This window comes from Malania oleifera, chromosome 13 (assembly GCF_029873635.1).
Source record: "Malania oleifera isolate guangnan ecotype guangnan chromosome 13, ASM2987363v1, whole genome shotgun sequence".
NCBI classification, from domain to species: Eukaryota; Viridiplantae; Streptophyta; class Magnoliopsida; order Santalales; family Ximeniaceae; genus Malania; species Malania oleifera.
Window position 1 is genome coordinate 61,066,344 of NC_080429.1, and position 144,179 is coordinate 61,210,522.

Consider the following 144,179-nt stretch of genomic DNA (forward strand, 5'->3'; position numbering starts at 1 on the left):
GTATGAAAAATATAGGCTTTGGGATTTTTCGAAGGATTTCCCACTAATCAATTTGCTAATTATTGGCTAATCCTTGCAAATAAACCAGTATATATAAAAGAAGTGAAAACTATAGCCGTTGGGGACATATATATCATTTTTGTAAAAGTTTAAGTGAGGCTAATAATGTTTTAACCTCGGTAAATTTCGAGCAACCCAAGAGGGTCGGTCAACCATCTTGATGGTACGATCGACCGTGGAGCTCAATTTGGTCGACAAGGGAGAATTTGAACTAAGTGTTTGGTCATCCATTTATAAGGCGATTCTGAACCTCTGCGGTTCGGTCGACAATATTAGGTTCGATTGACTAAACTTTACGAACTTCAGTTGACCAACATGGGAATGAACTGGTTTGATCGGTCGACCAAAGTTGTCGACCAGGGTGTTGCTTTATATTTCTAGTCGGTTAACCGAAGGGTCAAAATGTTGACCCAATGGAGGTTAAGTCAACCGAATGGTTCTGTGTATTACAGTTTAGTCAACCAAACATGCTCTTTTAGAGCATTTCGGTCCTATTCTCTTTATAATGTTGTCCCTATACATATAATGATTAATTTTAAAATAACAGGGCACATTTTTATGCAATCACAAGGGTTCTAAGGTCAGTCTAAGGTTTTTTTGAGCTTATTAGAACTTACATGCATGATATGCAGGATTATTACAGACCTTTTTCCTATGTTACTATTACAGACTCGAATTAATATAGATTACAAAAGAAAGAATTCTTCTGGGTCTTTAGACTTGGAATCTTCATATGCCATCAAGTGATCTGCTCATATGGACCTGCACGCAAACTTGATAGACATTAAAATACCGAAGTATTTTCCATTATCAAAACTAGGTATGACCTATAAGGTCGACAAAATGCTTGATTGATAACTAGTACATTTGTTTTAAATAAAACATTGGCTTATACTGTTTAACATTTAATGAATTCTCATATTTATTATCAGTATAAGCAATTGTAGTTACATCTAAAGCCTGCATTCATATTGAAAGGGGGAGCCTTTGAAATTAAAATTCCATCTTGTTACGCTCACCCATCATGTAGCTTAGATCCCTGTTTTAACGAGCTTACTGTGGCATGCTTGTTTAAATATAATGATTTTTCAAGCTCACTGTATTAGGTGGAACTATATTGTTCCAAGCTTTGCCATATGATCTTGTATTAAAATTTTCAAATTTTTTAGGATCTATATAGTTGCCTTTTTGGTTAATATATGAAATGTTACGAATTGTTTACAATAAAAGTTCATAGCTTGCTTGATTTTTGTGTTAAAGTTTATTTTTCAGTAAGCATATTCCCTAGTATTTATTGATATCAAAAGGGGATATATATATTTTTCGCAAGAAATAAAATTATAATATTTAATTATTTTTTCTCTTGCTGCAAATTTTTAAACTTAAATGCATTCATGACATGTGTTAAAAAATTTCATTTTTTTTTTCATGAAATTCATTAATATGTTTAAATGACCCTTTTGAAAAAAAAGGAGATATTTTTAGCCCTCTTGTTGATGACAAAATGGGGAGAAGGTTTATGAGCAAAATTCTAATTCATTTATAACTATATTCTCTTGCCTTTTGTGTTTCACATTCAGAAAATGGTCGACATGATACTCGTTATAAAATTGTAATCATTTTTGTATCATGTAAAATTGTTTTTAACTAAATATCTTTTAAAGATAGCTTCAATACAAAATGCACATTAAACCAAATAGTACTCTATTTCTCAACTTGATAATTTTGAAGCCTTCATGTTTGTATATGTTTGAACTGCATCAAATATTATTTTGAAAATATGCATATTGTGAGGGGGATCCTTTTCAGGCTAACCCAATTTTGCTAATGTGTTTATCATCATCAAAAAAGGGGAAATTGTTGATTTTTTGAGTCCTGTCCCATTTTGATTATGACAAATCACAACATCTAATTTGTTCTTAAGTGGATGAACAGGTTTATAGTTTCAGAGCACAAATGATAGATGAAAAATGGAAGTTGTGGACGTACCTAAACTAACACATCCTTGGCGTATTCCATGGAAATCAAAAGATAGTAGAAAGCTTGAAGACTTGTGTTATTTTTAAGTTGTAATAGTAGTTAGGTTTAATTGTACATGCATGTTCATTTGATTTAACTTGAAGCACACAACTGACCTTAGGATCCCAAGAATTTCAGAAAAACCTTTCACTAAAAATGCTAAACTTATACAAACGGTTTAAAGTGGTTTTGAACTTAAAAAAGGCAAAACTTTGTTTTACAAAGGGGTGAGTCGACCGGCTATAAAGCCTGGTTGACCGAACAACTTATATGGCCAAAAATATGCTTTTTCTTAAAGGGCTAGTTGACCAGACTTACAAGCCCAGTGGACTGGACTAACCATATGGCCATAACTTAATTTTTGTAAAGGCTTAGTAGATCGGACATCCAATCCCAGTCGATTGAACCTACATTTGGTCAGAAATTTTTTTTATAAAAGGCTAGTTGACCGGACCTATAAAGCCAGTTAACCGACCTTCAAAGAATGATGATCTGGCATATCGAATCGTAGGGCAAGTTGACCAAAGTGTGATAAAAAGAAATCACCTTTGGGTTGATCCACCAGACCTCGGGTTAGTTGACAGGTCCTCCTGGGTTTTTGAATTTCATAGCATATAATGATAAGATTTTTGAAAAAAAAAATTATTTTAACACCCAACGGTCATATAATGGATATAATTTCTATTTTCCTCTAAATACAAGCTTAAACCACTTTGAAAATGTTAGAAAAATATTTGGGATGTTCAATTGCATATTCTTTCGCTCCCAAACATTTTTAAACTCATTTGAAATCAAATTCCTATTTCTCCTACACTCTCCCTTTGAAAATATTTTTTGGAGAAATTTTTTAAAGGTCTCTTGAAAGGCTTGAGCTTTTATCTATGCTCAGATTTATATAGCTTGAAAACTTTCTTACTTGTATAAGATTTTAAAAATTTTTCTCTTACTCTTCATTTTGAATATTCTTTTTAGAGAAAATATTTGAGTTACTTTTGAGAACTTTGAGCAATATATTCTATTAGCCTTACAAGGCTTAATATCCTATTTTGATGCTAACAAAAAAATATAACTTAACATATTTGGTTAAGTGTTGTTATTTTCAGGACTGAATGAAGAATGTAAGGATAAAGAGTTCATGAGAGCTTGTACTTTAGAAAAGGATAATTATATCAAGCTTAAGGCATGGATTCAAGAATAAAAAGCCACAACTCAACATGGAAAGCTCAAAGTTCAAATGAAGCTCAGATTCCAAATGCAATATCTTGAAAGCTCAAGTGATTCAAATTGAAAGCTCAGAGACAACTGGGAGATCAGAAGTTTAGCAAAGAAGATCAAGAGACCTTAAAGCCAAGAAAATGTCAAAACAACTTAGGTCCAAGTCTTTGTAAGTACTTCAAGTTTATTCAAATATGAAGTTTTCATTTTGAAGCTTTTTAGGCAAAGATACTTAGAGAACTTAATATAAAACTTGGAACACGTTTCTTTAAAAGTCAAACAAGGTAATATTCCAAGATATACTCAAATAAAGGAGAGAAAAATCGAAAAGGGCTTAAAGAAGAAAAAACTACCTAGATAGACGACTGTCTGTTAATGGACAGACGTTTGGCCAATTTAGTGTTGCTTAATTGAAGATAGAAGCCTGACAAATAACTGTCAAGGTTCTGACAGATGACTGCCAGTGCCAGGTGACTCACTCGAAAAATGAGTAGTTCGGAAGCTATCCCAACTATAGGAGTTACGTCGTATAATATTAAGCCCAAGGGCTAGATCGTCTCCTCAGGGAATGGGTTTTAATATCTAATTTTACGTTCGTCCAATTGAAAACAAAAATGCACTGAACTTGGTTCAGATTTGGGGTTTTTCAAGATTGTTGGGATTTCTTTCAATAAATTAGACAAACACACAAATTAAAACCCTAGACCTAGCTTGCATTAAAGTAAACAATAAAAATAGAAACTCTAATCTACCTAAGGGACATCAAATACGCACTAATTAAAAATGTCAACTTTGAAGTCGGAATTAAAACATGCAGATAAGGAAAACCTAAAGATGAACCTTTTACTCAAGAACCAACCCTTTTTTACGCAAACAAAAAACAGCTAAACAATAACGGAAAGACAAAAAAATAGACTTAAAAAAATTAATCTTAAACTAAATAAAACTCAACAAAATTTTGAATCTTAAGGAAAACAACTAATTTAATTTCCAAGAAAGATATTTTTTTTTCTTTTCTTTTTTTATTTTTTTATTTTTTCAAGAAACCGAACGATACCTTAATCAATGATAAAAAAACTTCAAGCAAACAAGACAAACAAGAAAATAAAAATAAAAATAAATCTAATACTACTATCACTTTGAGAAGAGAAGAAAATAAAGAGAATTAACTATGAATCATCCAACAAAGTTTGAAACCTCAAAACATAAATAGAAGTTCTACTGAAAATTAACAATGACTAATTAAAGGTAAGAGTAATTAAAGAGAAAAGGAAAGAAGAAAGAAAGAGCAATTAAAGAGAAAAGGAAAGAAGAAAGAGAGAGAGAGGTCTGCTCTGTTCTGGCTCGGGTTGTGATGCAGGGAAGATGGTGGTGCATGGTGCCTGTGACTCTCAGCGGATGTGCTGGTATTGGAATCCGAGGAGGGGTGGCCGAGGGGCTGCTGTTGCTAGAGTGGCCGAGGGGCTGCTAGGGGTTGTGCTGGGAGCTGGAGATTGCAGAGGCTGCTCTGCTATGTAACTGCTGGAGAAAAGACCTGGGTTGCTTGTGTAGCAGTTTCGTGGAGCAGGGACTCGGGTGGAGTTGCTAGCCGAGGACTGCTGCAAGTTGTGCTGGGGTGGAGATTGGTATGTGCAGCTAGAGCGGAGCTTGAAATAGAGGAGGTTGCTCCAGTGCCCGGCAGAGTGCTGGAGAGAAGGAGAACAGAGGAATACAGGGGAAGGAGAAGAGGAAACGAGATGGAGAAAGATAGAGAGAGAGCTGAGAAGAGAGACAAGATGGAAAAAAATTAAAGAAGAAGAAGAAGAGGAAGAAAGGAGTAGCCCCGCAAGAAAGTTGCGCTGGAGTATTATAAAGGAGGCACTGTGCAGCCCTACCCGGATGGGGAAATTCGACCTAATTGGGTCTGACCCGGGTTGCATGGTCGGGTTACATCACATGTCCTCATATATATATTTTATTTTTTTCATTTTATGTTCATCACCATATTTGACCCTTCTGGAGCCTATATCTTGCAAAACCCAAAACATAAAAGTTGTAGATAATCCTTTCCTCTTTCTTTAGAAATTTGAATTTTCTCGATCAGAGCTTAAACGGAAAAGTTATACACGAAATACAAATAGGTGTTAGTTTTGGTTCCCAGGACTTTTCCTGCGTCAAAAAATTATCAAAAATTCATAAATTGTACAATAAAATTAAAGAATAATAAATTTGGCACTTTTTAAAAATATTAGACATAATTAGATATTTAATTAAAAATATAAGCCGTAAAGACCGGATTAAAGTGCCCAATTACGCAGTTTTGACGCGTAATCACAGTCCCCAACTAACGCTTTGCTAGTCTCTAGCAAATGACGTGAATGAATTTCAGGGTAGTGCCTACAATTACAAACTCTGGTGAACATGAAATCGATGCACAGGCAACACAACCATACCGTTTCACATACAAGAATATAACTGAATTTCACACAGACTTGTTCATATTCAGTATACACAACTCCAAAGCACGTCACTTATGCAAGTTTTATCGTTTATATCTCATTCAAGAACAGCATACTCACATGAAGTTAATCGGTGGCACATTTAGAGTTAATGCAGTCATATAAGTTCGAGTATAAACCGGTAAGCTCTCGAGGTGTGTGTGATGTGTGTGACTCATTACACCTAGGATACTAGTGGACACCTACAGAACGGTCGCTTAGACTCGGCCTAACTGGTATACCCTCAAAAACACTCAAAGAAAATGGGTTCACTCATCATATGTGAGGAGGAGTGTCGCGATCAAACATCCCACATACTAAAAGGAACAACAGTAAGTGTATGGAGTGGACTAGTTTGGAAAGGATTTAACCTATCTATAAGGTGTCGGGTCCTTCACTCTAGCATTTTCTCACCTACTCGCCACATCCAACCGAGACCACCCTAGATCAACTTACTCACAAACTTGTCGTGAATGCATCTGAGGCATTAATCGGTTGAAGAATCTTCATACGTGGAAAATATGTGTCGTGTCCTTGATTCTTTGTGATATATATGTGGATCAAGCATTAGCGTTCATCTAATGCGCATGTTTATTTCTTGTTATTTCTTTTACTCATTCTTCATTTTCTGTCTTTTCTTGATGAATTAGAACAATCTTAAAACTTCTTTTGTAATCTTCATACAATCAATGGGAATTGAGCTCGAATACTGGTCCATGAACTAAGTCTATCTCTAGGGGTGGCTCAGCCTTCACATTTTGAGTAGGCTACAAGACCTAGGTTTCTATCTCCCCACTAGGCGTCACCTCTAGGCTAGCAAATCAAAGATAGAGACTAGTGTACAAAGGATATTCAGAAAAAAAAAAAAAAAGGAAAGTTGAGTCTCATGAACTCTGAGTTGACGTCAAAAACTCAAAAGAACGATAATTGACTCAACAATACCTCACAAGGTGCCATAGTCATCACGGGTGCTCACAAGAACCCTAAGTGCAATGAATCACGTGAATGTTTTTATTCAGTCTCGTGAGATGCCGTGTAAATATAGAAAATTATATAACCAAATTAACATGAGTGTACTATCAATCAATTCTTCATGGAGTCATAAGATCGTATAAAAAGAAACTACGCATGATTGACTCAAGTGTGTAATTTGTAAGTTATACTCGAGTATGTAAAGGGAATATGCAGTGTTAAGCATGACATAATGTAATGTAATTCTTTAGTGCTCCTCTTTCTTTCTCTCTTTCTTTTGATTTTTGTTTTTTTTTGTTTTTTGTTTTTTTTGTTTTTTGTTTTTAATAAGACCAAGTACGTATACATGCACAATGTCATATGCGAATGCTTATCCCCCCTAACTAAAGTGGAACATTGTCCTCAATGCGAAAGCATTGGGGAATTAAAAATTGTGCATGGTGAACAGCTAATGGGAAATTACTACTGACTAATGCGACAGGAGGAAAAGAAAGATAGAAACAAAAATAAAACAAATATAATGAAAAAAAAATGAAAAAGAAAGCAGTAACATAGGAAGGTCAGAGGACTCCCCTAGGGTCTTGTAGAAGTAAGACCGCCTTATTAGGATCGAATGGAATTGTGGGAGGCTTGAGCTGTTGCTCCTTGACCTTGACATTATTATCATTCATTAGACCCACCAGTTCTACTATGCTGTGGGAACGAGCATGTTCAACGATATACGAGCCACAGCGGGGTCTCAACTTCAACAGAAATAGACGGTATTTAGAGTTGCAGAGAGAGTCCTGCTGACTTGGGAAGGGTTGTTTTTCCTTGAGTTTATGCAGCACCTTCATCTGCCTCTTCTCTAAGTCATCATTGTCATAGGCTTTCCTTTTAGATTTTGTGGGCGCATGCACCTGCAATTTTCTCAACCCTATGACATTATCAAGTAAAAAGTTAATCTGTTTTATGATCCAAAATATATAATGCTGAATTTTAATAGGTACATCACATGCCTTATCGTAAATCAACCTGTATGGAGACATTCATGAAATTCTATTGATTGCAACTCGGTAAGTCCAACGCGCATCATCCAATTCCTTGAGCCATGCTTTGTGGTTAGGACAACCCATCTTCTCAAATATAATCTTGACTTCTGAAAAGAACTGTCGCTTGTCTTGTAGTAATGTTCTATTGGTAGCAAAGTAGTTCACAATATCATCAACTTGAGGGTCGTATGACATGTCGGTGATTGGATAGGTGATGTTTAACATAGTCAATTCTGGCGGTCTCCATTGCTCATCACGGATCGGTATTTCATCTATCCTTGTGGACAGCTCATCAATTACCTCAAGTTGTCCAGGAGCTTCACTTTCACATGTACCATCCAGACCAACTGCTAAAAACAACTCCAATGCATCCAAGTCATCCACCATGTCTACTACGTGTAACTCTGATTCCTCATGCCCAGTCGGCGTTTTATTAAACACGTTCATTTCCAGTGTCATGTTCCCGAATGTAAGCTTGAGTACTCCGCTTTGACAGTTGATTAAAGCATTAGAAGTTGCAAGGAATGGTCGGCCAAGGATAACAGGGGTCTGATAGATGGTGGACACAGGTTGTTGCATTTTTAGAACAACAAAATCCACTAGGTAGTAGAATTTGTCGACCTAAATCAATACATCCTCAATGATGCCTTGTGGAGCTTTTATGGATCTGTCTGCTAACTGTAGCATCATATTGGTCTTCTTCAGTTCACCTAAACCCAGCTGTTTATATGTCGAGAATGGGAACAGATTCACACTACCCCCCAAGTCAAGTAAAGCTCTCCCGATGTGAGATTCACCAATCAAGTTCAAAATCGTGGGAGACCCAGGGTCTCTAAGTTTCTGTGGAGTCTGATTTAGTATCAATGCGCTAACTTGCTCAGTCAAGAAAGCCTTTTTCTTCATGTTTAATTTCCTTTTTACTGTGCATAGGTCTTTCAGAAATTTTGCATATGCTGGGATTTGTTGTATGGCCTCTAGAAGTGGAATATTGATCTTCACCTGTTTGAATATCCCTTGGATCTCCATATGATACTTATTCTTTTGACTAAATGTCAACCGCTGAGGATATGGTACCACAGGTTAGTATTCCTTAACTGGCTCATCCTCTTTATTATCTGACTTTGTTAAACTTGAGCTGGCCTCATCTGAGTTTTCTTTTCCTTTATCTGTCTCATCTGTCACCTCAGGTGCCGGCGCGGCTGTTTGCTGGTCAGTGGGCATTTCCAGATGGGCAACTTCTTTTTCGTTCCGTAAGGTAATAACTGCCTTTACTGACTCAAACGTATCCCCTGAAACATGGTGCACCGGTTGCTGTTGCTGTCTATATACCTGGGGATTCGGCTGAGGCTGTGCAGGGAATTTCCCTTTTTCCATGGTGTTCAACTGTGTACTTATCTTATTCATGGCGTCTTTCAATTCACTCAATGATTGACTACTCTGATTGTTGGTCGTGACGTGAATCTACATGAATTGCTGAAATATGTTTTCCATTTGCGTCATGCTATCATCAAGAGACTTCTTCGCTGGGATAGGAACTAGAGTTGGTTGAAATCCCGGTGGTGCGTAACTCTGAGAAATCTGTTGCGGCTGATAATGTGGTGGAGGAGCGGCAACTGGCTAATATGTCTGTTGCGGAGGCGGTGCATACGATTGAGGAACTTGCCGATGCCGTGAAGATGATGGACTAGGCTGATCATTTCTCCATTGAAGGTTTGGATGATTCCGCCACCCCGGGTTGTAAGTTTGAGAGTGGCTGATTCTGCGTCTTGTTAACCTAATTTGCCGATGACACCCGATCAGATTTGCTCTCTTGCCACACCGGTAAAAAATTGACAATCCTGAGGTCTGTGGTCTGAAGTCTCACAAATCGTGCAAATCTCAGCTTTTGACTTTTCGGATTCCATGACTTCCAATTTCTTAGATAACGTAGCTACAAGGGCCCGTAAGCTGGTTTCCTCTTTGACCTCATATATACCCTTGCCACTAATTGCTCGGATAGGTTGGGCAGCTATCAACACCCGTTCAGGTCGTGCGTTCCACTGCTGGGCACTCTCAGCGAGATAGTCTAAAAATGATAAGCCCTCGTCCGATTCCTTACGGAAGAACATCCCATTGCACATAAACTAGACAAATTATTTGCACACAGGGGTTAAAGCAGTAAAAGAATAGTTCACTAACCTCCACGATTCGAAACCGTGGTGCGGGCATATGTTTATCAGGTCCTTGAATCTCTCCCAACATGCCTGGAATGTCTCGCCATCTTTTTGCATAAACTGACTAATCTGCTCCTGTAGGTACTGAGTTCTCTGAAGAGGAAAGAACTTATTTAAGAACTCATGCTACATTTTAGTCTAGCTAGTAATAGAGTTAGGGCGCAAAGAAACAAATGCAGTTTAATGAATTCATCAGTCCCAGCCTTATTAATGAAAGTGGTGCAAACCATCTCAAAATCTGTCAAGTGTTGGTACGGACTCTCAGAGTCCATCCCGTGAAACTGGGGAATCACAGATAACATGCCATGCTTAAGAGTGAAATTCTGTGCATCTTATGGCAACACAATGCATGAACGTGTAGATGTGCGTGTAGGCTGTAGAAAATCTTCAAGTGTACGTGGTACATGTGCAGCCATAGCTTCTTCGAAATAGTGGTCAAACAGATTATTCAGCTCAAATTCAGAATCACTCTCAAGACTAACAGGTGAACAGTCAGATTCGGTGCTATGTGTATCACTACTAGTGCTAGGTGAAAGTCTACACAATCGATTCGAACTATCTCGAACCCAGGGCATCAAACATCACAATGGCCAGTAGAAATCCACTAACACGGCAACAGACAAATTTTTTTTTTTTTTTAATTTTCAAATTTTTTTTTCTATTTATTTGAAGAAGAAAAAAATCAGAAAATAATTAGGAAAACACAAAATTCAAAATTAAAATTGGCAATCCCTGGCAACGGCGCCAAAAACTTGACTCACTCGAAAAATGAGCAGCTCGAAAGCTATCCCAAGTATAGGAGTTACGTCGTGTAATATTAAGCCCAAGGGTTAGATCGTCTCCTCAGGGAATACGTTTTAATCTCTAATTTTACGTTCGTCCAATTGAAAACAAGAATGCACTGAACTTGGTTCAGATTCGAGGTTTTTCAAGATTGTTGGGATTTCTTTCAATAAATTAGACAAACACATGAATTAAAACCCTAGACCTAGCTTGCATTAAAGTAAACAATAAAAATAGAAACTCTAATCTACCTAAGGGACATCAAACACGCACTAATTAAAAATGTCAACTTTGAAGCCGGAATTAAAACATGCAGACAAGGAAAACCTAAAGATGAACCTTTTACTCAAGAACTAACCCTTTTTTACGCAAACAATAACAGCTAAACAATAACGGAAAGACAAAAAAAATAGACTTAAAAAAATTAATCTTAAACTAAATAAAACTCAACGAAATTTTGAATCTTAAGGAAAACAACTAATTTAATTTCCAAGAAAGATATTTTTTTTTCTTTTCTTTTTTTATTTTTTTATTTTTTCAAGAAACCGAACTATACCTTAATCAATGATAAAAAAACTTCAAGCAAACAAGACAAACAAGAAAATAAAAATAAAAATAAATCTAATACTACTATCACTTTGAGAAGAGAAGGAAATAAAGAGAATTAACTATGAATCATCCAACAAAGCTTGAAACCTCAAAACATAAATAGAAGTTCTACTAAAAATTAACAATGACTAATTAAAGGTAAGAGTAATTAAAGAGAAAAGGAAAGAAGAAAGAGAGAGAGAGGTCTGCTCTGTTCTGGCTCGGGTTGTGATGCAGGGAAGTGGTGGTGCATGGTGCCTGTGACTCTCGGCGGCTGTGCTGGTATTGGAATCCGAGGAGGGGTGGCCGAGGGGCTGCTGCGGGTTGTGCTGGGAGCTGGAGATTGCAGAGGCTGCTCTGCTATGTAACTGCTGGTGGGTTGCTGGTGTAGCAGTTTTGTGGAGCAGGGACTCGGGTGGAGTTGCTAGCCGAGGACTGCTGCAAGTTGTGTTGGGGTGGAGACTGGTGTGTGCAGTTGGAGCGGAGCTTGCAGCAGAGGAGGTTGCTCCAGTGGCTGGCAGAGTGCTGGAGAGAAGTAGAACAGAGGAATATAGGGGAAGGAGAAGAGGAAACGAGAAGGAGAAAGATAGAGAGAGAGCTGAGAAGAGAGACAAGATGGAAAAAAATTAAAGAAGAAGAAGAAGAGGAAGAAAGGAGTAGCCTCGCAAGAAAGCTGCGCTGGAGTTATATAAAGGAGGCACTGTGCAGCCCTACCCGGATAGGGAAATCTGACCTAATTGGGTCTGACCCGGGTTGCATGGCCAGGTCACATCACATGTCCTCAAATATATATATATATTTTATTTTTCCATTCTCTATTCATCACCGTATTTGAATCGTCTCGATCGGAGCTCGAACGGAAAAATTATGCATGAAATACGAACAGGTGTCTGTTTTGGTTCCCGGGAGGACTTTTCCTGTGACAAAAAATTATCAAAAATTCATAAATTGTACAATAAAATTCAAGAATAATAAATTCGGCACTTTGTTAAAATATTAGACATAATTAGACATTTAATTAAAAATATAAGCCCTAAAGACCGGATTAAAGTGTCCATTTACGCAGTTTTGACACGTAATCACCAGGTAAAAAGTCCGTGAGTGATCTGCCAGACGACTGTCCACCACTCTATGTATATTGAAAAATTTAAAGTTTTCATGGACATACGACTGCCCACTTGAGGACAGACGACTGCCACCTCTTTGTGTGTAAATATTATAACTATATTCTGGTGACAGATGATTGCCAGTCAAGGGACAGATGACTGCCACCTCTCTGTCCATGAGTTTTTCAGTTATATCATATGGACAAACGACTACCAGAGTTTGACAGACGTTTGGCTCGCGGCATGTTTCAATTTTCCAACGGATATAATCATTGACATTCAAATTTTTGGAAACTTAAATAATTTTAATATTTGGAAACAACTCTAAGTATTCTTGGGGAACAAGCAAGGAAGTTTTAAACCTTTATTAATACCCTTAAGGATTATTGTTTTAAATACAAAGAAATTAATTCAGCTCTTATTCTCTCTCAAAGCCTACTAAAATTCTGAAAGTGTGTTGTTGCTCTCATCACTCACGAAATTCTCTTAAAGCCTTGCTGAATTTCTCATTGTGTTTGTGCATCGAGTTGTTGATTCTTTCATTCATTGAAAGATACCTACGGTGATAAGTTTCTGAGAGCTTCATCATGAAATTCATATTCTAAATTTTAAAAAGTACATAAGTGTTTCAAATTTGTACTAATCAACTCTTTGAGGAGCAAGTTCTTATACATCTTATTTTCTATCTTCGTAATAGGATTAGTTGACCGTTCGAGTATTGAATCATTGGACCAAACAAGGGGATATTGTTTGGAGAAGGCGGCCTCTAGCCTTACCCAAGGAGTGCTTGTAATTGGTCTTGTTCCGCCTAGTAAAGGAACGGTAATAGTGAATCCTTTGGTGGTTTTGCCAAGGGCGAGGACGTAGGTTGTGTTGAAGCCAAACCTCATAAAAATCTCTGTGTTCTTCTTTCTCTACTCTACCCTACTCTTTATTTTTATTTTTACAAAAGATATAATTTGTGTGGTTGCTTTAAATTTCAATTCTGAATGTTTGGTTGTTAAATAGATCAGAAGGGAATTCATTTTGGATAAATCAACATTGATTGCGGAAACCGAAAGGGACTACGTTGGTTGATTATCCTTGACCTATTAATCTGAAAGTTTATTTAAAAACTGAACATTAGGAAGAAGAATAATTGTGATACAGGGTTTATACTGAGTTTAGCAAATTTTCACATATATACAGGGTTATTGTGACATAAATTGAGTGATTGATCTTGCTGTGTTGATTGTGATTGTTTCTAAGTCTTGATTGTCATTATAACTTAAAATATAACTAATCCTAAAGGGAATACAATTTTTAAAACCCAATTCACCCCCCTCTTGTGAAGCTATTCCAATTTCAATTGGTATCGGAGCCGAGTTATAGTAATTCCTAACAAGAAACGATAAAAAGATCAAATGGCAAATATAGGAGTAGCACCCTTTGGTGAAGGCCAATCCTCAACCCGTCCACCAATTTTTTGTGGACATAATTATACGTTTTGGAAAAAGAGAATGCAAATCTATCTCCAACACATGGATTGGAAAGCATGGGAAGTAATTATGGATGGAGACCTTATTCCCACTAAAATAGTACATAGAAAACAGATTCCAAAAGAAAAGAAAAGGATATGATTGATTCAGACTATTAAATGCTTCAAATCAATTCAAGCGCTATAAATGCTTTATATTGTGCCTTAGATACTAATGAATTTAATAGTATCATGGCATGCAAGATGGCTAAAGAAATATGGGACAAATTAGAAGTGACATATGAAGGAACTATTGATGTTAGATACAATAAGATAGACATGTTTACAAGCGAATATGAAGCATTCAAGATGAATCCTGATGAAACAATATCAAGTATGTACACCAGATTTACCCACATAATAAATTCCTTAGGTGCCTTAGGGAAAACTTATACTACCTACTAAATGATTAGAAAAATCCTAAGAGGCCTTCCCTCAATATGGGAACCAAAGGCTACAGCTATCACTAGAGGTATAAACCTTAAGACTACCTCTTTTGATGAACTCATAGGTTCACTTCTTACCTATGAAATGGCCTTAAACGAAAGGAATCCTGAACCAAAGCATAAAAGATCTATTGCACTAAAAGTGTCTAGCCACAGTTCTAGTGAAAAGGAAAGTGAAACAAGTGACTTAGATCAAGATGAATTAGCATTGATCACTAAGAGACTAAGTAAGTTCTATAGAAGAAATAAGAGATTTCATATGAAGTTCAATAAAAAGAAACCTGAAAAAGGAGAGACAAGTAGGAAAGAAAATAAAAGTAAGAATGAACCACCAATATGTTATCACTACAAGAAACTAGGGCATATCAAACCGGACTGTTCGTTGCTCAAGAAAGACAAGAAGAAAAAGAAGGAAGCTATGAAAGCTACGTGGGATGATTCAAGCTCCAGTGATGAGTAAAATATATGCTTCATTGTGAATGAAGAAGAGGTATTGCGAATGAAGAAGAGGTAAACTCCTACTATTCCTCTACAGAATCTTACAATGAGTCGTGTGATGAGTCATATGACAGCATGCCTTCCTATAAGGAATTGCAAGTTGAGTTGTTTTCTTTACATAAGAGATTCATAAAAATTTCCAAGAGAAATATAACTTTGAAATATCAAAATAAAGAACTATTAAAGCAACTTGAATCATTCAAAATCATTGAAAAAGAAAAAGACACTTTATTGAGAAGTTAGAAGATGAAGTAAATAAAGTAACTCAAGAATTAAGCAAAACTCATAAAGATAGTTTGAATAAAAAGGATTTAGAAGTAAATGAACTTAAGAAATTAGTAGATGATAAAGAGAAAATCATATATAACTTTATCAAAGGTAAAGATAATTTTGAAAAGATGATTACAAAGGCTACATGGAAATAAAGAAGGGATAGGTTATAATGGTAAGAAAAATAAAAAGAATAAGAAATTACACACAGGATACTTCGTCAAGGAAGCCAAGCACTATGCTAGCACTTCCTCAAACAACAAACATGAACACGCCACTTGCTATATGTGCAAGACTAAAGGTCACGTAATATTCGACTGCCCACTAAAAGGAAAGTATGTTAAAGTGCAAGGAGAATGGAAAGCCAATAATGGAACTAACAACAAAACAAAGAAAATTAAAAGAATTTGGGTTCCAAAGACTAACACAAAAAACCCTCCATTGTAGGTATGTTTTAGGACAACACCATCAACGGATAAGTGGTACTTGGACAGCGGGAGTTCTAGGCACATGACCAGTGATAAGACCAAGTTTACCTCTCTAAGACAAAAGGATGGAGGATATGTCACCTTCGGCGATAATGCCAAAGGTAAAATTATCGGCATTGGAAAAATAGGAAAAGAACCTTTTCTCACTATTAACAATGTGCTCTTGGTAGAAAGAATGAAACACAACCTTTTAAGTTTTAGCCAATTAAGTGACAAAGGTTTTGAAATAACCTTCAAGAAAGAAAAATGTGTTTTTCAAAATCCTAAGAACAATGAAATCTTGTTTATAGCTCATATGATAAATAATGTTTATTGTATAAATTTTGAGTACTTAGTAAATTAGAACGTAACTTGTTTGGCGGCAATGAATGAAATAAGTTGGCTATGGCATAGGAAACTAGGACATGCTAGCATGGACCTATTATCCAAATTATCAAAGAAAAATCTTGTCAAAGGACTACCTAATACAAAATTCATAAAAGACAAGATATGTGATGCATGCCAAAAGGGAAAGCAAGTTAAAACAAGTTTCAAAAAGAAAAAAATACATATCTACTAAAAAACCCCTAGAATTGCTGCACCTAGACTTATTTGGTCCAACTAGAATCTTAAACCTAGGAGGTAAACAATATGCTTTTGTAATAGTATATGATTATTCAAGATTCACTTGGGTATTATTCTCAGCAAAAAAGGATGAGGTCTGTGACATGCTAATAACATTATGTAAGAAATTACAAAATGAAAAGGGTTATAATATAAAAAATTTTAGAAGTGATCAAGGTAGGGAGTTTAAAAACAAAAATGTTGAAAAATTCTGTTATGAATATGGAATAAACCATAATTTTTCAGCACCTAGGACTCCACAAAAAAATGGAGTTGTTGAAAGAAAAAATTGAACCTTACAAGAAATGGCAAGAACCATGCTAAACGAAAATGGTTTACCTAAATATTTTTTGGCAGAAGCTGTGAATACAACCTGTTACATTGTAAATAGAGTATCCATACGATATAGTATAGACAAAACACCATATGAATTATGGAAAGGAAGAAAACTCAATATTTCCTACTTTCATGTATTTGGTTGCAAATGCTTTATCCTTAATACTAAAGATGATCTAGGAAAATTCGATGCAAAATCCAATGAAAGAACTTTCTTAGGTTACTCTACAAATAGTAAAGCTTATACGTTTTACAATAAAAGAACTCTTAAAAGTATTGAATCAATACACATAACGTTTGATGAATCTAATGATCATGTTGACAAAATTAAGATTGATGAAAAAGAAGATATTTCACAAAAAGAAGAAGATATTGAAATAAAAGGAGAAAATAATAATGAAGTTTAAAAAGAAAACACAATTGAAAATATAGAACTACCTAAAGAATGGAGATATGCTAAAAGTCGCCCAAAAGACCAAATTCTTGGAGAACCATAAAAAAGAATAACCACTAGAGCCTCATTAAAAAACATTTGTAATCATTATGCTTTCTTGTCTCAAGATGAACCCAAGAATATAGAAGAAGCCTTAAAAGATGACTCTTGGATCATAGCCATGCAAGAGGAACTAAATCAATTTGAAAGAAGTCAAGTATGGGAACTTATACCTAAACCCAAAGATAAGTTAATCATAGGAACTAAATTGGTGTTTAGAAATAAAAAGGATGAAACTGAAGTAGTTGTAAGAAATAAAGCTAGGCTTGTAGCACAAGGTTATAATCAAGAAGAAGGCCTTAATTATGAAGAAACCTTTGTTTCTGTAGCAAGAATGGAAGCAATAAGGATGCTTCTTGCCTATGCAGCCTATAAAGACTTCAAATTATACCAAATGGATGTAAAAAGTGCATTCCTAAATGGTTATATTAATGAAGAAGTTTACGTTAAACAACCTCCAGGTTTTGAAGACTCAAAATCCAAATCATGTATTTAAGCTAACTAAAGCCCTATATGGATTGAAACAAGCTCCTAGAGCTTGGTACAATAGACTAAGTAAATTTCTACTCTAAAATAATTTTTCAAGTGGAAAGATAGATAGCACTTTATTTATAAAAACCAAAGATAATAATATGCTTATAGTACAAATTTATGTTGATGATGTTATATTTGGAGCAACTCAGGAAGACTTGTGTAATGAATTTGCTATAACTATGCAGAGAGAGTTTGAAATAAGCATAATGGGAGAATTAAATTACTTTATAGGATTGCAAATCAAACAAACTAAAAATAGAACTTTCATAAATCAAACTAAGTATATTAAAGACATGTTAAAGAAGTTTGATATGGAAGAAAATAAACCTATAGGAACTCCCATGAGCACCTCAACTAGTCTAGACAGGGATGAAAAAAGGAAACAAGTTGATACCAAGCATTATCGAGGCATGATAGGAAGCTTACTTTACTTAAGAGTAAGTAGACCAGATATAATGTTCAGTGTGTGTGTGTGTGCTAGGTTCCAATCGGGTCCTAAGGAATCACATAAAATAGTAGTGAAACGGATCCTTAGATATTTGCTAGGCACACTAGATTTAGGGTTATGGTATCCAAAAGGAACTGATTTCGAAATGATGAGTTATTTAGATGCAGATTATGCAAGATGCAAAATAGATAAAAAAAGAACAAGTGGGACTTGCCACTTCTTAGGACACTCACTAGTTTCATGGTTTTCAAACAAACAAAATTTCGTAACATTATCTACAACTGAAGCAGAATACATAGCAGCTGGGAGCTACTGTGCTCAAACTTTATACATGAAACAAAAATTAAGGGACTTCAAAATTCATTACCAAACAATCCCCATAAAATGTGATAATACAAGCATGATAAATATTTCAAAGAATCTGGTATCACACTTAAGAACTAAACATATTGATATACGTCATCATTTTTTAAGAGATAATGTAGACAAGAAAGAAATAGTACTTGAATTTGTTAATACTCATGCTCAATTAGCTGTTATATTTACCAAACCATTAGCTGAGGATCAATTTGTATTTATTTGATGAGAATTAGGCATGTTAAATATAACAGAAGTTAACTAAAAAAGAAGGAGTTCAGTTGGTCAGGGCAGACGACTACCAGTGAGCTTGCAGGCGACTGGCAGGCTACTATCTGTGTAAAAGACAGTAGACAGACGACTGCTAGAGAGCTCATAGGTGACTGGCAAGCTACTATCTGTGTAAAAGATAATGGACAAACAACTGTCCAATTAGTGACAGATGACTGTCTCACGGCGGGTGGTGTTCATTTCACTTAAAAACAAAAATTTTAAACCCCACAGACGTCTATCCATTCGTCTTCCCTTCTCTAAATCATCTTCTCTTCCTTTTCTTCAATGTTCTTTCTCTCCCAAGTTATTCCCAATGATCCTCAATCACAACCCTAATCCATACACATCTAGGGTTTCTGAACTTCAACTGGTTCATCAAGATGCATGGTTCGTACCAAAACAGTGGTAAAGAAGGACAATGCCTCCTCGTTTTATTCCAAGCCTAAAAGCAACGATGACATAAAAAAATGGCTGGTCTTTTTGCATGTGAAAGCATTGTATCAGAATCACATTTCTGCAATCGAACCGATGTTCTGTAAGGTTTTAGACGTCACTTTCTTTGAAGAAAATTTTCCTGAAATTATTGCAATGTTCAAAACTATAGGATGGGACAAGTTTATTCTTCACCAAGTGAAAAGGTATTACCTAGATCATATTAAGATTTTTTATTCAAACTTGGTAAAGAAGGAAGTTGGAATTGCTACTGAAATTTATGGTCAAAAGATTACTCTTACCCCACACTCTTTAAGGAAAATTCTTCACATCAAGCATGGAAACTTTGAGCATACTCCAATTGAGAAGCAATGGACTATGGAACAAGGGTTTTCACCACAAGAATTTATGTCTCTTGTGATGAACGATGCACCTGTTTATTTTGGAAATCCTCCACCATATAAACAGCTCAATCTTCAAGCATAAATCTTGCATAAGATCATTGCATACAATATAATTCTGAGGTTTGGATCCTTTGATCATGTATCATTCTTCGACTGTTTTATTATGTGGTGCTTACTAAAAGGGAAGAAATTAAACTTATCCAGCATTATACTGAAATGGATGGTGATGAAGCTTGAATCTCCTAGAATTGGGCTTCCGTATGGCGGCATTCTTTCGTTAATCTTTACCCATTTTCAAGTCCTCTCTCCAGCTTCAAAAATAGTGAAATGAACCCATTACCATGTTTTCTCATCTACTACACTGAAACGAATGGGTTACAAAAAGTATACCGAGGGTTGGATGTTTCGGGGCAATAGACCGGCAAGACCTGCACAAGAAGAAAGGAATCCAGCTCCTGAAGAAGCTGATATGCCACATTGGTTTGTTCCATTTTATCAAAATTATACTAGCCTTAGTTCTGAAATGCGAGAAAACTTTGCTTCTCTTCCGGATAAAATCTCAACCATTGATGACAAGTATACCTTGTTAGATAATCACATTGCTAAGATAGAGCATCATGTCATTAAACATGACACTGATTCAGATAACAAAGGTAATGGGAATACTGATGAGGAAGAAGCTGAAAATGAAGAAGGTGAAGGAGAAGAATAAGAAAAAGAAGAAGAAGAAGATGCAGCTGAGGATGAGGAAGAAGCAACTGAAGAAGAAGAAGAAGAAGGCTTATAGCAATCCAAAGGAAAAGGAATTGCTAAAGATAGTGACACAAACTCTGATACATAGACTTTTGATGGTGTTTTTGCTACTTTGTATGCTACACATGCTCAAATTATGAATGTAGTTTGCCTTATTGTTGGTGTAAAAAAGGGGAGTATGTGTAAGCAAAGACTACGAGTTTTATATCTATTTGTTTCTAGCTCTGAAAACCCCGAACCTTTGAAATGCTTTGTTACCAGTTGGATGTATTATAAGTTCTAATGTTAATGTTAAATCTGAAAACTTTGAACATTCTGACCTTATGACTTCAAAGAAATTATTGAGTATGGTGATTGACAGGGGGAGTGTTATGATTCATCATTTGTGTATAATCATTAATTAATTGATATCATGCATTATATTTTAAAATTGGTATCACATACACTCAAAATGATATTTGAACTTGATCATCATATTTTTTTTCTCTTTTTGATCGATGTCAAAAAGGGGAGAAGTGTTTAGAAAAAATTGAGTTACAATTAAGTTACAAAAATTGAGCTTGAACATAATATATATACCAAAAGGATAAGAAGTATTTGAACTTGAATATTATTAAAATGATGCTTATTGAAAGGGGGAGATTGTTGGCCTTACAAGGTTTAATATCCTATTTTGATGCTAACAAACAAGTATAACTTAACGTATTTGGTTAAGGGTTGTTATTTTCGTGACTGAATGAAGAATGTAAGGATAAAGAGTTCATGAGAGCTTGTACTTCACAAAAGGATAATTATATCAAGATTGAGGCATGGATTCAAGAATAAAAAGCCACAACTCAACATGGAAAGCTCAAAGTTCAAATGAAGCTCAGATTCCAAATGCTATATCTTGAAAGCTAAAGTGATTCAAATTGAAACCTCAGAGAAGTCTAGGAGATCAGAAGTTCAACAAAGAAGATCAAGAGACCTTAAAGCCAAAAAAATGTCAAAACAGCTTAGGTCCAAGTCTTTGTAAGTACTTCAAGTTTATTTAAATATGAAGTTTTCATTTTGAAGCATTTTAGGAAAAGATACTTAGAGAACTTAATATAAAACTTGGAACATGTTTTTTTTTAAATTCAAACAAGTTAATATTCCAAGAAATACTCAAATAAAAGAGAGAAAAATCGAAAAGGGCTTAAAGAAGAAAAACTACCTGGACAGACGACTGTCTGTTAATGGACAGACGATTGGCCAATTTAGTGAAGCTTAATTGAAGACAAAAGCCTGACAAATGACTGTCAAGGTTCTGACAGATGACTGCCAATGCCAGGTAAGAATTCTATGAGTGATCTGCCAGACGACTGTCCACCACTCTATGTATATTGAAAAATTTAAAGTTTTCATGGACAGACGACTGCCCACTTGAGGACAGACAACTGCCACCTCTTTGTGTGTAAATATTATAACTATATTTTGGTGACAAATGATTGCCAGTCAAGGAACAAACAACTACCACATCTCTGTCCATGAGTTGTTTAGTTATATCATATGGATAGACGACTTCCAGAGTTTGACAGACGTCTGGCTTGCGACATGTTTCAATTTTCCAACAGATATAATCTTTGAAATTTAAATTTTTGGAAACTTAAATAATTTTAATATTTGGAAACAACTCTAAGTATTTTTCGGGAACAAGCAAGGAATTTTTCTACCTCTATTAATACCCTCAAAGATTATTATTTTAAATACCAAGAAATTAATTCAGCTCTCATTCTCTCTCCAAGCCTACTGAAATTTCGAAAGTGTCTGTTGCTTTCATCACTCACGAAATTCTTTGAAAGCCTTGCTGAATTTCTCATTGTGTTTGTGTATCGAGTTGTTGATTCTTTCATTCATTAAAAGATACCTACGGTGATAAGTTTTTAAAAGCTTCATTATGAAATTCATATTGTGAATTTACTGAAGTACATAAGTGTTTCAAATTTGTGCTAATCAGCTATTTGAGGAGCAAGTTCTTGTACGTCTTGTTTTCTATCTTTGTAACAGGATTAGTTGACGGTTCGAGTATTGAATCGTTGAACCAAACAAGGGGATATTGTTTGGAGAAGGCAAGCTCTTGCCTTACCCAAGGAGTGCTTGTAACTAGTCTTGTTCCGCCCAGTAAAGGAATGGTAATAGTGAATCCTTTGGTGGTTTTGCCAAGGGCGAGGACGTAGGTTGTGTTGAAGTCGAACCTCGTAAAAATATCTGTGTTCTTCTTTCTCTACTCTACTCTTTATTTTTTCTTTTTACAAAAGATATAATCTGTGTGGTTGCTTTAAATTTCAATTCTAAATGTTTGGTTGGTAAATAGACCGGAAGGTAATTTGTTTTGGATAAATCAGCATTGATTGCAAAAACCAAAAGGGACTACATTGGTTGATTATCCTTGACCTATTAATCTGAAAGTTTATTTAAAAACTGAACATTAGGAAGAAGAATAATTGTGATACAGGGCTTATACTGAGTTCAACAAACTTTCACATATATACAGGGTTATTGTTACATAAATTGAGTGATTGATCTTGCTGTGTTGATCGTGATTGTTTCTAAGTCTTGATTGTCATTATAACTTAAAAGAACTAATCCTAAAGGGAATAAAATTTTTAAAACTCAATTCACCCCCTCTTTGGAAGCTATTCCAATTTCATATTCACTCATATATTTTTGTTTGAAAGGCTCCTCACATTTGATATTTATAAGGTCAATCTTGAATAAAATATTTCTCCTACTCTTCATTTTGAAAATCATTTTGGAGAAAATATTTTTAGATACTTTTTTGAAAGGTTTGAGCTTATATTTACACTCACATTGCTTGAGAGCCTTTTAGCATTTGATTTTTACAAAAGTCAAATATTGAAAATTCATTTTCCATACTCTCTCTCATCTTACTTGAAAAATATTTTTAAGAGGAAAATCCTGCCTCTACTGAGCTTCATTTTAAAAATCATCTAAGAGTGCATTATGAATTTTTTTTTTCATTTGAACAAATTATATTTTGAGAAGCACTTCATTATATGAAAATATTTTTAAAACAAGCACTTTGCGGTTTGAGTTGTGAACCATGTCCAAGTGAGGGTACATCAATTGAAGAGGTGGACTCTACCTTGAAAAGAGTGGTTTACGGTTCTAGTACGAAATTGAGCCAAACATGGGGTATTGCTTGAAGCGGGGGGCTCTACTTTATTGAAGGAGTGCCAAGCATGGGGTATCGCTTGGATAGGTTGGTGTTCCTATAAGGACTAGTGTAAAGGGTGGCTTTGCCCTATTAAAGGAGTGGTATAGTGGGATCCTTGGGGGGTTTGTCCAAGGCAGGGATGTAGGTAGGATTTTCTGAACCTCTTTAAAAATTTTTGTGTCAATTTTTCTTTCCCTTATCTCTTTATATTTCTGAAAGTGTATGCTTGTTTATATTTTGTTGTGATTGTTTTACACAGACACATTTTATATTTTTTGGGATATTGTTTGGTGAATCAGTTAAATTATTCCGCAAAATTTTTAAAACCCAATTCGTCCCCCCCCCCCCTCCCCTCATGGGATTACACCAATCCTCTCAAGATTGTTTAAAAGGGATGTGATAAATAAGTTTTTGGCTTTGTAAGGCCTAACATCTTGTTTTGATGCTCACAAACAAGTAGAACTTAACATATTTGGTTAAGTGATGTTATTTCATGATTCAATGATGAATGCAAGGTCAAGTGTTCAGAAGGATTCATGAAAGCTTATATTTCAAAGAAGGATGATCAATATGAAGCTTAAAGCATGGATTCAAAAATGGATTTAAAAATAAAGCTTTAAGATTATGAGAGCATGAAGATTAAAGAGAACTTGATGAAAGCTCAAAGAAAGAAGAAGCAACCATAAAGACCTCAAGGAATTCAAGAATTGAAAATTTGAAAGAGTCTATAGGAAATTTCATGTAAGTACTTCAAATAATTTCAATATGGATGCGTGAAACTCTTAGGTTAATTTCTTGGACCTAGATACCTTTTAACATACTTGGAAAATATTTTTATAAGGTCAAAAATTATTTCAATAAGATTAGAATCATTTTTGGAATGAAAGGGAACAAAAAGAGAATTTCGCAATTGCCGTCATTTTTTTACATCCACATTGATGTACATTTTCCTTTGTACAAAAAAGTTGTAGTATTTTTTCTTATCTTTCATTTTTCACTAAGAACATCAAATTTGGAGTTACATATAAAATGTTATGACCAAAAGACTAAAGGGTGCTCGAAACTGACAACTTGACAGCCAATTGTCCATGTTCTCATAGAAGCCTATTGTTGCACTCTCACATGCTTTTCCGTGTTCCAATAGGTGATTGAGACCCTACTGTCCCTTTAAAATAACTAGATAGGTGACTACCAGAGACTTGACAGTCAACTGCCACGCGGCAGATTTTAAATTTCTATAACGGAAAAATTTTTTAAATGAGATTGCTTGGGGCTCAAACTTTGTGAAAACTTGGGGAATACTCCAAGTCACTTGGGGATCAAGTTACATAAATTTTTGAGTCTATAAATAAGCCTCAAAGATCATTGAATTAATTAACCAAGAATCAAATTCAGCGGTCAAACTCTCTCAAACTGCTCTCATTATTGAAAGGCTATCTTTTTTTTTTTTTTTTTTTTTTTTTTTATCAGTAAAGTAAATGTATTGATCAAAATCTGATATTTACAACTACGCTGGGCATACCCAGGAGAGAACTGAATGATACAAAGATCATAATCAAAAGGAGAAGATCATATGATCTCTCTTACAAATATGATAGTAAAAGAAACACCAAATCAAACAAAAGGAGCAATCAAAGGATATGAAACATATTAAATCTATCAAAGATAGCTCTGTAAGTGTACCTTTTTATCACCTCAATCAGTTCGGGGGGAGATATGATCTTACCTTCGAACTTTCTCCTGTTCCTGAAGTGCCAAATTAAGTAAACCGTAGCAGCCAAGCCGATTTTCTTCCCCGTTGGTTGAATCCCGGTGCCTCTAGCTTCCTTATGCAGCCATTTTAATGCTGCCTTTAAGGAAGACATTTCCCTTCTTAAGCCAAGCCAAGCCTTAATTTGACCCCAAATCTCTTTTGAGAAGTGACATTTAAAGAAAATATGATCAATAGTTTCCATCTCAGAATTGCAGAACATACAATCTCTATTGATGCCATCCCCAATTAATTTGTGAATGCATGTCTAGGAATACTTCCACACTTCCAAACTTCTTTGAACCAAGGGACATCATTACCTTTGTTTCTCCAGTACTCATAAGCCACGGATGATGATATTTTTCCATCCACAACCCACTGCTCAATCTGTCTCTCTGCTGCCCTGCTACTCCCACAATTCTGAATCAGATGATTTTTCAAATCTACTAATTTTTTCCACAAGGGAGAATCTTCATGTTTGGCCTGGGTTTCCCAAAAATTAGAGTCTCTTACGTAAAAGTGGTGCATCCATTTTACCCAAAGAGATTCTTTTTTACTTTGTATGTTCCACAGGGCTCGGGAAAGTAGTGCATTGTTCCAGAATTTGAGATCAAAAATCCCCAAGCCCCCTTCTTTTTTTGGGAGGCACATTTCTTTCCAACCAATCGGAGGTTTTTTCCTGCCACCCCAAAAGAAAGCTCTACACAATCTAACCACATGATCAAGAACAGATTTTTGTACTGGGAAGATGGCAAGCCAAAAGCATTCAATGCCTTGAATTACAGAATTAACAAGCTCCAATTTACCTGCATATGAGATTGTTTGAGATGGCCACCCACATAGAAGATCAGAGATTCTGTTAATCAAAGGTGAGAAGTGCATTTTGTTTAGTCTTGAGGCAGCAAGAGGGATGCCCAAGTAGCGGAATGGGAAGTCCCCTTCCTGGAAATCTGAAATCAACCTAATTTGTTCCAACTCCATAGCTTTAATTCCCGCATGGAGAATGTTGGACTTCATATTATTAGCATGAAGCCCAGAACACTTTGAGAAAGCATCAAGATACTTCATTAAAGCCTGCACCGAGTTCGAGTCGCCTCTTGAAAACATAACAAGATCATCCGTAAAGGCTAAATGAGAGATTTTAAGATGCTCACATCTAGGATGAAATCTAAAGAGTCTTTCTTGTTCCAACCCAGCAAGCAATCTTGAGAGGTATTCCATTCCAATTACAAACAAGAGTGGTGATAGCGGATCTCCTTGTCTTAGTCCTTTTCTTCCTTTAAAGAAACCATAGTATCCACCGTTAATGGAGAGAGAATAACTGGTAGTGGTAATGCACTGCTCCACCCACTTTACCATTCTTCCAGGAAAGTTTAGTTTTATCAACATCTCTTTGATAAAATTCCAGGCCATCATGTCATAAGCTTTTTTTAAGTCCACCTTTAACAAGCATCTGGGAGACACTCTTTTCCTTGCGTACTTCCTCACTATCTCCTGGACTAAATATATGTTTTCCACCATGCTCCGATGCTCCACAAACGCTGATTGTGCAGGATTCACTATTTCTTGCAGGCTCGGTTTGATTCTCCCTGCAATTATCTTAGCAATCACTTTGTACAAGATACTGCAGCATGAAATAGGTCTATACTCATGGACGGAGTTAGCATGTTTTGATTTGGGGATTAAGGCAATGACCGTGTGGTTAATTTGCTTCAGCAGCTTTCCCGAATTAAAGAATTCCATTACCGCATTAGTAAGATCTCTCCCAGTTATGTTCCAGGTTTTTTTGAAGAAACAAGCAGTAAAACCATCTGAACCCGGTGATTTATTATCTCCAATACTAAATAGAGCATTTTTGACTTCTTCCTCAGAGATTGGAGCAACCATTTGATCAGCTTGTGTTACATTAATAAGTCTGCCCCTAGCAACAACCTGAGCATCAATGCTTTCTGTATGCTCCTCTTTACCAAGGAGGTTTTTGTAAAAACCAAGAAATTCCTCTACCACTTGCTGCTCGGAAGTCGTTCTTTCCCCGTCTTCTTTCATTACAGCAGAGATGTGGTTTCTATGAGTTTGTCTTCTCATTAAAGCATGGAAATAGGAGGTCCCCTTATCACTGTCCTTTAAGAATTTTACTTTAGCCCGCTGGGACAGGAACTGTCTGTTGGCTTCTGCAAGTCTGTTGGCCAAGCCTTTGTTTTCCTTTAATTTTCTTTGAATTTCCAGATTCCCAGGAGAGTCGTGAAGCAACTGTTGGGTCTTTACAACTTCCTCCATGGCCTTTTCAGCTCTGCTAGTGATATGAGAGAAGTGTAAAGAATTTAGGTTCCTGAGAGGTTGTTTCAGTCCTTTCAACTTTTCCAAAAATCTGTATTGGGCATATCCCTGAACATTCAGCACCCAACCCTTCTTAATTACCTCCAAAAAATTATCATGGTTCACCCACATGTTGAAAAATTTGAATGGCCTTCTTCCAGAGTTGATTTCCTCAAAGAGAGTTACAATACACGGGGAGTGGTCTGAGTAGACACCAGGAAACTGAAATTCAGTGTGGGTGATAAAGCCTGCAGTACTCCAGTTGTGATTCACCACGGCCCTATCCAGTTTACACCAAACGTTTCCATTTGACCAGGTAAAGTGGCACCCGGTGTAGTTGAGGTCCATTAGACTAGCTTCCATAAAACAGTCATTGATATCCTTTACCTCGTAGGCAGTGGCAGGAACACCATTCTGTTTTTCTTCTGAAGACATGACACAGTTGAAGTCACCCAGAACCAACCAGGGGTCATGAGTATGGCTGAATCTAGTGAGGTCCATCCATAATCCTCTTCTGGCCAAGATTGAATTAAACCCATAGACAAAGCTCAGAGCAAAGGAGTTAGCAGTACTTAAACATTTTGCCTTGCAGTGAATTACCTGATCCTTCAAATCCATAATTTGCAGCTGAACTTTCTGAGAATTCCAAAGAACCAAGATTCTCCCAGCAGAGTGAAGTTCGAAGTTATTGGCTTGCATCCACGAACTAAACTTCTTTTCTAATAGCTTCTTCAAGTTTACAGCAGAGAGCTTGGTTTCCAAAATGCCAAGAACATCAATTTTATTCCTCTTAATGAGGTCAAGGACCCCATTCTGTTTTAAGGGACTATTAAAGCCCCTTATATTCCATGACATAATCTTCATGATACCCGAGGGGGACCAGGTCCCCTCTTTCTGGTTATTCTTGGAGCTGCCCCACTCTTCTTCATGGTTTTCTTATTTTTGGCTTGAATGACACCATCAGGGTCATGCTTTTGAGTCGACTGGCCTTTCTTCAAAATGTTTTCTCTTGCATCAGAAGTGGGAAGAGCACATATAACCCCCCCACCCGCCAACTGAGAGGCGCAGCATTCACCCTGACCCTGAGATGTCGCCAACGTAGTTTCACCAGGAGATGGGGAGTCACTACGGGTCTCTCTTGTACCTTCCCGAAATTCTCCAACTAACTGATCAGAAAGATGGGCACACCTTTCCTCATTAATTAGACTATCTGATCTCCCCACAGGTCTGCATGCCTCCACGTTGGTGGGGGCCATCTGATCCTCTCCATCTACCCGCGCGCTCTTGTCTCCCAGGCCAGAGGAAGAGGCCTCATGGTTATTAAAATCTTCCTGGGTAGCGACTGTTTTACCCTTCTCATTAGCAGTACCTTTATTTGATGGAGAATCGGGGAGCACCTGGTTCATATCCGTGTCTTGTTTTTTCTTTTCTTCCATCTCTTTCACCATATTGTTGCCCGTATTGTTTGTATGCTTGTTCTTTACTACATAAATTTTTTTCCCCTTCCTCTTCTCCTTTTCAGCCTTATCTTTCTTCAAATTGCAGAAGTTGACTGTATGTCCCACCACTCTGCAGTGAGAGCAGTACCTCGGTAAGTTCTCATAAAACACCTCCTGGTACATCACCTCCTCCTCCTCAGGGAGCAGCAATTTAACAGAGTATTTTATCTCCTTAGCTACATCCACTTCAACTAAGACTCTGGCAAAGGAGATCCTAGCACGTTGGCCAGTAAGTTTGTCTGCATACAGGGGTCTCCCAAGTTCCGAGCATATTCTCCCCAAAGCCTCCGGAGTCCACATTTCGATTGGGAGGTTCTTTAGTTGAACCCAAACCGGAAGGATGGTCCTGTGTTCTGGTTCAAACTGAAATCTCTTTGGCATTTTTTTCATCATCAGTGTTCTTCCATAGATAGCATAAGGCCCCTCCTGTAGGATATGCTCCAAATCTTCCATCTTTACAAATTTAAAAACGATCCATCCATCATTATGACAAGTACAATTAACCTCAACATTCCAAGAGGAAACCAAACTGTTGAGAGCAATTTTTCCTGGGAACTTGCCAACGAAGTAACCAATAAGGCATTTGAGGTAAGAGCATTCAGGGGCGGAGATATCAGAAGTCTGCAGTTTTGCACCCATGCCATCCGAGGCAAAAGCAGGTATAGGAATGCACCATTCTGGGTTTCTATTGTTTGCAAGCAAGTCTGACCATGGAGAGCTCTTATTGTTACGGGAATACATCTTATCATTATCACCTTTCACGATCTGAGCGTAACTCTTCTTAGTTTCAGTCTGGACAGGCTGTTTATCAGGCATGTTAGCATCCTCTTCTACCATCTGCTCATCCCCCACAGGTTCAAGAAGCTCGACCGAGTCCTTCGAACCTAGTGTGGCAGAGACAGAAGGTACATCCTCAACCCAATTACATTTTCCTTCCGATTCATCACCATACTCCAAACAGTCCTCTGAGGTAGCCACGCCTTTGTCAAATTGGCTCGGAGCAGCCAGGGGCATGCCATTGTCACCATAAGTTCCCATGATCGCTCACCACCTTTACACCTCCTTCCAGCAGCAAACAAAAACAACGTGCATGAAAACACGTAGACCAACACGACCAGAGCACAGGCTGTCACTCACAACCCACACCCTCCAACAGTAAGGTAGCCAGGCCGGAACGAAACACGTGGTGAGCCCCAAGGACAATGAGGCACGGCACGCAGCTGAAGCCACAAGACCAAAGACCAAGATACAATAATTAATAATCCACAATTAAAGTCACTGACCTGTCAGCTCCACATGTCGCAATCGAGCAGGAAGCGTGTAGAAGCAATAGAACGGCACAGGGACTACATGCACCGTCCCACACCCACCACGTGTTGGATCGCCAGCTCAAGAACCCACCCAGAGTAAATGATGCGTTCAGGAACACCGGAACCGAGGCCAACACATGGCGGTCTCGCATACGCTAGTTCCGAACAAAGGCTGTGGAGGGTCAGACACGGCACGTGATCTCTGAACAGGGGCAGCGCAGACGATGTTGCACCAGGTTTTGAAATTTGAAATCCCGCCAAGACAAACAACTTCAACCACACTCGAGATACAAGAGATGGATCAAAACGAACGCTCAAGGCGCCTCAGAGCCAAGAACATACGAACATACGAACAAGGGACCATTCAACCTAAAGGACCGAATGACCCAGAAACCACAAGAATCTGGACGCTAGTAGGAACTGATAATCACTTCTTCCCAAAACAAAGAACAGACTACCGGACGGCTATTCAAATGACCACGGCACCAGAGTGAACTTCGGATTAACAAAGTCCCTAATGCACCAGATCAAATTGCCGAGACCAGTTAACGTAACAAAATCCTGAGACACCCCAGTAGAATACTAGAGTGTTCACAAGCAACTACGCTTCAATCAAGCCTGAGCAATCCACAAGAACAAACTCAAGCATAAGCATCCAGATTGACACCTTCAATCACCTCCCAATCCAACCCGCGAGCATGAAATCAGCAACAGTCAAGCGCCTCTCTCTAGAGAGAGGTGAGAGCTTCTCTCTCTAACTTGAAAGGCTCTCTTGCTCATATATCTTGTGCACGAATTCAACTAAGTATTACTAACATTCAGTCACCAATTTTGTGCTACGAATTCTAAATCTTTCAATCATTGAAAGAATCAATCGATGATATACTCCCTTGAGCTTAAAGTTAAATTCCATATTGTTATTTACTTTGAAGTATATTAGTTTTAAAATTGTACTAATCAGCTCTTTGTGAGAGAACTCTTTGTACACATCTATTGGTTGTGTCTTTTGTACTTATTGAATGATTCGAGGTGTTTGGATCATTGGCTAAGCGAGGGTATATCGCTTAGGGAGGTGCCACTCTAGCCTAATTGAAGGAGTGACCAAATGAGGGTATATCGTTTAGAGAGGCGGGCTCTAGCCTAATCGAAGGAGTGTTGTGTAAATGGTGTTATTCCGCCCTGCAAAGGAATTGGTTTTAGTGAATCCTTTGATGGTTTACCAAAGGCAAGGATGTAGGCTGGGTATAAGATGAATCTCGTAAAAATCTCGGTCTCACTCTCTCTTTCCCTTACTCTTTATTTTCAACACATATAAATTGTGTGCATCATTTAAATTCTTAATCATTTAAACTACAAAGTTTGGAAATTAAGTAAACTAAAGTATAAATTGTTTCTGGGCTTGCGGAAACTGAAAGGGAGTACGTTGGTTGATCAATACTTTATGGAAACCACAAGGGAGTACGTTGTTTGGTCAACACCCCAAAGACTCTTTAACTAAAAGTTTATTTAAAGTCTAGGCTTTTGGAAAGAGTGTTGGATTTTATATTGCGCATCATATTGAAGAAGCAAATCCATTAATACAGGGCTTTATATTAGCAAGCATAAATTATCATTCACTACAGAGCTTGGTTCAAATTTATATCTATAGGGCTTATATAAACAAACAACCATCTTAAGTTCTTATATTACCCAAAGTGCTGTATATTTTAATCTTGGTTTGGTTGCTTACTTTCAAATTGTGGTTGATTGGTTTGGTTGATTGATTACTTGAATGATTGAATGCTTGTATGGTTGTGGATTAAATAAAGAAATAAGTTTTTGCTGAAAGTTTGAAGAATCAAGAACAAGTTAAGAATTTCTAAAAAGATTTAAAAGAAAATTTTTAAAACCCAATTCACCCCCTTATGGGACTACACCTTTGTTTTCAATTGGTATCAGAGCAGGGTTATAGCAAATCTTAATTAGTAGCTATAAAATGATGGTAATGGCTCACATAGGCGTACCTCCCTTTGGAGCGGGCCAATCTTCAACTAGGCGTCCTATCTTTTGTGGACATAACTACACTTTTTGGAAAAAAAAATGAATGCAAATCTATCTTCAAACTATGAATTGGAAAACTTGGGAGGTTGTCATTGATGGTGACCTAATTCCCCTTAAACTAGCAGATGGAAAACAAGTTCCCAAGGAGAAAAATGATATGACAGACTTAGATCATAAGATGCTGCAAGTTAATTCTAGTGCCATTAATGCTTTATATTGTGCTTTAGATGGTAATGAATTTAATAGAGTAATGGCTTGCAAATCGGCTAAGGAAATATGGGACAAGCTAAAAGTCACTTACAAAGGCACTATAGATGTTAGGAATAATAGGATTGATATGCTTACAAGCGAATATAAAGCTTTTAAGATGACCCCAGATGAATCTATAACTAGCATGTACACTAGGTTCACTCACATAATAAATTCCCTAAAAGCCTTAGGAAAAACCTACACTACCTATTAAATGATAAGAAAAATTCTTAGAGGGCTGCCACCTATATGGGAACCAAAAGCCACTGCCATAACAGAAGGAAGAAATTTGAAAAATACTTCCTTAGATGAGCTTATAAGGTCTCTACTCACATACGAAATGGCAATGAACAAAAGGAGTGGAAAAACCAAAGCCCAAGAAACAATAGCCTTCAAAGTCTCAAAAGAAAACTCTAGTAGTGAAGAAGAGATGAATGAAAATGAACTAGCCTTCATATCTAAGAAACTTGCAAAAATCCTTAGAAGGAAAAACAAATTCAAAAGAAGAAACCAAGATTCCAAATCAGAAGAAGAAGAAATTAGCAAAAAGAAATCCAAAAATAAAACTCCTACATGTTATAATTGCAACAAAGTTGGACATATAAAACCAGAATGACCATTACTAAAGAAAGAGTCTAAGAAGAAAAAAAAAAGGTCATGAAAGCCACTACTTTACGAGTAGTTCGGAATGTGAATCAAGTGACCAAGAGGTTGCTTATACTTGCTTTATGGCTTGGGGCGATAAGGAAACCTCCTCATCCAAATCCTTAAATAATTCTTATAGTGATTCATCAAATGAATCCAATGATGAGTGTATGCCATCTTTTGATGAATTACAAAATAATTTATTCAAAGTACATAGGATGCTAATCAAAGTAACTAAACAAAACACATCATTGAAAAACAAGAATGATGGAATGATGAAAGAGCTAGAATCAATTAAGATTGCTGAAAATGATAAAGATTCAAAACTCAAGAAAATAAAAAATAAGTATGCTGCTGCAATAAAAGAATTAGAAGTTAAAAATCTTGTTGAAAAAGAAAAATACTTGAAAATCAAGAAATTAGAAAGCAAGAATGAAAAGATGATAGAAGACCTTCGATCCCTATCCTCTATGGAATATGAGAAAGATATATATATTTCTAAAGTAGAGGATAAAATCAAAAAATTATCTCAAGGATTAGAGAAATCACAAAAGAAAGTTAATGACAAGAAAGATATTGAAATAAATGATCTCATAAATAAAATTGAAGATAAATAAAAGATCATTTACAACTTCATAAAAGGAAAGGAAAACTTTGACGAAATGCTCACAAAGGATGACCTTAAACAAAGAAGGCATTGGATTTAATGGGGTTGAAAATAAAAAGAAAAAGAATCTTTACATGGGTTACTTTTCGAAAGCATCCAAAGATTATGCTAGCACATATTCTAATTCTTACACAAACACCATTTGCTATCAATGTAAGAAAAATGGACATAGAAAGTTTGAATGTCCATTTAAAAAAAAAGGTATGAAAACTAAACAGGTATGGAGAATTAAGGAAACATCCTTTATTAAACCAAATGGACCCAAGAAGGTATGATTACCTAGATAAATAGCCTTGAAAATCTCAAAGTGTTTATTGAAACACATAAAAACACAAATAACATTGTTGGCCAAAATAAAAAGATGAGTTATACAAGATTAAATAAGAAAGTTTTAAAATCAAAAGAAAATCTGAGCATACAACATAAGTTTTTTTGGAAAGATATTTGAGAATAAGAAACAACTTGAGCAAAATTGTAGTACAAAGCAAATGATAAGGATATGATTCCTGCTTATGTGATGTGCTGATAAGTTATATGCTACATGTGTATGACTTGACTTGACTTGACTTGACTTAACTTATATTGATAAATTATGGCTCACTATGTTGAAAATTTGAGCATGAGATTATGGAGCATAAGCATGAATTTTGATATGAGATTAATTCTTGACCATGCATGCTATTTGTGAATCACATGGATAAACTTACTGCTCTTTATATTGATATCTATGAGCTATGAAAGATATAATAGTTGTATTGGTATCCATGAGCTATGCATGATGTGATAATGACTTTGGTATCTATAAAAGTAATTTGGTATCTATGAATATTTTAATTGATATCAAAATTTAAAAGCACACTTGGTATCACAATCTAAAAGTTCAATTTTTTTTTGAGTATGACAAGTATGATTATCTCTATGAGCATGGTATGACATTGATGATATTAGCATGCTATTGATATTTGATACATGATGTGAATCAATGTTTTGAAACATGGGATGATAAAAGCATAATTGGTAACAAAACTAAATGCATTGAATTAACGGGGAGTGTTATCACTTATTGCTTATATTATGATTATTTCCCTATTAATCAATTGATATCATGAATTCAATTTTAAATTGGTATCATAAAATCAACAATTGGTATCTTGAATAATGTCAAAGGGGGAAAAAGCTGTTAGTAAAGATGTTACAACTCATATACATGACTATTAAAACACACTACACATGCTATATTGAAAAATAATAAATTAAGTGTGTACATATGTTTGATATGCATGTTTGATGATATGCTAAAAATGTGATTTTATTTAAGCTTATTAATTTTTTTTCTCTCTTTTTGATTGATGTCAAAAGGGGGAGAAGTTTTAAGCAAAAATTGAGCATGGTATTACAAAAATTGAGCATGAACATAATATATATCAAAAGGAGGAGAAGTACTTGATATTGATTGAGAAACTTGAACTTGAATGAAATGATGAGCATGATTCTAAAAGAGTTTTTGAAATAAATATTGATCTTGCGAATATTGTTAAGATGATGCTTATTGAAAGGAAGTGTGTTTTTTAGGCTTATTCCAATTTTTGCTACTTATTTGTCATCATAAAAAAGTGAGAGATTGTTAGCCTTACAAGGCATAACATCTTGTTTTGATGCTAACAAACAAGTAAAACTTAACATATTTGGTTAAGTGATGTTATTTCAGGATTCAATGATGAATGCAAGGTCGAGTGTTCAGAAGGATTCATGAAAGCTTATATTTCAAAGAAGGATGATCAATATGAAGCTTAAAGCATGAATTAAAAAATGGATTTAAAAATAAAGCTTGAAGAACATGAGAGCATGAGGATTAAAGTGAACTTGATGAAAGCTCAAACAAAGATGAAGCAAGCATAAAGACCTCAAGGAATTCCAGAATTGAAAATTTGAAAGAGTCTATAGGAAATTTCATGTAAGTACTTCAAATAATTTCAATATGGATGCATGAAACTCTTAGGTTAATTTCTTGGACCTAGATACCTTTTAACATATTTTGAAAATATCTTTACAAGGTCAAAAATTATTTCAAAAAGGTTATAATCATTTTTGGAATGAAAAGCACCAAAAAGAGAACTTTCCAATTGCTGTAATTTTTTTTTTTGTATCTGCATTGATCTACATTTTTTTCTATCAAAAAATCCTTATTTTAAAAAGTGTTAAACATTAAAGTTGTAATATTTTCTCTTAGCTTTCGTTTGAAACCAAGAACATCAAATTTGGAGTTATTGAGAAAAAATGATGAGCAAAAGACTGAAGGGTGCTCGAAGCCGACAGCTTGACAGCTGACTGTCCATGTTCTTATAAAAGCCTTTCGTTGCACTCTCAAGTGTCTGTCCGTGTTCTGAAAGGTGACTGACACCCTACAGTCCCTTTAAAATAACTAGATATGTGACTGCCAGAGACTTCACAGTCAATTGTCACGCGGCAGATTTTAAATTTCTCTAACGGACAAATTTTTTAAATGAGATTGCTTGGTGCTCAAACTTTGTGAAAACTTGGGGAATACTCCAAGTCACTTGGAAATCAAGTTACATACTTTTTAAAGTCTATAAATAAGCCTCAAAATCATTGAATTAATTAACCAAGAATCAAATTCAGCGTTCAAACTCTCTCAAACTGCTCTCATCATTGAAAGACTCTCTTGCTCATATCTTGTGCACGAATTCAACTGAGTAATGCCGACATTCAATCACCAATCTTGTGCTACAAATTCTAAATCTTTCAATCATTGAAAGAATTAATTGGTGATATACTCCCTTAAGCTTCAAGTTAAATTCCATACTGTTATTTACTTTGAAGTATATTAGTTTTTAAATTGTACTAATCAGCTCTTTGTGAGAGCACTCTTTGTACGCATCTATTGGTTGTATCTTTGGTAGTTATTAGATGATTCGTGGTGTTTGGATTGTTGGCTAAGCGAGGGGATATCACTTAGAGAGGTGCCGCTCTAGCCTAATTAAAGGAGTGACCAAACGAGAGTATATCGTTTAGAGAGGCGGGCTCCACCCTAATCGAAGGAGTGTTGTGTAAACGGTGTTGTTCTGCCTGGAAAAGGAACTGGTTTTAGTGAATCCTTTGGTGGTTTGCCAAAGGCGAGGACATAGGTTGGATATAAGCCGAGTCTCATAAAAATCTCAATCTCACTCTCTCTTTCCCTTACTCTTTATTTTCAGCACATATAAATTGTGTGGATGATTTAAATTCTTAATCATTTATGCCACAAAGTTTGGAAATTAAGTAAACTAAAGTATAAATTGTTTTTGGGCTTGCGAAAACCAAAAGGGAGTACATTGGTTGATCAATACTTTGTGGAAACCACAAGGGAGTACATTGTTGGCTCAATACCCCAAAGACTCTTTAACTAAAAGTGTATTTAAAGTCTAGGCTTTTGGAAAGAGTGTTGGACTTTATATTGCACATCATATTGAAGAAGCAAATCCATTAATAAAGGGCATTATATCAGCAAGCATAAATTATCACTCACTACCAGGCTTGGTTCAAATTTATATCCACAAGGCTTATATAAACAAACAACCATCTTAAGTTCTTACATTACCCAAAGTGTTGTATATTTTAATCTTGGTTTGGTTGTTTGCTTTTAAATTGTGGTGGATTGGTTTTATTGATTGATTACTTGAATGATTGAATGTTTGTGTTGTTGTGGATTAAATAAAGAAATAAGTTTTTGCTAAAAGTTCGAAGAATGAACAAGTTAAGAATTCCTAAAAATATTTAAAAAGAAAATTTTTAAAACCCAATTCACCCCCCTCTTGGGACCACACCTTTTTTTTCATAAGTGTTAAAATAAATCAAGCTTTAGAGCATAAAATTTAAAATACGCAATTGACCCCTTCTACTACACCATCACTTTCGTAATACTCTCTCACAAGGATATTGCTATGAAGCTCAAGAGTTAGGCTAGGTTTTCTTGTTTTGAAAAGAATAAGCTTGAAAATATGAACAGAGAAAAAACTTTCAACAAGAACGGCACAAATCACACTTAATATTTATTAATAGGTGTAATCTCTTCTTTGAAACACATTTAGGGTTAGCTATTTGTATGTAGATTTGAATTTTAGTCGTTGTATGTGTTTTGGTAACTTAATATTTGATAATCAAAAGATATTATACCATTTGTGAAACTTATCGTAGCACTTTGTCTATTGAACTAAATGTTCGGTCACCCGAACAAATTAGAACACAAATTTCAAAACTAGTAATGGCCATTCAGTCGATTAAACTCTATGTTCGATCACCCAAACCAACTTTGTTTGGAACGTTACAATAGTAGATGCCATTCAGTCAATAGAAGGTGAGGTTCGGTCGCCCAAACTCAATGAAGCCAGACCAGTTGTTCAAACATCTACATTTGGTTAACTGAGCGTGACGCCTCAGGTTCCCAAACATCCTGAAATTCAAATTACTTTATATTTTTTATTCCAAAAATTATTTTAATCTTTTTAAATAACATTTAGACTTCAAAAAAAAAAAATTTCCAAGACTTAAAAAGGTATCTAGGGTCCAAACAAATAACTTAAGAGCTTCGTAACAAAAACCAACATGAGATGTACTTACATGAATTCCTATTGTACAATACACATAACAACCTATCTAGGTCTTTATGACCTTAAGCTTGGTCTTCATCCAAGCTTCCCTTCAACAACCATCTTTCATTTACTTATGTGCTTCATAGCTTTCCAATTTGCATCTTTCATTGTACTTTTATACTATAATACCTATATACACACTTAATGGCACAATTTGATGCTTTGGTTTGTCATTATCAAAATAAGATTAAGCCTTGTTAGGCAACAACTTGTACAAATAAGTAACCAAAAATAGAGTTGTACAATTAACTCTCTTAATAGAGTAGATACGTATGTTGACCTTATAGGTCATGCCCGTTTTTTATCATGACAAATACTATGTTATTTAATGGTTAATGAGTTTGAGTGTAGGTTTAAGCAGAGATTCCAATTTGGTGCACATGGACTTTAAGAGGATAAAGACCCTGAATTCTTATCTGTTGTATTTTAATATAAGTTTTTATTCGGGTCTGTAATAATTAAAGCTCAATGGACTGTAATAATCAATGCATTACATACATGATAAGGTAGATCAGCTCAAACGACTTAGACCGACCTCAGGACCCTTATATTTGCATAAAAATTTGCCCTATCATTTTAATATTAATCATCATATGTATAGAGACAACATTATAAAGAGAATTGGATGGAAATACCTTTGAAGGGCATTTTCGGTCAACTGAACTTTAATGAATAGGGACTTTCGGTTGACCGAACCTCCACTAGGTTAACATTTTGACCCTTCGGTCGACTGATAAAAAAATAAGGCAATGCCATGGTCGACCGGAATCCCACGTGAGAAATCTCCATGCCACGATCGACCATCCAATATAGTTCATTCTCATGATGGTAGACCAAAGTTTGTACAGTTCAGTCAACCGAACCCAATACGATTGACCGAACCACGGAGGTTTAGGAATCGCCTTAAGAATGGCCGACCGAACACATACTTCAAATATTCTCTGGTCGACCAAACTTAGCACTTTGGCCGACCAAACTCTTAAGACGGTTGACTGGTTCTCTTAGGCTGTCCGAAATTACCGAGGTTCAAACACTATTAAATATCATTAACCTCACTTAAACTTTTGCAAAAATGACATTCAAGTCCTGAACGGTTATAATTTTGGGGAAGTCTATATATACCCCGTCATTTGCAAAAAATAGCATGAGATTAGCAATTATAATTAGAAAATATCCCTTGATTTTCAAAAAGCCAAAATCTTGTATTCAAGCCATATACTACTCCTCTTACTCATTTGTATTGCAAATACTTCTTTGTAAGAGTTTTTTTGTGTTTATCTCACCAAGCTTAAAATCTCTCTTGCTTGTTCTAATTGAGATTCATTTTTTATAGAGAGTAAGCTTCAAGTTCTCCTAGGAGGCTTCGTAAATAAGTCTTCCATAGGAAAACTTCATTAAGCTTATGAGTTTTGCATATTCATTGCAATACTCAAGAGTTCGTATTGCATTTTATTTGTGAAATAATATTTTACAAACCATCTTCCAAATATCTCTTGTGCTTTTTTTTGAGAAATATATTTTTGTGATATTTTCGTGTGTACTAAAGATCTTTGTCGTTCTATCTTTTGATTGATATTATCATCTTGACACAAAGATCAAATAATTTTTACAAACCGATTTCGAATATCTTTTGTGGTTTATTTTGAGAAAAAATATTTGTTGAGATATATGGATAATGCTTGAGATTTTTTTATTGCACTTTGCAATTAGCATTATCTTTGTAACACAAAGATCCTTACTCATACACTTTCACGTATTGATTGCTATACTTGGATACATTTTTTTTAGAGTAGATATTAAAACTACATTAAGCTTATCATATCTTATCATTTGGTAGTGTGTTGATTATATTGGTACATATCTGCTTGTGTTAGAAGCATTTTTTGTACGCAAATTTTTATATTCATTGTATTCTAGGTGTGGGCCTAAAGAGGGAGACTAGACCTATTGAATAGTCTTGAATTGGCTTAGACCCGGTTAGGAAAGCTAGGTGCACCATCTTGGTAAGGTGCGGTTGTAAAATCCACTAAGTTTGCTAAGTTTATTTGTACTTTAACTTTCCTTCTAAATGCGCAAAAAACTCATGGGGAGAAGTTTTTAGGCACCGTCAGATCCAACAAGTCTAGATCAATGTGATAGACATTTTAGATTTGACCCCACTTAGTTTGGATCTCGTATGCTTGAATTGGATAACTGGGTGTTTAAAATCAACAAAGTTTGTTAAACTCACCTCTAAGCATGTAATTTTCAATCAAGGAGGATTTTTTGGGCATTGTCAGCTCCATCACGTTCGTGTTAATATGACGAATGTGTTGGGACTAACCCCACTTGGTTTGGATCTTGTATGTCCTACTTGGACAGGTGAGTGCTAAAATCCACTAAGTTTGCTAAGTTTGTTTGTATTCTAACTTTGCTTCTAAGTATGCAAAAAGCTCCTGAGGAGAAATTTTTAGGGACTGTCAGTTCCAACAAGTCTAGCTCAATGTGACAGATGTTTCGGGACCGGCTCTAGTAATTTTGGACCTTGAATGCCAAAATTGGACACATGGGTGCTTAAAATCAACTAAGTTTACTAAGTTCACCTCTAAGCACATAATTTCTATTAGGAAGGAGTTTATGGACACCATCAGCTACAGCACGTCCAGCTTAATGTTTTGGAGATTTCAAGACTAACCACACTCGGTTTGGATCTCATATGCTTGACTTGGACACCTAAGTGCTAAAATCCACTAATTTTGCTAAGTTTGTTTGTATTATAACTTTGCTTATAAGCGCGCAATAAGCTCCTGAGGATGAGTTTTTGGGCATTGCTAGCTTTGACATGTCCAAATCAATGTGATGGATGTGTGAGGACTAACTCTCTCGGTTTGGATCTCGTATGCTTGAATTGGACACCTGGGTGCTTAAAATCAACTAAGTTACTAAGTTCACCTTTAAGTGCATAATTTTAAAATGGAGAGAAGTTTTTGGGCACCGCCAGGTTCGACACATCAAGCTCAATGTCACAGATGTGTCAGGACTAACCACACTCAATTTTGGCCTTGTGTGCCTGACTTGGACACTTAAGTGCTAAAATCCACTAAGTTTGCTAAGTTGTTAATATTATAACTTTTCTTGTAAGTGCACAAAAAGCACTCGGGGTGGAGTTTTTTGGCACCATCAGCTCCGACACATCCAACTCGATGTGATAGAAATTTTGAGACTGACTTGACTTGATTTAGACCTCATATGCTAGAATTGGACATCTGGGTGTTTAAAATCAATTAAGTTTACTAAGTTCACATCTAGGCGCATAATTTTCAAATAAGGAGGAGTTTTTTATGCACCGTAAGCTTTGAAACGTCCAACTTAATGTCACGGACATGTTGAGACTGACCCCACTTAACTTGGACCTCGTATGCCCGACTTGGAGATCTGGGTGTTTAAAATCAACTAAGTTTACTAAGTTCGCCTTTAAGTGCATATTTTTCAATCGGGGTGGAGCTTTTCAACATTGTTAGCTCCGACAGGCCCAACTCAATTGACATGTAGAGACTAACCCCATTTGGTTTAGAGCTTGCATGCCTGACTTGGATACCAGAGTGCTAAAATTCACTAAGTTTGCTAAGTTTGTTTATATTTTAACTTTGCTTCTAAGTGTTCAAAAAGCTCTCAGGGATGAGTATTGGGCAACGTCAACTTCGACATGTCCAGATCAATGTGACAGACATGTTGGGTCTAACCCAACTTGGTTTGGACCTTGATGCTAGAATTGGACATCCATAACAACTTGGATGCGACCACTCGCATGAACGAGATAGTCAGGACAATTTGGATGTGATCACTCGAATAAATGAGATAGTCACGAAATTTTGGATAAGACCACTCGTATGAACGAGATAGTCAAGATAATTTGGATGTGACTACTTGAACGAATGAGATAATCAGGTCAACTTGCAAATGATTATTTTAATTTTGGCGGCATAATGCCCTAGTTTCAAAAAAGCATCATTAGCACGAACCACTTGGATCTAAAGACCAATGCCCCAGTATTTGAAAAACATTTTCACAAGAACTACTTGGATGTGAGGGCCACTGCACTAGTACTTGAAAAACATTTTTGCAATAAAAACTTGGATTTGTGTTTCGATGCCCCAGTATTTGAAAAATAATTTTGCAAATCATTTGGATATGAGGACCAATGCCCCATGTGCCAAAGTAGAACTCCAACCATTTGAATTCATAAAAAAATGAGGATTTAACTAAGCAAAAATGAAAATGGATATGCAAAGCCTATGCAAGAAAACATGTATGTCATGAATAAGTGGGTGCATGATATAATGATATGTATGCATGTTGTAAACTATCATTTCTGATGCTATGCATGCAATGTATGACAACCTTTTCTATCCTAAAATCCTGACACCTATCTGATGAGAGAACAAAACTCTGTAACTCCAGCTTTGCTATATCGATACCTAAATTTTTTCTGTTGAAGCCTCAATTTATGAAATGTTGATCTTATGCAAAAAACATCAACTCAATTTCTTGACCCCAAGCCTTTTGCCATTTGAGGACTTGGCGCATCCTCTGTCTATAAACCAGTTCATTTTAAGAATTTTGGAAATCAGCTTCATTGAATATTTTAGACCTCGGTATTTCTTTCCAGATTGTGCTCTTAGTGTTTAAAACCATTTTGAATTTAAATGAATAAACATGCAATCAAATAATACCAACTAATTTAAGTATGGAAGTGAAATGCAAAAAAAAAAAAAAAAAAAACTGTTAATTTACCAGATTTCTATCCTGGTTTAATAGTGTTGGCCTTACAAGGCTTAACATCTTGTTTTGATGTTAACAAACAAGTAGAACTTAACATGCTTTTTTAAGTGATGTATTTTTAGGACAAAATGATGAATGCAAAGTTAAAGAATTCATGAAAGCTTATATTTCAAAGAAGGATGATTTATATCAAGCTTGAAGCATGGATTCAAAAATGAATTTAAAGATAAAGCTTGAAGATCATGAGAGCATGAGGATTAATAAGAACTTGATGAAAGCTCAAAGAAAGATGATGCAAGCATAAAGACCACAAGGAATTCAAGAATTGGAAATTTGAAGGAGTTTATAGGAAATTTCATGTAAGTACTTCAAATAATTTCAATATGGATATATGAAACTCTTAGGTTAATTTATTGGACCTAGATACCTTTTAACATACTTGGAAAATATTTTTATAAGGTCAAAAATTATTTCAAAAAGGTTAGAATCATTTTTGGAATGAAAAGCATCAAAAAGAGGATTTTCAAAATGCTGATAATTTTTCTACATCTGCATTGAGGTGTATTTTTCTATAATAAAAACTCTTTATTTTAAAAAGTGTTAAACATAAAATTTGTAGCATTTTCTCTTATATTGAATTTGAAACCAAGATCATTAAATTCGGAGTTATATAGAAAAATTTATTACCAAAATACAGAAGGGTGCTGTAAGCGGACAGCAGCATGTGTGCATGCCAGGCGACTGCCTGAACATGCCAGGCGCCTGGGTGGTCGTGGCAGGTGACTAGCTTAGTTCTGGTAGGTGACTGCCAAACTACTTCTTCTATTATTTCTTTAAAAATAACATGGCAGGTGATTGGTGGTTTGGGGCAGGCGACTACCACACGGCTGTTTTAATTTTTCTCATGACGGTCAAATTTTTAAATGGGGTTGTTTGTGGCTCAAAATTTATGGAAACTTGGGGGATATTTCAACACACTTGGAGACCAAGTAACTTACCTTTTAAATTCTATAAATAAGCCTCAAATATTATTGAATCATACACCAAGAATTAATATTTAGCATCTCTCTCAAATTGCTCTCAAATTTTCAAGGTTCTCTCTTGCTCTCAACTTGCACAAAGCTTACTGAGTTCTTGTCAACTTTACTCACCAAGTTTGTGCTACAATTCTAAAATCTTTCATTCATTGAAAGAATTAAATTGGTGATTGACTCACTCAAAAAATAAGCAGCTCGGAAGCTATCCCAAGTATAGGAGTTATGTCGTGTAATATTAAGCCCAAGGGCTAGATCGTCTCCTCAGGGAATGCGTTTTAATATTAGATTTTACGTTTTTCCAATCAAAATTAAAAAGGTACTGAACTCGGTTCAGATTCGGGTATCTTCACAATTGTTGATTTTACTTTTACGAAATTAAATAACACGCAAATTAAACCCTAGAACTAGCATACATTAAATTAAAAAGCTAGAATAGAAACCCTAACCTACTCAAGGAAATATCGGAGCACACACTAATTAAAGATGGTATCTTTGGTGACGGAACTAAAGCACGTGGGAATGGAAACTTAAACAGACACAAACATGCACTAAAAATCGAAACTTTAACAAAAATCGAGAACTCGAACCAAAATTTAGTATTTTGAAAACATAAGAAATACCCAGACAATATATAAAAACACGAACTTTAACAAGAAGAAACCTAAACTAAATCAAACTTCAATTAAAAATTAAATTTTTTTAAGAGAAGAGAACAACTAAATTAATCTACTACTAATTTATGGGAAGACAAAACAAAACAAAACACAAAAAAAAAAAAAAAAAAAAAAAACACAATTAAATAACCATTACAAAATAAAACATTAAAATTCAAACTTGCAAATAACATAGATAAATAATAATAAAAACAATAGTATCCATCAAAAGAAATAAATGAAAGAAAGAAAGGAAGAAAAAAAAGAGATAGAGAGAGAAAGAGCCATGGAGGTCGAGCAGGAATCAGCAAAGGACTGCCGGAGTTGCAGCAGGGGAAGAATCCGACGGATTGTTGTTGTTCGATGGCAGCGTGCAACAAAGGAGGTTGCTCCAGTGGTCAGCTAGCAGTGAGGGGAAGAGCTCGGACTGCTGGTGTGTGGGTGGAGCCTCGGCTGTGATGGAGGGCTCAGGGTACTGGAGTGTGGTCGGAGAAGCTGCTGTGTCTGACGGATACTCACGGGATGCTGCAGGGCTGAGGGATGCTGTGGAGAGGGAGTAACCGAGAAGGTGAGGGAAGGAAAGAGCAGGGAATCAGAGAGGATTGAGGAAGAATTGAAATAGAGAGGGAAGAAAAGAGAGAGCAGGATAATTGAGAGAGAAAATTAAAGAAAAAGAGAGACTGAGAGAAAAGAGAGTTGGAAGAAGAAATTTAAAGGAGGAGAGAAGGGAAAGGAGCGGTGCCGGAGACACGCACACAGGGAAGAAGAAGGAGATGTTAAATAAGAGAAGGGGGAATCACAGCTGCCCTAGACCCGTTTTAAAGACCCGGCTTCTTGACCCGATTGGAGCTGACCCGACCTTGCATTATTATATTATTTTTTCATTTTTTTTGGTTCTCTGTTCATCTGAAATATGACCCTTCTGGAGCCCGTTTCTTGCAAAACTCAAAACACAAAAGTTGTCGATAATCCTTTTCTCTTTCTCTAGAAATTTGAATTGTCTCGATTGGAGTTTGGATGGAAAAGTTATGTTTAAAATACGAACAGGTGTCGGTTTTGCTTTCCGAGATTTTTCCTGCAACAAAAAATTACCAAAACTTCATAAATAGTGCAATAAAGTTCAAGAATGATAATTTTGGCACTTTGTTAAAATATTGAACAAATTTGGACATTTAATTAGAAATATAAACCGTAAAGCCCGGGTTAAGATGCCCAATTACGTAGTTTTAACGCGTAATCGCACCCCCCAACTAACGTTTTGCTAGTCTCTAGTAAATGACGTGAATGAATTTCAGGGTGGTGTCTACAACTACATACTCTGATGATCATTAAATCAATGCACATGCGACATAATTATACCACTTCACATACAAGAACATAACTGAATTTCACACAAGCTCGTTCATATTCAATGCACACGACTCCAAAGCACGTCACTCATGCAAGTTTCATCGTTTATATGTGATTTGAGAGCAGTATACTCACATGAAGTTAATCAGTGGCACATTAAGAGTTAATGTAATCATATAAGTTCGAGTATGAACAGGTAAACTCTCGAGGTTTGTGTGATGTGTGTGACTTAGTACACCTAGGATACTAGTGGACACCTACAGAACGGTCGCTTTGACTCTGCCTAACTGGTATACCCTCAAGAACACTCAAAGAAAATGGGTTCACTCATCATATGTGAGGAGGAGTGTCGCGATCAAACATCCCACATATTAAAAGGAACAACGCTAAGTATATGGAGTGGACTAGTCTGGAAAAGATCTAGCCTATCTATGAGGTGTCGGGTCCTTCACCCTAACATCTTCTCACCTACTCGCCATATCGAACCGAGACCACCCTAGATCAACTTACTCACAAACTTGTCGTGAATACATCTGAGGCATTAACCAGTTGAAGCATCTTCATACGTGGAAAATATGTGTCGTCCTTGACTTTTTGTGATATGTATTTGGGCCGACATTGACATTTCATTTCATGCGCATGTGTATTGCTTATTCTTTCTTCTGCTCATTCTTCATTTTTTGTCTTTTCTTGATCAATTAGGAGAATCATAACACTTCTTTTGTAATCTTCATACCATCAATGGGAATTGAGCTCGAATAGTAGTTCATAAATTAAGTCTATCTCTAGGAGTGGCTCAGCCTTCACATTTTGAGTAGGCTACAAGACCTAGGTTTCTATCTCCCCACTAGGTGTCACCTCTAGGCTAGCAAATCAAAAACAAAGACTAGTGTACAAGGAATCATCCTGAAAAAAGAGAATTGAGTTCTATGAACTCTGATTTGATATTAACGCTCAAAAGGACGATAAATAGCTCAAGGATATCTCACAAGGTGTCATAGTCACCACGGGTGCTCTCTCAGTGCTCACTGGAAACCCTAAGTGCAATGAATCACGTGAATGTATTTATTTAGCCTCGTGAGATGCATGTAGATACAGGAAATTATATAACCAAATTAACACGAGTATACTACTAATCGATTTTTCATGGAGTCATAAAATCATATAAAGAGAAACTATGCATGATTGACTCAAGTGTCATTCTTAAGTTATACACGAGTATGTGAAAGGTATACGCAATGTTAAGCATAGCATAGTGTAATGTAATTCCTTCAGTACTCCTCCTTTATTTCTCTCCCTTTTTTTTTTCTAATGATTTTTTTTAAATAATAATATGAAACTCAGTACGTGTACGTGCACAGTGTCACATGTGAATGCTCACCCCCCCCCCCCCAAACTAAAGTGGAACATTGTCCTCAACGTGAAAGCGCAGGGGAAATAAAATTGTGCACGGTAAACAACTAATGGAAAAGTACTACTGACTAATGTAACAAGAAAGAAAAGGGAAAAAAACACAACTAAAACAAATAAACGAAAAAAAATAAAAATAAAAATAAAAATAAAACAGTAGCATAGAAAGGTCAGAGGACTCCCCTAGGGTCTTGCATAAGCAAGACCTCTTTGTCGACATCAAAAGGGGTCATGAAAGGCTTTAGGCACTGTCCATTGACTGTGAAGCCGTTGCCATTCTTCAGATCTGCAATCTCTACCACACCATGAGAATGAACTTTTTCAACAATATACGGACCACACCACCGGGATTTCAATTTCGCAGGAAACACATGCAGTTGGGAGTCATAGAGTAGCACTTGTTGAGAAGGGAAAAGTTGTTTTTCTTTGATGTTCCTATCATGTAGCAACTTCATCCGCTCCTTAGCCAAACGAGCATTATCATAAGCGTCCCTTCGAGATTCTTCAAGCTCGCGTACCTGCAATTTTCTTAAACCTGTGGCATCATCAAGTGAAAGGTTAATCTGTTTGATAGCCCATAAAGCACGATGCTGAATTTCAACATGTAAATGACATGCCTTACCGTATACTAACCTGTAGGGAGACATCCCTAAGTTTGTCTTGAAGCTGTTCGGTAGGCCCAAAGTGCATCAACAAATTTTTCTGACCAGTCCTTACGATTAGGAAGCACGGTTTTCTCAAGTATCGTTTTGATCTCTCTATTGGCCAATTCAGGTTGACCATTGGTCTAAGGGTGGTAAGGGGCAGAGACTTTGTGGGTTACACCATATTTTTGCATGAGTTTTTAAAAAGGTTTGTTACAGAAATGGGACCCTCCATCACTAATAATTGCCTTGGGCATGCCAAAGCGTGCAAATAACTCTTTGAGAAAACGTATGACAACCTTGTGGTCATACGTTCGACAAGGTATTGCCTCCACCCATTTAGAAACATAGTCCATAGCAACCAAAATGTAAGAATGCCCGAAAGAAATAGGGAAAGGTCCCATAAAATCAATACCCCAACAATCAAAAATTTCAAGAGTCAATATGGGGGACATAGGCATTTCATTCTTGGCAGTAATTTTTCCTATTTTTTGACAGGCCGCACATGCTTTACAAAAATTTTCAACATCTTTAAACATGGTAGGCTAGTAGAGTCCACTTTGTAATATTTTTGAAACAGTTTTCTTAGCAGAAAAGTGGCCTCCACATGTCCCACCATGGAAAAAATGCATCACAGAATTAAATTCATCATCTGGAACACATCTACGCACCAATTGGTCAGAACAATATTTGAACAGGTATGGATTATCAAAATAATAATGTCTTACCTCAGCTAGGAACTTACGCTTGTCCTGGGTGAGCCAATGGTCTGGCATTCGGTCGGTGACAAGATAATTCACAATGTCGGTGAACCATGGAGGGGACACCGGTACCTCGGGTAGCTGCAACCGAGAGAGATGGTCAGCTACAACGTTTTCCACGCCCTTTTTATCGCGTATGGTGATATCGAATTCCTGGAGGAGTAGAATCCACCTGATCAACCTGGGCTTGGCGTCCTTCTTTGCTAATAAATATTTCAAAGCACAGTGGTCAATAAAAATAATGACAGGTGCACCAATGACATAAGAGCAAAATTTTTCTAAAGCAAAAACAACAGCTAGCAATTCCTTCTCAGTGGTACAATAATTTCTCTAAGCATCATTCGAAGTTCGACTGGCATAATAAATAATCGACGGCTTGTTATCAATTCGTTGACCTAGAACAGCACTAAGAGCGTAGTCGCTAGCGTCGGTCATGATCTCAAATGGCAAGTCCCACCGAGGAGGTTGCATGATAGGCGCAATAGTCAAATGTCGCTTTAGTGTTTCAAAGGCCTATTGACAATCATCAGTCCACACAAATTCAGTTTCATTTTGCAACAAGGTACATAATGGTTTAGCAATACAACTGAAACCCTCAATAAAACGTCTATAGAACCCGACATGACCAAGGAAGGAGCGAATATCTCGGACTGTCTTAGGGACAGGTAACTGAGAAATCAGCTCTACCTTGGCCCTGTCAACTTCTATACCACGCTCAGAAACCAAATGTCCAAGTACTAAACCACTACGTACCATAAATTGACATTTTTCCCAGTTTAGAAGTAAATTCTTTTCCTCACATCTTTTCAAAATCGCAATTAAATGTATCAAACAATGATCGAAAGACTTACCGAACACAGAAAAGTCATTCATAAAAATTTCGCACATATCATCTAACATATCAGAGAAAATACTCATCATACAACATTGGAAAGTAGCAGGGGCATTACATAGACCGAATGGCATTCTATGAAAAGCAAAGGTACCAAAGGGACAAGTGAAGGTAGTCTTCTCTTGGTCCTCAGGTGCTACGGCAATTTGATAGTAACCAGAAAATCCATCCAAGAAATAATAAAAAAAAATTACCAGCTATTTTCTCTAATATCTGAGCTAGGAAAGGTAATGGGAAATGATCTTTTTGGCTAGCCGAATTCAATTTACAATAATCAATGCACATTCTCCAACCTGTTACTTTCCTAGATGGGATCAATTCTCCATTAGCATTTTCAATGACAGTCAAACCAGATTTTTTTGGAACTACCTGTGTTGGGCTTACCCATTTGCTGTCGGAGATTGGATAGATGATGTCAGCAGCTAATAATTTCAGCACTTCATTTTTTACCACCTCTTTCATGGCTGGATTCAGCCTCCTTTGTGCATCTCGAACTGGTTTAGCGTCTCCTTTGAGGAAGATGTTATGAGTGCAAATGGAAGGGTCGATACCCTTGATGTCAGCAATAGTCCATTCAATCGCTCCTCTATGCTCTCGAAGTACCTGCAATAATTTAGTTTCCTGTTCATGAGTAGTGAAGAAATTACCACAGGGAATGTGCCATCTACTGGACCCAAGAAGGCATATTTCAGCTCGGCAGGCAATGGTTTCAACTCAAGTGTTGGTATTTCTTCTACGGATGACTTTAGAATTTTTGGTAGGTCAATGGCCTCAAATGTAGGCTTACGCCAACTACTTGTATAACTCGCATCAAACATATGAGGACCACTATCAGGGATCTGCTCCTCTGATTCTAGCAATAATTCATTAATCCCTTCAAACTGCTCAAAAGAGTCATTTTCAAGTGCGACATCGACGTCGAGTACGGACAGTAGCTCTGAAGTGTCTAAGTCATCTATCACATCGACCGCATGAGTATCTGCGTCATCACACCCACTTGACATCCTATGAGCATTAAAAACATTCATTTCCAATGTCATGTTCCCAAATGTGAGCTTAAGGACTCCGCTCCGACAGTTAATCAGGGCATTTGAAGTAGCAAGGAATGGTCGCCCCAAAATGACAGAAGCCTGGTATATGGTGGAAACAGGCTGCTGCATATCCAAAATAACAAAATCCACAGGATAGTAAAATTTGTCAACCTGAACCAAGACATCCTCAACAATACCTCATGGAGCCTTTACAAATCTATCTGCCAACTATAGCATCATAGTAGTTCTCTTCAATTCACCTAAACCCAGCTGGTCATATAGCGAAGACGGAAGCAGATTCACACTACTCCCAAGGTCAAGTAGAGCTCTCCTAATACGAGATTCACCAATCATAATGGGTATCGTGGGGGAACCAGGATCTCTAAGTTTCTGTGGAGTCTAACTAAGAATCAATGCACTGACCTGCTCAGTTAAGAAAGCCTTTTTGTTCACGTTCAGTTTCCTTTTTACGGTGCATAGGTCTTTTAGAAATTTTGCATATGCAGGGATCTGCTGTATGGCATCTAAGAGTGGAATATTGATTTTTACCTGCTTGAATATCTCTTGAATCTCCGTATGATACTTGTTCTTTTGTCCAAATGTCAAACGTTGAGGATATGGGACCACCGGCTGGTATTCCTTAACTGGCTCATCTTCCTTCTTATCGGGCGTTGTAGAACTCGAGCTAGCCTCATCTGATTTTTTCTTTCCTTTATCTGTCTCATCTACCACCTCAAGTGTCGGCGTGGCTGGCTGTTGATCAGTAGGTAATTCAGGACGGGAAACTTCTTTTCCACTAATAACTGCTTTTGCTGACTCATACGCATCCCCTGAAACATTGTGCACTGACTGTTGTTGCTGTCTGTATACCTGGGGATTAGGCTGAGGCTGTGCGGGGAATTTTCCTTTTTCTAGGGTATTAAGCTATGTGCTCATCTTGCTTACGGCATTTTGTAGTTCTCCATTGGTCGTAACTTACAATTGCATGAATTGCTGGAGCATGGTTGCCACCTACGCTACACTATCATCAGAAGCTTTCTTTACTGGAATGGGGACTAACGCTAGTTGGAATCCTGGTGGTGCGTAGCTCCGAGAAAACTGTTGTGGTTGGTACTGCGGTTGAGGAGCTACGACTGGATTGTATGTCGGTTGCGGAGGCGGTGCATATGATTGAGGTGCCTGCTGATACCGTGAAGATGATGGACTAGGCTGATCATTCCTCCATTGAAGGTTTGGATGATTCCGCCACCCCGGGTTGTAAGTGTTTGAGAGCGGTTGATTCTGCTTCTTGTTAACCCAATTCGCCGATGACACTTGATTAGATCTACTCTCTTACAACACAGGTAAAAATTGACAATCCTGAGGTCTGTGGTCTGAAGTCTCACAAATCGTGCAAATCTCAGCTTTCGACTTTTCGGATTCCATGACTTCCAATTTCTTAGATAACGCAGCTACAAGAGCCTATAAGCTAATGTCCTCTTTGACCTCATATCTACCCCCACCACTAATTGCTCAGATAGGTTGGGCAGCTATCGGCACCCGTTCAGGTCGTGCGTTCCACTGCTGGACACTCTCAGCAAGATAGTCTAAAAATGATAAGCCCTCGTCTGGTTCCTTACGGAAGAACATCCCATTGCACATAGACTGGACAAATTGTTTGCACACAGGGGTTAAAGCAGTAAAAAAATAGTTCACTAACTTCTGTGATTCGAAACCATGGTGCGGGCATATGTTCATCAGGTCCTTGGATCTCTCCCAACATGCCTGGAATGTCTCGCCATCTTTTTGCATGAACTGACTGATCTACTCTTGCAGGTACTGAGTCCTCTGAAGAGGAAAGAACTTATGTAAGAACTCACGCTGCATTTTAGCCCAGCTAGTAATAGAGTTAGGGCGCAAAGAATTAAATTAGATTTTTGCCATGTCTTTCAGGGAAAATGGAAACAAACGCAATTTAATGTATTCATCAGTCCCAACCCTATTAATGAAAGTGGTGCAAACCATCTCAAAGTCTGTCAAGTGTTGGTATGGACTCTCAGAGTCCATCCCGTGAAATTGGGGAATCACAGATAACATGCCATGCTTAAGAGTGAAATTCGGTGCATCTTGTGGCAAAACAATGCATGAAGGTGTAGATGTGCATGCAGGCTGTAGAAAATCTTCAAGTGTGCGTGGTGCATGTGCAGCCATAGCTTCTTCAAAATAATGGCCAAATAGATTATTCAACTCAAATTCAGAATCACTCGCAGGACTAACAGGTGAACAGTCAGACTCGGTGCTATGTGTATCCCTACTGGGGCTAGGTGAAAGTCTACACAATCGATTCGAATTATCTCGAACCCAGGGCGTCAAACATCACAATGGCCAGCAGAAATCCACTAACACGGCAACAGACAAATTTTTTTTTTTTTTTCAATTTTTCAATTTTCAATTTTTTTCATTTTTTTCTATTTATTTGAAAAAAATATAAAAAAAAAAGTAATTAGGAAAATGCAAAATTCGAAATTAAAACTGGCAAATCCCTGGTAACGGGACCAAAAACTTGACTCACTCGAAAAATGAGCAGCTCAGAAGCTATCCCAAGTATAGGAGTTCTGTCGTGTAATATTAAGCCCAAGGGCTAGATCGTCTCCTCAGGGAATGCGTTTTAATATCAGATTTTACGTTTTTCCAATCGAAATTAAAAAGGTACTGAACTCGGTTCAGATTCGGGTATCTTCACGATTGTTGATTTTACTTTTACGAAATTAAATAACACGCAAATTAAACCCTAGAACTAGCATACATTAAATTAAAAAGCTAGAATGGAAACCCTAACCTACTCAAGGAAACATCGGAGCACACACTAATAAAAGATGGTATCTTTGGTCATGGAACTAAAACACGCGGGAATGGAAACTTAAACAGACACAAACATGCACTAAAAATCGAAACTATAACAAAAATCGAGAACTCGAACCAAAATTTAGTATTTTGAAAACTTAAGAAATACCCAGACAATATATAAAAACATGAACTTTAACAAGAAGAAACCTAAACTAAATCAAACTTCAATTAAAAATTAAATTTTTTTAAGATAAGAGAACAACTAATTTAATCTACTACTAATTTATGGGAAGACAAAACAAAACAAAATACAAAAAAAAAAAACACAATTAAATAACCATTACAAAATAAAACATTAAAATTCAAACTTGCAATTAACATAGATATATAATAATAAAAACAATAGTATCCATCAAAAGAAATAAATGAAAGAAAGAAAGGAAGAAGAAGAAGAGAGAGAGAAAGAGAAAGAGCCATGGAGGCCGAGCAGGAATCGGCAAAGGACTGCCAGAGTTGCAGCAGGGGAAGAATTCGATGGATTGCTGTTGTTCGGTGGCAGCGTGCGACAGAGGAGGTTGCTCCAGTGGTCGGCTGGCCATGAGGGGAAGAGCTCGGACTGCTGGTGTGTGGGTGGAGCCTCGGCTATGATGGAGGGCTCGGGGTACTGGAGTGTGGCCGGAGAAGCTGCTGTGTCTGACGAATACTCACGGGATGCTGCAGGGCTGAGGGATGCTGTGGAGAGGGAGTAACCGAGAAGGTGAGGGAAGGAAAGAGCAGGGAAATAGAGAGGATTGAGGAAGAATTGAAATAGAGAGGGAAGAAAAGAGAGAGCAGGATAACTGAGAGAGAAAATTAGAGAAAAAGAGAGACCGAGAGAAAAGAGAGTTGGAAGAAGAAATTTAAAGGAGGAGAGAAGGGAAAGGAGCGGTGCCGGAGACACGCACGCAGGGAAGAAGAAGGAGATGTTAAATAGGAGAAGGGGGAATCATGGCTGCCCTAAACCCGTTTTAAAGACTCGGCTTCTTGACTCGATTGGAGCTGACCCGACCTTACATTATTATGTTATTTTTTCATTTTTTTTCGTTCTCTGTTCATCAGAAATCAAACCCTTCTGGAGCCCATTTCTCGCAAAACTCAAAACACAAAAGTTGTAGATAATCTTTTCCTCTTTCTCCAAAAATTTTAATCGTCTCGATCGGAGCTCGGATGGAAAAGTTATGCATGAAATACGAACATGTGTTGGTTTTGATTTCCGAGATTTTTCCTGCAACAAAAAATTACCAAAACTTCATAAATAGTGTAATAAAGTTCAAGAATGATAATTTTGGAACTTTGTTAAAATATTGAACAAATTTGTACATTTAATTAAAAATATAAACCATAAAGCCCGGGTTAAGATGCCCAATTACGTAGTTTTAACGCATAATTAGTGATATACTTCCTTGAACTTCAATTTGAATATTCATATAGTTATTTACTTTGAAGTATATAGTTCTAAATTGTTGTACTAATCAGCTCTTTTAGGAGAAAATTCTTTGTACACAAATATTTGATTTATATCTTATAGATTGACTATTCCAAGGGTTGTTTTGGATCGTTGGCTAAGCAAGGTGATATTGCTTAGAGAGGCGCGCTCTAGCCTATGTAAGGAGTGACCGGACGAGGGGATATCGTTTGGAGAAGGTGGGCTCTAGCCTTAACCAAGGAGTGTTGTAAAGGTTTGTTCCACCAGTCAATTGAACAAGTTTAGTGAATCCTTTGGTGGTTTGCCAAAGGCGAGGACGTAGGCTGGGTATAAGCCGAACCTCGTAAAAATCCCTATGTCACTCTCTCTTTCCCTACTATTTATTTCAGCACATTGAAATTGCGTGAATGGTTTATTTGATAATCATATATACTACGTAATATAGAAATCAAGTAAACTTAAAGTTTAATTTTGATTTGGGTTGCGAAAATCAAAAGGGAGTACGTTGGTTATACCATATCTTTATGAAACCATACGGGAGTACGTTACTTGGTTAACAGCCCAAGGATAAATTAACTGAGAGTTTAGCTAAGTTCTGAATGTTGGGAAGAGTGTGAATGTGTTGTTGAAAAGCATATTCAAGAAATAAATCTATATCAGCAAAGTATCAATTATAATTCAACTATAGGGCTTGCAAATTCATATCCAGGATTGACAACAAAAGATATATTGTGATTGAATGGTATAGAGCTTGAGATTGATTGGATAGTATTTGTATTCCAAAAGTGCTAAATCTTGAATTTTACATCAATCTTATTGTGCTGAAGTGAATTTATATTTGGCAATCAAATTAGGTGTATTGGTTTGGAAATTGTGATTAATTGTTTGATTGTTTCTACTTTCAAAGTGTGGTTGAAGATTAAATGTTTGATTGTGTTTAATTGATTGGTTGTTTAATTGTGTTATTTATTGGATAAAAGAACTAAGTTCTTAATTGATTAAAGAACTAAACAAACAAGTCAAGAATTGGTTAAAAGAAATAAAATAAGTTTAAGAATTATCAAAAGGAATTAAAAGAAATTTTTAAAAGCCAATTCACCCCCCTCCCTTCTTGGGAAGCTATTCCTAATTTCAATTGGTATCAGAGCGGGGTTATAAAAAATCTTAACTAGTAGCTATAAAAAGATCTAAATGGCTAACTTTGGCGTAGCTCCCTTTGGAGAGGGACAATCTTCAACTAGGCCTCCTATCTTTTGTGGTTTGAACTACACGTTTTGGAAAAAGCAAATGCAAATCTATCTCCAAACGATGAATTGGAAAGTATGGGAAGTTGTTGTAGATGGAGATCAAATTCCTACTAAGATAGTAGATGGGAAAAAAATCCTAAAAGAGAAGAAAGATATGATTGATCAAGATTATAAAATGCTCCAAACAAATTCAAGTGCTATAAATGCTTTATATTGTGCCTTGGATGCTAATGAATTTAATTGAGTAATGACTTGTAAATCAGCTAAAGAAATATGGGATAAGCTAGAAGTTACTTATGAAGGAACAACGAATGTTAGGGATAATAGGGTTGATATGCTCACAAGCGAGTATGAAGCCTTTAAGATGAGATGATAAGGAAAATTCTTAGAGGGCTACCAACCGTATGGGAACCAAAAGCCACTGCCATAACCAAAGGAAGAAATTTGAAAAACACTTCCTTAGATGAACTTATAGGTTCTCTCCTCACATATGAAATGACAATGAATGAAAAGAATGGGAAAACTAAAGCCCAAGAATCAATAGCCATTAAAGCCTTAAAAGAAAACTCAAGTAGTGAAATGGATGAAGATGAAGAAGCCTTCATATCTAAAAAGTTAGCAAGGATACTAAGAAGGAGAAACAAATTGAAGAGAAGAAATCAAAAATCTGAATCAGATGAATCAGAAGAAGAAATCAGCAAAAAGAAATCAAAGAATAAAACTCCAAAATGCTATAATTGCAATAAATATGGACATTTAAAACCGGAATGTCCACTATTAAAGAAAGAGTCTAAAAAGAAAAACAAGAAGGCCATGAAAGCCACTACTTGGGATAGTTCAAGTAGTTCAGAGAATAAAATAAGTGACCAAGAGGTTGCTTACACATGCTTTATGGCATGGGATAACAAAGAAAACTCCTCAACTAAATCTTCAAATAATTTTTGTAGTGATGAATCAAGTGATGAGAGTATGGCATCTTATGATGAACTTCAAAATGATCTATTCAAAGTATATAAGATGCTGATGAAAGCAAATAATAAAAAAAAAAACACCTCATTGAAGAATAAGAATGAAAGTTTAATAAAAGAGTTAGAATTCCTAAAAGTGTTGAAAGAGATAAAGGCTCAAAACTCAAGCAATTAAAACATAAGTATGAATTAGCAATGAAAGAAATAGAATCCAAAAATCTTACTGAAAAAGAAAACAACTTGAAAATTGACAAACTAGAAAGCAAGAATGACCAAATAATAAAAGACCTTCGATCCTTATCCTTTACCGTATATGAGAAAGATATGTATATTTATGAATTAGAGGATAGAATCAGAAAATTATCTCTAGAATTAGAGAAATCATTAAAGAAGGTTGATAACAAGAAAGACATAGAGTTAAATGGTCTCAAGAATCAAATCAAAGATAAGGATAAAATTATTTACAACTTCACAAAAGGAAAGGAAAACCTTGATAAGATGATTGGCTTACAAAGAATGTCTCTAAATAAAGAAGGCATTGGTTTCAATGGAATTGAAAATAAAAATAAAAAGAATTCTTACATGGGATATTTATCGAAAGAATCCAAAGATAATGCAAGCACATCCCTTAATGCTTACACTAACACCATATGCTATCAATGTAAGAAAAATGGGCATATAAAGTTTGAATGTTCATTTAAGAGAAAGGGTGCGAAAATTAAACAAGTATGGAAGATTAAGGAATCATCCCTTGTTAAACCAACCGAATCCAAGAAAGTATGGGTACCGAGACGATAGACTAGTTCATAAATGAAAAACTCCATGGATTAAGTCATTCCCTTAAAAAATTGAGAAAGTAACTTAATAGAAAAACTTAAAGAAGAGTTTAAGATAAGTTTGAGAATGAATGACTATATGAGCTGCTATATGCTTACATACATGTATGATATGCTACATGATATGCTTGACTTATATTGAAAATTTATGGCTCACTATGTTGAAAATTTGAGCATGAGATTATTGAGCATAAGCATGAATTTTGATTTGAGATTAATTCTTGATCATGTATGCTATTAATGAATTACATGGATAGACTTACTGTTTTTTTTTATTGGTATCCATGAACTATGTATAATGTGAAAATGACTTTGGCATCTATAAAGTCTTTGGTATCCATGAATATTTTTGGTATCACATTTTTAAAATTTCAATTGGTATCACAATTTTAAAAAATAAAATAAAAAACTCACTTGGTATCACAATGTAAAAGTTAAATTTGCTTTTGAGCATGACAAGTATAATTATGAGCATGGTATGACATTAATGATATTGATATTTGATACATGATGTGGATCAATGTTTTGAAACATGGGATGATGAAAGCAAAATTGATAACAAAACTGAATGTGTTAAATTCAGGGGGCTTATATTATGATTGTTTCCCTATTAATCAGTTCAGAGAATTTTCAATTGGTTTCATGAATTAAACTTTCAATTGGTATCAATTCTCAATTGGTATCATGAAGTTTAAATAGATATCATGAATTCAATTTTAAATTGGTATCATAAAATTAACAATTGAAATCTTGAATATTGTCTAAAGGAAAAAGTTGTTAGTAATGAAGTTACAACTCATATACTTGAATGTTATAACACACTACACTTGCTATATTGAAAAACTATAAATTGAGTGTGTTCATATGTTTAATATGCATGTTTGATGATATGCTCAAAATTTGATTTTATTTGAACTTAATCATTTATTTTCTCTTTTTGATCGATGTCAAAAGGGGGAGAAGTGTTAAGCAAAAATTGAGCATGGTATTGCAAAAACTGAGCATGAACATACTATATATTAAAAGGAGGACAAGTAATTAATATTGATTGATAAACTTAAACTTGAATGAAGTGATGAGCATGACTGAAAAAGAGTTTTTGAAATTAATATTGATCTTGCAAATATTGCTAAGATGATGCTTATTGAAAGGGGGAGTCTTTTTAAGGCTCACTCCAATTTTTGCTTCTTGTTTGTCATCATCAAAAAGGGGGAGATTGTTGGTCTTACAAGGCTTAACATCTTATTTTGATGCTAACAAAAAAGTAGAACTTAACATGCTTTGTTTAAGTGATGTATTTTTAGGACTCAATGATGAATGTAAGGTTAAAGAATTCATAAAAGCTTATATTTCAAAGAAGGATGATTTATATCAAGCTCGAAGCATGGATTCAAAAATGAATTCAAAGATAAAGCTTGAATATTGTGAGAGCATGAGGATTAATGAGAACTTTATGAAAGCTCAAAGAAAGATGATGCAAGCATAAAGACCACAAGGAATTCAAGATTTGGAAATTTGAAGGAGTTTATAGGAAATTTCATGAAAGTACTTCAAATAATTTCAATATGGATATATGAAACTCTTAGGTTAATTTATTCGACCTAGATACCTTTTAACATATTTGGAAAATATTTTTATAAGGTCAAAAATTATTTCAAAAAGGTTAGAATCATTTTTGGAATGAAAAGTATCAAAAATAGGATTTCAAAATGCTGATAATTTTTCTACATCTGCATTAAGGTGTATTTTTCTCTATTAAAAACTCTTTATTTTAAAAAGTGTTAAACATGAAATTTGTAGGATTTTCTCTTAAATTTCATTTGACATAAATATCATCAAATTTAGAGTTATACAGAAAATGTTATTACCAAAAAACATATGGGTGCTCGAAGCTGGCAGTAGCATGTGTGCATGCTAGGCGACTGCCTGAACATGCCAGGCGCCTGGGTGGTGGTGGTAGGCGATTGGCTTAGTTCTAGTAGGCGACTACCAGGCTACTACCCCTGTTAGTTCTTTAAAAATAACATGGCAGGCGATTGGTGGTTTGGGGTAGGCGACTGCCACACAACTGTTTTAATTTTTCTCATAACGGTCAAATTTTAAAATGGGATTGTTTGTGACTCAAAATTTATGAAAACTTGGTAGATATTTCAACACACTTGGAGACCAAGTTACTTACCATTTAAAGTCTATAAATAAGCTTCAAAGATTATTGAATCATACACCAAGAATTAAAATTCCCATCTCCCTCAAATTGCTCTCAAATTCTCAAGGCTCTCTCTTGCTCTCAACTTGCACGAAGCGTACTGAGTTCTTGTTGATTTTACTCACCAAGTTTGTGCTACAATTATGAAATATTTCAGTCGTTGAAAGAATTAAATTGGTGATATACTTCCTTGAGCTTCAATCTGAATATTCATATTGTTATTTACTTTGGAGTATATAGTTCTGAATTGTTGTACTAATCAGCTCTTTTTGGATGTAATTCTTTGTACAAAAATATTTGATTTGTGTCTTGTAGATTGAAAATTCTAAGGGTTGTTTGGATCGTTGGCTAAACAAGGGAATATTGCTTAGAGAGGCGCGCTCTAGCCTATGTAAGGAGTGACCGGACGAGGGGATATCGTTTGGAGGAGGCGAGCTCTAGCCTTAACCAATGAGTGTTGTAAAGGTTTGTTCCACCCGTCATCAGAACAAGTTTAGTGAATCCTTTAGGAGTTTTCCAAAGGCGAGGACGTAGGTTGGGTATAAGCCGAACCTCATAAAAATCCCTGTCTTACTCTCTCTTTCCCTACTATTTATTTTCAGCACATTGAAATTGCATGGATGGTTTATTTGATAATCATATAGACTACGTAATATAGAAATCAAGTAAACTTAAAGTTTAATTTTGATTTGGGTTGCAGAAACCGCAAGGGAGTATGTTGGTTATACCATATCTTATGGAAACCATACGGGAGTACGTTACTTGGTTAACAGCCAAGGATAAATTAACTGAGAGTTTAGTTGAGTTTTGAATATTAAGAAGAGTGCAAATGTGTTGTTGAAAAGCATATTGAAGAAGCAAATCTATATTAGCAAAGTATAAATTATAATTCAACTACAAGGCTTACAAATTCATATCCAAGGCTAACAACAGAAGATATATTGTGATTGAATGGTATAGAGCCTGAGATTGATTGGATAGTATTTATATTCCAAAAGTGCTAAATCTTGAATTTTACATCAATCTTATTGTGCTGAAGTGAATTTATATTTGGCAATCAAAATGGGTGTATTGGTTTGGAAATTGTGATTAATTGTTTAATTGTTTCTACTTTCAAAGTGTGGTTGAAGATTGAATGTTTGATTGTGATTAATTGATTAGTTGTTTAATTGTGTTATTGATTGGATAAAAGAACTAAGTTCTTAATTAATTAAAGAATTAAACAAACAAGTCAAGAATTGGTTAAAAGAAATAAAATAAGTTTAAGAATTATCAAAAGGAATTAAAAGAAATTTTTAAAAGCCAATTCACCCCCCCCCCCCCCTCTTGGGAAGTTATTCCTAATTTCAAATAGGAAGTGGCTTTACCAGTATTTTGATGCCATGTAGCTTCGATGTCAACTTAGAGAACCAATCAATAGGCAAACACCTCAAGATTTCTCTTCATCTTAATGATGTGGACTTGCTTTCTTTTGGGCATAATTGATTTTTCTCCTTTACTGTACCCATTTCTACATTATTTTGCTATAAATCAAATGTCAACCTCCAGTGATGTTTCGTTGATTCGAGTTTTGCAACGCCATTTCAACCCTTTAATCTTGAATTATGGTAAGTGTCATATCAGTGTTTGGAAGAAAAGGTGGACTTTATTACATGGAACAAAACGTGGGCTAAGGATACAAGTTTGCGAAAGAAAAGGGAAACCAAGGCTCAAACACCCCTTCCTATAATAACATTTTCAGCCTTAGTTTTTGGGGATTTAGGTTCAAGAAGAAAAGGGTCTAATAAGGCCCAAAATTATCAATTTTTTTCAAAAGATAATATTTGACAAAGGACCACCAACGAAACATGCCCCTTATTCTTTTCTTTTTCCTTTTCCTTTTGTGCTTCCCCATTTTTACTACATCTTATGCTTTTTCATGGCAAGGGGGGCCTAATTTATTCATCTTTTCAAATTTCATTGGGGCTTTATGTTAATATTTTATTATTGCCCCAGTGTGGGGGATGATCCTTAAATGCTATTTTGAAGAAATTTTTTCAGGCTCAATAGGATTATCAAGGGATTTCATCAATGATTATCCTTTAGGGTAGCAGAAAAATGTCTTGCCATCATTTTTGCCAATAATTGTAGCATCAAATGAATTATCAAGCATGAAAGGACCCAAACCCTAATGTAGGATAGGATGGGGTGACTTAGTCCTACCAATTTCAACCCTCAAAGGCAAGCATACACACTCAAGACACTTCAAGTTAAGAATTTCGTTAATCAACATAAACACATTAAATGAGGGGACATTTCACATGTTTTAGGATTTTGAAAAGGTGTATGATGCTATCCAGAAATAAGTCCCAATTGATTCTTTCAACAATATATTAAGTTAAATGTGGAAAAATGCAATTTCAATGTTTCAAGAATGAAATTCCAAGCTTAGCACAGCAATATTCCACAATTGATTTCAAGCTAGAAAGTTGAAATATTGTAGTCTATGGATGCAAAGGGTTAACAAATATGAAATTTCAGATTTCCAATAAAGGCTTCAATATTAAATGAGGGTTCAAATAAGTGCTCAATTTACCAATAATACAATGGATGACTTGACGATATTCTACACAAGTTAGTTTATGTCTTAAGTTCTTCGTACAAGCTTTGAAATACCAATGAATGCAACAATGCAATGGAGTGATGGTGGCCACGTGGGGATATGAAGGTGTTGGTCATGTGGGTGTATTTGGGTGGAGGCCATGAGAGTGGGATAGGGATGGAGTCGCTGGTTAGAATAGTGGTCCTTGACCACCTAATCTCTGAGGAGAATGACGTAGCCTCTAACTACACAATCACAAGAATTTGACAATTCTTAACAAGCTTCACAAAGGAAAAAAAAAAAACCTTTTTAATTCAATCACAATACTTTTTTCTCTCTCTACATGGTTCTTACAATGAAGGGGTATATATATAGCTAGCATGAAGGGACAAATCAATATTAAGCTTAGCTAGCATGGGAGACAAAGACATTAAACAACTAACAATTCCCACACAAGCATGGGAGACACAAATAATAAAGACAACAACTTACTAGACATAATAAATACTTACACAACTTACAACACTCCAACTTACAAGACATATTAAATAGCTCACAACTTACTAAACACATTTATTGGAATTGGTGTACTCACAGGAGAGGGGGTGAATTTGGTATTTAAAATTTATCCTCCTAGGTTTATCCAAGTCGGCAGTATTACGCAACCTAGGGTCTGTTTATTCAATTATAAATCCAATCAACACATGTACAACATATAATGAATCAAACATACAACATACATGTGTTTAAAATGAAAGTGTGGAAAGTAAATTGCTGAAATATAAAGTACATACACGATATGTTATCGGGGTTTAGCCAGTACTGCCTACGTCCCCGCCTTAGCTCGCAAGCCCGAGGATTACCACTATTGCTTATTTAACAAGTTGAGAAGCACCAATTACAACCAGGTAAAATTTTTAGGGCTGACCTCAACCTTTACAAATTCTCCTTGCGGGGCGGAAAAGACCCTACTGATCCTTACGGATTAGATCAATGGCCCCTCAGGCCATGCTTGGAATACAATAAGTAAGCACAATTTTTGCGTACAATTCAAGTGCTTCTCAACTAAGTAGACTATGTAACGATTCAACAAAGTATAATCAATGCACACCAATAATGTAAGAACTATAAGCTCAGTGCTATATATGTGTAATCAACACTCAATATAATGTCTATGTTGATTCAAGTGCAATGAGTGTATCAATAAGCTAATCTTTGAAACTATGTATAGATGTAAATCTCAATCACAGTTTAGGATTTCAAAGATTTCTACAAAGAGTAATCAAAATACCTCTAAAAATATATATTTTTTTTCAATATTCAAGCACAAGAGCTATTAAAAAAACATTTGCTTGCGAAAAGATTTTGTGCACCCAAAAATACAAGCTCAATGAGTCTTGCAATAATGATGCAAAGACTCAATAGCTACAAGAATTTTCCCACACATATATTTATTAAATAAAATCGAGGGAAAAACCTTATGCTCAACTCTCAATCCAAAAATCAAACATACAACACCATGAGAGTTTCCTAGCAAATGAGAACACTATATAACCACTCAAAGAACTCTCACAAGGATTGATTTAGCAAAGGAATAATAATATGTGAGGATATAGGCTTGGTATTTGGAAAAAGCTCTCTAAAAATTATAGAGAATGTTTTTGCTAATCAAAGTGCTAAATCCACTTAATTGAGCAAATGAACTTGTATTTATAGACTTGGCTGAAATTATAGTCATTGGGGACATGCTGGCTATTTTGGAAAAAGATTAATTTGAGTTTAATTAAAAAGAGCGCAGCTTAATCTCGGTAAAAATTGACTAACCCAAGAGCTTTGGTCGACCATTTTTAAGGTTCGGTTGACCACGTTACTCAGTTCGGTCAACCAGGGTGTTTTTGAACTAAGATATTGGTCGACCAGACTTAAGGGGATTTTTTAACCTCCAAGGTTCAGTCGACCAGGCTATGTTTGGTTGACCAAATTTGGATGTTTGATTGACCAGGCTATTTTACAACTAGGAGTTTGATTGGCTAGAGTGTTGGGAGTTCTCAAGTGCTAGTTTGGTCGACCAAATGGTCAAACTTTGACCTTGGGGAGGCTCGGTCGACCAAAGGTCTTAGTATGTTTTGGTTTGGTCGACTGAACACACCAACTTGTGCATTCCACTCCTATTTTTCTTTTGAAGTCACCCCTATTCACATAAAAATAATTTCTAAGATTATGGGGGACTTTTTTATGCAATAATTTGGGATCTAAAGTCAATCTAAAGCCTTTGAGTTTATTTGTCCTACCATGCATGCAATGCATAAATTATTACAGACCATTGATATTTAAATATCACAGACCCGAATAAAACTTACTTAAATTTCATTATCTTCTTCAAGTCCATGTGCGGGCACTATATGATACTTCCCATTGATCCTGCACACAAACTCATCAACCATTAAATATCAAAGTATTTGTCATAATCAAAATGGGATATAACCTATAAGGTCAACAATCTCACCCTTTTTGATGATGATAAATATCTTATGCAAAAGTTGGTATAACCAAGAAAGGGTCCTCCTAAAACTATGCATAAGAGAAATGAAAAGATTTGAAAAGTTCAAACATTTTTCTAAGGTTTCAAACATTCAAACATTTTCCTAAGGCACCGAATTTTGCCTAACTTCTCCCCCTTTTGGCAACAACAAAGGGTCATGATAAATGTAAAAGTATATAGGCAAGGCATTGAGCATGAATCATTTTAATACAAGATATGGTTGGGAAGATTTTTAGAAAATTCGGCAACATGTCGTTTGAAAATAAAGCATTTCCCAAAGATATCTGCATAGAGATGACCTGATTGAGTTCAATCTTACAAGCTGTCCACAACTAACAACTCAAACAGTCCAGTAAGATCAAAATGGAAAACATAAATATAACTATCAACATGCAAAATTTATGATAGTCATGCATTACACCACACAACTAACTCACAAAGAATAAAGCAAAGATGGATTTAAACTTCTCAGAGCTGTAGCTTTTTAGAACAAGTCTCCCCCTAAGCTTGTGCACTCTATCAGTTTTCTACATGGTACATAGAAAACATAACCAAAAAAATATAACCATATTGATCCTAAAGCTTTAACAGTCACATGCAAGATCATATGGCAAAGACAAGGACTATGTGACAGCCATGAAGATGTATACATCAGATAAAAATAGTTTTGTAAGGAAGCACATGCCACATTTAATTTCAATACACATCTAAGCTGAACATATTTGGTGAGCATAACATGATAGGAATTTCACGTTTAGATACTCCCCCTTTCAATTCGAATGATAGCTTAGATGGAGTGATTTTTTTATATTAGTTAAATATTAAATTCATTTAACGCACCAATTAGTATAATCAATTATCTTAGCTTCTCTAAATATCCGATGATTACACTCGGATGAAGTTTAAGTTTTATTCAAGTTTCACTCATCTTGTCAAAAAGATTTTAACTTGTATTTGATCATAATCATCATTATAATTATTTTTATTTTAGGAAAAAAATTTAAAATTTCGGCAGCATGTTGTTTGTAATTTGGGCATATTCCCATAAAAACAAGTACCTGAAAGGTTCAAACAAGCAATTTATAACTAAGTTTAAGTCATGCGAGAACCTATAATTATCTACCAGCATACAATCCACATCCACTGCATCTGCCATGTAGGAGGCATTCTAAACTACGCATGCAATCACGTAGCAGTCAACAATCCATGTAAATATCTCATCCATCAATGAACAAACATGGAAAAGAACAAAAAGTAGCAAATGTATATATATGTGTATGTATAACATGATCATGGGAGCATTTTAATACACCATTCATAAATAACTAATGCTCCCTCTCAAGAAATAACTACTAATAATTGTAAATAACTGTGAATAACCCAACTATAAGCAGAAATCAAAATGGATAGTGGGTGAGAGTGTAGTGTAGTTAGTGAAAGAAAAGCAAAATAATGTACGTTGCTTATAATTACATACCAGATAATAATGATAATACTAATAAAATCAGTTTCTGCAAGGGGGCTTTTTTTGTGTCTATGCCCCATCCTCTTCATCAAAATCATCTCCCCCATCTAGGTCAAAGTGCATCTGCTCCTAATCTCTAGTATCATGTAGCTCATGAATACGGTCATTTAGCTTACTAAAATTAGCAGCTATAACCCTCTCTAGCTCCCTATACGTGTGCTCTGAATAGATAAAAAAATTTCTAAACTCATCATGAAGAGCAATGTACTGTGCATTGGATGATGAGGCCATATCCCTCAACTCCCTGATATCTGTTTGTATAGTCTGGGTGGTTTGACACTAGGAATCTCTATAAATAATCAATAAACCTTGTAATGGCTGCCATCAAGTTAGCATTCGATGGCTATGCAGGCTATGGTGGCATCTCCTATGGGACCTCTTGCTGATCTCGCTGTCTCCTACCACTCGTGGGCAACCACATGTTACCAACTAGCTTATACCCCATCAACCTCAAGGTAATCAAGGAGAACATATCTACGTTCCTCATTCTTTTTTGCACGACAAGGTTTGATCGGGCAACTTCCATCCTCCTGAATAGTTTGTTCAAATCCCCCCATAAGGCATGATGACCCTACGCCCAACAGTCTTAGCCAGCATCCATCTCATCATTAAACTCGGTAAGTCAAGTTTTGTTCTATTAAACAGACACGACATGATAAAGCAGCCTAAAAATGATACATGCACTCGAGACCATGCCTTAGGTAGAATATTATATGTAATCAGATAGTGCACTACCTTGGCTTCTAAGGAAAAGGACCTATAGTTTGGAGGGTGATTGGGGTTTGCAAGTGGGTCAATTATAACTAAGTTTTCAAATGTCCCAATAGAAAACTCATGTTCATTTATCCAAGAGGTCACAGAGTCAAGGCACTCAAAATCTCCATACCCAATGTCAAGAACGTTAGACAAAAATTCAGCATCAAATATGATGTCAGTTTCCATAACTCAGGAGTAACATCCATTCTTATAATTTCCTAGATTCACATAAAATAGTCTAACAAAGGGGGGATAGTGCTCGTCGGGCTAATGTGTCATGAGTGACTCCCACCCCTAATATCTAAACATATCCATAACATTCTTAAAATGCTGCTGCATAAAAGGGAGATCAAGAACCTTACTGAATATAACCTCCTTGGGGCGGAATTCCCTCATGAATATGATTTTGGCTTGATCTTAGATGAAGTAGCTGTCCTGTGCATAGGCCACCTCCTAAGCATCCATGTGTTCATCTGCCCCAGCCATGGAGAATAATGGAAGGATTTTTGTGCCTAGAGTAAGGATTTAGAAGAGAGGATGAAGAAACATGGGAAAAGCTCTCAATTTTGAGGTGAAAATGAGCTTCTCATGCGACCAATATACACATGCCTGTGAGGTTTAGTTGACCATGGGATAAGTTCATTCGACTGATGCTTCAAATTCTTCACAATTCCTGTATGTTCGATCGACCATATCATGGGGTGGTCGACCAAAACTGGATGTGACGTTTTAGTTTATGAGGATTGCTCGACCAACTTATTTTGTTTGTGAAATGGACGGTCAATTGAAATGCATTTGGTCAATTGAAAGTCATTAGTTCAAAATGGATGGTCAACCAAAGGGTTAAAGTCAACCATATGGTCAACCAAATGTGTTAGGTCATTTAAGGATGGTCTACTGAACTCAGTCAACTATTCAATATTCACCAGATTTTAACCTAATTCTTGATTTAAAGGAATAAAAATTGGCTTTTCAATTAAGTTGAGATCTATTAGTATGATTTCTAAGTTTAACCGCTTCCTAAACCATCGATCATCACCACCCTACTGTGGCTGATTCAATGATCTAATGAAAAGTGATTATTTAGATTAAATTTGAGCTCTTCCCTTGTGGAGTTAGCCACCATATTCATTCACATCATTTCCTCATCTAAACCTCTGGCACTCCTACATAAACAAGAAAAACCAATATGTTTTTCATTTCATTGAATAACCAGGATTTACGTGCATAAGAGGGTGTTTGCTTATTTGTTCTATTTTATTCAGAAGAGGCATTAGAGTTTTTATGACTGTGGGATTTTAGAGATAGACCCCTTTTGTAGAAAATATTTATTTTGACTCCTAAGGGTTATCATTTTTCATTTGTTCTTCTATGTAGATGATCCTCAATACTTTATTAATCTTCTTCTTCTCTAGAGTAGCATTATATTCTTTTAATTCATTCAATTTCTCTGCCACTTTCTTATTCTCATTCTTCAATGTGGCTTTTATTTTATCCATCCTAACTAGAAGCTTATGTGTTTTTGATAAAGTTCTCACCAGTTTTTCATTTAAAGACAAGCTCCCATCAATCAAATTAACACAAGATTCATCATAATATTTAATACAAGGAATGTTACCAGAATTATAGCATGCATTAACATCAGCCAATACATCACAAGACTCAGTAGATGATTCATCACTAGTTATATCACAACACTTTTTACGAGAATCATCACATGCATTAGCAACAAAGCTATCAATACATTCAACAGATGATTCAACATAAAACGTATCATATAATTTTGCACACTAATCATCACAACATACATCACATGGATTATTGCGTGAATCAGTAAACGAGGTATAGTCAAAATCATATACCTCAGTGTCTAGTTCATGATTTACCTCCTCTCAATTATTTGTGCTTGGATTACCTAGAGGAGTAATCTCTTTCTCCTGGGACTCTCCATATTTCTTTTCAAACTCAACCCAGATCTCCTGTGCACTCTAACATGCCACAAATTCAAGAAAAATATTAGAATCTAAAGCATAATATAGTAAGTCCATGGCATGTGAATTTGCGTGCACCAAACCATTATTATTTTCTACTAGCATACAAATTCCTTTATCAATCACCAGCCAGGCCCTCTAGTCCAAAAATTTTATAAACTTAGTACCTTAACAACTTCAATTGAAAATAACAAACTAAAACAAATAATAACTAAGATTTTGAATAAACTGGAATTAAAAATAAATACAATCCAAACAAATATTTAAATTCCAAAGAAATATTTTGTTAGCTTTGGTGTATTCCTAAGAAGGGGTTGAATTGGAATTTAAAACTTATTCCCAAGTTAAACCAGATGTTAGTAGAATATCACAACTTAGGGTCTTTCTATGCAATCCTAACTGCGTAGATAAATATAATATGTGAAAATTTAAATCATGTGCATCATTCACACTATAACATGCACATGCGGTAAATATAAAGTATGAAAATATAAATAGACACACGATATGTTATTGGAGTTCGACTAATACTGCCTACGTCCCCGCCTTAGCTACAACAGCAGAAGGATTCCACTAATGTTCACTTAACAAGTGGAGCGGCACCAGTTACAACCAGGTCAATTCAAGGGGCTGACCTCTACCTAAACAAATTATGCGAAATAAAGCTAAATTTAGTTGGAGAAAAATAGGTACAAAGAACAAAGACAAAGGAGACATATCATATTATTAAAAATGGATAGCCAAAGCCTAAAATCTTCATAAATATCATACTAATGAATAGATCTTTCATTAAAAATCTTTAAAATAATATAAAATAAATTGACAAATAAATTTGGATCACATACACGCAATTTGAGAACATGCACATGCCCATGTACATAAATATAAGCACACAGATACAAATAGATTTCCTATTTCCTAAAGACTCCCATAAAGTTCCAACATTCCAAACAGCTAAAAGCTAACCTTTTCCGAACAAATTACTATATTCAATTATTGTCCTTAATTTTTTATTCAAATATTAAAAAATTATCAATGCATTAATTACATGTCCTATAATATGGATATCCATTTGTCATTTTAAAATTTAAATATTTTCACACGACGACATTTTAACCAAACATTTAGAATTTGCTTTTTCTTCCTCCTTTTTCACAGGGGGCCAAACCATAGTTGTCTAGGTCACCGCACCTCTAGTATGCAAAACCAAATTGCACATATTGATTGGTCCAATACATGGGTCAATGGCATCCCAGACCAATAAGGAATCAAAATTAAATTCCTAAAGTGGCAACCCAGATTTGGTAACAATTTAAAAAAAAAAAAAAAATCAGTTAAAATCATTCACAAATTTCAAATATCATCTTAAAATACTCACTATATCTGCAAAGCCTCCTTGATTAATAGCATCCCGGACCAATGAGGAATCAAAATCAAAATCCCCAAACTGGCCATATTATTATTAGTAATATAATAACAACGTTAATAAAGAACCCTCACCAGAGCATCAGCGCAATAATTTCCAACCAAATGGAGCAAAAAACAGAGAAGTAAAGTGGTAAATGCTACACAAGAAATTTTGTAAAAGACAAGAATTTTAGTATACCACAAGCTTCACAAGGCAAATCATTTTGAAATGACACAGTTTTGGTGCATCCTTGAACAGCTTCCATGAAGGACAATTCAATAGAAACAAGCAGGAAAAAATACAAAACCCAATAGTTATGTCAAAGAATCAATTCTAGAATATATAGACAAATCACGAACATAAATGAAATGGAAAAAACCTCAACATCCTTGCCTCCAAGCCTCTGATCCCTAAATGTTGACTGGAAAATCTGATAGATAATTAGGTCGACCAAAAATTCCTAAGCTGAAAAGTGAGACTGGAATACCAGTCAAAAATGATGAGTAATAATATGATTACATTCTAATTTATAAACCAAATATAATAAATGATCAGATTCTCTAAGCTCAGGGCATGTATCAATCAATAATCTAAGTGGTCACAAAATACGAATTCATAGCCCATAGTTTTCAAAAATCAAATCAAAATAGCGTGCCTATATGTACAAGCAAATGCATTGAAAATGAGATATTTACACAAATATGAATTTATATTAGACACTTGAGAGTGGAAACTATATGGTGTTTTTTTAGTAAACAAAAACTTCATTAATGCAAGAAAAAAGAAAAAAAATTACACAAAAATATAGTGATCGGAAGACTCAAAACACATTTGATTTGATAGAAAGCTTCATTTCTACTGGAGAAATGAAGCTTTTTCCCAAATCATATGCGTTGGAGTCTTCTCATCTCTACAATAACACACTATTGTTAATAACATGTCATTTGGAAACAGTATAAACGTCCTAATTGCTAGATTTAGTGTTCAGGAATGACATTACAATGCTTCAAAATATTTTTACCAATTCCCAGTTCATTACATAGCTAGAATTTTCTGGTAACTAAGCTTCAAATGCTGCCTTTTTTATCATAAAGTGCATTGCCATCTTTCATTTCATACATACTGCATCCCATCATATTTATTATACTGAGAAACATGCAAAACTGAGATGTGATACACTAGCCATTTGAAATGCATTATTTTATATGCACATTTCATAAGTCACAATACTTGCACCTGCTCTTGAATCTACATAGTATTTCATAGCACTCATATCACAATAATCTTCTATAAATAAAAACTACAGAAGGGGCATCCTAGCACTAATTCAGCCACCCAAAGCACTATGCTAATTCTCAATTGAAATGTGACATAGAAACACACACATGCGCGCGCGCAATACTCTAAAAATATATATCTACTCACGTAACCATACAGAGATGAAGTCTCATTTCAGGGCCTCCTTTAGAAGCTTGTTTAAATGCATCATGGCCAACCTATGAAATTATGGGCACCAATAAAGCAGGACTCATCATATTAAGAAAAGGAACAAGCTGAAACATCAACTACAACATAATCACCAAATGTAGAGCAAGGAACATGTTAATTCCGGTGCAATCCCAAGAAGTGGGGTTAATTAGGTATTTTAAAAATTTTTAAGTTTATTTTACCACTTAATCCCTATTTCAGTATTTAACAAATTAATTGCAGGGGCTTGAAATTAATTCAAATTATTATCTCAATAAATTCTATTTTACCCAATTAATTATCAAGTATGTATAATATAAATCAATATACAACAATGCAAAAGCTGATAATGAAATGCAAGCGGAAATTAAAAAGATAAGGAAAGAGAGAAGGCACATACGATTTTATGAGATTCAGTCAGCCCAACCTATGTCTTCGCCTTGAGAAATCCACTCAAGGATTCCACTAAATCCCTACTCCTTTAACCGAGATGAAGCTTTCCTTACAATCCGCTGCTTAAACGAGGCACAGCTTCCTCCTCACCCAGTGCACAACTTGAACCGTGATTACAATATAGAATTAGAATTCTGTAAAAACTCAATATTGCTTCTACACAAGTTAGTGAGTACAATCGAAATCCTAACACATATTCATATGATAAGACTTGATGCTCAATATGTACGTAACGATGTAATCATTATATGAATGATATACTTCACAAAATTTTCCTTTGATCAAATCTCCCAAAATAATTATATAAGTAGATGCTTTGGAGAACGTAGGGTTTTAGTTCAACTTACTAGATGTAAGAATGCAGAATGTGATCTTATTAAAAAGTTTGTCTTGAATATTAAGAAGATCTAAGTTCTTGCTATCAAATAATTCGTAAGATCAAACCTTTGAATAAATGTATGACTTTGAGTATTTCAAAGATTTAACAACAATATTTTTCAAATACTTTTTGCACCAATAAGATAGATCTCTTTAAATAAAAAAATAACTTTGAATATCACAATGAATCGAACTTTAGAATACTATTCCCAAAATAATTTTCAAATAAATAACTATGGGAGAATAAGTTTCTTTCTCCCAAAAAGATTTTTTACTAAACGAATAATGAAGAAGATGATCGATTAATAAAAATTGAAAGCTCAATAAAATAATTTCCAAACCTTGAGATCAAACCTATATTTAGCAGAGGTTACGCATGCATTTGCTCAGATCTTGAATATGTGAATGCCTAAGTAAATGTGTGTTCTTTGCAGTGCAGGCAATGATTCTTAGCAATAGTATTCGAAAATCTCAAAAGACGTACAAGAATGCTCAAGGCTTCTCAATCATATGCAAAAAGTGAGGCATTAGGGTTTAGAGGCTGATTTTATAAGTGTTCTCGACCCTTGGTTAAGTCTTGATCGTTGGATCAACTTGATTAATTAAATTACTCGCGTGTTCTCTCCCTAAAAACTAGATTTTTAAAGTTTCTGCAAGTTCAGATGACTAAAGTTCCTTAAAGCACTGAAAGTCATAGTCTCGATACAAGGTCAAACGACTGAACTATGGGTTCAGTCTTCTGAAGTCCCAGCTCAGACGTCTCAAGGTGTTTTTCTTGTTCTGTGTTTCAAAATTAATTTTTCAGATGACTGAACTAATTCTTTAGTCTTCTAAGGAAATTCTTCAAATGACTGAAATAAAACTTCAGTCGGCTGAAGTTGCCTCTTCAGACTTCTAAGGGTAATCCTCAGTCAATCAGGCAGTCCAAATTTTGTTTTTTTTTTTACTGTTTACAAAATTATTTTTGTTCTCTTACTTTTATTCTTCTTAAAACATTTTTTGGGGTTTTAAAATAGAGTCTCTAAGTCAATGAATAACCCCTAAAAGTTTTTCATGAGATGCATGAGTCCTAAGGTTAATCTAGGGTATATTTTGAGCTTCGAATTAAACCATATGAAATATGTAAATATATTAGTTTTAAATACCCATTTCCATGATTATCTTGAACTCAACGCTTGCATCTTCATTCTTCTACTCTTTTAGTTTCATGGATTGTTGCAAGTTATCTATGCTTTAATCGTCATGACTTTTATGACTTCCTAACATTCTGTGCATGCTAAACATTGTTCTTGTTCACAATCTCAATGCACAGATCAAATTCCAAGTGATTTGTCATTTTCAAAACAGGATTAGACTCGTAGAGTCAACAATCTCCTCTTTTTTGATGATGACAACTACTCGAGCAAAAATATAAAATGGGTTACACCTAACAAGGCTCCCCCTTAAATAATGCACAATATAAAATTCGGCATAATGTAAAATACGCAATAGTTTTGCACGTATAAATCATGTACCTATGTACTTTTGCCAACTATTTTTTCTATAACCTTATATTCTTCTCCTCCTTTTGACATCAACAAAAATGTATATAACAAAAATGTTCAGACATAATTAAATCTCAATTTTTAAAAAATATATGCAACCATCAGATTTCAAAAATTGTACTATGAAATATGTCTCCCTGTGTTTATTCAATTTACTTCTCCCCCTTGCTAATGCAAAAAATTGTGTTGTTGAATTAAATTGAAATGTGAATATACACAGTGTGTCAAATTTCATAGACATGGATAAACAAAAATAGTCACTAAAGTCCAAAGGTTATGTGAAGATTAACATGTGTCAATTAACATGCACTGATCATGATATGAATGTAATACCAAATGTGAACAAATGTGATACCAAATGGGAACAAATGAGCCAAATTTGAAATTTTTAACCAATTGTGAATATTAAATGATGCTCCTCCCCTTGAATTATGTTATCTAATATAATTCTAGGCAACTTCTCAATTATGCATCAGGCCTAATTCAAGTCTAATTTGTATAAACCTATCCTCTGCAAGTGGTTTCGTGAATATGTCTGCCCATTGTTCATCCGTGCATACAAACTCAAGTGTTACATCTCCTTTTTGCACATAATCATGAAGAAAATGATGTCTAATCTCTATATGTTTAGTTCATGAATGTAATCTAGGATTCTTTGAGATGTTTATTGCACTCGTATTGTCGCATCTTATAGGAATTGTGTCATAACTTAATCCAAAATCCATTAGTTGTTACTTCATGCATAACATTTGAGCAAAACAACCTCTTACCACTATGTATTTTGTCTCAGTTATGGAAAGAGAAACTGAATTCTGCTTCTTAGAAAACCAAGAGACTAAAGAATGTTTTAAGATATGACATGTGTCACTCGTGCTCTTCTTATCCACTTTGCTACCAGCAAAATTAGCATCTGAATAGCTGATAATCTCAAAAGATGTATACTTAACATACCATAAACTCAGTTCAATAGTTCCAATCAATTATCTAAGCATTTGTTTGAAAGCTAAAAAATGTGACTCTTTTGGTGCAATCTGAAATCTTGCGCACAAACATACGCTGAATATTATGTCAGGTTTGCTGGTAATCAGATCTAGTAAGCTACCGATCATTCCACGATAGAGCTTGACCTCTATTGGTATACCTTGTTCATTTTTGTCTAATTTCAAAGAAGAGCTCATAGAGATCCCTAGTATTTTTCCATCTTCCATATTAAACTTTTTGAGCAAATCTCTAATGTACTTCAATTGATTTATAAAAATTCCATGTTTTTCTTGTTTGATCTGAAGTCCTAGGAAAAAAATTAGTTCACCCATCATGCTCATCTTAAATTCATTTTGCATAGTGCTTGCAAACTCTTTGCACAAATCTTTATTTGTTACTCCAAATATGATATCATCTACGTATACTTGAACTAGGAGCATGTCATCTTTCTTAGACTTTATGAAAAGTGTTGTGTCTATCCTTCCTCTAATAAATCCATTATCCAGTAGAAAATCGCTTAGCCTTTCATACCTAACTCTAGGAGCTTGCTTTAAATTGTATAAGGCTTTAGTTAGTCTATAAACATGTTTTGGATACTTATGGTTTTCAAAACCTGGCGGTTGTTCTACATATATATCTTCACTTATGTATCCATTTAAAAATGCACTTTTGACATCCATTTGATACAGTTTGAAATCCTTAAAAGCGGGATAGGCAAAAAGGATTTGAATGGCTTCCATTCTAGCCACAGGTGCAAAGATTTCTTCAAAATCTATTCCTTCTTCTTGGTTATATCCCTAAGCTACTAGTCTTGCCTTATCTCTAACAACTATCCCATGTTCATCTTTCTTATTCTTATATATCCATTTTCTTCCAATAATTGTCTTATCCTCAGGTCTAGGAACTAATGTCCATACTTCATTTCTCTCAAACTAGTTTAACTCCTCTTGCATGGACATTACCCAAGATTCATCCCCAATTGCTTCACTTACATTCCTAGGTTTTTCTTGAGACAAAAAGGCAAAATGACTATTCATATTCCTAAGTGAGAATCGTGTGGCTACTCCACGTAATGGTTCACCTATTATTTGATCAATGGGATGACTCTTTATGTACTTCCATTCTCTAAGTAGTTCATTAACCTCATTTTCAATTTGATTAGTTTCAGCAGATGGTTCCTTAATTTCATTTCTCTTTTCTGAATCATTTTCAATAGATTGTTTTTCAAATTCCTTATTTATCTCATTTTCATCTTTATAAGTCCTTTTCGAGAAGGGATTTGACTCATCGAATACTACATCAATAGATTCTATAACGGTTAATGTTCATTTGTTATATACTCTGTAGGCTTTACTATCTAAGGCATACCCTAGAAAGATACCTTTATTTGATTTTACATCAAACTTTCCTAAATGTTCATTGTCTCTAGGGGTGCGCATAATTCTGTGAAAACCGAATTAACCAAATTAACCTACCGAATTTGGTCGGTTTGGTTCGGGTAAAAAACTTGGTTCGGTCGGTTCGGTTGGGATTTTATAAAAATTCGGTTAATCGGTTTCGGTTCGGTTAACAACAAAAAATAATTCGATTAACCGATTAACCAAATTATTAATTAATTGAATTTTAAGTATAAATTATGAATATAATTGTTTTTTATTATGAACACGGATATACCTTGTGGAAATTAATGTTGTCGTCGAAGGGGATGACAACGTCGACAATAAATTTTTTCAACGAAAATATTTTCATCTTTTTTTATTTTCAACGTTTCAATAATAACAAAAACATCGCCTTCTTTTTTATTTCCACTTGATTTGCGAAGACCTAGAATAAATAAATAAATAAAAATTATTGCACCTCAAAATAAATAAGCCTATGTGATAGAGTAAATGCATTGACACAATTATTAAAATAAATTAGTTATGAAATTTTAATTTAATGTATAATTGAATAAATTCGGTTAAAATCGGTTAACCGAATTACTCGAATTGGTAATTCGGTCGGGTTCGGTTCGGTGTGATTCAGTAGTTTGGTCGGTTCGGTTAACAACATTATTGAACCAAATTTTTCGGTTAATTCGGTTAATTACCCGAATTTGGCAAACTGACCATTTGCTCACCCCTAATTGTCTTTAAGCACAAAACATTTATAGCCAAAGACATGAAAATGTGATATGTTTGGTCTATGGTCATTCCATAATTCGTAAGGAGTCTTATTTAGAGATGGTCTAATCAAAACTTTTTTTAGAACATGATAGGCGGTATTTACTGCCTCGGCCCAGAAGTACTTAGGTAGTTTATGTTCGTTAAGCATAGTTCTGGTTATTTCTTGTATAGACCTATTCTTTCTTTCAACTACACCATTCTGATGTAGTGTTATAGGAGCCAAAAAATTTGGAGCTATTCCTAATGAATTGCAGTAGTCTTCCATGCCTTGATTTTTAAATTCTCTACCCCTATCACTTCGAATTTTAGTGACAATATAACACTTTTCATTTTAAATTTTCTTACACAGATTTATGAATTGTTCACACACTTCATCTTTGTGACCTAAAAGTAGTACCCATGTATATTTTGAATAATCATCAACTATGACGAATGCGTATGATTTTCCTCCTAAACTCTTAGTTGGGTTTGGACCAAATAAATCTATGTGTAGCATTTGAAGTGGCCTAGTAGTAGAGATTACATTTTTTTCTTTCTTTCTTAAAGCTAGTTCTTGCTTGTTTCCCTAGTTGGCATGCATCACAGATTTTATCTTTCACGAATTTAGTCTTAGGCAATCCCTTAACTAATTCTCCCTTAACAAGTTTAGATACTAAGTCCATGTTTGCGTGTCTTAGTCTCCTATGACAAATCTAACTAATATCATTTATAGTAGAAAAACAAGTAATATGCTGAGAAGTAAGATTGTCAAGGCTAGTGGTGTGGACATTTTCATGACGATTAGCAGTAAACAATATTTTGTTTTTAGATTTGTTCTCAACGGTGCATTTGTCATGTTCAAATGAGACTTTATAACCTTTATCACATAAATAAGTTATGTTTCAATCCATCAACTAATAACACGTTATCAATGACAAGTGAAGGTTCCTTTCCAACCTTACCAATTCTAATGATTTTACCTTTAGAGTTATCCCCAAATGTAACGAATCCTTCATCTTTGGATATGATAGATGTGAATTTAGCTTTATCTCATGTCATATGTCGCGAGCATCCGCTATCCATATGCCACTTGTCCTTCGAGGAGGACAATCTCAGGCACATCTGCAGAACATAATCTGATAACTACTTTTAGTACCCAGATTTTCTTGGGTCCATGAGGGTTAGTACTAGATTCTCCTTTGACTTTCCAGACTTTCTTAAATTTGACATCTTTATTTTTGAAAGGACAGCCAAATTTTATGTGACCCAACCTCTTACATTTAAAACATGTAATATTTCTATGATAATCTTTAGCTGGAACATACGATTTTGACTCTCTTACAAAATATCCCATGTAGAGATGTCTCTATTTTAGATTCTCCTTCCCATTAAAACTAGGACCTTCCTTCTCTAGGGAATTTCTTTGAGCTCCTAGGAGTTTTTCAAAATTAATTTGACCTTCTGTAAATTTACAAATAATCTTAGATTTATCTTTCAAATTCTTTTCTAACGCCTTAATTTTCAAATCTTTGTCTTTCATGAGAGATGCATGAGATTCATTTTGAATTTCAACTAACTTTGAAAATTCTTTCAATTTTAATTTCAAACCAAAAATTTTCTTATTCAATTTCTTAAGCATTTTAAGGATATACAGATATTCCTGATTCAATTCATCATAAGAAAGCATGTTATTTTTATTTTTCTGAATGACTTGAATAGTGAAATGAAGCAAAACAAAAAGACTGTACCTCATGGACATTGTGAGCCATCAAACATAGATTCACAATCTTGTCATCACTGGATTTAGATTCTGAACTACTGGTACTGTGAGTGTCCTAGCCCACTTTTAGAGCATTCTTCTTCTTCTTAAACACTTTCTTTACCTAGGAACAATCTGGCTTTATATGCCCAAATTCTCTATAGTTATAACACATGGGAGGATCATCCTTTTGCTTCCTTCTGCTTGACTCTCCCTTTTCTATTTTCGAGCCCTTGAATTTTCTGGTGTATTTCTTGTTCTTTCTCATGAACTCTCCAAATTTTTTAGTGATAAGTGCCATGTTTTCATCTGATTCTAAATCACTTCCCTCACTGGAACAGTGAGATGATGCATTTACTGTTGTAGCTTTCTTTGTTTTAATTTGCTCATTCTTCCTCTCATTTATTGCAAGCTCATAGGTGATGAGTGATCCAATTAATTCATCAACAGACATCTCCTTCATATTTCTCCCTTCTACTATTGTAGTAGCTTTAACTTCCCAAACTTGAGGTAGTCCCCTATGTATTTTCCTGATCAACTCATAAGTAGGGTAAGATTTACTAAGAGCATTTAAAGAATTCGTGATGTGTGTGAATCTAGTGTACATGGATTGAATAGATTCATCAGCAGTCATTTTAAATGCCTCACATTCACTAGTAAGCATGTCTATCCTACTATCTTTTACTACCTTAGTATCGTCATATGTAACTTCTAATATTTCCCAAATCTCTTTAGTAGTGTTATAAGCCATCACCCTATTAATTTCATTTACATCTAGTGCATAGAATAGCAAGTTCATTGCAGTAGCATTTATTTGCACAAATTTCCAATCTTCTTCAGTATACTCATCTTCAGTTTTGGGTACATTTACCTTACCAACTACTTTTATAGGGACATGGTTTATTTTGGAAGCAATTTTCCACACTTTCCAATCCACATTTAAAAGATATATACTCATTCTTCTTTTCCAATAGGTGTAATTTACACCGTAGAAAATTGGTGGTCTAATGGACGAGTGTCCTTTACCGAATGGAGTTACACCGATGTGTACGATGTGATCTTTCTAGAAAATGAACAAGTAAGTCTATGTAATCCCACTCTGATACCAAACCTTAATTCAAGTGTAATCCCAAGAGGGGGGGTGAATTGGATATTTTAAAAATCTTTAAATTTATTTTACAACTTAATCCCTACTTCAATATTTAACAAATTAATTGCAAGGGCTTGAAATTAATTCAAATTATTATCTCGATAAATTCTATTTTACCTAATTGATTAACAAGTGCATATAATATAAATCAACATACAACCATGCAAAAGCTGATAATGAAATGCAAACGAAAATAAAAAGATAAGAGAAAAGAGAAGGTAAACACGATTTTACGAGATTCAGCCAACCCGACCCACATCCTCGCCTTGAGAAACTCACTCAAGGATTCCACTAAATCCCTGCTCCTTTAACTGAGATGGAGTTTCCCTTACAATCTGTTGCTTACATGAGGCACAACTTCCTCCTCACCCAGTTCACAACTCAAACCGTGATTACAATATAGAGTTAGAATTCAGGAAAAACACAATATTGCTTCTACACAAGTTAATGAGTACAATTGAAATCCTAACACATATTCATATGATAAGACTTGATGCTCAGTATGTATGCAACGATGTAATCGTTATATGAATGATATACTTCACAAAATTTCCCTTTGATCAAATCTCCCAAAATAATTATATAAGTAGATGCTTTGGAGAACTTAAGATTTTAGTTCAACTTACTAGATGCAAGAATATAGAATGTGATCTTATTAAAAAATTTGTCTTGAATATTAAGAAGATCTAAGTTCTTGCTATCAAATAATTCGTAAGATCAAACCTTTGAATAAATGTATGACTTTGAGTATTTCAAAGATTTAACAAACAATATTTGTCAAATACTTTTTGCATCAATAAGATAGATCTCTTTGAATAAAAAAATTACTTTCAATATCACAATGAATAGAACTTTAGAATATTATTCCCAAATAATTTTCCAATAAATAACTATGGGAGAATAAGTTTATTGCTCCCAAAAAGATTTTTTACTAAACAAATAATGAAGAAGGTGATCGATTAATAAAAATTGAAAGCTTAATAAAATAATTTCCAAACCTCAAGATCAAGCCTAGATTTAGCAGTGGTTGCCCATGCATTTGCTCATATCTTGAATATGTTAATGCCTAAGTAAATGTGTGTTCTTTGTAGTGCAGGCAATGATTCTTAGCAATAGTATCAAAAATTGCAAGAGACGTATAAGAATGTTCAAGACTCCTCAATCATATACAAAAAGTGAGACTCTAGGGTTTAGAGGTTGATTTTATAAGTGTTCTCGGCCCTAGGTTAAGTTTTGACCGTTAGATTAACTTGATTAATTAAATTACTCGCGTGTTCTCTCACTAAAAACCAGACTTTTAAAGTTTTTGCAAGTTCAAATGACTGAAGTTCCTTAAAGCACTGAAAGTCATAGTCTCGATACAAGGTCTGACGACTGAAGTCCCAACGCAGACGACTGAACTGAAGGTTCAGACGTCTGAAAGTGTTCTGCCTGTTCTGTGTTTCAAAATTAATTCTTCGAATGACTGAACTAATTCTTCAGTCTTCTGAGGAAATTCTTCAGGCATCTGAAGTAAAACTTTAGTTGGTTGAAGATACCTCTTCAAACATCTGAGGGTAATCCTCAGTCAATTGGGCAATCAAACTTCAATTTTTTTTTATTGTTTTCAAAAACCATTTTTTCTTTCTTGCTTTACTTCTCCAAAAAATATTTTTTGGGGTTTTAAAACAGAGTCTCTAAGTCAATGAATAACCCCTAAAATATTTTCATGAGATGTATGAGTCCTAAGGTCAATCTAGGGTATATTTTGAGCTTCGAATTAAATCATATCAAATATGTAAATGCATTTAGTTCTAAATACTCATTCCCATGATGATCTTGAAGTTGACGTTTGCCTCTTCATTCTTCTACCCTTTTAGTTCCATGGATTGTACCAAGTTGCATATGCTTTAATCCTCATGGCTTCCATGACTTCCTAACCTTCCGTGCATGCTAAATATTGTTCTCGTTCACAATCTCAATGCACAGATCAAATATCAAGTGATTTGTCATTATCAAAACAAGAATGGGCTCATAAAGTCAACAGAATACTAAACTCAAACATAAATTATGGATTAATCACTAGATGCAATTCACAGATATTTATAAAAATAACATTAAGAAAATGAAAAACCCTTAGTAGTTGATTTGTTGGGGATGATTTTTGAACATGCTAAGTCATATAATCGCTTAAGTGTATTATGAATATTCCACACCAATGAATATGGATAAATGAGTGAAATGCCTTAATGCTAGCTTAAAGAATTTGAGAAAGGACTTCGCAGACATAGGAAATAGAGCATGAAAAAATTTAGATTTTATAAACAATCCCAAATTTATGGAACATAAAATCGTTATGCACATTATGAATATGGGTCAATGAGTGAAATGCTTATGTAGTATAGACAATTCAACACCTCAAAGGCTCCCTTGGAATTACATCAGGAAAACAGCAGCACCCACAAAGGCTGCTTTTCTTACTTGGGAGGAAAAAAACTATTTGAACCCTTAACAACCTATAGAAAAGGGTGTTCACCCTTGCCAACAGGTGATTTCTATGTATGGTTGATGCTAAATTAGTTGACAGCATCCTCCTACACTGCCTGTGTCTAGGAATCTTTGAAGCATTGCCTTCTCCTTAACCAGGCAGCAGTGGGCCATTGTAGCTCTGCAAGAGGGGACTTTTAGGGTTGGAAAGGCATTCAAGCCACCAAAGAGAACAGGAAGGATTTGACTCTCATCCCTCTTTCCATATTTTGAAGTACTTGAAAGGAAAAAAAAAAAGAACAAGAGGGCCTCAGATTAGTAATATCAGCGTGTTTCTACTGTTATCAGTTGGCACAATGGGCAGCTCTTGAGTGATTAAAAATGTGATTCCTGATTTTGACACCCTGCAGGGTGGATGATCCTTGTTCTGTTGTATACCAGGTTGGCATCCCCTTGATTCCCTATTAATAAATTTCTTTATGCTAATTAAAAAAAAAAAGAAAAAGGATCCTGTATACTAACCTCCTCCGTGGGTAGGGAGAATTCTATTACTCCCTTAAATCATTACCCAAACCCCCTTCTCAAATACAAAAATAGTCTTCAAACCTTCCAAAGGGGGAGACGGAAAATAAAAAATGTCACCAAGAAATTCAAAAAATAAGAATCATGAACAATTTGATAGTTGAAAACCATAAAGTCTTTTAGGAGTTCAATTTCAGCTGGCTTTGGAACCTCTACAATACAATAGTAGTTTGAGCATGTTGAGGAAGTTTTCTAAAAGCCTAGCTTCTTCATGTTAAATGTTTCAGAAAGAGAATCCTAAATGTAATTTATGGAACCTATTTAACAAAAAGCTATCTTAAATATTTGGAAACAGTAGGCAAACCCTGTTCCTGCCACACCCACCATCACTCCTCCCGTTTCTACGTCGTCTCCCGCCGTGAAGCCCCTAACCTCTTCTCCCAAATCATCTCCTACTTCGACGACAACCACGTCCCCGGCTGCTTCTCTGGCTGATGAGCCCCCGGCTTAGTCTCCCCCTGCTCCGCCAGCATCAACTTCTGACCTTAATTTCCTCCCACTGACGTTAAGCCTATTGGTACTCCTGCCGGCTCTCCCGCCGAAGCCCTTGCTACCAGCGGAGCCACTTTGAACAGAATCGCAGCCTTTGGATCCACCATCGGGATTGTCCTCTCGTCGGCCTTTGTTGCTATAGATCTGATCTAAACTCTCATTTACCGAAACCGATGATTTAGGATATTTTTTAGGATGGGAGGGAAAGGAGCGAGGGAGAATGGGGAAAGGAGCGAGGGTTTTAATTTCAATGTGAGACTAATAATGACGAAAATCCAAAGCTATGACAATTATTATGAAATAATTTTTTTTACTTCTTTTAATAAAAGAATTATTAGTGATGGTTCTCTAAATCGTCACTAATATGACACTAAAAGTGACGAATGTGCAAAATCACCACTAATGTTGTGAAATAAATTTTTTTAATTATTTTTAAGTAAAAGATCTATTAGTGACGGCTCTTTAAACCATCACTAATAAGGCACTAATAGTGAAAAATCTACAAAATCATCTCTAATGCTGTGAAATAATTTTTTTTTTTTAAATAAAAAAATTATTAGTGACGGTTCTCTAAATCGTCACTAATAAGGGACTAATAGTGACAAAAATCCAAAACTGTCATTAATGCTGTAAAATAATATATTTAAAAAAAAAAAACAAACAAACTATTAGTAACGATTCTCTAAACCGTCACTAATAAGGCACTAATAGTGATGAAAGTACAAAACCGTCACTAATGTTGTGAAATAATTTTTTTTTTAAATAAAAGAACTCTTAGTGGCGGTTCTCTAAATCGTCACTAATAAGGCACTAATTGTGATGAATCTGCAAAATCGTCACTAATGTTGTGAAATAAATTTTCTTAATTTTTATTTTATATAAGAGAACTATTAGTGATGGCTCTCTAAACCGTCACTAATAAGGCACTAATAATGATGAATCTGTAAAATCGTCACTAATGCTGTGAAATTTTTTTTAAAATTTTTTTTAAATACTGTGAAATAAATTTTTTTTATTTGTTCTAAACAAAAGAACTATTAGTGATGGTTCTCTAAACCATCACTAATAAGGCACTAATAGTGACGAATGTGCAAAACCATCACTAATGCCGTGAAATAATTTTTTTCTTTTTTAAAAAAAATAAAAGAACTGTTAGTGATGATTCTCTAAATCGTCACTAATAAGGGACTAATAGTGACACATGTGCACAACCGTCCCCAATGCTGTGAAATTTTGTTTTTTATATATAAATACAATAATAATAGTGACAGTTTATTAACCGTCATTAATAAGTTCCTTTTAGTGACGCAATTAAATCGTCACTAATACCTCAAGAATTGTCCCTAATATTTTCCCGAGTTTCCCGCGCTTGTTTCATGAGGAAACTTGTTTTAAGTGATGGAGGTATTAGTGAATGATGAAATTTTGTCACTAAAAGTTCAATATTAGTGATGGATTGAATTTCGTCACTAATACTTGAACTATTAGCGATAATTTTGAAAAATCGTTACTAATTCTAAACTTTTAGTGACGAAATTCCATCCTTCACTACTACCTCCGTCACAAAAAATCAGTTTTCTTGTAGTGGCTAAGTTTCCGTTTTTTCAATTTTTTGATAATTTTTTATTTTATTTTTTGTTATAGATATATTTTGAATTTTATTGGTAATGTGTGATTGTGAGTGGTGTGCTGGTGTTGTTGTGATTCTAGTACAAAATTTGGATTAGGGTTTTAGATTTGAAAGTTAGGGTTTAGCTTTTTGGGTCATGGATGAAGATGAGTCAACTCGTCTTCACCCAGTGAGTGGGTATGGGTTGACTTACATGAGTCAACCCAGGTGAACTTGTGTGACTCAAGTACACCGAAGTGGGTCACAGGGGTTCTGTCATGTGCTGGCCTTGGGGTCACGTGTAAGTTTAAATGAGCTGCGGGTTCGAATGGGCTTGAGATTGAAATGGGAATGAGCTTTTAAAACTTGTGGGTTGGATTAGTTAAAGGGTTATTTTAAAAATAGTTGGTGGGGTCGGTCATTTTCAAAAGGCTTGGAGTAAAAAAAAATTTTAAAACACAGGGCTTGGGTTGGGTGATTTAAAAAAAAAAAAAATGGGCTTGAGCGTTAAAATTTTAAAAAATGGGCTTCTGGTTAAAATTTTAAAAATTGGCTTCGAGGCTTAACAGTGTAAGAATGGGCCAGGAGTTTATTTTCAAAATGAGATGGTTCATTTTTAGAATGGGCTTGATTAGTTTTCAAAAGGGCTATGGGCCGGGTTACTATTAAAAACTTGTTACTAGGCCTGGGTATTTTGAAATGAAGGTGAGGCCCGATGTATTTGAAACATGGGTGTAATGCCCCGGATGCGCCACGTGGGGTCGAGAGTGTTAAGAGACCAAACACACATCTCTAATACCATTCACGCAGCAAAATTAAATTAAATAACCTCAACGAAATACCATAGTTCTATATTCACATATGCAAACCCGTAAAGTACAACAACATTCTCCATATTACATGACAAGAATAATTAAACATAAAACTATACATATCCGTTTTTTTTATTTACTCACAAAACTACCCCGCCCTGGAGCTTTCTAAGCATGATCACCTGGAAAATCTGAAAATATTAATAAATCGACGGTTTGAGACACCTTTCAATAATGAAGAACTAAGCTACAACAGTGTGTGGCTAAAGTGTTTAATATATAATTACAAAATATACATACAATTATATTACACCACCAATAGCGGCCAAGAAGACACATTCATAATCACACCATTGTGAACTTCTCTGTCACCCAATCACATACACATATACATAATTATTTTTACTGATAATTTCCGAGAATAGGGAAGTCTACCTGCCCATACAAGTAGATTCCCTCTACTCTAGTGCTAACACCAGGGCACTCACCTTTCTCAGTAAGCCCTCAGGCTATGTATCCATGTAAAGTCTCCAAAAATAGGGAAGGTCACCCGCCCATACAAGTGGCTTCCCTCTACTCTAGTATCCATAAATAATTACCAGAGTACTCGCCTTCCTCAGCATGCCCTCGAGTGGATAATTTAACTTTACCATAACTAATCATGTAATTAAAGTTACATATATCCAATGCCATCATATCATAAAGTTTCACACATATACGCATACCACAACCAATCCACACAAGATATTCACATTATCCATTTTCACCCACACAGGGTCCATATCCACACAGAGTGCAACGTCCACACAGGACTCTAGTACACACAACATACACATCCACACAGGACTGGTCCACATAGGACAATTATACATACAACATTCATGTCCCATAAGACTAAACACCACACAAATTACAACACATACGATCCTGTTCATGGTAAATAGGTAAAAAAAAATCCTCATACCACTGCCAATGTTTTACCCCCCAATATAAATGCCAATATAACGACCTTCTGATACCACTACCAACGTTATATGATAGTTATTTCAGGTACGATACAACGACCTCCTCATACCACTACCAACGCTATATGGAAATTTACATGAACCACAACACAAAATCAATATTAAACCAACCACTCAAACACATCCAGACATCTACCGCAGTATACACAATCAAACAGTATCCACAACCAACCAATATTTTCAACCAAATAGAATTCGTAGCCCAAATAGTATTCACAATCACACGATAAATCATCATCTCATAGTACTCACAACCATTTAATTTTCAAAGCTATTTTCATGCCACACAATTTTTCCCAATACATTATATAGTCAAAAACAGTATTTTAAATACCTGCACAGGTCAAAAAATTATACCTAAACATGTATAGTTTATACCTAAAATTAGTTGGTTTAAAATTAATAAAAATGTTGTTATAAAATATTTCCCCTTACCTATTCCTCGAGGTTTTTGCCTAAACCGAACAAAACGAGACCATGTATTCCAAAATTCCCAAATTACTCAAATCTTAGCAAAATGCCCATTTAATACTTCCTAGGCACCAAATAATTATATTTATCCAAAATAACTCACTTACCTTGATTTTGGGATGTTTCCCAAACATCTCAAATCGAAATTCTTCTCCATTGTTGTTGCAGAGAATCTTCCCAAGAGTCTCGTGGAAGCTTCCGATTATCAAACCGAGGAGAAACAGAGCCAAAAACCTAGAGAGAAGGTGGGAGGGCCATTTTTCTAGAGAGAGAGAGAGAGGCTATATGCAGAATTCTCTTGCTAAAAATGAAAGGAATCACTATTTATAGGTAGGGATTCGTCGATGAGACACGTAGACTCGTCGACGAGTTTAAGAACACCGTTCGTGGACGAAACTAGAAACTCATTGATGAATTTTAGTAATATGAAATCCCCTCTCAGTAACTCCTCGTCAACGAGACATGTGCTCTCATTGACGAGCCAAGGTAGAACACTCGTCAATGAGACCAGTTGGTTCGTCGACGATTTCTTGCTAACTTTAAAATATTGCTTTTTCTTCCCTTTTCTATTATTTTATTATTCTTAATAATTAATTTTTCCAAGTTGTTAGATTCTCCCCTCCTTAAAAGAATTTCATACTCGAAATTCGTTAATTACCCATTTAAACACCTGATAAGCTTGCTAACCGCATTTACAAATTTCAAACAATTCAAACATATGCAACATCAAATCATGCAAAGTCAAACAACATTAATACTCATGGTAATGTAGACACATTTCATGCACCTTTTGTGTGGTCCTCCTCAGGTGTACGTAACATATAAACACGTGTCGGGGCACCACCGTCGCAAGGCACTGGGTTATTCCTCTGATTCTGATTCGGAGCTGGTGCATTGTTCGGTGGTTCTCGACATTTCTGAGCTATATAAGCATATTTTTCGCATCTGTAACACACGACACCCATACTCCGGCATTCTCCCCAATGTAACTGGTTACATCTAGGGCAGTAGGGGCGTGACGAATTGCCATGTCGTCCTCGGTCATTCCTTTCCGAACCTTGAACTGCAACATCTCTATCTCCTATCCATGACGCTTGTCTGACATTTTCTTGGGAACGAGGAGACACAACCCTTTTCCTTCGTTCTGATGCCTCTACACCTCTTTGTAGACTTAACTCTACAATAGTAGCTTTCTCCACCAATTCTGCAAAATCCGGAATCTGTAAACATGCCATATGCTCGTGAATCCTCTAATTCAATCCCCTTTCAAACCACCTCACCTTTTGTTATTCATTTGGAACCATAGAAGGTGCAAAGTGAGATAGTTCCAAAAATTTAGCAGCATACTGCTGAACAGTGAGGCACCCCTGAGTTTGGTTGAAAAATTTCTCCGCCTTTGCATTTCTGGTGGGGGCGAGAAAGTATCAATCGTAGAAGACTTTTTTAAAACGACTCCAGGTCATTGCTATAGGAATCACTTGCCGTTCTTCCAACGGTTTAATTGCGTGCCACCACCATTCAGCTTCTCTGGCTAGCTTGAAGGTGGCAAAAAGAACCTTTTGTTCCTCAGTGTAGTTCAGCACTACCATTATCTATTCCATCTCTTGCATCGACATCTCAGCCTTGATCGGGTCAGTACCTCCCTCAAAAGATGAGGGTTTCAAATGGGTGAATTGGTCAATCGTGCAACCCTGGTGCAGAGGTGGGTAGCTTGATCCCCTGAAGTCTCGACTCATCTCTTCCCTAACCTGACGAGCTATTCCTTGTAATAGTCGATAGGTGTCAGTATCATCCTCGTTGGAAGCTCCCAACTCGCTTCCTCCTCCTTCATCTATGCCTTTGCCTCTAGGATCCATCCCTGAATATAAATATACAATAGAGGCAATTTAAATCTCCACATATTAATATATCTAACATAATCATAAAACATGAAACTAATTTAATATCCAAATCTTCAATTAAATATCCAACATCAATTATCTACAATCATCTTAACCTTCAAATTCAAATTCCAAATTTCAGTTACTCTGCTTGGAAACATCATCGTCGATGGATTTACCATGGTTTTTAGAAACCGTCGACTGATTCAGAAAATCACAGAAATCCGTCAGGGGATTTTTGCCTTCAAGCTACGAAACAAACTCAAACTTTTGTCAACACCCTAATCTACCCATTCCTACCTTTATTAAACTCAAACCTATACTCTGGTATTAATCCTCCCAAAGTCTACAAGACCGCTATGCTCTTATATCAACTGTAACACCCCAAACCCGCCACGTGGGCCCCAAGTGTTAAGAGACCAAATCACATGTCACTGATACTATTCACGCAGCATAATTAAATAAAATAACCTCAACGAAATACCATAGTTCTACATTCACATATGCAAACCCATAAAGTACAACCACATTCTCCATATTACATAACCAGAATAATTAAACATAAAACTATACATATACGTTAATTTTATTTACTCAAAAAATTACCCCGGCCTAGAGGTTTCTAAGCTCAATCACCTGGAAAACTTGAAAATATTAATAAATCGACGAGGTGAGACACCTCTCAATAAAGAAGAAATAAGTTACAATAATGTGTGGCTAAAGTGTTTAATATATCATTACAAAATATACACATAATTATATTACACCACCAATAGCGGCTAAGAAGACACATTCATAATCACACCATTGTCAACTTCTCTATCACCCAATCACATACACACATACATAATTATTTTTACTGATAATTTTATAGAATAGGGAAGTCTACCCGTCCATACAAGTAGATTCCCTCTGCTCTAGTGCTAACACTAGGGCTCTCACCTTTCTGAGAAAGCCCTCAGGTTATGTATCCAAGTAAAGTCTCCGAGAATAGGGAAGGTCTCTTACCCATACAAGTGGTTTCCCTCCAATCTGGTATCCACAAATAATTACCAGAGTACTCGCCTTCCTCAGCAAGCCCTCGGGTGGAGAATGTAACTTTACCATAAATAATTATGTAATTAAAGTTAAACATATCCAATGTCGTCATATCACAGAGTTTCACACGTATACGCATACCACAACCAATCCACCCAGGATATTCACATTATCCATTCTCGCCCACATAGGGTCCATATACACACAGAATGCAACATCCACACAAGACTCTAGTACACACAACATACACATCGACATAGGACTGGTCCACATAGGACTATCATACATACAACATACATGTCCACACAAGACTAATCATCACACAGATTACAACACATACCACCCTGTTCATGGTAAATAGGTAAAACAAACTCCTCATACCACTACCAATGTTTTACACCCCAATATGAACGCCCATATAACGACCTCCTGATACCATTTCCAACGTTATATGACTGTTATATCAAGTACGATACAACGACCTCCTCATACAACTGCCAACGCTATATGGCAATTTATGTGAACCACAACACAAATCAATATTAAACCAATAACTCAAACACATCCACACATCTACCACAGTATACATAATCAAACAGTATCCACAATCAACCAATATTTTCAACCAAATAGAATTTGTAGCCCAAATAGTATTCACAATCACATGATAAATCATCGTCCCATAGTACTCACAACCATTTAATTTTCAATGCTATTTTCATGCCACACAATTTTTCTCAATATATTATATATTCAAAAACAGTATTTTCAATACTTGCACAGTTCAGAAAATTACACCTAAATATGTATAGTTTTTACCCAAAATTAGTTGATTTAAAACTAAAAAAAATAATGTTATAAAATATTTCCTCTTACATGTTCCTCAAGATTCCTGCGTAAACTGAACAAAACGAGACCTTGTATTCCAAAAATCCCAAATTACCTAGGTTCCAAATAATTATATTTATCCAAAATAACTCACTTACCCTAATTTTGGGATGTTTCCCAAACTTCTAAAATCGAAATTCTTCTCCGCCTATGTTGTAAGGAATCTTCCCAAGAGTCTCATGGTAGCTTCCGATTATCGAACAGAGGAGAAACATGGCCAAAAACCTAGAGAGAAGGTGGGAAGGCCATTTTTCTATAGAGAGAGAGAGAGAGAGAGGCTATATGCAGATGATTACGCGTCAAAACTGCGTAATTGGACGCTTAACCCGGGCTTTACCATTTATATTTTTAATTAAATGTCCAAAATTATCCAATATTTTAATAAAGTGCCAAAATCATCATTCTTGAACTTTATTGCACTATTTATGAAGTTTTGGTAATTTTTTGTCGCAGGAAAATTCCCGGGAACCAAAACCGACACCTATTCGTATTTTATGCATAACTTTTCCGTCCGAGCTTCAATTGAGACTATTCAAATTTTTAGAGAAAGAGAAAAGGATCATCTACAACTTTTGTGTTTTGAGTTTTGTGAGATACGGGTTCTAGAAGAGCAGAATTTGCAATGAACAGAGAACAAAAAAAATATAATAATTCGGGTCCTCTAAATGGGTCAAATCTCTAATCCGGGTCTAGGGCTTTCTTCCCCAATCTCTATTTATTCTTATCTTCCCCTCTTTCCCAGCGTGTGCCCTACACACCAAGCTCTCCTCTCCTCTTCCTCTTCTTCTTCTTCTTCTTCTTCTTCTTCTTCTTTAGTTGGCTTTGTTTTTTTTCAATCTCTTCTTCTCTTCCCATTACTTTCTCTCCCTCAATCTCTCCTTCTCTTCCCCTGTTTCTCTCCCTATTTTTCTCTTCGTTTTTCCATCTTGCTCAGCCCCTCTGCCTCTCAATCACAGCAATCTCGGCCAATTTCCAGCACATCCAGCCTGAATCCACACCATCTAGGAGCACAGCAGGACCCGAGTCATTCTCTGTTGCAAACAGCAGCCCCTCTGCTGCAACCCGTGACGCAGTGCCACAGCAGCAATAGCACAACCTCCAGCTGGAACACCAGCAACACAGCAGCCCACCGGAGTACCTCCATCACAGCAGCAACAGCACAGCCTCCCCTGCTCTCTCTCTTTTATTTTATCTTTTGTTTTCCCCCACTCTCTGTTTCTCTCTCTCTTAAATTTTTATGTAGTTGATTATTATTCTAATTTTTAAGTTATCAAGTTATGAAGTTTTGCTTCTCTACCTTTTGTTCTTTAATTAGTATTTGACTGAATATTAATATGATGTTAGTGTGTTTTGCTTTAGTATTTAGTTTTTGTTATTTAAGTTATTTGTTTGATCGGATTAAGTTTGGGTTAATAAAAGTGTTTTTTTTCTCTTTGTTTTAAAGAATTTAATTAGTTGTTTTTTTCAAGAAAGTTTAATCTTTTTGTTGAGTTCCGGTTTAGTTAGGGTCCATTTTATTTAAGTTTATATTTTTATCGCGCTCCGTATTGTTTGTGTGTTTTGAATTCTCGTTGAGTTTGTGTTTGCGTTTAAAATATGATGCTTGATTTAATCTTTGTAGTTTTGTTAAAGGTTCGATTTTAGTATGTGCGTTTGTGTCTAATTGAGTTTCCATTATGTGCTTTAATTCCATGATCAATGTTACTATTTTTAATGAGCGCGTGTTTCAATGTTCCCTTAGGTAGATTAGAGTTTCCATTCCTACGTACTCTTTAAATTGAAGCATGCTAGTTTTAGGACTTTAATTTAACTTTTTGTTTAAATCCTCAAAATCTCGAAAAACCCGAATCTGAACTGAGTTTAGTGCATTTTTAATTTTGATTGGGAGAACGTAAAATCTGAGATTAAAATGCATTCCCTGAGGAGACGATCTAGCCCTTGGGCTTAATATTACACGACAGAACTCCTATACTTGGGATAGCTTCCGAGCTGCTCATTTTTTGAGTGAGTCAGCAGAATTTTCTCAGTGAAAATGAAAGGAATCTCTATTTATAGGCAGGGATTCGTCGATGAGACACGTGGACTTGTCTACGAGTTCAAGAACACCGTTTGTGGACGAAACTGGAAACTCGTTGACAAACTTCAGTAATATGAAAACCCCTCTCAGTAACTCTTCATCAACGAGACATGTGCCATCGTCGACGAGCCAAGGTAGAACACTCTTCAATGAGACCAGTTGGTTCATCGACGATTTCTTGCTGACCCTTTAAAAAACTTATTTTTCTTCCCTTTTCTATTATTTTATTATTTTTATTAATTAATTTTTCCAAGTTGTTACATTTTTCCCTTCTTAAAAGAATTCCATCCTTGTAATTCGTTAATTACTCATTTACACACCTGATAAGCTAGCTAACCACATTTACAAATTTCAAACAATTCAAACATATGCAACATCAAATCATGCAAAGTCAAATAACATTAATACTCATGGTAACGTAGACACATTACATGTGCCTTTTGTGTTTTCCTCCTCAGGTGTACCAAACATATAGACACGTGTCTGGGCACCACCGTTGCAAGGCATTGGGTTGTTCCTCTGATTCTGATTTGTAGCTGGTGCATTATTCGGTGGTTCTCGACATTCCTAAGCTATATGACCATATTTTCCGCATCTGTAGCACACGACACCCATACTCCGGCATTCTCCCCAATGTAGCTAGTTACATATAAGGTAGTGGGGGCATGACAAATCGCCTTATCGTCCGGGGTCATTCCTTCTGACCCTTGACCTGCAGCATCTCTATCTCCCTTCCATGACCCTTGTTTGAAATTTTATTGGGAACGAGGAGACGCAACCCTTTTCCTTCATTCTGATGCCTTTGCACCTCTTTGTAGACTTGACTCTGCAACAGTAGCTTTTTCCTCCAATTCTGCAAAATCCTGAATCTGTAAACATGCCATATGCTTGTGAACCCTCTGATTCAGTACCCTTTCAAACCACCTCACTTTTTTTGTATTCATCTAGAGCCATAAAAGGTGTAAAGTGAGATAGTTCTAGAAATTTAGCAGCATAATGATGAACAATGAGGCGCCCCTGAGTCTGGTTGAAAAATTCCGCCGCCTTTGCATTTCTGGTGGGGGCGGGAAAGTATCAGTCATAGAACACCTACTTGAAACGACCCCAGGTCATTGCTATAGGTATCACTCGCTGTTCTTCCAACAGTTTCACTACGTGTAAAGACCAATTAGTTTCTCCGGCTAGCTTGAAGGTGGCGAAAAGAACCTTTTGTTCCTCGTTGCAGTTCAACACTACCATTATCTTTTCCATCTCTTGCATCCATGTCTCAACCTTGATTGGGTCAGTACCACCCTCAAAAGAAGAGGGTTTAAAATGGGTGAATTGGTTAATCATGCAACCCTGGTGCAGAGGTGGGTAGCTTGATCCCTCGAAGTCTCATCTCATCTATTCCCTAACCTGACGAGCTATTCCTTGTAATAGTCGATAGGCGTCAATCTCATCCCCGCTAGAAGCTCCCAACTCGCTTCCTCCTCCTTCATCTATGCCTTTGCCTATAGGACCCATCCCTGAATATAAATGTACAATAGAGGCAATTTCGAATCTCCACATCTTAATATATCTAACATAATCATAAAACATGAAACTAATTTAATATCCAAATCTTCAATTAAATATCCAACATCGAATTATCCGCAATCATCTTAACCTTCAAATTCAAATTCCAAATTTTAGGTACTCTGCTTGGAAACATCACCGTGGATGGATTTATCGTGGTTTTCTGAAACCGTCGATTGATTCAGAATATCACAGAATTCCATCAGGGGATTTCTTCCTTCAGGCTATGAAACAAACTCAAACTTTTTTCAACACCATAATCTACCTATTCCTACCTTTATTTAACTCAAACTTATACTCTGGTATTAATCCTTCTAAAGTCCACAAGACCATTATGCTTTGATATCAACTGTAACATCCCGAACCCACCACGCTGGCCCGAAGTGTTAAAAGACCAAACACGTGTCTCTGATACCATTCACGCAACGGAATTCAATTAAATAACCTCAACGAAATACCATAGTTTTATATTCACATATGCAAACCCATAAAGTACAACCACATTCTCCATATTACATGACCATAATAATTAAACATAAAGCTACACATATCCGTTCTTTTTATTTACTCACAAAACTACCCTACCCTGGAGCTTTCTAAGCTCGATCACCTGGAAAACCTGAAAAGATTGATAAATTGACGGGGTGAGACACCTCCCAATAATGAAGAAATAAGTTACAACAGTGTGTGGCTAAAGTGTTTAATATGTAATTACAAAATATACGTACAATTACGTTACACCACCAATAGCAGCCAAGAAAATGCATTCATAATCACACCATTGTCAACTTCTCTGCCACTCAATCACACACACACATACATAATTATTTTTACTGATAATTTTTTAGAATAGGGAAGTCTACCTGCCCATACAAGTAAATTCCCTTAGCTCTAGTGCTAACACACAGGCCACTCACCTTTCTTAGTAAGCCCTCAGGTTATGTATCCAAGTAAAGTCTCTGAGAATAGGGAAGGTCACCCACCCATACAAGTGGCTTCCCTCTACTCTAGTATCCACAAATAATTACCAGAGTACTCACCTTCCTCAGCAAACCCTCGGGTGGAGAATTTAATTTTACCATAAATACTCATGTAATTAAAGTTGCACATATCCCATGCCGTCATATCATAGAGTTTCACACATATACGCATACCACAACCAATCCACCCAGGATATTCACATTATCCTTTCTCACCCATGCATGGTCCATATCCACACAGAATGCAGCGTCCACATAGAACTCCAGTACACACAACACATACGTCCACACAAGACTGGTCCACATAGGACTAGTCCACACAGGACTATCATACATACAACATACATATCCACACATGACTAACCGTCACATAGATTACAACACATACCACCCTGTTCATGGTAAATAGGTAAAACAAACTCCTTATAGCATTGTCAATGTTTTACCCCCCAATATAAATGCCCATATAATGACCTCCTCATACCACTGCCAATGTTATATGATGGTTATATCAGGTACAATATAACGACCTCCTCACACCACTGCCAATGCTATATGGCAATTTATATGAACCATAACCCAAATCAATATTAAACCGACGACTTAAACACATCCACACATCTACCGTAGTATACAAAATCAAACAGTATCCACAATCAACCAATATTTTCAACTAAATAGAATTCGCAACCTAAACAGTATTCATAGTCACACAATAAATCATCGTCCCATAGTACTTGCAACCATTTAATTTTCAAAGCTTTTTTCATGCCACACATTTTTTCCCAATATATTATATATTCAAAAATAGTATTTTCAATACCTACACATTTCAGAAAATTATACCTAAATATGTAGAGTTTATACCTGAAATTGGCCGGTTTAAAATTGATAAAAATGCTGTTATAAAATATTTCCCCATACCTGTTCCTCGGGATTCCTAACTAAACCGAACAAAATAAGACCCTATATTCCAAAAATCTCAACTTACTCAAATCTTAGAAAAATACCGATTTAATACTTGTTAGGCTCCAAATAATTATATTTATTAAGAAAATTCTAAAATAACTCACTTACACTGATTTTGGGATGTTTCACAAACTTCTCAAATCAAAATTCTACTCCACCTATGTTGCAGAGAATATTTCCAAGAGTTTCGTGGTAGCTTCCGATCGTCTAATTGAGGAGAAACGGGGCAAAAAACCTAGAGAGAAGGTGGGAAGGCCATTTTTCTGGAGAGAGAGAGAGAGAGAGAGAGAGAGAGAGAGAGAGAGGCTACATGCAAAATTCTCTCGCTGAAAATGAAAGGAATCTCTATTTATAGGCAGGGATTCGTCAACGAGACATGTGGACTCATCGACGAGTTCAAGAACATCGTTCGTGGATGCAACTGGAAACTCGTCGACGAATTTCAGTAATATGAAAACCCCTCTCGGTAACTCCTTGTCGACGAGCCATGTGCCCTCACCGACGAGCCAAGGTAAAACACTCGTCAGTGAGACCAGTTGGTTCATCAATGATTTCTCGCTGAGACCCTTTAAAATATTTCTTTTTCTTCCCTTTTCTATTCTTTTATTATTTTTATTAATTAATTTTTTCAAGTCGTTACAATGGGCATGGGCTTTTTAAAGTTTAAAACGGAGCTGGTGTTGACCCCATGGGTCATATCTTGTTTTGATAATGACAAATACTTATGTATTTAATGGATATCTAGTTCATATGCAGGTCTATATTAGCAGATATATTGATGGCATATGAAAGCTTAAAGTTGGAAGACCTAATACATGTTGTACTTTATTTCATTATCATTTAAAGGGTCTGTAATAGCAAATAGGGCTTTGATTGTAATAATTGCATGCATCACCTGCATGATGTAATGTGTAAGCTCAAAATGAAAATGACCTTAGGGAACACCCTTCAATCGACCTTTAGTCAACCGACCCTGGATTTTTTCGGTGTCTTTAAAAGGACCTAGAAATGACTATAGGACACTCACTCATGCATACACATGTTTGATTATTTGATTAGGGCGATTGAATGATTGAAATAAGATTGAAATGCACAAAATGTGTAACTTCGATCGACCGACCCTTATAGTTCATTTGTAGCCTGGTCGACCGAACCAAGGTCTGGGTCAACGGTTGACCATGTCCCGGTCAATCGAATTATTGTAGTTCAAGTGGCCCCGATCGACCGAAACCTCCTGAAGTCAACATTTTGACTTCGTGGTCAACCGAGAGAAAAATGTACTCCAACGCTATGGTCAACCGAGAGTCCTCAGAAGTTGTCGCAACGGTCTGGTCGACTGACCACCTTAGTTCATTCTAGCCCTGGTCGACCGAATTACGCTGATTTTGAAAAATTGTCATTCTGGTCGACCGACCAGTTAGTTCATTTTCATATCGGTCGACCGAATCTCGCTGATTTGAAAAAATCACCGCAAACATACTCGTCCGTTCGATCGACCTAGGCAGTTTATTTCTAGCTCGGTCGACCGAACCATATGAGCTTGGGTCGACCGAAATGGTTCTGGTTGACTGGGACTCTCGAGTTGCCTTTCTATTTTACCGTGGTTAACTTATTTTTAATAGGGTTAAAATAATTTAAGTATCATTAATCTTTCCTAATAATAATAGCCTTGCCCCCAACGGTCATAATTCATGGGGTCTCTATAAATACCCCTTCATTTGGGAAAATTAGGGCAGAGATCAGTGAACCCAATTAAAAGTTATCTCTCAAGCCAAATATATTTTACTACTATTTTTCATACTCAAATCACTCATACTTACCCTCTTCGATTGCTTAAAACCTCTATAAGTGGATTGAGTGTTTTGTTTTAATAGGTTTGCTCTCCTATTCGTGTAAGATTGATTTGATTTTTAATGAGAGCTAAACCTAAGTGTTCTCAGAGGACTTTGTTCATAAGCCTATCCTAAGAAGACTTACCTATGCTTCTAAGTATTTCATTTGTGTTGCAATATCTTAGAAAGCTTGTATTTGTTTTTGGGTTGCAAAAATATTTTCAAAAGCATTCTCAAATATCTTGGTTTATTTATTTGAACATATTTTCTTGAGAAGATATTTGTTTATGTGATATTAATCTTTTTTGCAATATTCATTAACTCACATATTATTTTCTGAATAGAAAGATTGAATAACATTTTGCAAACCAAACATATACATCACTAGAGCATCATACGATTGAGAAAATCTTCTGATTGAAACATATATATATATATATATATATATATATATTGTTTAGCTAGTGTCTTTGTGTGAGTTGTTAGATTGAACACATATTGTGATACAAAGATTATACTGGTTGACACTCTCACGTACTCATTACACTGATAGAAAATATATTTGAGAGTTGAAATATTAGACCACACTGAGCTTACATATTATTTCATGCTGGTGGTGTATGTGAGTGAGCGTATCTAGGTACACATCTGCTTTACTTGAAAGCACAATCACTATACCATTATTCTTGATTGTGAATATACTGTTGTATTTCCAAGCATGGGCCTGAAGAGGGAGAATAGCCCTTTGAAATAGTCCCGAATTGGCTTAGACCCAATTAGGAAAGTTAGGTGCGCCATCGTGTTAAGGCGTGTTGGTTGAGGTTAGCTCCTTGAATTGATTTGGTTGTAAAGGTTAAGGTTAGTCCTGTGCTAATTGACCTAGTTGTAATCGGTGTCGCTCCACCCTTAAGTGAGCCTTTAGTGGAATCCTCGGGCTTGCAAGCTAAAGGGAGGGACGTAAGCACAGTTGGCCGAACCCCGATAACATATCGTGCGTCTGTTTACATTTTAACACTTTATATTTACCGCATGTGTATGTTATGGTATGAATGATGTGAATGATTTAAATTTCGCATATTTTATTTATTGGCACATTTAGAATTGTATAGAAAGACCCTAGGTTACCAAATCATATTGATTTCTGACTTAACCTAGGAGAAAAGTTTAAAACTCCAATTCCCCCCCCCCTTTTGGGAATACACCAATTCTAATAGCTGGGCTGGGTACTTTAAAGGGCTAGGCCCAGGATTAATTTTTTTTAAAAAAGAAAAGGTATGGGTGAGTTTCAAAGTGGACTGGCTCAAGGTTAACTTTAAAATAAGACCTAGGTTGAATTGTGGGTTCGGGTTTTGAACAGAATACAGATCTCGGGTGTGGGTTCAAACTCGAGTTTAGGCTAGGACATAGAGGGTAGGCTTCGAGTCTAGGAGGTTGGGGGATGGTCTAGTTTAATGCTCATCTCAAGTTCAAGTATGAACCTACAATCCTAGGAGATATCTCTGCATTCAAATTCACACACCAACATTGCATGATTCAATTGAAATGGGAATGAGGGTTTCATATTTTACCTTCTTTTCTCCTCTCCTCCAGTCTTCTTCTACCTAGTTTTTGTGTCTGAGAGTTCACGAATCAAAGGGTCAAGCTCTACTTCTAACTCTAGGGTGCTGCTTGTCTCCCGTTCTGAGTGAGTATCTCCTTGAGCTCCAAATTCCACAGAATTCTCCCTTATTGTTATGAAGCTTCTCTATACTCTAGACCTCTTCTTAATTCTGTTGGGTTTCCCTTTCTTTAATTCTCTTTTTTTTCTAATCTTTGCAGAGTATTCCTGCCCTTTCTTTCTAATTCTCTCTCTCTCTCTCTCTCTCTCTCTCTCTCTCTCTCTCTCTCTCTCTCTCAATTCTTGCAGGGTGTCACTATGTCTCTTCGTGTTGTTGCTATAGGGCGAGACTCCTTATTTATAGGGAGTCTAAGGGACGGATATGGCGCCAATTTTCTTAACAAATTTCCCCTCTAACAAACCATGGCAGGGAATATTTCTTATGTTATGCACCTATGAATTTATTTCTTGCGTTTTTTATTATATTTTCTGCATTTCCAACTAACAAACTAATTCCATAAACTTTTGGTGCTCATGTGACTTGGGGAATATCTCCACCTTGGCCAGGTGGCAACCTGGGAATGGAGGGACTGGAATTTTCTTCTTTGAAATTTCTTTTTATGTATTATACATTTTTTTCCCTCACTGCAAAAATCCTCGTTTTTAGTGATGAAACTATTAGTAACGGATTTAATTTCATCACTAAAAGTGGGTATTAGTGACGGTTTTAGCGACCATCACTAATAGTGAAGTATTGGTGACGGATTTGAAACCGTCATTAATACATTCGTTACTAAAAATGGGAAAATGTCACGGGAAAACATTTTTCGCGTAGAAATTATTCCAGGAAAATATTAGCGACGATTTCTGATGTATGAGTGACGAATTCAATTCATCACTAAAACAAATTTATTAGTGACGACTGATAAATGTTACTAATATTATTTTAAAAAACAAAGAAAAAATTATTTCACAATATTAGTAACGGATTTGCGAACCGTCACTAATATTTCTTTTAATTAAAAAATAAAATATTTTATTTCATAATATTAGTGACGGATTTGGTGATTCATCACTATTATCATCATGTTAGTGTTAGATTTGGGAACCGTCACTAATACTTCTATTATTTAAAAAATATAAAAAAAGTTTATTTCATAGTAGTAGTGACGAATGTGGAGATTCGTTGCTATTATCCCATTTTTATTGACAGATCTACAAATCGTCACTAATAATTCTTTATTTATAAAAAAAAAAAAATATATTTCATAGTACTAGTGACGGATTTGGTGATACGTCACCATTGTCCCCTTATTAGTGATGGATGCACAAACCGTCACTAATGCTTCTTTTATTCAAAAAATAAAAATAAAAAAAGAGTTTATTTCATAGTATTATTGACAGATTTGGGAACTATCACTAATACTTTTATTAGTTAAAAAAAATTATTTCATAGCGTTAGTGACGAATTTGTTGATTCGTCAGTATTAGCCCCTCATTAGTGACGGATTTGTTGATTCGTCACCATTAGCCCCTCATTAGTGACGGATTTGGTGATTTATCACTATTAGCCCCTTATTAGTGATGGATTTGGAACTATCACTAATACATCTTTTATTTTAAAAAATAAATAAAATAAAATTATTTCATGGTATTGACAAATTTTTGCAATTCGTTGCTATTAGCCTGTTATTAGTGATGGTTCCTAAATCTATCACTAATACTTATGTTATTTTAAAAAATAAAAAAAATTGTTAAACACTATTAGTAAAAAAAAATCTGTCCTAAATCTCTCTCTCTCTCTCTCTCTCTCTCTCCATCTCTCAATCTCTCTCAATCTCTCTGGTCTCTCTCTCTTTCAGTCTCTCCATCTGAAACAGGGGTTGCCGCCGCTGCTGACGCTCAAGTACGTTCCCATCGCCTTCGCTGAGGAGAACACCCACCAGAGGCCTTTGAGGTACTCTCAATCTCTCCGGTCTATCTCTCTTAGTCTCTCCATATCTCTAAATCTCTCTGGTGTCTCTTTCTTAGTATCTCCATCTAATTAGGGGTTGTTGCCGTCGCTGATGCTCGAGTCTGTTCCCATCGCCTTTCCCAAGGAGACCAACCACCAGAGCAAGTTATTCAAGTTTCTCCTTGCTTTAAAGAGCTTAAAATCAGTTTGTCAGTTGATATTTTTTATTCAGGAAATTATAATTTGTATTAGCAAATATATACTTGAAATTATCGTTTACAATAGACAAGAAAATATTATATATATATATATATATATATATATTTGTAATGATGTATATATTTGATACAAAATAATGGTGATTCACATATATGCACTTGGAAACATTTGTAGGAATCATTCGAGGCACTTCCAAAATTGTGAGAGAGATGCTAAAATGAAAAAAAAAAAAAAATAGCAAAACAATAAACATTAATTAATAGGAAATAACAGAATTTGTAAAAACTTTTATAAGATAATTAAAGCATTAAAGACAGGTTTGGTATATAGATATAGAAAACCGAGACGAATGGAATTGAATTTCTCACTTAGTTTGGTAAAACTCCCTATTCAAGTTTTTATTGCATTCATTTCCTATCACATTTGATTCCATAAACCAAACATATTGAAAGTTCAACTTCTTGTAAGGAAGGAGTACTTCTCGAAACATGCAACTCAAATCCTCCTCCCTCACAAACCGTCCCCTTCATCTCTTCCTCCACCATGAACACTCAACCTCCTCCCTTTTGTTATTTAGTGCCCCTTGTGATCCATCCTCCTTATAAAACATGAAAATGATCACAATTAATATTTCAAAATAAAAGTAATTGAAAGATAAAATCAAAGTATTAGTCAATATAAGTGCAAATGAAATTTTTTTAAGTATTTCATTAGACTAATAAATTATTTTTCCAATTTGTGTGTGTGTGTGTGTGTGTGTGTGTGTGACAGTGTCCGTGTGTGTGTGTGTGGCAGTGTGTGCGTGTGTGTGTAAGTGTGCAAAAAATATTTGTGCATATGATTCGTATATATGCAATATCCATTAATCCATCTGAATTCTTTGGTCTGCCAACTAAAGAGATGAAATGATTATGGTCTTGAACTGAGATGGGATATTAGAGTTGTAATAAAGTGTTCAATGAGCATGGTTTGTGTCTCAATTTCTGGCACGATGTCTAGGATTAGTGTCCTTCAAATGACGTATTTGCCCCTTTGATAATGATTTGAGGGTGGGTTTTACAAGCTTGTTTTAATCATTAAGGCTAAAACTAAAATCCCTTGGTGTACTGCTGCCTGCCTCTTTCGAATTGATGGAGACAACTTCTTTTTCTTTTTCCTTTTCTTGTTTAACATAACAAAAAGTATGGCACAAGCACACTTATACAAATTAGTACGCTACAAATAGGTATTGCAAAAGTACCCCAAGTGTAATCATATTCATCACCAGAATAATTGTCACTGGATTCAAGATTTGTTTGTTGATTCATTTTTTCAAACCTTGCTTCATAATTAAATTATAGTCTTTAAATGTTTATTATTCATAATGGTACTCTATAATGGATAAGCTTAAAAGATGCAGTTATCAATTTGATGAAAAGCTTCAAGAAAATTAGATTATAAACTCCAGTATGCGAGTTGTATTTCATACCTTATGAATAGTAGTTGTACCATCATGTTCAAACTTAAATTTCACACTAAAAAAACTCAAAAAGCTCATCCTCCATTTATCACTACAAAAAATGTTATTAAAGTATTAACAGCAAACTAAAAATCATCACTAATAATGTACATTTAGTGACAAAAATTACATCCATCACTAATAATGCATTATTAGTGATGGTTTCTAGTTCATCACTAAAACTTTCGTTACTAAACGTACATTTTCTTGCTCTAATGATGACATCAATATATTAGTAACGATTTTTCAATTATTAGTGAAGAAATCTATTAGCCGCTAATAGTCTACTTATATATATATATATATATATATATATATATATATATATTTGTGTGTGTGTGTGTGTGCTCAAGTTTGAATGTTGATAATTTAATAATGCGTGAATTAGTGACGAAATCTATTGCCCGCTAATAGTCTACTTATATATATATATGTGTGTGTGTGACAATGTGTGTGTGTGTGTGTGTGTGCTCAAGTTTGAATGTTGATAATTTAATAATGTGTGTGTGACGAAGTGCTATATATTATTTTTGTGACATTGGAGTAGTGTTTGTATTTAATGAGAATATATTGTTGTCTTAACAAAGCCTTTTTTCCATTGAAAATAAAGATTATTGTGAGAAGTATATGGATGATAGCCTTTAAACTTTTGAAATTTTAAGTAAAATTGAAATTTGAGATGTTAGACACAACATTTTATTGGACGTCTTATGTCTAAATTAATTTTAGTTGTATAATGACTAATGCTCAACTGATTTATGAATTTCATTGATATTAATTGAATATGAATATTTAATATGACTAGTATATTATAGTAAAACCTTGGTTTTGTAAAAAATCATGATGCCATATTAAATTGTCAACATTCAAACTTGAGCACACACCAAAGATTGTATAGACTCGAAGTCAATATGAAACACTAGAGAAATTCTAGAGTAAATGGGTGAATATTTTCTCGTAATATTATTGTTAAGTATGACCCTCTAAAAAAATTTTGTTTTCAACATAAATTTTAGGGTTTTGTCTTTCCTGGATAGTTTGAGAATACAAACTTATTTATATTGTGAATTGTCCCCAGAATTTACTTTCTTTAGAATGCCCAGTCTGTATGGGCATGATTCCAATCTCATGTTCCTACATCATAAAAAATGCCCAAAAAAACACAATTAAGACTTTTTTGGTTAAATTATATTGAATTACGACATTTTCGACCCATCCATTTAATGAATAGGAAGCAAAGGTAAGTTTTATTTATAACTGTGTGAACTTGAAATCTTTTGAAAATTTAAATTGAAATGTCGAATGACTAAACCTTTTTGGTGGAAGGTATTATGTTATATGAATGGTAAATTGAACTACTGAAATACATGCTTGTGTTGAACGCCAACTGCATGGTCGATGCAGTACATTGTGAATTGCATGCTAGTAGTGGATTTAGGTTCTTGCATGCTTAAACTCATTGGTATCTGCATGATGTGTATTATTGTGATTTGTTTGCTTGAATCTATCAAGTTTTAGTGCAGGAATTTTTTGAAAAATGTCCAATTTATAGACGACATGCTACCGAAATTTTGTTAAAGTTTTTCCAGAATAAAACCATGTACCACTACAAAAAAACTATATTTTTTTTTTGAGCTGGGGGAGGGGGAGCCTAGAATTCTTTAAGTTTATAGTTTAATTTCAACCATAATAAAATCCATGAACAAACACGTAACAAAAATCAAAAGGTTAAACTTTGTTAATTTATCTTAATTTAAATTTTAAGAAACAAAGTACAATTTAATAAAACTTTATAGACATGTTAAATAATTTATCCTTTTTTTTTTTATTTATTGGGAGAATTATTAGGCTATACCAATCAGAATTTTTTACACTGTTGAATTACACCTCATATTTACTCAAATTGTTACAATCTTATGCAAAACCTCATTGACAGATGTCAAATGCAGCAATTTCTCATAGTAAATGTGAGTTTATTGAAGTCATTTTAAAAATGTTTGGTCTCCTTGTGAAAAAGGAGCTACTAGAAAGAAAAAGCTAGATTTGAGTATTTGATGAAAAAACTTGTAAGGTGTTTAAAAGTATATAATAACTAGAAAGAATATGGTCTTTTTAGAAAATATAATTAATACATTGACCGTGTTATAGTATTAGAAAAAATTAAGGACAATAATAGAAAAAATAATTTATTCGTGAAAAAAGTTAGCTTCTAGCTTTTCAATTTTTAATTTTGTAACTTCTAAAAAAGTAAAAGTTGATTTTTAGAAACTAAAAAAATTATACCAAAAGTTAGACCTACCTTTATCTTTTAAAAAGGATAAGACAAAAGAGGGGCATCAAACTCACCCTAAACAACTTGAATGTTTACCTTATTAATTATGAATTAATATATTATAATCATATATATATATATATATATATATATATATATATATATTAAAATGAAGCGCTCACCTGAGCCATCCGTAATGATTTTATTTGGTTTAGAAAATGAGTTTTAAAATTATATTTATGTTGAGCTTTTCTAATTAATAGGTGTGAATATTTTTCTTGTAATGTTATTGTTATGTATGCCCCTCTGAAAAAAAATAAATTGTTTTCAACATAAATTGTAGGGTTTCATCTTTACTGGCCAATGCCTCCACAAATGAAGCCTCTGGCTGCCTCAAAGCACAGCCACTCGCCACGATGCGCTGCCAAGCGGCAAAGGGTTCACCACCTGCCAAGGGGAGAGTCTTCTTCCAGGGGTCATGCTATACTGAGTGAGCATGGAAGGGTTTCGAATGAGATGAGAGGACAAAGGGTGACTCTTAAGGATGTGCAGTTTTCCTCAGCACGTTCTGTTGCGCCACCCATTAGAAAGCAGTCCTCGAATGTTACCCCAGGGTTTACAGAGGATATGCCCACTCATATGGTGTTGTTATGTACAATTAGGCCAACCATGTTGTATGATTGTGAGGTTCCGCCTCCCACGGACATTCCTACCGAGTTGTTGCCTCAGGTCCTTAGGCCATGCAAACCACCACCCTCCCTTCTTACCCCTAAATTGCATCATCTTCTGGAGGAAATGGCACGAAACCGAGACGCCACTAGAGTAGCAGCCACCTTGCCTTGCTCATGCAATTCCGATTCTAATTCTGACTCTAATTAGGATAGATTAGATGCTTGGGGTCTTTTTATGCGCTTTCTATTTTGTTCATATACTATGCTCATGCACCCTTTGCTTTTATTTTATTTCTTTTTCTTTTATTTTTTTGCGTGTATTTTGTTTTACCATGCTTTTGAATGGCTGCACACGTGCTTCGATGTGTCTATCTACATTGTATTGCCTTTGAAATTAATGAAAATACATGGTGCTTTTGGTTTCTACCTGTATTTTGTGCTTCACTATATCATTACGTTTTTCTAACTATTTTTGGAATTTATGTGGATGTTACTTACACAGATAAGTGTTCACTTTTTTTTTTTATCCTTATTGTGCATTCATTTGAGATTGTGTACGGTTAGAAAATCTTTGGAACAACAAAATATAAAATACGGTGCCTAGGAAAAGCTAATTAAATGCTATATGAAGTAAACTTCCAAATTAATTACTATCATTTATTGTGTTCATTGAAGCTTAGACCCGTTCAAAAATGGTTACTATACATTCATGCCTCATCGTACATGTGAGACAAAACAATTAATGAAATTCAACTGATTATTAGTCATAGATTATTAGTCATACTATGTTGACTAATAATCAATTGAATATGTTAATTATTTGTTTCACTTATGATTAGTAATGTTTGTATTTCAACCATTCTTGGATTGTCCATTGTGGATAGTTCAAGAAGTTGTATTTACATTGTTGTCATTGTTTATGCTTTGTCAATTGTCATCATATATTTCGAGCACGTCTCTACTTGTGTTCTCTGGGTGCATAGTGGGGTGTCGTGACAATTTAGTAGTGATGAAAAACTAGCAACATGTTCACTTCCCCCATCTCGTGTACTTGGAGAGCCATGGGGAGGTGCTGCCAAAATTTATAATGACTACGACAAAGGAATTTGAGCGATTGATCGCAACATAAATGCAACATTCCTGAATGGGATAGGATCCATACCCTTTAGACAAAAGGTGGTCGATTATAGGATTCACGATGCATGCGTCATAAACATTATGAGAATGTAATCAACACCATTTACTTGCACATGTTATAGGGTAATTAATGAACATGGATAAGAGTTGGATGAACGCTTGGGGTAGGTTTTTGCCCGAATACGTGAAAGGGGTACATGATTTCATAGAGTTAGCGCGTCCTTGTGCGGAAAAAGCCAGTAAAATAAGGTTTCCTTGCATGAATGCCAAAACATAACATTCAAACACATTGATTTGGTTCATACACATTTTTTAGACTTTGGAATGGAGAAAAGTTACATAACATGGGTGTTCTAGGGAGAAGATTACACAGTTCGGAGTGATGATGAGGACGATGCAAACAAGGGGGCAAATATGGTAGGTGGTGATAAACGTTCAGAAGGGTTATGTGAAATGTTAGATGACTTGCAAAGGGGGATTGCAATGGACACGGATGATGTCAGTGTGCCGCGTACTGGTGATGAATCTACTTTAGTAAATACCATACCTTGCAATCCTAGTAAGTTCAATCAACTTGGTAAACCATTTGCTAATCTTGTGAGGGATGCATGAGTGCCCCTATATCCAAACTGTAAAAATTTATCAAAATTAGAGTTTTTGATAAAGTTGCTTCATGTAAGGACAAAGCATGGGTTATATCAGAGCGCATTCAACATGCATTTAAGTCTCATTAAGGCAGCCCTGTGTGATGGTGAAACACTTTCGAAGTCCTTTTATGAGGCGAAGACATACATGCGTGAATTGGGTCTCAGTTACACTTTAATACATACGTGTAGGTATGATTGTGCACTCTTTTATGGTGAACAAGAAAATACGAACAAGTGCCCAGAATATGGTGAACCAAGGTATACAACTAATCAAAAGAAGGGTAAAAAGATCCCCCAAAAAGTTTTGCAATATTGTCCATTAGCCTCGTGTCTGCAACGATTGTACATGTGCAGAAAGATTGCTACCGATATGAGATGGCAACAAGAGAAATGTCTTCAAGATGGAAACACCCTTAGCCATCCAGTGGACTTCGATGCCTGGGCCGATTTTGATAAAATACATCTGTGGTTTTCTAGTGATCCTCGCAACATCATACTTGGCATTGCTTCAGATGGGTTCAATCCATTCAGTAACATGAACAACCCATATAGTATATGGCCAGTTATGATGATGTCATACAATATGTTGTCATGGCGACGTATGAAAGAACCCTTCAATTATATGTCTTTACTTATTCACGGACTAAGGGCACTTGGTAATGATATTGACGTGTATCTGTGTCCATTAATTGGCGAGTTGAAAGAACTATGGGAAAAAAGAGTAGAGACATTCGATGTGGAAACCGGGACAACATTTCAGATACATGTTGCAGTGTTGTGGACAATTAACAATTTCTCCGCTTACGGCAACCTGTCGGGTTGGAGCACAAAAGGTTACTTACCATGCCTAGTCTGTAATAAATATACTGGGTCCTTATCCTTGAAGCATGGACACAAGTTATACTTTATGTGTCATCATCATTTTCTATGACCTGGACATCCTTGGAGGACTCATGGCATCAAAAGCTTTAATGGAAAACCTGAACAAAGGTTGCCTCCAAAGCAACTAAGTGGGGATAAACCGGCTCATGTTGATATGAGATGTGAAATTTGGGACACCACCAACAGTAGAAAAAGAAAACGTGTTGAGTGGGAGTTGAATTAGACAAAGAGAAGCATCTTTTTCGAGTTGCCATACTGGAAATATCTTCCACTACCCCATAACTTGGATGTCATGCACATCGAAAAGAACATTTTTGAGAATGTCATTTGTACATTGTCGGATATGAATGAGAAGACAAAGGATACCGAAAATGCTCGCTGGGATATGGAAGACATGGGAATATGGCCTAAGTTGCACCTATTTCGTGATGGGGAAAACTTCTCATGCCATCCTCTTATTACACATTTTCGAAGGTTGACAAGAATAAATTCTTCGAATGGTTGAAATCAGTGAAGTTCCCAAATGGATATGCATCGAACATAGCTCGATGCATAAACACGAAGGAAGGGAAGATGTTAGGAATGAAAAGTCATGACTATCACGTCCTTTTTCAATGGGTTTTGCCTATTTTCCTTTATGGACACTTGACCAAGATGTTCGCTTGGTGCTAATTGAACTGGATATCTTTTTTCAACATTTGTGCTTGAAAAAATTGAGCGTAAACATACTTGAACGGTTAAAGGATGATATAATGATCATACTATGCAAGTTGGAGAAAATATTTTTTCCAGCATTCTTCGATGTAATGGTCCACCTAGCCATCGATTTACTAAAGGAGGCCATAATTGGAGGACCAGTCCAATATTGTTGGATGTACCCAATTGAGAGGTAAATTATAAAGTCCTTCTATAATGGTCACATGATTTTCTTGTTCTTTTTTGTTTTCCCTTTTTGTGTCTACAAATGAATAATGCTTTGTAAAATGCATAGGGTCTTGTCCACTTTGAAGGGGTATGTGCGCAATAAGGCACGATTTGAAGGTTCAATCATTGAGGCATACATTGACAGTGAATGTCTTGCATTTTACTTAATGTATGTACATGATATTGACACAAGGTTCACTCGCGAGAAGAAAAATGTAGACGTTTATGCTATTAATGTCGAAGATGAAGAACCAATGAGCTTTATATTTCGAGAAAATGTTTGAGCGTTTGGTGCACGGGCTTTTACGATTTTATAAATATGGCCAACCTACAAAAGGCCCATTTTTACATCCTCTATAATTATAATGAAATTGTTCCATATATCAAGTACGTGGTTCGAAACTCCTTACTTTACATTGTATTGACATATGCATATTTATATACTTACTTGACATGAACGTGTACTATTGTTGCATATAGCGAACATAAAGCTAAACTTCTAGCCCAAAATGAAAGGAATGTTGACAAAAGGCATAAGAAGGAATTTGTCAATTGGTTTGGGAGCTGTGTAAGTAACAAATACTGCCCGAGTACGAAGCAATGTACATTGTCAATGTTGACAATTTACTCATCTAAACTCCTGTTTATTTAATAGATGAAAGTTATTTATTACAATAAAGAACCAACGACAAGTAAAGATTTGTACACATTGGCATGTGACACCGATCAACGAGTTAACTACTATAGCGGTTGCATTTTCAACGGGTTACGATTTCATACAAAGTCCCTCGAACTGAATAGAAGAACCCAAAATTGTGAGGGTTGCAGTGCTAGGCACAGAAGGAGATGAAGAAATTGACTACTTTGGTGGCTTGGATGACATTATAAAGCTTAACTATGGAGCAAACAAACTCGTTCACCTGTTCAAGTGTACCTAGTGAGACATTGACAATAAAAAAACTAGGATAAACATGGATGCCTATTTTACCAATGTCAATTTTAGCAAGACATGGTATCAAAATGACCCTTTTGTGCTAGCGATGTAGGTAGAACAAGTGTTTTACCTTAAAGACACAAAATTAAATGGTGAATGACATGTGGCCCAAAAAATTCCTCCTTGAGGTTTGTATGCTATTACAGAAGTTGCAGATGGGGAGAAAAGTGTCAGTGAGGCTACATTCCAAGGAAATGAGCCATCTATCAGTGCAGCAGCGCAATTTGCTTTCAATGTTGTCAAAGAAGGAGCCGATCTTATACCCATTGAATAAGGTTGGTGCCACGACAAAAATCATAGGGACTGTCGATATTACAATTGAACATTATGTAGACGTTCACTTCATCGATGATGAGGAAGATGAAACAGGGGTCGAGTACTATAGCTAATAGGAAGACACTTTAGAAAGTGAGGATGATACCAATACTGAGGACGTATAGGGGGATAAACATGTGTTAGAATTGGTGTATTCCCAAGAGGGGGGGTGAATTGGAATTTTTAAAACTTTTCTCCTAGGTAAAACTATATGTTAGCAGGATATTACAACCTAGGGTCTTTCTAAGCAATCTCTATATGTGCCGATAAATATAATGTACGAAAATTTAAATTATGTGCATCATTCACACCAAAACATATACGTGCGGTAAACATAAAGTACAAAAATATAAATAAACACATGATATGTTATCGGGGTCAGCTAACTGTACCTACGTCCCCGCCTCTAGCTCGCAAGCTCGAGGATTCCACTAAGGGCTCACTTAAAGGGTGCAGTGGCATCGTTTACAACCATGTCAATTAGCACAGGGCTAACCTCAACCTTTACAGACTCTCATTGCGAGGCAGAGAAGGCCCTAGGTCAAATTCACAAGGCTGACCCCAACTTGATCCTTCTGGGCTAAATCAAACCCCCTCAAGCCATGCCTAGAAATACTCATATTTTACAATCAAAGGATATCAGTACAGTAATTGTGCTTTCATGTAAAGAAGATATGTACCCAAATACGCATAGTCACATACACCATGAGATGATTTAATATGTAAGCTCAGTGTGGTCTAGTATTTCAACTCTCAAATATATATTTACTATTAGTGTAATGAGTGCGTAAGAGTATCAACAAGCAATCGTTGTATCTCAAGATATTCAATCAATAAGTTCACATAAAGATATTAAGCAAGTCTCAAGTATATCACTCAACCAAATATCTCAATCACATAGATGTCAAATAATGAATATGCTTGGTTTCCAAAAGATATATAATCTTTGTATTCAGCAAAATGATATGTAAGCGAGTGAATATTGCAACAAAAATTAATATCACAAACACAAATATCTTCTAAAAAATATATCGAAATAATCACACAAGATATTTGAGAATGTTTTTGATATTTTTTTGCAACCTAAAAACAAATACAATCTTCCTAAGATATTGCAACACAAATGCAATACTCAGAAGCTTAAAGCAAGTCTTCTTAGGGTAGACTTATTAGCTAAGCCCCCTGAGAACACTTAGGTTTAGCTCTTGTTAAAATCGATTCAATCAAACACGAATAGGAGAGCAAGCCTATTAACACAAACACTCAATCAACTTACAGAGGATTTAAGAGCTTGAAGAGAGTAAGTATGAGTGATTTAAGTATGAAAAAAATAGTAGGATTTTTGAGAATGAGAGAAAATTTATTAATCAAGTTGGCTAATCTCATTACTAATTTTTCCAAATGAAATGGTATTTATAGACACCCCACAAATTATGACCGTTGGGGACAAGGCTGGTATTATTACAAAAGATTAATGACGTTTTAGCAATTTTACCCTTGTTAAAAAATAGTTCACCACGGAAAAAAAATAAGGCAACCCAAGAGCACCAGTCGACCAAAAGACTTTCGGTCGACTGAAGTTCTTATGGCTCAATCAACTGGGCCAAATTTGAACTTCAGGGTCGATTAACCAGGAAGGCCGATTTTTTTGAATAGCACGGTTCGATCGACTAGGGTGAAAATGAACTAACTAGTCGGTCGACCAGACTGTTGGGTTCCCACATGTGGGAACTCGGTCGACTAGGTTGGTGTAATACAAAAATGTCTCGGTTGACCAGGAAATCAAAGTATTGACTTCAAGGGGTTTCGGTCGACTAGGGTCAAGTGAACTATCATGACTCCACTACAAAAAAACTTGTTTTTAGTGATGAAAGTATTAGCGACGAATTCAATTTTGTTGCTAAAAGTTGGTATTAGTGACGGTTTTTAAGAACCATCACTAATAGTCTAAGTATTAGTGACGGTTTTAGCAGTCGTCACTAACACGACAGTGTTAGTGACGATTTTAAAACTACCACTAATACTTTCATAACTAAAAACAGTGCGGTAAATAATTCCCACACAAAAATTTTACAGGGAATATATTAGCAACGATTCTAGGGTATTAGTGACGGTTTTGAAACTGTCACTACTAGTGTTTTTATTTAAAAAAAAATATTAAGAAAGAAATGGTTAAAGGTATTAGTGACGGTTTGGTAGTACCGTCACTAATAAGGGGGTATTAGTGACGGTTTGGTAGTACCGTCACTAATAAGGGGGTATTAGTGACGGTTCAAAACCATCACTACTAGTGTTTTTATTTTAAAATAAAATTTTTAAAAAATTAGTTAAGGGTATTAGTGACGGTTTGGCAAAACCGTCACAAATAAGGGGTTATTAGTGATGGTTTTGAAACCATCACTACTAGTTTTTTTATTTAAAAAATTTTAAAAAGAAATGGTTAAGGGTATTAGTGACGGTTTGGTAGAACCGTCACTAATAAGAGGGTATTAGTGACGATTTTGAAACTGTCACTACTAGTATTTTTTTTAAAATTTTACGAAAGAAATAGTTAAGGGTATTAGTGACGGTTTTGGATAACCATCACTAATAATAGGGTATTAGTGACGGTTTTGAGACTGTCACTACTACTTCAGACTTTAGTCCAAAAAAACCCTAAGGGCCCCTAACCCGCGCCGCGGCTTTTACCCTTTCCTCATCTCTGACCTCTCAGCTCTCACTCTCTCAAATCTCAATCCTCTCCTTTCCTGAGTCACCTCTCCTCTCCTCTGGTGCACTGCTACGTGCCGGACCTGCAGGTGCTGCGAGCCTGCGAAGTGCGAACGATCCCCAGCTCGAGTCGTCATCTCCTCCAGGCTCCATGGACCACAGCCACAAGCATCAGTCATCCCTAGCTCCACAGACGACTTGACTCCACACCTCCAGCCTCCCGCTGCTCCATGGTAAGATTAATTTTGCATCACTGATGATGCTCTTCAAATTCCCACAGTTGAGCTTACATGTCCACATGCATTCAGCCTTGGATCCAACACACTCACTCTGCACTCTTGTTCAAGTTCACCGTACACATAAAAATAAAATTATGATTCCAAAGAGGACCCTCACAATACTCTTATGTAAAATTTCATAAATCAATACTTTTTTATTTTAAATTTGAATTTAAATAATTTTTTTTTAAAAAAATAATATAATTTTATATTACTTTTTATCCAAATCTATACGGATCTAAATCAAAAACATTTCCAAACATTAGATTAATGTGTCACATTAATAGTTAATACCAAATATAAAAATCTCGACATACATTGAGTGTCCACTTTGACATATTAGCCTCCCCATATTGTACTGTAAGACAACTATCTTCATAATTTGAAAAAGATAAAATTGCAATGCCAACAAGTTATAACAACTAATTGATAAATTGTTGTGATGAAATCTCACTTATTATTAAGTTGTCTTACATTGAAAATTTGAGTATGGGATATATGTGTATGTGTGGATGGGTTCAAAATTTAATTCAAACTTTAGAATTAAATTGGTATATATGTATATCATGTCCACTCATAATAGTTTAAAGTTGGACTTTATTGCCATGAAATTCGAATGGGGATCTACAATTAATCTGTAGATTAATAAATTCACATAACTTTTCTTTTTAATTGTCAAATAATAATTCTTAATTAATTATTGTGGGACATTTGAGAGCATAAGTTTTGAAGTTTGAATTTGAATTTTTGGATTTAGAATGTAATTTTATATTATATTTTATAGGAGAGCGATTTAAACTAAGTGTGAGGAGAAATTTTTTAGTTTGTTCTTGCTCTATTATATATGGCAGTGGATGATGTTCCTTTATGCCCTCTTTTTGCTTTGCATGTTGCTCCTTCTAGAGTGTTGTAACTATTATTATGATCATCATTATTATTTGTACTTCCTTTTTTATAATTATTATTCCATGGTTATAGCTACCTCGTGAAGTTATGTAATGCATCTTTTTTGTTTTCAGTTCCCAAGTTGCTAGTTTGCGTTGCTGTGGTTATTTTAATTAATTGAGTGTTCTTAAGTTTTTTATGGCGTGTTTGGGATTATTCTGATGGTGGATTTAGCTAATAATGTTAACATGCATATCATAATCATTCAACTGGTTGGTTCTACCAATTTAGTTTCCATAAGAAACAAATTAAAATGGGGAAAGAGAATCTCCTTGCTTAAACCACTTTGGTGGGAGGTTGCTATTGGATGAGATTGTCCTATCAAGAAGGAGGTTGGGTGCATCAATGTGGAAAGGAAAGAAAAGGAGGTTAAGAAATGGGGAGATATATTGGATCAGAAAGTGATGATTTGAGTTTTGACTGAGGTGGAGGTTTATTGTTGGATGAGATTTGGAAACAATATAGGAATAATTGGGAGTTGTATCATAAATCTTGAAAGTAATATGAACTTTGTAATTTTGTAACTTTCTCTTGGCTTGATTTACTTAATGAATTTAAGTTAGTATTTTGAATGACTAAAAAATAGTTTAAACTGTATATTTATTTTTTACATTGCATTTATAATTATGTAGTTTTTTCCTTATTTTTAAAGTACATGTAATTTATTTATGTATTTTTATCTAAAAATTGAAATTCTCAAAAGGTTTACTCCTTAATGTCATAAGGCTTATGCCTTGCCTACTTATCATGGGCTCCTTATGCAAAATTAATTATTGTCATTTCATCTGTGCATTGAAGCTTAAACCCGTTCAATAATGGTTACTATATATTCATGCCTCATCATACATGTGGGAGAAATCAATTGTTAAAATTCAATTGATTATTAGTCATATTATGTAGACTAATAATCAATTGAACATCTCAATTATTTGTTTCATTTACGATTAGTGATGTTTGTACTTTAACCATTATTGAATTGTCCAATGTGGACAATTTAGGAAGTTGTATTTACATTCTTGTCATCGTTCACGCTTTCGTCATTGTCATTATATATTTCGATTGCGTCTCTACTTGTGTTCTGGGTGCATAGTGGGGTGTGGTGACAATTTATTAGTGATGGAAAACTAGCAGATGATATGCACCTCCCCCATCTCGTGTACTTGGAAAGCCATGGGAGATGCTGCTGAAATTTATAATGACTACGACGAAGGAATTTGAGCGATTGATCGCAATGTAATTGCAACATTCCTGAATGGGATAGGATTCGTATCCTTTAGACGAAAGGTGGTTGATTATAGGATTCACAATGCATGCGTCATAAACATTATGACAATGTAATCAACACCATTTACTTGAATGTGTTATAGAGAATTAATGAACATGGATAAGAGTTGAATGAATGCTCGGGGTAGGTTTTTTCCAGAATACGTGAAAGGGGTACATGATTTCATAGAGTTCATGCATCCTCGTGTTGACGGTGCTAGTAGAATAAGGTGTCATTGCAATAAAGGCCAAAACATAACATTAAAACACAATGATCTAGTCCATTCACATTTATTCGACTTTGGAATGGAGAAAAGGTACACAAGATGGGTGTTCCACAATGAATACTACGCAGTTCAGAGCAATGATGATGAAGATGATGAAGATGAGGGGGCAAATATAGTAGGTGGTGATACACGTTTAGAAGGGTTAATCGAAATGTTTGGTGACTTACAAAAGGGGATTGCAGTGGACACGGAAGACGTCAGTGTGTCGCGTATTGGTGATGAATCTACTTCAGTAGGCACCATACCTTGCGATCCTAGTACATTAAATCGATTTGGTAAACCATTTGCTAATCTTGTGAGGGATGCACGGGTGCCCCTATATCCAAACTGTACAAAGTTCTCAAAATTAGAGTTCCCGATAAAGTTGCTTCATGCAAAGACAATGCATGGGTTATCTCAGAGCGCATTCAACATGCATTTAAGCCTCATTAAGGTAGCACTGCCTGATGGTGAAACACTTCCAAAGTCCTTTTATGAAGCAAAGACATACATGCGTGAATTGGGTCTCAGTTACACTACAATACATGCGTGTATGTATGATTGTGCACTCTTTTATGGTGAACATGAAAATGCGAATGAGTGTCCAGAATGTGGTGAACCGAGGTATACAACTAATCTGAAGAAGGGTAAAAAGATCCCCCAAAAAGTTTTGCGATATTGTCCATTAATCCCGTGGCTGCAACGATTGTATATGTGCAAAAGGACTGCTACAGATATGAGATGGCATAAAGAGAAACATCTTCAAGATGGAAACACCCTTAGCCATCCAGTAGACTCCGAAGCTTGGGCTAAGTTTGATAAAATGCATTTGTGGTTTGCTATTGATCCTCGCAACATCATACTTGGCCTTGCTTCAGATGGGTTCAATCCTTTCAGTAACATGAACAACCCATATAGCATGTGGCCAGTTATGATGATGTCATACAATATGCCTCCATGGGGATGTATGAAAGAACCCTTCATTTATATATCTCTGCTTATTCCTAGACTGAGGGCACCTGGGAATGATATTGATGTTTACTTGAAGCCATTAATTGATGAGTTGAAAGAACTATGGGAAAAAGGAGTGGACATTTGATGTGGAAACCGAGATAACATTTCGAATGCATGATGTACTTTTGTGGACAATTAATGATTTCTTCACCTACGACAATCTGTCGGGCTAGAGCACAAAAGGTTACTTAGCATGCCCAATGTGTAATAAAGATGCTGGTTCCTTATCCTTAAAGCATGGACGCAAGTTATGTTTTATGTTTCATCGTCGTTTTTTATGACCTGGACATCCTTGGAAAATTGTGGTGTCAGAAGCTTTAATGGAAAACCTGAATAAAGGTTGCAACAAAAACGACTAAGTGGGGAAAAGATATTAAACAAGCTCAGGTTGATCAGAGATATGAAATTTAGGAAATCACCTAGCAGTAGAAAATGGAAATGTGCTGAGTGGGAGTTAAATTGGACAAAGAGAAGCATCTTCTTCAAGTTGTCATACTGGAAAGATCTTCCACTATGCCACAACCTGGATGTCATGCACATCGAGAAGAACATTTGCGAGAATGTCATTTGTACATTGCTGGGTATAAATGGGCAGACAAAGGACAACGCAAATGCTCGTCGGGATATGGGAATACGGCCTGAGTTGCATCTGATTTGTGATGGGGACAAACTTCTTTTGCCATCAGCCTATTACACATTTTCAAAAGATGAGAAGAATAATTTCTTCAAATGGTTGAAATCAGTTAAGTTCCCTAATGGATATGCATCGAACATATCTCGATGCATAAACACGAAGGAAGGGAAGATGTTAGGAATGAAAAGTCATGACTGTCACATCCTTTTGCAAGGAGTTCTGCCCATTTTCCTTTGTGGACACTTGACTGAAGATGTTTGCTCGGTACTGATTGAATTGGGGATCTTCTTTTGACAGTTGTGCTCCAAGAAATTGAGCGTAAACGTACTTGAATAGTTAGCGGAGGACATTGTGATCATACTATGCAAGTTGGAAAAAATATTTCTGCAAGCATTCGTTGATGTGATGCTCCACCTAGTCGTGCATTTACCAATGGAGGCCATAATTGGAGGACCGATCCAATATCGTTGGATGTATCCTATTGAGAGGTAAATTATAAAGTCCTACAATGTTCTCGTGATTTCTTTGCTTTTTTTTTTTTTTTGTGTGTACAAGTCACTAATGCTGTGTAAAATGCACAAGTTTTTATCCACTTTGAAGGGGTATGTGTGCAATAAGGCACGAGTGGAAGGTTCAATCATTGAGGCATACATCGACAGTGAATGTCTTGCATTTTACTCAATGTATCTACATGATATTGAAACAAGGTTCACTCTTGAGGCGAGAAATGCAGACGGTCATGCTATTAATGCCGAAGATGAAGAATCGAGGAGCTCTATATTTCAAGGAAATGTTCGGCCGTTCGGTGCACGGGTTTACGATTTCATTGATATGGCCAACCTACGAAAGGCACATTTTTATGTCCTCAATAGTTGTGATGAAATTATTCCATATATTGAGTACGTGGTTCAAAACTCCTTACTTTACATATGCATATATACTTAGTTGACATTAACATGTACTATTGTTGCATATAGCAAACATAAAGCTGAACTTTTGGCTCAAAATGAAAGGAATGTTGACGAAAGATATAAGAAGGAACTTGTCAGTTGGTTTGGGTGCCTTGTAAGTAACAACTACTGCCTGAGTTCGCTACAATGTACTTTTTCAATATTGACAGTTTACTCATCTAAAGTCCTTTGTAATTAATAGATGAAAGCCATGTATTATAATAAAGAACCAACAGCAAGTAAAGATTTGTACACGTTGGCTTGTGGCCTGATCAACGAGTTAACCGCTATAGCAGTTGCATTGTAATAACCCTAAAAAGGGTTATAGAAGAGTAGTGGAGTGATTCCAAAAAATAAAATAAAATAAAATAAAATATAAAAATAATTAATTAATTAATCGGATCTAAAAAAAAGAAAAAAAATAATAATTAAATTTATTTTTATTTTTATTAATAAAATAGATTATTATTAATATTAATTAAATATATTATTATTATTATTATTATTATTATTATTATTATTATTATTATTATTATTATTATTATTGTCATTATTATTATTATCTTGAAGATTGAGGATACTTCTTCTTCTTCTTCTTCTTCTTTTTCTTCTTCATTTCTTTTCTTTTTTTTTTTCTTTTCATGCAACAGCCTCTGTACTCTCTTTCTCTCGCCTATTATTCTCTCTCCCTCTCTCCTCTATTTCATGACGGATTTTCGCCCGATCAAAATTTCGCAGATACCATTGGACTCCATTCGCCGCTGCCGTCATTTCTATCAGAGCGGATCAGTGGTAGGAGCGGTGTAGGCGTATTCCCTAGGGTAAGCTATTTTTCCATTTTTATTTAATTTCTTGCAAAATATAAGCCCAATTGACGAACAGACACCACCACGAGAATCTAGGGATGATTCTCTACAAGTTTAGCGGGACAGAATTCTCGTGAGAGTGTCGGGCCAAAACCACAAATTTGGGGTGCGGGGGTTATTAAGGGACTTATTTTTAATTAATTGGCATTAATTTAGAAATGCTAAAATATTGAGCATCTGGGGCTGAAGTAGGATTTCTGAAATTTAGGGTCCGGGTGAGCGCCGTGGGTGTAATTTTGGGACCCGCAGGCAAAATTCAGAAAATTAAGTGGGGGTGTTAAATAATAGTTTAAATATTAATTTGAGGTATACGGAGCCTAGGGAATTCCAGGTGAGTATTATTTTGGAGAAATAGATTAATTAATCTTGGAAAAATGCAAATTGCAGGAGTTGAATTTCGGGCGCTAAGGGCATAGGATTTAGGATTCTAGAGAGACTCTCAGTAAGTCAGGTAAGGGGAATAAATTATAGCAGTGCTTTTAGAATTACTATTTGAATTAATACGTGAAAATGAGCATATGATATTTTGTTTGAAGATTATTATGATATAAATATAAGATGAATTTTGTGGCATTTGAGTAATTTTAAATTGTGTTATTTTGGAATGTGAAATTAATATTTTATGAATAATAGATGAAAATTGTGTGGCATACGAGGTATGTTGAAAAATGTGAAATATAATGATGTGTATTTTTTGAGAAAATAGTGAATGAGAATGATTGATGTGATATTTATACGTGAGTAGAAAGTATTTGCATGAAAAATGAGTTTATACAAATTACTGACATGAGTATTTTGAGAAATGTGGAAATACGTGAAATATGTTATATATTATTATGAGATAATGAAAGTGCACAGAAAATGATGAGAACATTTACAATGAACTGAATTGAGATATATTGAAATATGATTGATGATATGCCAATACCGCACAATAATTGCAGGTGGGTGATATTTCTTTCCTACTGATGTCGTTGGGGAGGTATGCTCAGTATGGAAATTCTGTTGTGAAGTTCCTACTGATGCTTTTGGGGAGGTATGGTCAGTATGGAAATTGTGTTATGAAGTTCCTACTAATGTTGTTGGGGAGGTATGCTCAGTATGGAAATTATGTGTGAAATTCTTACTGATGCCATTAGGGAGGTATGCTTAGTATGGAAATTGTGTGTGAAGTTCCTACTGATGCCGTTGGGGAGGTATGCTCAGTATGAAAATTGTGTGTGAAGTTCCTACTGATGTTGTTGGGGAGGTATGCTCAGTATGGAAATCGTGTGTGGAGTCCCTAGTGATGCCGTTTGGGAGGTATGCTCAGTATGGAGACTGTGTGTGTATGTGAAGTCCCTATTGATGTTGTTAGGGAGGTATGCTCAGTATGGAGATTGTGTGTGTGTGTGTGTGAAGTCCCTACTGATGCCGTTGGGGGGGGGTATGCTCAGTATGGAGATTTTGTGTGTGTGTGTGTGTGTGTGAAGTTCCTACTGATGCCATTGGGGAGGTATGCTGAGTATGGAGATGACTCACTCGAAAAATGAGCAGCTCGGAAGCTATCCCAAGTATAGGAGTTCTGTCGTATAATATTAAGCCTAAACGCTAGATCGTTTCCTCATGGAATGCGTTTAATTTCAAACTTCACGTTTTTCCAATCGAAAATAAAAGGTTACTGAACTCAGTTCAAATTCAAGATTTTCAAGATGGTTCAATTTCACTTTTGACGAATTAAATGACACGTAATTTAAAGTTCTAAAACTAACATGCATTGAACTAAAGAACACTAATGGAAATCCTAATTTACTCAAGGAAACTTAACACGCGTTAGTTTAATGATGGTCACCTAAAACATGGAATTAAAGACACCCAATGGAAACTAAACCGGATACACACTAAAAAAAATCGAACCTACTAAAAATCAAACCTTTAACACAATTAAGAGATCAAATCAAGACTCACAATTTAAATGCAAACATGAATTCAACCAAAATTTAAAAGACTTAAACAATAACAGAACACTATAAAAACACAACCTTTACTAATCATAGACCCTAAATAAATCGAATTTTGAAAAAAATTATCTGAATTTTATAATGAAGGCTAAATTAAAATAACTATCAATTAGATAAACAAAGAGATTAATTTAATAAGAATGAAATACCCAACATTACTCAATTTAAATGAAAAGAAAGAAAACTCCAATAACATTAAAAAAAACTAAACTTTCTTCAATATTCCAAGATTCAAAGAAAAGTAAATAAAAGAAAGAAAGAAAGGAAAAGAGAGAGAGAGAGAGAAAACAGAGCAGAGGTTGGAGAAGGGGCTGCTGGAAATTGGTGGAATAGAGGAGTTCCGGCTGCTGCTGTGCGGGAGAGTTGCAGAGACAGGATGGGGCTGTTGGTGTTGGATCTGCTGGAGCTGTTGGCGGTGCTGTTTGCTGGTGTTGTTGTGGGCTTGTGGGCTGTGTTGCTGGAAGAATGGAGCAGGAACAGCGGGAGAGTGGCTCACGGATCTGCTGGTGCTGTTGGCGGCCGCCGGAGAGAGCAACAAAGTGCAGCAGGAGCTTTTTTGTGCTGCGGCAACAATGGGCAAAAGAGGTTTGAGCGAGAGAGAGAGGGATAAAGGGAAGGAGAATAGAGAATAGAGAAAAGAGAAAGAGAGAGACAGGGAAGAGGAGGAAAGAGATCTAAAGTTAGAGGGAAGAAAAACGTAAAGAAAAAAATTGGCCGAGAGCAAGCGCAAGAGAAAGATTAAACTAGAAGAAGAAGAAGAAGAAGAAGAAGAAGAAGAGGGAAGAGAGAAGAGCCCTCACGGGGCTGCCTCCGTAGGGGGAAGAAGCAGGGGAATAAAAAGGGGAAATTGGGTACCCTAGACCCGGATCCAGCCAACTTGACTCGGCAACTTGACCCGAATTGTTGTACTTTTTTTTTTTCATTTTTTCCATTCTCTGTTCATCGCAAATCTGACTCTTGTGGAACCCTTTTCTCACAAAACTCAATACACAAAAGTTGTAGATAATCCTTTCCTCTTTCTCCAAAAATTTGAATCGTCTCGATCAAAGTTTGGACGGAAAGGTTGTGTAAGAAATACAAACAGGTGTCGGTTTTGGTTCCCGGGAATTTTCCTGCGACAAAAAATTACCAAAACTTCATAAATAGTGCAATAAAGTTCAAGAATGATGATTTTGGCACTTTATTAAAATATTGGACAATTTTGGACATTTAATTAAAAATATAAACCGTAAAGCCCGGGTTAAACGTCCAATTACGCAGTTTCGGCGCGTAATCACACCCCCCAACTAACGTTTTGCTAGTCTCTAGCAAATGACGTGAATAAATCTCAGGGTGATGTCTACAACTACATACTTCGGTGATCCTGAAATCAATGCCCATGTGACATAATTATTCCACTTCACATACAAGAACATAACTGAATTTCATACAAGCTTGTTCATTTTTAATGCATACGACTCCAAAGCACGTCATTTATGAAAGTTTCATCATTTATATGTCATTTAAGAGCAGTATACTCACATGAAGTTAATCAGAGGTACATTCAGAGTTAATACAATCATATAAGTTCGAGTATAAACAGGTAAACTCTCGAGGTGTGTGTGATGTGTGTGACTCAGTACACCTAAGATACCAGTGGACACCTACAGAACGGTCGCTTTGACTCGGCCTAACTGGTATACCCTCAAGAACACTCAAAGAAAATGGGTTCACTCATCATATGTGAGGAGGAGTGTCGCGATCAAACATCCCACATACTAAAAGGAACAACGCTAAATATATAGAGTGGACTAGTCTGGAAAGGATCTAGCCTATCTATGAGGTGTCGGGTCCTTCACCCTAGCATCTTCTCACCTACTCGCCATATCTAACTGAGACCACCCTAGACCAACTTACTCACAACTTGTCGTGAATGCATCTGAGGCATTAATCGGTTGAAGAATCTTCGTACGTGGAAAATACGTGTCGTGTCCTTGTGATGTGTATTTGGACCGGCATTGACTTTTCATTTCATGCGCATGTGTATTGCTTATTCTTTATTTTGCTCATTCTTCATTTTCTGTCTTTTCTTGATCAATTAGGACTATCATAACACTTCTTTTGTAATCTTCATACCATCAATGGGAATTGAGCTCGAATAGGAGTTCATGAATTAAGTCTATCTCTAGGGGTGGCTCAGCCTTCACATTTTGAGTAGGCTACAAGACCTAGGTTTCTATTTCCCCACTAGGTGTCACCTTTAGGCTAGCAAATCAAAACATAGACTAGTGTACAAAGGAATCATCTAGAAAAAGAGAATTGAGTTCCATGAACTCTGATTTGATATTAACGCTTAAAAGGACGATAAATAGCTCAAGGATATCTCACAAGGTGTCATAGTCGCCACGGGTGTTCTCTCAATGCTCACAGGGAAACCCTAAGTGCAATGAATCACATGAATGTGTTTATTCAGTCTCGTAAGATGCCATGTGAATACAGGAAATTATATAGTCAAATTAACACGAATGTACTACCAATCGATTCTTAATGGAGTCATAAGATCATATAAAGAGAAAACTACGCATGATTGACTCAAGTGTGTCATTCTTAAGTTATACGCAAGTATGTGAAGGGTATACACAGTGTTAAGCATGACATAGTGCAATATAATTCCTCAGTGCTCCTCCTTTCTTTCTCTCTCTCTCTCTTTTTTTTTTTTTTTGATCTTTTTAATTTTTTTTTAATTAAAAACCCGGTACGTGTATGTGCACAGTGTCACATGTGAATGCTCATCCCCCCCAACTAAAGTGGAACATTGTCCTCAATGTGAAAGCATAGGGGAAATAGAAAATACTGTGCACGGGAAAAGTAAGGCGTACCTGAGTGGCGAAATAATGGAAAACAAAGATCGAACTACGAGAAAATAGACCTGAAAACTAACTAAAAATAAAATAAGATAAAATAAAAGGAAAATAAGGGAAAGAAAAACATCACAATTGTCTTGGCGGAGGCTTTAGAGGAATTTCGTCTGGTGGCCGCAGGTCTATAAATTGCATCGGCGGTTCTCCAAATTTGAGCCGCCACAATCGATCAGTCGTCATACCTGCACGAAAATCAATCTCAAATGAATTAATGTGTGTCAAAATACCAAACAATTTGTGTGCAGGTCGACCCTCGTGTGTGGATAAGAAAGGGTCTTTATTCAACATTGTTTCCAGGAAATGTGCTTCTTTACGAACTAACGGTTGAGAGAAAGTGATCGGAATAATTACCTGCAGTTCTTCAGAAGCATTAACATTAAAGGTTTTACCTGGTTCTTTGAAAATTATATGCTCACTAGACTGGTCACCCTCTTTATCGGGTGTACATATCATTATACCACTGCAAGAGTCTGCCTCCACATTAGGTTTTTTAACATCTGATTTAGGCGAGAGTGACAATTTCATGATTTCTGAGCTCGGAGTATGAGGTACCACAGGTTGGTACTCCGTATGAGTATTAGTCTCCTCATCAACTAACTGCTCCGCTTGTGGTCCCGTTTCCTCTAATTTTTCTTTGACCTCTTCTGGTTTAGCCATGACTTCTAGTGCTGGGACAACTGGTTGTTCGACAATGAGCATCTCAGGTTGGGGAAATTCTTTCTCGCTTCTCAAAGTGATGGCGGCCTCTGCTGCCTCAAAGAGATCATCGTGCATTTGTTGTTGTGGTTGCTGGTACTCTTGAGGACTAGGCTGAGGTTCTGCGAGCAATTCTTTGTTTTCTAAGATATCCAATTGTGTGCTTATCGCATTAATGGTATCCCGCAATTCATTATTATGATCAACTTGAGTTTCCATGAATTGTTGGAGCATGTTCACCATCTGAGTTATGCTATCCTCGAAAAGGTCTGATGACATACAGCTTGGAGAGATCTGTTGTGGCTGATATTGAGGCGGATGGTTGTTTGGGCAATTTGGTGGCTTGTATACATCTCCACCACTAATTGTGCTGGTAGGGTGTGCAGTCATGGGTGCTTGAGTGTATCGTGTATTGCACTGTGGGACATTGTCAGCTAACTAATCAAAGAATGATAATACCTGATTTGGATCCTCGCTGACGGGCTCTCCATTAGACATAGTCTGGACAAAACACTTGCAATCAGGGGTAAGAGCAGTATAAAAATAATCAGCTAACCTCCATGAGTCAAACCCGTGATGTGGGCAAGTACTTAGCAGATCCTTGAATCGTTTCCAGCAAGCCCGAAATGTCTCGTCATCCTGCTGCACAAAATTAAGAATCTGTTTGTGCAAAAATTGAGTTTTCTGTGAGGGACAAAATGCATGCAGGAATTCACGCTCCATATCAACCCAATTAATGATAGAGTAAGGTCTCAAGGAAAGAAACCAGATCAGTGCCCTATCCTGCAAAGTAGTAAGAAATAAATTCAGTTTAGTAGATTCGTCAGCTCTAGCATGAGAGAAAAACATGTTACAGGTTAACTCAAACTCTGCTAGGTGCTGATAAGGGCACTCAGATTCCGTCCCATAGAACTCGGGTAGTAGTGACGTCCTCCCGCGCTGCATCATGAAATTAAGCTCGTCATAAGGAAGAACAGTGGAACAGGATGCAGTGGCATATTCAAGCTGCAAAAAGTCCATTATCGTGCGTAGTGCAGGTGCAGCCATTTTTCAAAACTCGATTTTTTTTTTGTTTTTTGTTTTCTGCTTTTTTTTTTTTCTTAAAACTAATAAAAATGACGGGAAAAACGTAAATTTGAGACTAAGAACGACATTCCCTGGCAACGGCGCCAAAAACTTGACTCACTCGAAAAATGAGCAACTCGGAAGCTATCCCAAGTATTGGAGTTCTGTCGTATAATATTAAGCCTAAGGGCTAGATCGTCTCCTCAGGGAATGCTTTTAATTTCAAACTTCACGTTTTTCCAATCGAAAATAAAAAGTTACTGAACTCAGTTCAGATTCAAGATTTTCAAGATGGTTCAATTTCACTTTTGACGAATTAAATGACACGTAATTTAAAGTCCTAAAACTAACATGCATTGAACTAAAGAAAACCGAACCTACTAAAAATCAAACCTTTAACACAATTAAGAGATCAAATCAAGACTCACAATTTAAATGCAAACATGAATTCAACCGAAATTTAAAAGACTTAAACAATAACGGAACACTATAAAAACACAACCTTTACTAATCATAGACCCTAACTAAATCGAATTTTGACAAAAAATTATCTGAATTTAATAATGAAGGCTAAATTAAAATAACTATCAATTAGATAAACAAAGAGATTAATTTAACAAGAATGAAATACCCAACATTACTCAATTTAAACGTAAAGAAAGAAAACTCCAATAACATTAAAAAAAACTAAACTTTCTTCAATATTCCAAGATTCAAAGAAAAGTAAATAAAAGAAAGAAAGAAAGGAAGAGAAAGAGAGAGGGAGAGAGAGAGAGAGAGAGAGAGAGAGAGAGGAAACAGAGCAGAGGTTGGAGAAGGGGTTGCTGGAAATTGGTGGAACAGAGGAGTTCCGGCTGCTGCTGTGCGGGAGAGTTGCAGAGACAAGATGGGGCTGTTGGTGTTGGATCTACTGGAGCTGTTTGCGGTGCTGTTTGCTGGTGCTGTTGTGGGTTTATGGGCTGTGTTGCTGGAAGAATGGAGCAGGAACAGTGGGAGAGTGGCTCACGTGATCTGCTGGTGCTGTTGGCGGCCGCCGGAGAGAGCAACAAAGTGCAGCAGGAGCTTTTTTGTGCTGCGGCAACAATGGGCAAAAGAGGTTTGAGCAAGAGAGAGAGGGATAAAGGGAAGGAGAACAAAGAATAGAGAAAAGAGAAAGAGAGAGACAGGGAAGAGGAGGAAAGAGATCTAAAGTTAGAGGGAAGAAAAACGTAAAGAAAAAAATTGGTCGAGAGCAAGCGCAAGAGAAAGATTAAACTAGAAGAAGAAGAAGAAGAAGAAGAGGGAAGAGAGAAGAGCCCTCACGGGGCTGCCTCCATAGGGGGAAGAAGCAGGGGAATAAAAAGGGGAAATTGAGTGCCCTAGACCCGGATCCAGCCAACTTGACCCGAATTGTTGTACTTTTTTTTTTTCATTTTTTTCATTCTCTGTTCATCGCAAATCTGACTCTTATGGAGCCCTTTTCTCATAAAACTAAATACGCAAAAGTTGTATATAATCCTTTTCTCTTTCTCTAAAAATTTGAATCATCTCGATCAGAGTTTGAATGAAAAAGTTATGCATGAAATACGAACAGGTCTCGGTTTTGATGCCCGGGAATTTTCCTGCCACAAAAAATTACCAAAACTTCATAAATAGTGCAATAAAGTTCAAGAATGATGATTTTGGCACTTTATTAAAATATTGGATAATTTTAGACATTTAATTAAAAATATAAACCGTAAAGCCCAGGTTAAACGTCCAATTACGCAGTTTCAGCGCGTAATCAGGAGACTGTGTGTGTGTGTGTGTGTGTGTGAAGTTCTTACTGATGTCGTTGGGGAGGTATGCTCAGTATGGAGACTCTGTGTGTGTGTGTGTGTGTGTGTGTGTGTGAGATTCCTACTGATGCCGTTGGAGAGGTATGCTCAGTAAGGAAATCGTGAATATGTTGAAGATGGGAATTATGTGATCTAATGTATTATGTAGAGTACATAAATTTGAAGTTATGCATATATAGATATGTAATGAGCTAAAATGAGAAATGATTGTGATAAATGAAAGACTGTGTGTTTTATAAAATAAATAATTGAGGCGAAGTGAAGCTCTCCGCCTGAGGGCTTACTGAGTAAGGTGGGTGCCCTGATAGGCATAAGATGTGGCCATACCCCACTGCATAACGTGTTAGGGCAGAGGGAAGCTACCTGTATGGGCGGGTAATCTTCCCTATTCTCAGGAACTTCACGATAAATATGTGTTGGAAATCATTGAATTTGATAAATGATTTTAAAGCTTATAAAAGCTTGTGTTGTATATCTATATGATTATGAGTATGTGAATATCAGTGTATTTTCTCAGATGAAATGATGATTTGAAAAGTAAAGTGTATTATAATTGTACTCATATGGCCACACACTGTAAATAATTTATTCCTTCTTACTGAGATGTGTCTCACCCAAATTATCTAAATTTTTTAGGGGACAGAGATAGGCCAGGTGGTAGAGCTCCGTGATCATAGGGAGTTAGGACCCTAATATACAGGGTGAGTTTGGACTAGGGTTGTATTGTTTTTGGGTATGAGATAGTATTGTGTATATGTGTATATTGATACTTTGGGTATTGTATTATGACCGATATGTATATATTGTCTTCCGCTGTTAGGTTGTATAATAAAATACTTTTTACCTAGTACCCAATGTGGGTCAGATCATATAAATGATAGTAGGATTGTTGATGCGGCCGATTTATGGGTGTTATGGATGACGTGGGATTAATTATTTATTATTTTTTATGAAAAAAAAATTGTACGAAAATCGAGATGTCACAGTTTGGTATCAGAGCCTTGGTTGCTAGGTTCTGTAGACTTTAGTAGACAGCGGACTGCAGTACCAGAGTATAGGAATGGATTTTGAGGGAAAAAGGAGTGGGTAGATTGAAATGTGAGTTTGTGGGTGTTAGAGGATGATCTGAGAATTTAGGATTCTATCTTGCAACCTAGAGACAGGAATATCGGGGTTGTTTCTGTGTTTTTCCTAGGGTGACGATTTCAGGAAAACCATAGATACTATCACTGGGTCGTGTTTCTGAGTGGTAGGACTGAATCTTCAATAGGAATTAAGGATGTGGATAAAAGAGTAATTTATGAGTTATAGCGGTGTATGGGTTGAGTGGTTGTAATTGTATGCTGAGATTAGCTGCTTCCTTTGCAGGATGGATCTGTGGAACAGTAACACGAATGTGAGAGGTGATGGAGTAGGACCTTCCAATATGGGTGGTGCAAACCCTGACGCTGAGTTGCGTAGTGTCACTCAGCAGGTGATGGCTGAGATGGCCAGAAGCCTGGGGGAGCGGAGCTGCACGATCGAGCAGTTCACACGTATGCGACCCCTATCTTTCGTTGGAGGATCAGACCCACTGGTAGTAGAGAACTGGGTTTAGGACATAGAGGACATACTGGCAGTCCTCTCATGTACAAACGAGCAGAGGGTGTTATTTGCCACATTTAAATTAACCGGGTAGGCAAAGCACTGGTGGAGGTCAGTGAGAGTACTGGAGGAGCAGAGGCCTGACCCTGTAGCTATGACGTGGAGTCGCTTCAGGGATATTTTATTCCAGAAGTATTTTCCCACTATAATGAGGAGTGCGAAGGCATCAGAGTTTCTATATCTGACACAGAGGTCTATGACAATGCAACAGTATGCAGCAAGGTTTGTTCAGCTGTCCCGCTTCACCCTGTATATGGTGCTATATGAAGACAGGAAGGTGAGGAAGTTTGAGGAGGGCTTGAGGCAGAACCTGTATGAGCAGGTGGTAGGTTTCCAAGCTTAGACCTTCTCAGAGATAGTAGACAGAGCTTCGGTGATTGAGAGCAGCATACAGAGAGGTGCAATAGCCCAGAGCTAGAGGAAGAGGCCCGCGCCTTCTGACTTCCAGTCAGGGCCTAGTTAAGGGCCGTGGAGGAGATATGATACCGGAGGAGGACGACGACAGGGAGGAGGAGATCAAGCAGTACAGGGCAGACAGATGCTCCCCCTTGTCCCAGATGTTTGAGGAGACACCAAGGAGAGTGCCGAGCGAGGGAGGTTGTCTGCTATCAGTGCCACTAGCTTGGGCATTTTTCGAGGAACTGCCAGACACCACTAGCGGTAGCGGTTGCTCCTCGACCATACAAAGGAGGCTATCAGGCACCTCGAGGTGGACAGTAGAGGAATACTGCGTTGGTGTGAGTGTATGCACTAACACCGAGAGATACTGAGGTAGCAGGAGATGTGGTGACAAGTACTATTTCAATACTATCATTTAAAGCTACTGTTTTGTTCGATTCTGGGGTGACGCAATCGTTTATCGCCCGAGATTATGTTAAATTGTGTGGGTTTTAGCCTCAGCAGTTAGAAATTAGTTTGTATGTTGCTACGCCAATTGGGGCTATAGGGGTATGTAGAAAGGTACTCAAAGACTGTCCAATGGATATTCAGGGGTGATCTTTGTTAGCTAATCTAGTGGTTTTAGACATGCATGGGTTTGAAATAATCTTGGGTATGGACTGGCTAGCTGCCCACTATACTCGCATTGATTGCCATTAGAGAAAGGTAGTATTCAAACCTCTAGAGGGACATAATTACAGATTCATGGGATCACATGTGTGCACCCTACCTCAGTTACTATCTGCTATTCAGACACGTAGATTGCTATCAGAAGGCTGTCAAGGATATTTAGCCTGTGTGAAGGTAGTATCAGAAGGGAAGCTGAGGGTGGAGGAGATCCCAGTGGTGAGGGATTTTCCTGATGTATTTCCCAAGGATTTTCAGGGACTACCTCCTGATCGTGAGGTAGAGTTCGTTATTGATCTGGTTCCAAAGACAATGCCAATTTCGAAGGCGCCGTATAGAATGGCACCTACAGAGTTGGAAGAATTGAAAAAGCAATTGCAGGAACTGTTAGATAAGGGGTTTATTCGGTCTAGTGTGTCACCCGAGGGAGGACCAGTTTTGTTTGTGAAGAAGAAGGATGGGTCAATGAGGTTGTGCATCAACTACAGAAAAATAAACAAAGTGACTATCAAGAATAAATACCCGCTCCCGCGTATCAATGATTTGGTTGACCAATTACAGGGGACACCGATCTTTTTGAAGATAGACTTATGCTCTAGGTACCATCAGGTGAAAGTCAGGGTGGAAGATGTTCTGAAGACGACATTCAGAACATAGTATGGTAATTATGAATTTCTAGTTATGTCGTTTGGGTTAACAAATGCTCCTGTAGTGTTTATGGATTTGATGAACAAGGTTTTTACCAGTACTTGGATCAGTTTGTGGTAGTATTTATTGATGATGTGTCGGTGTATTCGAACAGCCCAGAGGAGCATTTGAGTATAGTGCTTTAGGTATTGTGAGAGAAGAAGCTTTATGCAAAGTTTAAGAAGTGTGAGTTTTGGCTGGAAGAGATTACCTTCCTTGGACACGTTATATTCAGGGGTGGTATTTCTATTGATCCGAGAAAGATTGAGGCGGTAGTAGATTAGGTATGACCAAAGAATGTGCATGAGATCAGGAGTTTCCTGGGATTGGCTGGGTACTACCACAGGTTTGTTGAGGCTTCTCTAGATTGTCAAGCCCACTTACCCGATTGACCAGGAAAGGAGTGAAGTTTGAGTGGTCCGATGAATATGAACAGAGCTTTTATAAATTGAAGTAGCGACTCATCACTGTGCATGTGCTGACGATTCCTTCAGGAGAAGAGGGGTTTGTAATTTACAGTGATGCGTCTCATAAAGGGCTCGGATGTGTATTGATGCAGTGAGGGAGAGTGATAGCCTATGTCTCACGACAGTTGAAAGAATATGAGACGAACTACCCTACCCACGATTTGGAGTTGGTGGCAGTTGTTTACGCGCTGAAGATTTGGAGGCACTATCTTTATGGGGGTAGGTGTGAAATATTTACTGACCATAAGAGTTTAAAATATTTCTTCACGCAATAGGAATTAAATATGAGGCAAAGGAGATGGCTGAAGCTAATAAAGGATTACGACTGCACTATTAGCTACCACCCAGAAAAGGCTAATATGGTTGCTGATGCTTTGAGTCGGAAATTAGTGGATTCATCTGTATCTGTAGTGGAGATTCAGCATCTGATTCAGATGGATCTAGAGAGGCTTGATGTGGAGCTGGTAGAGAGCGATCACCAGCCATTTATTGCTGACTTGGTTTTGTAGCCGACTCTACAGGAGAGGATTAAAGCAGCCCAGAGGAATGATACATAATTAGTAGAGCTTGTGGGAAAGGTACAGGATGGTCAGGAACTAGAGTTCAGCATTTCAGATGATGGAGCCTTGAGGTTCTGTACCAGGTTATGCGTTCCTGCCGATCCTGAGATCAAGAAAGTCATTCTGGAGGAAGCACATTGGTCCTTATATACTGTACATCTGGGTAGTACTAAAATGTACAGGGATCTCCGAGAGTCCTTCTAGTGGAGCAACATGAAGAAGGAGATAGTTCAGTTAGTGGATCAGTGTTTGACATGCCAACAAGTGCAGGCTGAGCATCAGAGACTGGCGGGATCATTGCAACCACTTCACAATCCTGAGTGGAAGTGGGAGCATATAGCGATGAATTTCGTTTCTGGATTGCCGCCGGCATTGCATGGACAGGACGCTATTTGGGTAGTGGTGGATTGACTGATGAAGATTGCCCACTTTTTACCGATCAGCATTAGCTACTCCATGGACAGATTGGCTGAGTTATACATCCAAGAGATAGTTAGACTCCACGGCGTCCTAGTGTCCATAGTTTCAGATAGAGACCCATGGTTCACATCTCGTTTTTGGAAGTGTTTTCACTAAGGAAGGGATATAGGGGAATGACAAATTTCGAGGATGAAATTTTTATAAGGGGAGAATGTAATAACCCCAAAAAGGGTTATAGAAGATTAGTGGAGTGATTCCGAAAAAAAAAAAATAATAATAATAAATAAAAATAAAAAATATAAATAAATAAATAAATAATTAATTATATTTAAAAAAAAGGAAAAAAATAATAATAAAAATTTATTTTTATTTTTATTAATAAAATATATTATTGTTAATATTAATTAAATATATTATTATTATTATTATTATTATTATTATTATTATTATTATTATTATTATCCTGAAGATTCAGGATACATCTTCTTCTTCTTCTTCTTTTCTTTTCTTTTCTTTCTTTTCACGCAACAACCTATGTACTCTCATTCTCTTTCCTCTCATTCTCTCTCCCTTCTCATTCTATCTCCCTCTCTCCTCGATTTCATGACAGATTTTCGTCCGATCAAAAATTCGAAGATACCACTGGACTCCATTCGCCGCTGCCGTCATTTCTACTAGAGCGAATCGGGGGTAGGAGCAGCGTAGGCGTATTCCTTGGGGTAAGCCATTTTTTCCTTTTTCTTTAATTTCTTGCAAAATATAAGCCCAATTGACGAACGGGCACCACCCTGAGAATCTATGGATGATTTTCTACAAGTTTAGCGGGACGGAATTCTCGTGAGTCTCGAGCCAAAACCTCAAATTTGTGGTGCGGGGGTCATTAAGGGGCTTATTTTTAATAAATTAGCACTAATTTAGAAATGTTAAAATATTGATCGTCTGGGGCTGAAGTAGGATTTCTAGAATTTAGGGCCCAGGTGAGCGTCGCAGGTGTAATTTTGGGACCCGCAGGCAAAATTCAAAAAATTAAGTGGGGGTGTTAAATAATAGTTTAAATATTAATTTGAGGTATATGGAACCTAGGGAAGACTAGGTGAGTATTATTTTGGAGAAATAAATTAATTAATTTTGGAAAAATGCAAATTGCAGGAGTTGAATTTCGGGCGCCAAGGGCATAGGATTTGGGATTCTAGTCAGACTCTCAGTAAGTCAGGTAAGAGGAATAAATTATAGTAGTGCTTTTAGAATTACTATTTGAATTAATACATGAAAATGAGCATATGATATTTTGTCCGAAAATTATTATGATATAAATATAAGATGAATTGTGTGGCATTTGAGTAATTTTAAATTGTGTTATTTTGGAATGTGAAATTAATATTTTATGAATAATAGATGAAAACTGTGTGGCATACGAGGTATGTTGAAAAATGTGAAATATAATTATGTGTATTTTCTGAGAAAATAGTGAATGAGAATGATTGATGTGACATTTATACACGAGTAGAAAGTATTTGCATGAAAAATGAGTTTGTACAAATTGCTGACATGAGTATTTTGAGAAATGTGGAAATAAGTGAAATATGTTATATACTATTATGAAGTAATGAAAGTGCACAGCAAATGATGAGAATATTTATAATGAACTGAATTGAGATATACTGAAATATGATTGATGATATGCCAATACCGCACAATAATTGCAGGTGGGTGATATTTGTTTCCTACTGATGCTGCTGGGGAGGTATGCTCAGTATGGAAATTGTGTTGTGAAGTTCCTACTAACGTTGTTGGGGAGGTATGGTCAGTATGGAAATTGTGTTATGAAGTTCCTACTGATGTCGTTCGGGAGGTATGCTCAGTATGGAAATTATATGTGAAGTTCCTACTGATGTCGTTGGGGAGGTATGCTCAGTATGGAAACTGTGTGTGAAGTTCCTACTGATGCCATTGGGGAGGTATGCTCAGTATGGAAACTGTGTGTGAAGTTCCTACTGATGCCATTGGGGAGGTATGCTTAGTATGGAAATTGTGTGTGAAGTTCCTACTGATGTCGTTGGGGAGGTATGCTCAGTATGGAAATTGTATGTGAAGTCCCTATTGATGCCGTTGGGGAGGTATGCGCAGTATGGAGACTGTGTGTGTATGTGAAGTCCCTATTGATGCCGTTGGGGAGGTATGCTCAGTATGGAGACTGAGTGTGTGTGTGTGAAGTCCCTACTGATGTCGTTGGGGAGGTATGCTCAGTATGGAGACTGTGTGTGTATGTGTGTGTGTGTGTGAAGTTCCTACTGATGTCATTGGGGAGGTATGCTCAGTATGGAGACTGTGTGTGTGTGTGTGTGTGTGAGATTCCTATTGATGCCGCTGGGGAGATTTGCTCAATAAGGAAATTGTGAATATGTTGAAGATGGGAATTATGTGATCTAATGTATGTAAAGTACATAAATGTGAACTTATGTATACATGGATATGTAATGAGCCAAAATGAGAAATGATTGGGAGAAATGAAATAGTGTGTGTTTTATAAAATGAATAATTGAGGCGAAGTGAAACTCTCCACCTGAGGGCTTACTGAGTAAGGTAAGTGCCCTGATAGGTATCAGATGTGGCCATACCCCGTTGCATAACGTGTTAGGGCCGAGAGAAGCTACCTGTATGGGCGGGTAATCTTCCCTATTCTTAGGAACTTCGTGGTAAATATGTGTTGGAAATCATTGAATTTGATAAATGATTTTAAATCTTATAAAAGCTTGTGTTGTATATCTATATGATTATGAGTATGTGAATATCAGTGTATTTTCTCATATTAAATGATGATTTGAAAAGTAAAGTGTATTATAATTGTACTCATATGGCCATATACTGTATATAATTTATTCTTTCTTACTGAGATGTGTCTCACCCAAATTATCTAAATGTTTTAGGGAACAGAGATAGGCCAGGTGGTAGAGCTCAGTGATAAAGGGAGCTGGGACCCTAATATACAGGGTGAGTTTGGACTAGGGTTGTATTGTTTTTGGGTATGAGATAGTATTGTGTATATGTGTATATTGATACTTTGGGTATTGTATGCTGACTGATATGTATATATTGTCTTCCGCTGTTAGGTTGTACAATAAAATACTTTTTACCCGGTACCTAATGCGAGTCAAGTCATATGAATGATAGTAGGATTGTTGACGTGGCTGATTTATGGGTGTTGTGGATGCCGTGGGATTAATTATTTATTATTATTTATGAAAATAAAAAAATTGTACGAAAATTGGGACGTCACATGCATTGTCAACGTCTTACACTTTCATACGAAGTCCCTTGAACTGCATAGAAGAACCCAAAATTGTGGAGTTGCGGTGCTAGGCACAGAAGGAGATGAGGAAATTGACTATTTTGGTGTCTTGGATGACATTATAGAGCTTCACTATGGAGCTAACAGACTTGTCAACATCTTCAAGTGTACCTGGTGGGACATTAGCTATAAAAAAAGTGGGATAAATACGGATGCCTACTTTGCTAGTGTCAATTTCAGTAAAACATGGTATAAAAATGACCCTTTTATGCTTGCAACGCAGGCAGAAGAAGTCTTATACCTTAAGGACACAAAATTAAAGGGTGAATGGCATATGACCCAAAAAATTCCTCCTCGAAGTTTGTATGATATTACAGAAGTCGTAGGTGGGGAGAAGAGTGTCAGCAATGATGCTTTCCAAGAAGATCAGCCATTTGATCCCGTAGCAACGCAATCTGCTATCAATGTTGCCAAGGAAGGAGCTGATCCTATACCATTAAATAGGGTTGGTTCCACTACAGAACATGTAGGAACTGTTGACATTAGAATTGAACACTCTGTACACGTTGACTTCATCGACAGTGATGAAATTGATGGGGAAGATGAAACTATGGCTGAGGACTGCAATGAAGAGGAAGATACTCTAGAAAGTGAGGATGATACTGATATTGAGGACGTATAAGGGGTAAGCGTGTTATGTTTTCACCATGTATTTGACATGTGAAAATAAGTGAAAATATATATTTACTATGCATCCATCTAATATCCAATCTTCTTATATTTACTTGTGAATTATTTTGCTAACATGGCACCAGGAGGTCGTCGTCGCTTACTTTAGTCTAGGCTATCGACGACATCATCTCGTGAGGATGATGGGTCATCCTTGAGAGCGACTGAGCACGTTAGGGTTGATGTGGCACCATCTGAGCCTTCAGGACCCTAGCCCGACATGGATCCATCAGTTGGGGATCAAGCCCAGGGTGAGTTGTCATCCATAATGAGCAGCGTTGGTAAGGTTACGAGTATTTGATTTAGAATAATATATTTACTGTTATTTCACATGTATGATTATCTTATTGTTCTTTAACTCTTCTTTTAGCATTGACCTCTATCACGCAGACGAGTTCAGGCCGTGGTGCAGCGAAGAACGTTGGGCTAAAGAAGCACCTAGAGAAGACTGGGAGGCGGATCCGTATCGACATTCCTCTAGGCTTTACGGCCCCGCTCGACGATTGGTGCATAGCCTGATCAAGGGAGCTTGGAATTATATGTCGCCAATATACTCCAGTCACTTGCTTCACCTGGCCAAAGGTGATAGAGGCTCAGCGCTTGGTTCTATATGAGCGCATCTTGGTAAGTAACCTTAAAACATTTCTTTCACTTTTAGTATATTACCCAAAAGATTCTCTAACATTCAATATATATTTCATATACAGGAAGAGTTTGGTATGAACATTTTCACCGCAGACCATGTCAAAAAGGCGGTGAACACGCAGTTGTGCTCTTGGTTTAAGACCTATCACAGCAAAATGCGCAACCATTTTAGGGAGATGGGAGATAAGGTAGAAGCGCACCTATACGATAAGATCTCCCTAGAGGATTGACGGGTGGTGTGTTGCCATTTTCGCGACCCTAATTATCAGGTGATGTGTTTTTATTAATTACAATAACTACTTTTTCATATTTATGTGAATAAAAAAATGTCATTACATCTATTTTACAGGCTATCTGTGAAAAAAATGCTGCGAATCGCAGCAAACTAGATACGACGCATTGTGGTGGCTTGAAATTTTTCGTCAATCATCGAAAGGTAATTGCTACGAAACTATCTGACCATTACCTGACAAGTGTTATTTATATTGACACTACTGAATTCATATTAATGAACTTTTATATGATAATGTAGCGTGATCTCGTCACTGGCGACCTGGAGTCGAGGTCGGATCTGTATCAGAGAACACATCAGAGGACATTGGGGGAGTGGTGCCAGAGTGCGCAGATGAAACATGTAAGTCAAGCAGATTATTTAGTTCATTATCTTATTCAAAACGTCAATTGTATTCTTATTTCTTCATTTTCATAATTTTTATGACTTAAAATAGGCAAAGATGCTTGAGCTGAGGGATGCACCCATTGCAAAGGGCAGTCAGCCGATGATGGATGACGAGAACTGCACTCAGGTGCTTGGGCAACGATCGGGTGGCTGGTTGAATGGTCTTGGGAGTGGATATGTTACCCCAACATCATCATCTTCTTTCAGTGCGGCATCCCATCCTGAGATTGACCAAGAGCGTTGAGCCGCAAAGGCTCGAGAAGAGGAGATGGTTATTCGGATGCAAATGGTGGAAGCGGAGAGCCAGCAATTGAAAGAAAAGATGTCGAATTGGGAAGCGAAGATGCAAGCCATGAAGAATTGGAAAGTGCAGATCAAACAAATGATGGGCCAATCCCATCTAGATGATGCGGGTGACTCCTCTCATTAGAAGGTATGTAAAAGCTAGTGAAAATTAATTGAAATAGGAAATGCATGAGGATTTCAATTAGAATAAATACTTTATCCTCTTTTTTTACTTTCAAAATACATCAATAGATATTTAATAATTATTAGTATAATGTTATGGTCTGCGTGTCTAATCAATGACCTCATTAGAGTGACTTTCACCTTTATGCATGATCCACATATGACAGCATCTCTAGGGTAGTTTTGTTACCAAATGTAATAGTCTCAAGCCATATTTTGATGAGTTATTATCTATTTTAGTCTCCAATCTCACAATTTTGTCCTATAAAAGGTATCTCACATAATTGTAGTGTGAACCAAACTCTCAAGTACACATTCAATATAGAACTATGATATGGTAGAAAGATCAAATGGATATGTAGAGAATGGTCCTCTACATCTCTACCAAATGATACAATCATTGGCCTGTCCTAAAGAAGATAAATTATTAAATTAGGCTTCCTAACCTTCTAAAAGAGGTGGAGAATTATGGAAGAATGGTAGGTATAAATTTGGGATCTTCAACCCCCTTATGTACAAGATGTCCTATTTAAAAGCTACTATTCCCAAAATTTGAAAATATCTATTTCTTTCTTATTACATGTTAAATAAAATAATTAAAAATATACGAGGAATAACTATTCCCTTAATTTCTAAAATTTAACCATTTTCCATCTTATTTGAAGGAATAACTATTCCCTCAAACCAAGCAAACCATAAGAATATTATTATCATAGGAATACTTCTACAATACCGAATACCCTCAATTTTAAGTTAACAGGCAGGATCCAACACTATATTTATGGAATTCAAGAGAGGATGGAAGTAATACAAAATTAATACAAGGATAGAAAATTAAGTCAGAGAGGAAGTACATGAAAACTATCAAATTCACAACAGTAAAGTATTCATTTCATAACAATGTTCCTAAATTAGCAAACTACTGAAAAAGTTAACAAATAGCAAACAGTTCATCAATCCAGCTTAATAAGCATGCACATCCAAACAAACTGCAGCAGCCACGGAAAGAACCCCACAATAGGTCCTAGCCTGTATAAGAGCCTCTTGTAGATTTGCCTGAAGCATGAAGAACAAACTAAACCTCATATAAACATCACCAACTTAGGCCTACTGTATATGTAAACCTCATATAAACATCACCAACTTAGGCCTACTGTATATGTTGCTCGCCTCATCCTCCAGCACAGGATAAGTAGCCACCAGTGCATCTTGAGCTCCAATATACAGTGAGTTATAAATCTTCCAGTAAACTTCCCTAACCTTTCTTGCAGGATGGAAGAGCCCCTACAGACAATAGTTTAGGACTGCAGCTGCACCCAAGGCAACCCTCATCCCTTTTATGGCTTCCATGACAGCATTAATAACACGCGGAGAAGTCTCAAATATGTTTGGCCATACATAATTCAGCAAGTGTACTAAAGCATCCTCACAACCTAAACCAGCCACTCCCAAAGCCATGTGCTTAACAGCAGATGCGGTAGCTTGCCTATGTACCAAATCTCTATCCATGAGAGCATCCTCAAGTAGTGGAGTGACTACATAAATATAATCTTTACCCATTTCACCAATGTACTCAAAAAGAAAAGAGAGTGATTTTAAAACACCATTCTGCACATTGAGTTCTAGTACACGATACTCATTCATTAATGCTGGTAGTACTGTAAAAGGAGAACATGTTTCTACAACTACTACAATTGCCACAGTAGTACACATGTGGTTTTGACGCTCCTGCACTTTGAGATTGTTCAATAATGTTGCCAGGACATCTTGTGGTCCAAACGTGTTCACAGTTGCTCGCCGGATACCTTTTTTATGGGCTTTAGCATCTCAAGAAGCTCAAAACAAATCTTCATCCATTCTCTTGCTAGGACAAATTCAGCCCCACAGTTAGCAATTCGACCAACAAGATCATTACAATTTTCCTGCACCTTCTCATGCCGATTCTTCAAGATTGGGATCAGTCGAGGAAGCAAATCCTTTATCGGAGGAGTCATTTTTGTCATACCAATAACATTGATAATAGCTTTGAGAGCCCCCAGTAGTGATCCGAAAACTTCCGGATACTCTTCTCCTAGATATTCATATAAGACAACCCCAAGATGACCCATCAGTTGTTCTTCTTGGCACTATTTCATGACAACAGCAATCCTTGAAATAAGATCAGTAGCTTATAGGTTCGTAGTACAAAATAACAAAGCATGGCACATGCAGTCTTTGTGCACAGCGGGTGCAAATCTTAGGATCAAGCATCACAGTTGGCCTGAAGTCCAGCTCAATTTGGATGTTTTGGCTTTTGATCCTTTCAATTTTATCGTTGCCTTCGCTTACCTCCCAAAATATTTTCCATGCTATTTTGCACTTGGTGTATAGCTATTAGTTGACGACTTTTATTATTATTTTATATCAGTAATTAACTGTTATCAATTCCTTGTGAGGCAGCAAGAAATACCAAAAATTCAGCAAGGCAGCATGCAATCAGCCTTGAAAAACAATCAAACATCCCCGACTTCCAAATAGGAAAATTCAGTAATAGAAAACAATCAATATTCTACGATGATAAAAACATCCCGACTTAAAAATGGGAAATTTTGTTTATAGCACAGAAATGGGAAAATTCTAGCAACACGGCAAACAAGGAAACAGTTTTTGGTGAACAAGGCTGAATTTATTGTAGGAAGAGATCAATTTTTTTATTGTTTAAAGGAAAATATCACATGCACAATTCATTTTCTTGAAGAGGGTCCCTCAATTTCGAGACACGAGAGTCAAACTATTGCATAAAACTATCAATTTCTTGTGCATATGGTAAAATATTGGAACCAAAGTCAAATTCTTATGGAGGTCAATGTCTTGATAACAGTAAATTAATGACATAAAATAATGATATCTTACTGCTATACAGGTAAAATATCAGTACGTTGGCTTTTAGC

General features: G+C 36.1%; 1 pseudogene; it reads right to left on the reverse strand.

Annotated features, from left to right (window-relative positions):
* Positions 1-142,374: 142,374 nt before the first annotated feature.
* LOC131146165 (uncharacterized) lies at positions 142,375-143,243 on the reverse strand (annotated as a pseudogene).
* Positions 143,244-144,179: the final 936 nt, after the last annotated feature.